The following is a 121,896-nucleotide window of genomic DNA, read 5'->3' on the forward strand; positions in this document are numbered from 1 at the left end:
CCTCACCCATGCCTGGGCTTCCCAGAATGTTCTCCACAAGTTCTAGGGCCTGATGTGGTCCCAGGATTAATTCAGAATAGGCTGTGGGATTGGCATCTGCAGGAGAGAGGCTGCAGGGAGGAAATGGAGTTTCTGCTATCTTAGTAATATTTTAGGAAAGGATATTTTAGGATTCCTCAGGCCAAGAACTTTTGTGTTCTTCTGTCCTGTTCCCTCCAGCGAAGCTTCTCCACAGCAACCCAGCCTAGGGCTTGAATCTCAGCTGTGGCACCCACTTGCTATGTGTGATTTTAATCTCTCCCAGCCTCAGTGTCCTTCACTGTACATGAGAACAAAGCAACCTCTTTGGTGAAGACTAGAGATAACATTTTCTTAAAAAACATTTTTTTAAAGATTTATTTATTTATTCATGATAGACATAGAGAGAGAAAGAGGCAGAGACACAGAAGGAGGGAGAAGCAGGCTCCATGCCGGGAGCCTCGTGGGACTCAATCTTGGGACTCCAGGATAGCGCCCTGGGCCAAAGGCAGGCGCTAAACCGCTGAGCCACCCAGGGATCCCCTTTATTTTTTTATTTTTTTGTGTTTTTTTTGGGGATCCCCTTTAAACAACATTTTTATCTTCAAGTAATCTCTACATCCAACGTGGGGCTCGAACTTATAACCCCAAGATCAAGAGTTGTATGCTCCATTGACTCAGCCAGCCGGGCACCCCTAGAGATAGCATCTGAACATGTCCTGTAGGGTTCCTGGCACACAGCAGGCATTCGCTATTACTGTGAGCTCACTGAGGGCAGGGACTACATCTAATTCATTTCTACATCTGAAAGACCACTATGGGAGCAAGCTGAAGAAAAATGTGCATACTGAATGAAAAATGCTGGGTTTGCAAACTGACTCCCTTTTGGTTTATTGGATAGAGGGCTTGGAGCTGTCTTTTCAGAACCTATTTCAGAACAAGCATTTCAAGAGCCTTCTATCTCTGAATAAGCAGGGAAGACTGACGGCAGGTTTTCTGGAAAGAAGGACAGGGCTGGAGCTGAAGTAGAAAAGCTTGTTTCCTCCTGCCCCCCCCCCGTCCCCCCCCCCCCCCCCCCCCCCCCCCCGCCCAAAGCTTGTTCCCATTCAAAGCAAAACTAATCAATTAGTGGAGACTGGATCCCACCTAATTGTCTCAGCCCAAAAGCTATGCACATAGATACCCAAGAACGGGCAAATTAAGGGGAAAAAAGATGAAAGAAATGTGACAAGGTTAGAAGGGAATCAAAGGGAGGCTAATCAGGGAAGTGGGAGATAAAATCATGACAAGTTCATAATGGGCCTTCAAATTGAGGGAGACAACTTTGAACTCTGGATTCTGAAGTGAAAAAGACAAATCAAATATGATTATGTCAGAAATAAACCAGTCATGCGTGTACTCCTAGACCACAGTCAGTCAGAAAAGCAGCCTGTTGGTCCAATAAAAATGAACACACCCAGTGTGTTAAAAAGGTGGAGGTTTTGACAAACAGAATTTGTTCATGCCTTCTAACCTGAGTTGTTGCAACTGCCTTCTGTACCAAGCTTGGGTGGGCTGGGAGGGCCAGGTGGCCTCCTTGTTCTACTCCTCTGAGATCTGACTCTACATTCTGTTCAGAAACGACTGTGCCCTATGTTGGATCGGATCATGGGAATCAAAGGAGGCAGGAAAAGGGAAGAGACAGAAAAACAGCCATACTGAAGGACACATACCAATAAGTTCCAGGCTTTACTTGGCATAAGCAATTAAAAACATATTTCTTAAAAAATTTTTCTTTTTAAAGATTTATTTATTTCATAGAGAAAGAAAGCATGAGTGGGAGGGGCAGACAGAGGGAGAGGGAGAGAGAATCTCAAGCAGACTCCACTCCGTGCGCTGAGCCCAATGCAGGGCTCAATCTCAGAACCCTGAGATCATGACCTCAGCTGAAACGAAGAGTCAACTGCACCACCCTGGCGCCCCTAAATTTATTTTTAAGTAACCTCTATGCCCAATGTGGGGCTTGGACTCAAGATCCCAAGATCAAGAGTTGCACATTCTACTGAGCCAGCCAGGCACCCCAAGAATATTTTAATCAGTGTTTTTATATATATATATATTTTTATAAATTATAGTCAGAGTTTTAATTATACGAGATGATAAAGGTCTAGGCCCATTACTTAGGTCACAGGGATGCACATCAGTGGTTGCCAGTGATAGTGTAAAAAGCACCAGACCAGGCTGAGAGCTGTAAGACCTAGTTATGTGACCTTGAGGAAGCACCCTCACCTTCTGAGCCTCAGCTTTCCTCATCTGGGGAATGGGAGTAATATCTTATAGGACTGCTATGGAAGACTACATACGATTATGTCAAAGTGCTTTGTAAGCACTGTGTGAATACAAGGTAGAATTATTGTTATAGATGGTGGCTACTTAGTAATCTTGAATAAGAACCTGAGAGATGTGCACACCTGTCCCAGTAGCTCCTCTCATCCCCATCATCTGGAACAAAGCACTACCTTCCAAACAAAGAAAAGGGTCTGTGCACATGAGGTTCCAAAGCAGAAGGGGAGAGCCTGGCCTTACCTGATGTGCTGAAGCTATTTATAACCCAATAGTGACAGCCACAGAGATGGGAACCTCAGCACACACTCAGAAAAAAAGGAGAAACAGCATTTTTTAAAAAGAAAATTAATTCCTCAAGACAGGTAATTTACAGAAGGCTTATTCCTTTCCAAATCCTTGAGCCACACTGATGGTTCTCAGAAATTCAAAGATCTCAGACTGAAAACATACTTCAATGCAGCTCAAACTTCACAATAGGTAGCACTCCTCCTGTGCCCTGAACCTCCGGTTCTCAAAGGCCAAAAAACAGGCCAAACCTGCTTTCCACACAGGCTCCAGGGTCCTTTGTGGCCTAGGAAGCAAGCAGCAGCCCAGCCCTGCCACAGTGGCCCCAAAGTCTAGGGTCAGCCCCAACAAACCAGGTGAAGGGCCACAGTGGCCTCGTTCTGACTCTCATCCCCCTACCTGCCTCGCCCCAACCTCCCCCTGGGAGGGCACCTGGCATCCCTTCTCCTGACACCCCTCCCCCACCTCAGCAGCGGAAAATCTCCCCGGTGTACCTAGTAGCTGGGGATACGCACATGCAGGGATGAAGAAGGGTCCTCCTCCCAGGAGCAGGGAAGTCCATATACAAAGACAATCCACCACCGTATGTCAGCGCTTCTCAAACTTTGGTGGACTTTGGAATCACAGAGGTGGGGTGCTCCTTCAAATGCAGGTTCCTGTCCCAGCAGCCGCAGACTGGGTGGGCGAAGGGTGGGGCCCAGGAACCAGCATTTTAAACTAGCATCCCCAGTGATCCTGCTGCAGGCATCCCCAGGGAAGGCGCCCTGGAGCGCCCGCTAAGAGGCTGCTACGACCCCCATCAGCCTCCTCAGTAACCCCTACACGTCGCGCGCGCCCTGAGGCGGCCCCAATGAACCTCCTCACCGCGACCCCCACCCCACCTCTCCCTCCTGCCCCTTCCCCGCCAACCTCCATCTGACCTAGCCTCTCGCTAGCCACCCCGACCTTCTCTTCCCAACGCCCTCGCCTCGCCCTCCGCGGCCCTCCGCAGGACGGCTACACCCTGACCTCCGACCTCCCCGGCCCCGCCCTCGCAAGGCCCCGCCCCTGCAGAAACCCCGCCCCCGGGCGCGCGCGGACCCCCTCCCCTCACCGAGGCGCGCCTCCCGCGGGGGGTTCTCCATCAGCTTCTTCAGGACCAGCGGGAAGGAGCCCGGCAGGCCCCTCTCCCCAGCTGCGCGCCCCGGCCCGGGGCCCGGCCCCGCCTGCGGCTCCACAGGCGGCTTCTTTCCGCCGCCCGCGTCCGACATCGTGCCCCGCGCTCTGCTCGCGCGCCTCGCCTCCCCCGCCCGCCCCCCGAGATGGGCCGGAGCCGTGCGACCCGCAGCAGCTGCCGACACGGGCAGCTACTGCGCAAGCGCCCAGCAGCACCCCCACCTCCCTCCATCCCTACCCCGCCTGCGGACAGGCGCTGGCATATTAATTATTCATGAGGCCAGGCCAGCGTCCCCGGATCGCGGCTTCGGATTGGCCCATCCTGCGAGGAGGGCAGGCGCAGCCTTCCGGGCCGTGATTGGTCCGGCCGCCGGGGTTAGCGCGGCACGTGTGGGGCCAGGTGAGGAGCGACGCCGGAGGCCCCGCCCCATCCGCCTCTGTGTCACCTGATTGGCGCCGGCTGGAATCGGTGTCATGGGGCCTCTTCGGCCGCAGCCCCTTATCCTCAACCCGTGGTTGCACCTTCGCCTCCCTCTTCACAACCCCCGCCCTCCTCCCAGACCACCGCAGCCGTTCCCCCTTCCCTCTCATCGCAATCTCGCCACCTCCTGACGCGCCACTGAAGGGAGCTGGGCTGGGCGAGGCCGGGCCGGCCGGGGGAGCCTATCAAGTGGCCGGCTCGGGCCGCGCGTCCGGCCCCCCGTGGGTCACGTGGAGCCGCAGCCGAGTCTAGTAGCGGGGGGAGGGGGAAGAGGCGGAAGGCGCGGTGCAGCCAATGGAGGGCGGGGGCGGGGTCCGGGGCGGTGCACGAGGCGTAGCACGTGCGGGGCTGCGGAGGGGAGGGGAGGGGAGGGGAGGGGAGGGGAGGGGCGGGGCGGGCCTTTCTGTTCCGGGGACTCTGCCCAGGGTCGTGGGACGGGAACGCGAAAACCTGGCGCGCGCCCCTCCTCCTCCACGACCCAGAGGTTGGCTGAGGCCAGGGCCGCAGACGGCGACCTGCCCTGCCCGTAGGGCTGGCTGGCCTGGCCGCGGCTGCGGGGCAGGGGGGCCGGGGGGGGGGGGTGGTGTCAGGTTCCCCACGGATCCGGGTGCTGTGCGGGTGTGGCGGCCAGATAAACACTAGCGTGGAGGGCGCGCTCTTGAGGCCCGCGGGTGGCCAGAGAGGGGCTGCCTTGCGCCGCGGCCAGGGCCACGCTTCGTCCTCCCCTTCACTAGCTTGTGACCTTGGGAAAGTCCAGTGGCTTCACTAGCGCCTGCTTCCTCATCCATAAAATTAAGGGGTTGGGCTCCTCTGTAAAATCCTAAACAGCTCTGCAAGTCCTGTACCTCACTAGGACTTTCCCTTCCTTTTCCTAGAGAAAAGCGAAACAAAACACAATTTCTTTTCGCAGGGTACCGATTACACCCTTTGCGGGAGAACCTCCTCTTAAAACACGAATAGTCCCTGAGAATTCCTCAGGAGACAGTCGAAGTGTAAAATGTGAGTGGGTACCGTGGAGACGGGAGAGCGCCCAGAACTTTGTCCCTCATTAGAGCACAAATTACACTCTGCTTTGCACCCAAGCTGTGCTGGCCTCTGCCGGCCTCTAAACTCCCCTGGGGGCGGGGGAAGGGGTGGGGGGCTTGGCCTGTTGATCCGGTTTCTCACCAATGAGCCTGGGGCTTCCAGTAGCCAGGCTGGGGAGCGGCAGAGTACAGGCCTTGGTGCACAGAATAGGTTCCGGACGCCAACACCCGCCTAGCTGAAAGCTGGCCAGCTGATGCAATCAGGATTTTGCTGGAAGTTGAAGAGGAAAAAGAAGTGGGGCCCCTGAGCAAACCTGGGAAGCAAGAGTTTTGAAGGGATTCTGGGGGAATGGTTGGGCCAGGGTCATGGCATCTGGCTCCAAATTCGAGTTCTCAATTGCCACACACGTGACACTTTGGTCACCTTCTGGTTCGTGTCTCCAGCCAATGGCTTCACATCTCCAGGCCTCCTTTACTGGTATATCAAATGGAGGTAGGGCAGGGTCTACCTTGTGGGGCTTCCAGAAGCCAATGCACTGCAGAATTGTAAATGTGCAACAAATGGTAGTCTTCATAATTTTACTAAACATGGCTACAAACCCACTGCTCGGTGTATGCTGATTCTCTGTTTAGTAGAAACACTAAGCTGTGCACAGATTTGTTGCGTTGTGGCCTTGTTGGTGGGAGTTACGTATGTGGTTAAACAAAAATATCTTAGGGGGACTCCTGGATGGCTCACTTGGTAGAGCATGGGACTCTTGATCTCAAGGTTGTGAGTTCCAGCACCACACTGGATGTAGAGAATACTTAAAAATAAAATCTTAGGGGTGCCCAGGTGGCTCAGTAGGTTAAGCATCTGCCTTGGGCTCAGGTCATGATCTCAGGGTCTTGGGATTGAGTCCTAGGATGAAGTCCCCACATCACACTCCCTGCTCAGCAGGGAGTTTTGGGGATGTCTGGGGGCTCAGTGCTTGAGCGCCTGCCTTCGGCCCAGGGCATGATCCTGGAGTCCCAGGATCGAGTCCCACATTGGGCTCCCTGCATGGAGCCTGCTTCTCTCTCTGCCTTTGTCTCTGCCTCTCTCTCTCTGTGTCTCTCATGAATAAATAAATAAAATCTTAAAAAAAAAAAAAAAAAGGCTGGTTTGGCGGTGGAGAGACTTGCTGCGTTAGTTAAATGTCTTATTTTCATGGCTACCATGACATTATTGAAGGGGTAAAAAAATAAAACAATTTTCAAGGTATTAGAGGAGGATTTGTCATTTAACAATGGAAAGTTGTAACATTTGTTTATAACAAGGGTGGATGTAGTAAGGAGTAAAGATTCAGATATCTTTGTAAGCTACAGTTATCCAAAAGGCATAATGCCAGCTCTACTTACCACTCAGCCTGGAGCAACTAACCTAACAGGCAAGCAACACAGGTTGGAACTTTAAAACTCAGTTTTGATTTCATTCTCTTTTCATGTCCTGACACTCCCCATGTGTGTGTATTGGTTTTTTTTTTTTTTTTTTTCTCCTGGATAACCACAGGGTAAATGGTGTGTCACAAACACTGTGGGAACATTATAAACATGTTCTCTCTCGTGCTTGCTTGCAAGCTAGGAGGTTAGCTACGTTGTGGACTGGCAGCGTTCAATAGCACCACTCTGGAGGTGGGGCGAGAGCCATTCCATTCTGGGCTTCCTTCTCTAGCTGAGAGGGGGGAGCCATAGCACCTCTGGCTAGCCTGTCTCCTGTCAATCGGTAAAGTGGGAATAACAGCGTGGCCTCACCCCTTCTCGTGGTGGAGGAATAGATGTTGTGAGAATTAGCTGATTTCCATAGGGTGTGTGAGCCCTGTGAAGAAAAAAGCTCCATAAAAAGGACATGTCATTACACAGTTAAGACTTTAAGGTATTGGGACGCCTGGGTGGCTCAGTGGTTAAGTATCTGCCTTTGGCTCAAATCATGATCCCGGGATTCTGGGATTAAATCAATCCTGTATCAGGCTCCCCACAGGGAGCCTGCTTCTCCCTCGGCCTATGTCTCTGCCTCTCTTTGTGTCTCTCATGCATAAATAAACACAATTAAAAAAAAAAAAAGACTTTAAAGGTATGAAGTGGGATCTCAGTGTCCTTTAGTGACAGGGTTTCAATGCAGTGATTTTTGAGAGAAGTGTGGTCCAGGGGTGAATTTGTGGGCTTGGGGGCAGGCATGGGTTGGATCTCCTCTCAGCTGCTGACTGGCCACATGGCCTTGGGCCTGTGACTTCTCCTCAGCCTCCTATTTGTCTCTCAGAAACCAGGGTAGATATGCATACCTCACAGAGCAGTTGTGAGGATGAGAAGCATGAGAAGCGATCTCAAGCGCCTGCCAGAACAGTATGTGGCATGGAGTGGGTGGGCCTCCACCCTTCCCCTTCATTCAGGTTGTGTCAGGTCAGGAGTAGAATTATTTTGGGAGGCTGGGTTCCAGAGTCAAAGCTACAGCAGAGATATGGATGTGAAATGTCTGTTTTCCAGAGCTAGACTGGCTTTAAATTCTCTTTAGTGTTTCGGGAACCTGCTAACCAACCCAAGTTAAAAAGGTAATTAAGGGGGAAAAAAAAAAGGTAATTAAGGGGTGCCTGAGTGGCTCGGTTGGTTAAGGGTCAGACTCTTGATTTCAGCTCAGATCTTCATCTCAGGGTGATGAGTTCAAGTCCCTCATTACGCTCCACACTGGGAGTGGAGCCTACTTAGGAAAAAAAAAAAGTACTAAAAAAAACCCAACCCAACTTACTTGAGCATATGCAGAACAAGTGCCTTTTGTTAAGCCATTATGCCAATTCAGAGTATTATTATTTAAACTTGAGTTTCAGAGGAGCTAAAACTCCAGCAAGGGAGCCTTTGGCCACAGCGATCCATTTGGCCAATGTTGAGCATCTAGTAGAACAGTACCACTTCCAGTCTTCCGACTTACTGAGCATGGTGTGTGTAAGAGCAGGACAATGAGAAGGCTTCCACGGAGCTCCAACAAAGCCCAGTCGTCTGTGTGCTTTGCCAGTCCCCAATGCAGGAGAGCACAAAACTTGGTTCAGGGTAGTAACTCAGTAAATATTTGTTGGCTCGCTTTGTTGGCAGTGCTGCTAGGAAGGTTGACAAAATCTTTCAGAGCCAAGTCCTATACATTTGGAACATTATTGACATTAAATAACAGTCATTGTGTTGATTCACAGTCGAACGTGGAATAGCAAACATGAGCCATCTTCGATGGCAAGTCCCCTAGCACAAGGCTGGCCAACAACCCACATACCTGTGGCTGCATAGTTCTGGGCTGTGGTTTGTACCTTGGTCTCAGTGTGCTCTAGGGGAGAAGTGGTGGGTGGAGGCTCTTCACTAACTCTTGCCCATCTCTTCAATACGAGTTTCCTGTTTGGCTTGCCTCTTGTCCACCCCCAGGGTTCGGGTTACAGATGGAGCGCTGCCCGAGAGTGCCATTTCCAGAGAAGCCATCACCTCCAGCCTCTGCCACGTCTCAACAGCCACCGACAACCATGGTTTCTCCAGTGAAAGCTGTGCTGATGGTGCAGCCGTAGGGTGTGGGCTCTGGAGTCAGACCATCTGGGTTTAATTCCTACTTTGCTTGCTAACTGTGTGACCTTGGACAAGTTACTTAACCTCTCTGTGCCTGAATGTCAAAAGCAAACCCTTCAGGCACGCCCCTGAGAACAGCACTTGGCACCCAGCAAGCGCTTGGTGGAAGTTAACTCAGCCTAATTGCATTTTGGGTTGTCCTGGGAATACCTCATTCCTCCCCACCTGCCACTTCCCCAAGAACAGTGGGGGTGGGCAGGGACTCTCAGGCAGGGTTATGACAGCTCCAGGCTTCTTTATGATCTCCAGGGCCCTGCAAGTTCTCCCCTCTTCAGGTCTCTCCACCTCCCCCCTCTACCTCTTGTCCCCCTTGCTCACTTTCTGCAGCCACAGTGGCCCTTTATTCCTCAAACAGGTGTTTTTTCTGACCCAGAAAAGGGCCTTTGCAGGTGCTATTCCCTCAGCCTGAAAGTTCTAGGTGTTGCTCATTCTTCCTCCCTCTCTGGACCTCTGCTCCCATGTCACCCCCTCTGAGAGGCTGGCCCTGACCCTCCTCTTTGCTGATTGTCTCTCCCCACTGGAATGCAAACACAGGTGTGTGTTGGGGGGGAGTGTTTGCGTCATTCACCCACCCCCAAACCCATGCCACAAGCATAGCAAACGCTCAATAAGCGATTAGATGACTGAGGAGATCCTGTGGGAATCCTGTGGGAAAGGATGAGCCCGGAGCAGGCCGAGCTGGGTTGGGATCCTTGATAAGTCTGTGGCCTTCCCTTTACCAAGCATCCATCTCCTCATCGTAGAATGGATGATCCTACCTCCCTTGCAAAGCCATTCCACAAGTGGTGACGTAAAAGCTCACATTCAGGAAACTGGTTCTTAGAATCAGGATTCATTCCTTGGGCAGTGTCACCTTGGGTCAGGCTCCTAAAGGTGCGAAACCATCTGCAAGGGGCACTCTTAGACTCAACTGCCAGTTTCTGGCACTCGGTAAGAATGAATTTATCACATTTCTCTGTGATTGGTGATGGTGGGGAACAAATAGAAAAGAAAGCTTGAGTCCCTAATGTGGGAGCAAAGAAGAGAGGCTAGTCCACACACTGGCCTGAGGGTAGCTGATTCCTCTAAGTGCATTTCCTTACCATTTAGAGGTGGTAGGATTCAAGGAGCTAATGTACCCAGTATATAGAAGACCCCCACCCCACCACCGCCTCCTCCTTTTCCCTAAAAGCAAACTCCACAATTTCTCAGTTTCTCTCTGGTTCCACCAGGCTGGGTGTGGAGGCAACCACATGGACTTTTCCTGAGGCCAAGCTCAGAACAGCCCAGGGTGCACTGAGTCTACTTCTTGGCCCACTCAACACAGTCCTCCCAGAGGAGGACACCCAGGCTCTCTCCGTGCACCCCTGCCTCTGCCCTAGCACGTCCCACTGGGATCCCGCCTATTACTCGGCCCTTGCTCTGGCCAGCACAGCTGGTACCGGTGGGTGCAGACAATGGCACCATGCCCCAGGAGCCTCAGCACCCATTTCCAAGGAGACAACCCTGTGTATGCTCCCACAAACTTGCAAGATCCAGTTCTTTCAAGGAGAATATCCTCGGGAAGGAGAGTCAAAAGAGGGGAATGGAGGGTCAGATTACAAATGTGATGTTGGTGGAAGGAGCATCATGCCAGGCCCAGCTGCTGTCTCTCACAGGAAAACAGTGTAGCAGGGATCCCTGAATGGCTCAGGGGATCCCTGAGTGGCTCAGTGGTTTGGTGCCTGCCTCTGGCCCAGGGCGTGATGCTGGAGACTTGGGATCGAGTCCCACATCAGGCTCCTGCCTGGAGCCTGCTTCTCCCTCTGCCTGTGTCTCTGCCTCTCTCTCTCTCTGTCTGTCTATCATGAATAAATAAATAAAATCTTAAAAAAAAAAAAAAAAAAAGAAAACAGTGTAGCACTTCACAGTGTGCAAAGGCTTCTCCATAGGAGAATTCATCTAATCTTGGCATGAATACCTGTGAAGCAGGTATTCTTTGTACCTTGTACAGATCGACGGTGGGGGGCCTGTCAAGGATTCCCTGTTGGGTGACCCACAAGGGATTCTAGTCAGAAGCTCCCGGAGGCAGGTACCCTGACTGCCCAGCTCAAAGTAAGGGTCTTGTTAAACCTCTGAGGTGGGGGTGGGTGGGGGGATGGGGAGTGTTCATGCCACACAGCTCCCTGGATGCCTGAGAGACCAAAGCTGGCAGGAAAAGGAGGGACTAGCCTCTGAGCACGGCTGAGGCCCCATGGGTTGAGGGAAGGATAGGATGTAAAGATCTAACAGTGTGGTTGAGAGAAGCAGGGTCTTTCCAGAGGCTGGAGAAGGAAGTGAGAGAGAGAATGTGCGACTTGGAACAGAATCCCCTCTTGGAAGAGGATCCTCCAGAGAAAGAGCAGGCATGGAAACAAGAAACATCCTGATCCCTCTAGGGATCAGGGACCAGAGACAGAGAGAAACTGAGTCAGGACTCAGGGTACAGAGCCACTCTTTTGCTGGATATGAATTTGTCTGCCCTCAGGAAAGTCAGTCAAACTGGTGGCCACAGTGAGGGGCCACCAGGCAGCCATGGTGACCTGAAGCCAGGGGGGCTCAAGGCTGGTCAGCTCTGCTAGACAAAGTGCTTGACTAGGGACAGGAAAGAAGTGGAGGTCTGCACAGCCTGGTGGGGGAGGCCCAGGGGCAGCAAGAGGGAGAGAAGCCCCAAGATTGTATCTGAGGAAGCATCTCCGAACTAGAACATGGAGTGAGAGGCTGCAGGGGAGCAGGGTCTTGTGAGAGCGCACCTGGGATTTCTCACACTCGGCACGGGTTGCGTCTATAATTCCCTCATGCTGAACCCAAGATATGCTCTGCACGTGACCCAAAGGTGTGTGGAAGCAGTCACTGGGCTGGAGAAAGTGGAGAGCTTGTAAATAGGCCTCAGGCCCCCATGGAGAAACTACCCCTTTCACACCAAAACAAAGGGTGAGCAATCCTGGGGGTAGGCCTGCTTTCTGGGGCAGCTGGATGTTTCTCTTGTCTTCCTCCCATTGAAGTCAGATGCCAGGGTCGGGGGAAACAGGGAGAGAGAACTTGTAAAGTGCTTGCTACATGACTGCTGGAAATTCTAGTTCTGTATGGGATGTGTGGTCTTTTTACCAAGATATATTGGTTTTCAGGTAGATATGTTTATTTTCATTAAAACTATGGAGAGGGTCGCCTGGCTGGCTCAGCAAGTGGAGCATGAGACTTTTGACCTCGGGGTTGTGAGTTTGAGCCCCACGCTGAGTGTTGAGATTACTTAAAAATAAAGTCTTTAAAAAAAAAAAAAAGATATGGGGAATCTGGGAGCTTTGGAGAATGGTGACCGTGGTTTGGGAGCCATAATGAATGAGGTCTTTGTGGGGTGCACTAACACTGTTAGCTCTTCAACCTTCATCCCCTCATCTGCTCATTGGTATCCATCAGCCCCGTGGGGCCTCATGCTTCTGACCCCCAGTGAGATGCCACATGGGAAATCGATAAGAGGTGGCATGAGACTCTCGTTCATGACCCTTGGACCGACCTAGCCATACCAGACAAACTGAATTTCAGTCTGAACTCGCCAACTCTTGGAAAAGCTCTGCCTGAGAACCTGGGCAAGTCCCCTCAGTGCTGAACCCCAATTTTGCCCACCCATAGGAAGCAATGGGGACTGCCCAGCAGTTGTGGGGACCAGGGGCCAGCTGGGAGCCAGTGGCCAGCAGTTGCTGCCACATTTCAAAGGCTCTGTGATCCTAGTCCAAGGAGCAGTGCCCTGAGTCGCCCCAATAACCCTTTTCTGTCCAGCTGAGGGGTGTCCCTGCAGAGCTGCTGGCCACCCAGCTGCTCCCTGTGCACACACTGGGCCATCCTGAGACACCCTATCTTCCCCGGGCGCCTCTACCTCTAGCTCTTGGAAAGACTTCTAGCTTCACCCACCCACACAGCCCTTCAGAGATGGCAAGAAAGTCAGCTGTGGCTTCTCTGCCAGGCTTAGTTGAGAGTTTCCTGAAGAGACGGGCTCCTCTGGGTTAGCAGCCGGGGCCTGAGGCTACACGGGCATAGGAACTCCTCCTAGGACGCCTGCCTCTGAGGGTGGCCCCGACTGCCCCAGGATTCAAGCCACAGGGTGCGTGGTCTGAGGGGCCTGCGCCCAGAGCTCTGTGGGAGAGCCCACGGGGACCCTGCCCTGAGCTTGGGGAGCCACCTTCCTCCCTCGGGGAAGGGTCTCCTCACTCCCCAGAGGGTGAGGGCAGGGCCTGTGGTGTCTGTCCCCAGGCTTCAGAGTTTGGGAGTGGCTAAGAGTCCTTTGGAAGGAAGTCCTGCGGGGACACCCAGGGCTCTGGTGACAAGACAGATCAGGTGTCAGCACAGCTGGATGAGCAGAGAGGGGTCCCCCAAGGGGGCAGCTGGGGGTCCTAAGTCTGCTCCAGCAGCAGGAGACCGGGGGGCTCCTTTAAAGGCGCATGTGGATTCTGAGCAGCGAGGACCTGGGTGTGAGCCCCTGACATCTGAGCACAGAAGAGATTTGGAGAAACGTTTATCAGGAGGGAGTACTCTGAGCAGGCTGGCCCCCAAATCTAGCCATGGGCTTGTTTCTGCAGGCAGGCTCAGGAGGCACCTGGTGCCGGCTGCTGGCGCTGCCCCTCTGTCCACGCCCTCCTCTGCTGGCTCCCGGGCCCCGTGTTTGCCCGTGTATCCTAGGAACCGGGGCTGCGAGCCTGTGGTCCTGTTACATAACAGCTTCCATGCCATGCAGGGGTTCAGCCCTCCAGCGAGCGGGAGCCGAAGCAGGCGAATGGAGGAAAGCCTTTTCTCCAGACACCGGACACTGCCCAGATCTACAGCCTCCGCCAGCTGCCGCCACCCCACACACACAGAGGGAGGGAACTTAACACACAGTCGGCGGCGTTCAGTGCTTCTCCCAGCACAGTGCGCGGGTCCTGCCCATGCCCCACGTGAGCACAGCACCTGTCAGTGGCCGCACGCTGGCCAGGGCTCCCGGAGCCCACAGGCCCAGGAGGCAGCCCCTGAGCTGCAGTGGGGGCTCCCCACTCTCTCCCTCTCTGCACCCAGCCCTCCTCCTGCCCAAGAAGGGGGCCCAGGGCAGACCTCGAGCGGGGAGCTGCCCGTCCCGCCACCGTGCCTGCGACTGCCCCCACCCCTCGGGCACAGGGGCGGCCAGCCAACCCAGGCCACCTCCGTTCCTACCTGTCCTCTTTTCTGGCCAAGGCAGAGAGTGCTCCAGCAGGGACTTGAGGACCTCAGGCATGTCCATGGCAGGGGCCACTCCAATCCGGTCACAGCTCGACATGGACATGGCCCGGCGGGAGGTGCTTGCTTGGGGAGTTCAGAAGCAGCTAGAGAGGCAGGAGCTGGCCCGGGAGCCGCAGGCTCTGGAGGCGGGCGGGGCGGGAGCCCGAGGCAGCCAATGGGCAGTAGGGGCCCCGGCCCACCCGTCCACCCCCGGCTCGGCCGCCCGCCCGCCAGCTCTGGCTGCAGCCAGGCCTTCCCTTCCCGCTGCCTGGCAGGGCGGGCCTGGCCCTGCGCCAGCAACAGCACGTGGAGCCACCGCGCCAATCCTCTGACAGAGCCCAGCCTGTTATCTAACTTTGCAAAGGGAAGTTCTCCCCCAGGCTGGGAGCCATAACCAGGCCTGCCAGGTGAGACAGGGAGATGGCTCCCCGCCCACAGCCAGCGTGCGCCGCACACCCAGGCGCGCTCGGCCGAGGGGCCCTGGTGGCCAAGTGCCGCAGAGGGCAGGGCCGGCCATGGAAATCAGTGTGGCCCGGGACCGGAGACCCTGGCGCTCCGGGCAGCACAGCACGAAGGTCGTACTCTGAGTTGGCACGGACAGGCACAAGGAAGGGGGATCACGCCTTCACCTGCAAGCTTGGGAGCCTCGAGAGGTTGTTGGCACAGTCTGACGCCCGTGCATCCTGCAAGGCACACAGATTTGCGTGTGGCGTGGCTAACTGGGGCTTTGCGCCATCTGCAGAGCCCGACGCCTGCTCTCCTAAAAGACATGTGAAAACCTGCAGCCTGGGATTCCTGTGGTCTTCCGGGGAGGGGAAGAGGCAGGTGCCTTGCAGACAAGCCCTGGGTGGGCCCACAGAGCAGCACCACTGAAAGGGAGCGGCTCAGACTTGTCTTGGGTGATGTCCTGCCTCCCAGCCCATCCTGGAGACCTTGGTGGCAACTGGCTGTTTGCTTCCTGGCCCTCTCAGCAGGACTTTGGCCTCTGTGGTCCCCAGGCCACTTGAGCGTGTGGTCAAAGCCAAGGTTCCGTATGTCCCCCTCCACCAAAGACCAACATCAGACTCGGCAGGCGAGGTAGGGGATGTAGGGGGGTCGGGCTTTTGATTCTGCCGCACACTGATGTGGGATTTGGACAAGCTTGCACTGCTAATCTGGATCTCAGTTCCCAGACTCTTCAGTGTTGTGACCTCTGAAGTTCTTTTCGACGCCCATTCCATGTCTCTGACACTCCCAATTGGATGCAAGAAGCATTTGGTTCCCCTGCACCGTAGATGATTTCTAGGCAGTTCTTCACCGCTTTCCCAAACTCTATTTTGTACAGAAGCAGAAATTCTCCAGGAACCCCTCTGGCCTCTCCCCTCCCCAACAGCCCTCAGCCTGTCCTCTAATTGCCCACCCATCCTCCCTAATAGCCCTCCCCAAACTCTGCTCTTTTCCCCAATTAATTAAAAATCAGTCTCAGGCTCCAAGTTCAACACTTTGGATTTCTATTCCTGTCCTTCCTCCTCATTCCTCTTCCTTGTAAATGAATTTAGTTTCTTATGTATCCTTCCACTGTCCTTCGCTTCTGAGATGCTGGATGGTGAGAGTGAGGTGGGTCTGGTGGGCTGGCTGCCTCAAGCTGACCTGGGATTTGCAGGCTGGGGCTGACTGAACTGCTCCTTGGCTCGAAAACCCACTCTTGTGCTAGACTGGCTTACTACAAAGGTGGAGTGGGTAGGTGCAAGGAGCAGGATTCCAGGGGCAACAGGAAATGTCCTACGTGTCTCAACAATACCCACCTGCTGAATGACATTTCATCCTTGGAAATCTGTTCCCATGAACTCTCTGTAGAATCCTTTCCTTGTACAAAGGTACTAAGCATCTAAGACCATGTGTGCTTACTGCATACCTGGCACCAGCCTAGACCTTGTGAGGGATTCAAAGTTAAGTAACAAACCCGGCCAGGCAGGTTCCCCCCCTTTAGGGGATTTTCATGCCACTGCAAGTCAGTCCACGTGGCACCCCTACTCTGCCCCCAGCGCCTCCAGTTGGCAGCGTCACCTATGGTCACACAGGGGCCACTTCAGTGGGTTGCTGGGTTGAGTGGCTGGAGAGGAGAGAGACAGGGAGAGAGGAGGCCTCAGAGAAACCTGGAGACATTTGGAAGGGACCTCAAGGTGGGAATGTTGGGGTTGTCTGCACTCCTTGGGTTTCCTGACTCAGAGGTCTGACGCCTGCTGGGGATGGCCCCCCGGCAAGGGGGTAATAGTGGGCACAGTTTCTGGCCACCCCCTCAAGGGCTTTCTCTGGAGAGGTGCAGAGTCCCCCTGCAGGTCTCTGGCAGCCACCCTCCCTGCCCAGTTGGCCTTTCCTTAGCAGCAGCTTCCCCAGAGGTAGGGAGGAAGAGCCTGCTGGGGCTCCATGGTGGTGGTGGTGCCTACTGTGGCCCTTTCCCACAGGCGTGAAGACCAGAAATGGACCTGTGTTCAGTAACTGGAGGCTGCTAAAGCCAGCTCTGGCTCCTTGATGGATAAACTGTCAGCCACTGATCATAAATATCTAGGTTACATCGGGGCTTGGAGATGCACACACAAAATACAACTGAGAGAAAAAGAAAGGTGCAGGACAGTAAGTGCACAGAGGATAGTGATACAACCATCTTCGTCAGCTCCTGTTCCAGCTCTGCCTCCTCCAGGAAGCCCTCCCTGATCTGGCACCTGGAGCTGTGCCTGTCCTGCTTTCCTACCTTCTCCCACATAGATCTGTATCCCCTGGCAGACTGTGGGCTCAAGGGAAGCCACATTTCTTCAGTAACTGTGTTCCCAGGACCTGAGATGGAATGGATGCTCAGTGACTGTTTACCAACTGATCACCTGAGCTAAAGGACGACCAGAAGAGAACTCCGGGGAATGTAGAGAATTGAAGAATTTCATCCCCCAGCTGCATCAAGGTTCAGCATATCTTACTTTCTTTGATTTTTCTGAGTTCAAGGGTGTGGGGGGGTGTCCAGGTGCAGGTTCATGATCTCTCCAGCCTGAGGACGGGTCTGCTTTTTTCTTTTCGGAGTTGTACCTTGCTTGCTATGCTGGTTTGGCTTTTCACGGTCCTGCCAGTGGTGCTGAGAACCCCACAGAACATCAGTGCTGAAGGGACCTCTGCCAATCATCACTCAGTTCCCAGTGGTTCTCCTTTTCCTGTTTCCTTCCTGAGGATCCTTGGAACCCTTGCTGAACATCTGTAAGATGTGGACATCAAACGTGCAGGGTTGTTGTAGAGAACAGACACGCCACATCCCGGGCCTGGTGCACAGAAGGTGCTCAGTCAAGTTGGTGGTTAACCTTGCTCATCTGGTCATTTATCAAGGACCTGAGCCCCTATGCATATCTGGCCCAAATGATTCGCCCTTGGAGAATTCATCGGCCTTGGACCCCTGTTCCTGCAGTTGCAAGTGGTCTGGTGAGAGCGTGCTCTTGAGCACATGCAGCCCCTCCCATCAGGATTCCCCTCCATCACCTGCAACATGCACAACCCAAGAGATCTGGAAAAGTGTATCAGCCCAGCAGATACGGGCTTCCCCGACTGAGAATTGGCAATCCAATTCGCCCTCTCCTTTTCAAGATGAGAAATCTGGGCCCAGAGGAGTCGGGGTTGCAGTCAGAATCCACGGGACACCTGGCTGGCTCAGCAGTTTAGCGCCTGCCTTCGGCCCAGGGCGTGACTCTGGAGACCTGGGATCGAGTCCCGCATCAGGCTCCCTTCAGGGAGCCTGCTTCTCCCTCTGCCTGTGTCTCTGCCTCTCTCTGTGTGTCTCTCATGAATAAATAAATAAAATCTTAAAAAAAAAAAAAAAAAGAATCCAATTTCGAAGCATGACACAGACCCTCACTTTCCTGGAAAAGCCACACCCAGAAAGGGCACAGAGCCAGCCATCTGGAACTCAGGATGGTGCCCTTGATAAAGGCAGGGAGGCGTGGGTACCTCTGGACAGCCCCACGCGGAGGCAGGCTGCAGGAGGGTGAAGGGTGGCTGCTGGGGCCACTTGTACACAGCACAGCTTGTCCCTGCCAGCCCAGGTGCTGCATGCCTGAGCTGGGGTCAGCTAGGTTGCCCTGTTTACACAGGGACACAGACCTTTTGCCCCTCAGCCCGCGGAATGTCCGCCTTGAGGCATGCCCCACACCAGGCAGCTCTGCCCCACGTGCACAGAGCCGCCCAGGCCTCCAGACGCAGGCAGCTCAGAACAGGAGTGACACCTTGGGGAAAGAGGTCAAAGTGCACACGTTTATTTTCTAGAACAAAGGCTAAAAGAATCAAGTTTCTTTCATTTTATTTTAAGAAGGACAAAAATTGTTATTAAAACATCTACATTATTATCAAGATACTAGACCTTATGAATATTTAATATTAAAGTGTGGTATTCTTAAATTTTTAATACACAGACATTTTAAAAGGACCATTAAATTGATTACTGCCCAGCTGAGAAATGCAGCATCCCTCCTTCCCCTTCCCCAAAAGGGACACTCACATCGGGGGCACCTGTCCGAAGTCTTGTCTCTGCCTGCTGGCAGTGGGCACAGGCCCCTGAGTCAACTCTCCAAGCCTCCCAGTCGGGGTCACGACTGAAATAATCACCCTCATCATTCAAAGCGTACTCCTGCTCCTCCGCCCCCTGCCTCTTTGCTCTCTTCCCAACCTGGGGGGGAATCCAGCTCTAGCCAGGCTGGGGAGCCCCAGATCCCAAGGGCTCCTGGATGGAGAACAGGTTGAAAAAGAAAAATCTAGATAGACTCTGATCCTATTCTCTGGGGCGGGAGACACACACCAATCATTTTCTTGGCTGGAGCACCACTGCTCTCTCCCAGCAAGGCTGGAGTGGTCTGGAAACTGGGCCTGGGCAGGGCCACTCTTGCCCCTGCTGCCAAACCACCTCCAACCCATGGCTCCAAGGCCCCCAAATCTGAAAAAGCCCTCTTAATTACACCAGGATGGCTGCATTTTCTGGCCAAATTCTTTATCTTTAGCCCTCATTAGAAGTGATTCCTTGGATACCACACACATATATAATATTATATAGAGCGATATATTTAATACCTGTGTATATATGCATCACGGGGGCGACATATATACACACTAAAAACGAGGCTGGTGACGACAGACTGCAACATCACGGATCAGGGAAAACAAGTGTCATCGACATTCACAGCCATGGCCCCCAACTTGCGTGTGGTCTCTCCTCCCCTCCAGTCATGCCACCAGCGCCGGGAGGGATTCTATGGTGCTGGCCTGCTGGGGGCAGGGGCGAGGGGGGGTACAGGGAGAGGGAAGGGTGCATGCCACGGTTACTGGGGAGGGCTGGGCAGTGACAGCAAGAGGAACAACGTTCTCTGCGCCCGGGGTGCCCATAATCACATCATTGCTCGCTATCGATCCTTGCTTGAGGAGAAATGAGGGGGATTCCATTCTCTCCATCTCACCCCCACCCCTGACTCCAGCTGTGGCCCCTGGTTCCTCCCGGGGGGAGGGCCCACAGCGTGGGACATTCTGGAATGTCTCAGGAACTGGGGGAGGCTGGGTCTGCCCATGGGTCAGGGGGTGGGATGGAGAGGAGGGGGTACACGCAGACGGGCAGACAAGAGGGTGGGGACAGGGATGGGACAGGGCTTGGTGGCTGGGAGCAGGGGCTGGGGGTCAGCTGGGGTCCCAGGCAGCTGGCAAGGCCAGGAATCAGGGAGGGCTAGGACGCAACTGTATGTCTAGGTCTGAGGAGAAGGGGGAGAGGGCCATGCTGGGTCCCCAGGAAAGAGGGGCTGGGTCCGATCCCCAACTGGCCCCTGCTGCCCAGCGTCACCTCCCTTCTCTCCACATTCCTGACCCCACCCCTCCCCTTCCTCCCAGTACATCACGTGGAAGCTGAGCCCATGGGCACCCTGCCCGTTACCACTGCCCAAGTGGGCGTCGTGCTGCCACACTCCCCACAATCATCCTCAGGAGGGGACGGTCCCTCTGCAGAGTGCTGACATGACCTCCTTTCCTCGGCCCAGAGGTGGCACTGCCTGGGACCCCCATGGCACACTAATTCAGAGAGGGTCCTGTCCCTGCTAAGAGCCTGGAGGCTCCAGCAGACAACTGGCCTTCTCCTGGCTCTACCTCGTTCCGTGGCCTGGAGACCCTGGGCAGGTCACCCATCCCTGCCCAGCCTTTGTCTCCCTCTCTGCAATGAGGGGGTCTGGGCCGAATCATCTCCAGGGACTCTGAGGACCTAGTCTACATTCAGTGGCCCACGAGGAGGAGGGTTGGGCCGGTGGCCTGGCTGGAAAGGCTCCAGAGATCATCTAGCCCAGCCCCACCCACTCTTCCAACCAGAGGGGAAACTGAGGCCCCGGAGGGCAAGCGACCAATATTGTGTTCCCGGCTCCATCCTGGGGTGGCATTTAAAGCTAATTGGGGCCTCCAGCCCTCTGTGGTGTCCTGATCTGCCCCCAGGGGAGGTGGGGATGGGGTGAGGGTAGGGCAGGGAGGACCCTCCTGCTGCAGATTCAAGTGGGGACCCCAGGCTCCCCAGCCCTGAGCTTTGGGCCCCCTTTAGGAGCAGACAGAAGTTAAAGCTGTAGGCTGAGGCTGGAGGGGTGGGCCAGGCCCCTCCCTCCCCAACCAGGGGAACCCAGGGGGGTGGGGGCATCTGCCCGGGGTTCTGGCAGGATGAGGACCCTGGGACCACTTAGGGCTGCAGCATGTGGCCCTGGGTCTGCACACAGGTGGTGGGGGCAGAGAGGATGGAGGGGGCCCCGGAGGGGGCTGGGGGCTGCCTGAGGAGGGCGGTCCCCCACCCCTGCCCTGGCCCTCCTATCAGGCCCTCTGTCCCCACCCCCGCCCCTGACCCTAGGACTTCACCCGAGGCCCAGAGCGGGCCCTACTCCCCAGTGACAGCAGCGGCAACAGGGGCTTCTGGAGCGGCACCGGCAGTGTTCCCGTCCTCTTGCAGCAGGAAGTTGTATTTGCCAAAGTCGTCATCCCGGGGGCACAGAAGCATATCCTTGCGGGCCTTGGCCAGCTTCTGCTTCAGCACCTCGCGCCGGTCCAGCCACTCGGTGAGCTCCTCCTGCCCGTGAGCGCAGCGGCACTTGTCCCCATCTGGGCAGGCCTTGCCCTTCTGGAGCCTGTGGGCAGCAGAAGGCTCACTGCCCACGCCCCGCGCCCTTTCCACCATGGGCTGCGGACCCCGGGCTGGCTACTTGGCTTCCCCCAAGACAAGCCTCTCCCTGGACAGCCTCGGGCCCAGCCTCCTCTAGGACCTGACCCAGGGCTGCAGGTGGGGGCCTGGCGGTTCTGAGCCCCGGGCAGCATCCTGCCCCACCCCGGCCCCACGCTCCTCACATCCACGAGCAGCTGCTCTGGGACACCACCCTCTGCACGCCATCTCTAGGACAAGGGGCGTGGGGGCTGGCCATGGGCTCTCTCAGGCCCACCCTGCAGCCCACCAGGTCCCGCCATGCCCACCCACGGCCCTGCCCTCCCCGGGGAGCACCTGTCGCAGAGCCGGAACTCGCCCATGGGGAAGCGGTAGGCCCAGCCACTGGCGTCGCTGTCGGAAGTGAAGACCTTCTCTTTGTGCTTCTCGGACTGGATGTGCTGCTGCCACTGCTTCTTGCTGTTGCTGTTTTTGCCGCAGAGCCAGCAGTGGTAGCCCATCTGGGGGGGGGGTGCACAGTGCTGTGGGTGCCCATTCCTCACACTTCTGCCCAGACCGATCCCCCCAGGGAGGCTGAGCCCGCCCCAACGCCCAACCATATCAGGCTCGGGGGCTGGCCCGAACATGGGTGAGGCCGTTACCATGATGTCGGCGTAGTCCGTGGGCATCTGGATCTGCTTCTCCCCTTCCCGAGAACTGATCGGGGTCCCTTCCCCTGGCTTCCCTGGGTTGTGTTTCTTCAGCCACATGTCATAGGTCTGCTGCATGTCCAGGACTGGTGGGAAGGAGAGGACAGGGTGCTTGGTGGGACAGGATTCTCCATCCGTTCTGCCCCATGATCCGCCTCCCCCCCCGGATGTGGGAGCTGGGGGCACTGCAGGCCTTGCTGTCAGGGCTGCCCGGTCAACAATGGAAAATGCAGAGAGGGTACGGCCGGGGGTGGCAGGAGGAGGGCCTGGGTGGCAAAGGGAGAGAGCAGGTATTCTTGAACCTGCTGATGAGTTGGGGTATCTGGCAATGAGGGGACCCTGGGCCAGGCCCCCATCCTGCCTGGTCTTCCCACTCACTCTTATTCTCCTTCATGAACGTCCACATGTCCCTCTCCTCTGGGCTGTGTGCAAAGGAGCAGTTCCCCACGTACTGGCACTTGCGGCCATTCTGCGCATGGATGCAGAGCTGCAGGGTGGGTGTGGGGTGAGCCTGCTGAGTCCGTTGGATTATGCGACAGCTCCAACCAGCAGACAAGCCCTCCCAAGGCCCCTCTGCCCCCACACCTGAGTTCCTACCACCACCCTGCACCTCATTCCTGGCGCTCACATCATATTGCTGTGGGAAGTTGCGAATGGATGGCAGTGGCCTCACCGACACCCATTTCCTCTTGGCCTTTGACATCACCAGAAGGACCCGCCGCTCCTTGGTCCAACTGTAGGACAGACGGGTGCTTTTTGGGGAGAGCCCAGTGCAGAGCCCCGGCCTCCTTACCCGTGGTGCTCGGGTGGGCCCCACCCTGCCCAAGCCCCTGCTGGGCGCCTGGCTCACCAGTGCCGGGCCTTGGCGCTACAGTACTTGAGATCTTTGTCAGGCTCTACCACCTGCCCATTCCTCCAGCACTGGCCACACACAAACTTCATCTGCAGGTCGAAGGTGCTGGGCCCATGTGTCCGAGGGGCGCCCTGTTGGGGGAAGGGGGTTGGTGAATCCAAAGGCATCAGGGTGGAGGCCTGGAGTCTGTCACACAGGCGGCCTCCAGGAGTGTTAGGGCCACTCAGGGCCTTAGAATGAGCCGGCCCATCACCACTTCCCAGAGGGAAATAACCTCCCCACTCTAGGTCCCCTGGCCTCTCAGTGTGGGAACCAGGCCTGGGACGGGGCTTCTGATTCCCGATCGAATATTCTCTGCCTTCTCTGGCTGGTCCCCATGGGTCTGCTCTTTGGAGCTGCTGGCATTTCCCTGAGCATGGCTTGCTTTTGCACATGCTGTTCCCTCTGCCTGGAATGTCCTTCCTCTGGACTTGGTCACGCTGTTTCTGGAAACTTTCAAAACTCAGCTCGAGTACCACCTCCTTTAGGAAGCATTCCCTGGAGTTCTTCTAAGTGGCAGCCACCCATCCTAGGAGCTCCCACAGTACCTGACTCATGTTGATCAACTCCTCCAGCTAGGAGGGCTGGGCCTGGCAGGCAGCAGGGCCCAGGTGGGAAGCCACTTGCACAGGAGCCTGCCTGGGCGGCCCTGGACTTCATCCTCATGCTCTGCTCTAGCCTTTCCTTTGAAGGCAGGAGGGCCTGTTCTTTGGCACCCTTGGGATGGGAGGGGGCGGTGAAAGTGGGGGAGATGCCCATGCAGCCTTGTCTTCTGCCACTTTCAACCTCCTCCTCCAACTACGTTGGCTAAATTACTGACTGTCCCATTACCTAGAGCCTCTCTGTCCTCTCTGGAGCCTCAGATGTGGGGTCCCCCCTCCAGGCCGCTCTCTCTCCCCCAGGCTAGAAGAGGGTACATGTCCTCTACTGTGGGAGTACCCTGTGTGCCTAGAACTACCTCGCTCAGGGCCTGTCCTTGAGCAGGAAGGGGTTCTGTCCACATGTGTTGACTGACCCTTGGCCAGGTGCTGGATGACTCGCAGCCTGGCTCAGCCCCAGGATAACCCCCATGTCACCTCAGTAACAAGGTAAAAGCAGAGCTTTGTAACTAGGGCATGGCCTGTGTTAGAGCGGGCAGGAGGTTCTCCACATCACTACTGATATCTAGGTGTCCCATTGGATTCTCACAGAAGCCCGAGGGGACCATTTCACAGGTGAGGGAATTGCAGGGGCGGGGGGGGGGGGAGGCTACTCTAACGAACAGCCATGCCAGGTCACTGAGCTTCCCTTTCTACAACTGTACAGCCTCACCAACTCCTCGCTGTAGCCCTGGGGTCAGGTAGGACTGAACAGAAGCAGAGGTTCACAGAGGTTACTAATCCACCCACGGGTAAGTGGTCTGAGGACAGGATCCTGGTGAGAGGCAGGAGCTTTGTTGTGGGATGGCACAGCTGCGGTGCCGTGGGCACTGGACCCGAGCAGCTTCTCCCCTGGCATCTCATCCTTGGCCCCAAGTGCTGCTGGCTCCGCCATCTGGTGGCAAGCAAGCAAGACGCCTCATGCCCTGGTTGTGGCCAGGCCTGGCACAGAAGCCCTGTTCCCCAGCCAGGCCCAAGAGTGGCAACTTGGGTGGGCTGGGTGGGGCCCCTGGCAGCAAAAGGGGGTTGAAGCCTCTCATGGCACCCTTGGGCAGCTAGGCCTGCCCCCGTTCCTGGGGACCCTGGCAGCAGCCCTGAGGAGGAAGAAGGGGTAGGAGGTGGTGAAGACTCAGAGTTCTCTTAGAAGATAACACTGCAGGTCCAACCCAAGCCCCTCACTGCTTTCCAGCCAGGATCCTGGCCAGGAACAAAAAACAAACCACATGGCAGAGAGGGGGTAGGGAAAAGAGGACAGTACAGGGAGGGACAGAGGAGGAGGACAACCCAGGAAGCGGGGAGAGAAAGAAAAAGGACCAGAATGATGGGCTAGAGAGAAGGGCAAGTCCCAAAGGAACCAGGCAGCCCTGTGGGGCAGCCTGCCCTGCCCCCTGGCTCACTGCCACACCCACTCAGGAGGGGCCAGGGGCCTAGCCTTCTCCCAAAGTGACTGGTGGGTGGGTTTGGCCTGGGGAGGGGGGGGTCATCCCTTATGTGTGGATGGCATAGGGGGCTCACCTCACACTATCTTTTGGGCCTGAGACCACCCTTTCTTTTCCCGCTGTCATCCACGGCTAAAACAGTCCCTACCTCTTGGGGAGGATATGAGGATTGAGGATGGCATGGGGCCCAGTGTGGAGCAGGGACTCTGCAAGCTGCAGCTTGGTCGGGTTCTATGACCCTCACAGCCACCCTGGAGATGGCAGGCAAGATTATGATCCCCATTTTATGGGTGGGGAATCCTCTGGTGGTGGGAATGGTACTGGTTGGGGGTGGGGAGCAGAGCAAGTTCTGGATAAGATGTCAGAGAACCAGGCATTTATTCCACTAAGTGTGACCCTGGGTTAGTCTCTAGCATGCTCTGAGACTCAGTTTCCCCATCTGCAAATGCCACAGTGCCACAGCTCACTTCTTCAGGAACAGGATGAGGATTGGGATGGATGGGAATGGTACGATCAGTGGGAAGGAATATTTACATGGTCTCAAGGACCCTCCCCAGAAGATACTTTTCATTACAAAGGGGGAAAAACATAACTTCACGGTAGAGAAACCTTTACCTTGGAGGCACCTTTAATCAAGTGATCACCAGTAAAGTGACACACAGAGATGATGTGCTCCTGATGAGTGAACTGAGGCGAGCATAATAACATCACCTCTGGGGTTTGAGGAACCAGACAATCCCAAATGGATGAGCCTTTTACAAGATAGCGGCTCTTCAAAACCATCAGTATCATGTAAGACAAAAAAGACCAGGGGACTGCTCTAGATCCAAAGAGACTAGACAGGGGCCCCCGGGTGGCTCAGTTGGTGAAGTGTCTCCCTTCGGCTCAAGTCATGATCCTGAGGTCCTGGGGTTGAGCCCTGTGTCGGGCTCCTGCTTAGCAGGGAGCCTGCTTCTCCCTCTCCCTCTGCCCTTCCCTCCACTCATGCTTTCCCTCTCTCTTTCTCAAATAAATAAATAAAATCCCTAAAAAGAGAGAGAGAGAGAGAGAGAGAGAGAGACTATAGAGACACAACAAATAAATACAGTGTCACTTGGGATTTGGGGATGATTCACAAAATCTGAATAATAGGACATCATCTGAAAAATTATAGCAATGTTAGTTCTGTGATGCTGACAACTGTCCTGTGGTTATTATGTAAGACAGTGTCCTTATTTTTAGGAAATAGACACCAAAGGATTTAGGGGTGATGAGGCATCATGTCTACCACTTATTCTCAAATGGTTCAGGAGAAAGTATGTATATAATTGTATATATATGTCTATGTGTGGACACACACACACACACACACACACACACAGGACAAAGTGAGTGTGGAATGTGGTAAAATGGTTACTATCTGGGGAATCCAGAAATGAGAATACACAAATTCTTTGTAGTATTCTGATAATTTTCTGCTAAGTCTGAAATTACGTTCAATTAAAGGGATGGGGAATGGCCCTCGGGGTCCTGGGTCCTACCCCCAACGCCAATCCAGGGCCTCACCAAGCTGCTGCTGGCCTTCCCTGCATGGGCCTCCATCTGCTGCCAGTACTTCTTGGATTCCTGGACGATGTCTTCGTGGGTCATGCCTGTGGAGGGCGGGACCAGACACGGCATATGTGAAGGAGAGTAGCAAAGAGAAAGGCAGGGGATCTGCAAGGGCCACCCAGACCCACGCTAAGGACCTGCCACACAAACACATGGGCAGCAGAGAAAGCATTCATCCTCTCTGGGCCTCTTAATCTGCATTAAGAATGAAGGACCTCGGGCAGCCCGGGTGGCTCAGTGATTTAGCGCCTGCCTTCAGCCCAGGGCGTGATCCTGGAGACCCGGGATCGAGTCCCATGTCGGGCCCCTTGCATGGAGCCTGCTTCTCCCTCTGCCTGTGTCTATGCCTCTCTTTCTGTGTGTGTCTCATGAATTGACAAATAAAATCTTTAAAAACAAAAACAGAATGAAGGACCTCAGGGCACCTGGATGGCTTAGTCGGTTAAGCTGCTGCCTTCAGCTCAGATCATGATCCTGGGGTCCTGGGATTGAACCTCACATCAGGCTCTTTGCTCAGTGGGGAGCCTGCTGCTCCCTCTGCTCCCCACTTATGCTCTCTGTTGCTCTCTCTGTCTCTTTCTCTCTCAAATAAATAAATAAAATCTTAATAAAACAAATAAAAGAAGAACCTGCTCCAAACCCTCACAGGGAGCAGGAGAATCAAATGCAGCTAAGAGTGGGAAAATGCAGGAGAAAGATGTTGACTCTGCAGCATGGCATGGTGACTGCCTTCATGCCAGTCTCTTGGGCCTGCTGCTCAGCACCCTTCTTTGAACCCACCCCCCTCAGTGGGGGTCTCAGGCCTGACTTCTTCTTGGTGGCCTCTAGTCCACTGGTTGTTAGGGCTTCATGTTTGGCCCAGGCAGGCTCACTAGCTCACTGAGGGGCTGCTGCTCTTCACTGTGAGTGAGCAAAGGGGCAGCCACCCAAACGCTGTGGCCCAGACCTTCCAATTTGACTGCTGACTACTGAACCCACCCTCTGAGGAAAAGCTTGGAGCACTTTTTATGAAGTGTGCTCTCCTTCCATCTCCTCCAGTCCCTTTCTAGACTGATTTCCTTTTGATCCTGTCCTATGGATGCTGCTCCATGGTGACCGTGTGTCACTGGGGAGTTCCTCTAGGCCAGGCACTGTGCTTGACACCCATCTTCTTGCTAGTGATTCCTAAATAGATCTCTCCAGCTCAGACGTCTCCTGTGAACTTCCAGACTTCCACATCCACCTGCCTGCTCAATATCTCTACTTGAAGTCCAAGAGGAATCTCAAGCCCCTCCCATCCCACAGTGAACCCTGACAGGACTCCCCAAACCTGCTCCTCCTACAGCCTCCCCTGCTGAGAACATAGCAACCCCATCCTTCCGGTTACTCTGCTCAAAACCCTTGCAGTTGACCTTATGCCATCCTTTGTCAGAATCTGATCACTCCTTCCACCCCTGCCACTGTTACCCCGGCCTGAGCCACACCTTCCCTGGTCCCCCCACTGTCCGCCCTTACCCCTCTATCCTCCACCCAGTGGCCAGGGCGACTTTTAAAAAAATATTGATCAGGGTGGCTCAGTTGATTAGGCGTCTGCGTTTGGCTCAGGTCATGATCCTGGGGTCCTGGGATTGAGCCCTGTATTGGGATGCCTGCGCAATGGGGAACCTGCTTCTCCCTCTGCCTCTGCCCTTTCCCCTACTGTGTTCTCTCTCTCAAATAAATTAATTAAAATTAAATAAATAAAAAATATTGATCATATCACATATACCTCTACCCACTTAAACCCTCCACACCCTGCACATCATATTGAGAACAATCCCGACTCTATGTACAACCTAGAGACTTCCACACACTCAGGTCCCTACCAACCTCAGGCCCCCCTCCCCCCATGCACTAAGGTGCTCCACTCTCACAAACAGCATTTCTGTACCAAGCTTGATCCCGCCTCAGGGCCTCCAGCCTTGCTCTTCCCTCTCCTGGCACTCTCTCCCTACCCTTTCTTTCTTTCTTTTTATTTATTTTTTATTTTTTTTATTTTTTTATTTTTTTTTCTTTCTTTTTTTTTTTTAAGATTTTATTTATTTATTCATAGAGACACAGAGAGAGAGGGGCGGAGATACAGGCAGAGGGAGAAGCAAGCTCCATGCAGAGAGCCTGACGTGGTACTCGATCCAGCGTCTCCAGGATCACGCCCTGGGCTGCAGGCGGTGCTAAACTGCTGCGCCACCAGGGCTGCCCTCTCCCTACCCTTTCTTGCTCAAATACCACCTCCTCACAGAGACCTTCCCCAACCATCTTATCCCAGATGCCCCAGCCTGAGCCCCTCTCCCTCTGTGTTACTTTCCTCTCAGCACTGAGCACGTCTGAAATCACACAACCCTATTTCATCAACCGTAAGAAGAAGACGTCAATTGTTAGATGCACCGTTATTTTATGTTACACCCAAAACAATGCTGCTAAATTACATTACAATACACAGTGGGGGGAACGTGCGTCCTAGACCAGATGGAATGCAGGATTTACTACATACTTACTATGCTCTCTTGCCTTTGCTTACAGATATCAGATGTTCTTGGAGAACCAGGACCTCAAGGGGTCCTTGCTCAGGCCCGACACACAGCAGGTACACTCATCACACTATCAGATGAATGAGTAAGCGAATAGCTTTTAATCTCCTCAGCTGAGATGGAGATTATGGTCACCAGTTCACAGATGGGCAAGGGGAGGCTCAGCGAGGGGAAGTGACCTGCTGATGACCAACCAGGCAGCCTGGCTCTGCCCCTTCTTCCTCTTCCACCTGTGTTCTGCTGGCAGTGCCCGGATAGGGATAAACCCAGGATCTTTCAAGCCTGGAAGCTCCCCGAGAGCAGGGCCTGGAAGCTTCTAGAGATCAGAGCCTTTGTGTCCTCTGTGATGTCTAAGGGGCACCGGCTCCTGCAGAGGCACGTCTCCCATCAAGCCACTGCCCCTCTGAACTCCTTTAGGCCCCCTCTGCCACCTGCTGCGGGCTGGCCCATCCACCCTCAGCAGGTCCCGCGCCTCCCCTCCGCCTGCCCCTGCCCAGCCCCCTCACCTGAGTACTGCTGCAGCAGCCACACTTTGAGCTCGATGAAGCTGTGGGCAAAGTGGCAGCTGTCTTCCCGCAGGCAGCCATAGCGCACCTCGTGGCGGCACACGTCGAACTGGAAATGCTCCTGGAACTGGCGGATCTTGGAGTACTTGAGGGAGGTGGAGCGGACGATGTGCACCAGGCACCTGGTGGGCAGAGGGCAGGGAGCACGATGCAGTCTGCAGCACCCCCCCTGCCCTCCCCCACCATTCCCGGCAGGACTACTCTCCCTGAGCCTGGGCGAGCCTGAGGGGAGGGGCTCCTCTCTGGGTGTTCCTGCCCTTATGGAAGTGACACTTCTAGATCATGAGAGCACAGGAGGCAAGAGGTGGGAGTCCTACACCCAGGCAGTCCCAGCTGTATGTCCTCCTCTGGCCTCAATCCTGGGTCAGCTCAAAGGGGGAGCTGCCAGGAGAAGGACACAGATGCCACCTGCTATGAGGCTGGGAGAAGGGAGCACCGGGGTGGGGGGGCACAGGGAAGGGGCACAGGGAAGGGGCACAGGTTCCCCCCCAGCTTGATGCACCAGAGCTGCTCCTGCATCCAGAGAAACCATAATCAAGCACCTCTTCTGGGACAGGAATTGCATTTTATTTTATTATTTTTTGTTGCTGGTCTTTAGTTTTTATTTCATAATCAAACAATGCTGCAGGTTGTGATCTTGGGGTCGTGGGATTGAGCCCCATGTGGTGCCCCATGCTCAGCATGGAGTCTGCTTGAGATTATCTCCCTCTCCTTCTGCCGCTCTCTCAGCACCCCCCCCACTTTCTCTCTCAAATAAATAAATAAATCTTTAAAAAAAAAGGCCCCAAACTGTAATTCTTAAATCCAGGTAAATTTGGGAGATAGTAAGGAAAATATGGGAGCCCATAGTAAGGAAAATATGGCAGTGAGAGCACAAAGATTACAATATATTTTGAGCCGCTGGGGTGAAAGGGTGCTCTCCTGAACTACAGAAGGAATGGCCTGGTAGTTAAGATAAAAATGCAAATCATGGGATGCCTGGGTGGCTCAGCGATTGAGTGTCTGCCTTCAGCTCAGGTCGTGTTCCCAGAGTCCTGGGATCAAGTCCCATATCAGGCTCATTGTGGGGAGCCCTCTTCTCCCTCTGCCTATGTCTCTGCCTCTCTCTCTCTGTGCATCTCTCATGAATAAATATATAAAATCTTTTTTAAAAATGCAAATCAAATTTATTAGATTTATGGGCCAGAAATTTTATTTTATTTTATTATTATTATTATTATTTTAAAGATTTTATTTATGCATGAGAGACATAGAGAAAGAGAGAGGCAGAGACACAGGCAGAGGGAGAAACAGGCCCCATGCAGGGAGCCTGACATGGGACTCGATCCCAGGTCTCCAGGATCCCACCCTGGGCTGAAGGTAGCGCTAAACTGCTGAGCCACCAGGGCTGCCCCTATTATTATTATTTTTAAGATTTTATGTATTTATTACAGACAGAGAGAGAGAGAGAGGCAGAGACACAGGCAGAGAGAGAAGCAGGCTCCATGCAGGGAGCTGGATGTGGGACTAGATCTTGGGTCTCCAGGATCAGGCCCTGGGCTGAAGGTGGAGCTAAACCGCTGAGCCACCGGGGCTGCCCCTGTTATTATTATTTTTAAAGATTTTATTTATTCATTCATGAGAGACAGAGAGAGAGAGAGAGAGAGAGGCAGAGACACAAGCAGAAGGAGAAGCAGGCTCCATGCTGGGAGCCCAACGACGTGGGACTCGATCCTGGGTCTCCAGGATCAGGCCCTGGGCTTAAGGTGGCGCCAAACCGTTGAGCCACCTGGGCTGCCCAGGGACCAGGAATTTTAGTATATGTGCTGCCTAAGCGAGCACGGGACCAGGAATTTTAATTATGCTCACGGCAACCCTAGGAGATTGGGATCACCATCAACTTTACAGACAAGGAAACCAAAGGCTATAGCATTGATCAGGCTGGGATTTGGACACAGGATGCCGGGGCTCTATCATCCATGCTGGGGCAGAGCCAAGGGGAGTCACAGGGAGCGAAGGTGGTGCCAGGCCTGACCCAGATCCTCCCACTTGTCTGACGCCAACGTACTGACAGTGGAGGGCACCAGATGGGAGTCAGAGATGTGGCCTCCCACGTTGAGTGAGCTACTTCCAAGCCTCATCAGTACAAGAGACTGTAACTCCTCCCTTCCAGGAGCAAGGAGATCATTAAAATACTGAGAGAACGCCTGGAATACAGATCTCATCTGTTGGTTCCATCTGTTCCAGGTGGATGCTGGATCTGAGCCCTAAATTCTGCCCCTCAGCTTGACACCCCAGGTATACTCTCTGGCTTCATTTGCTCCCCAGGCATCTGAACCACCCCAGCTTTCTGTGTGCCCCTGCTCCCAGGCCCAGGCTGTGGGTCCCACTCACTTGTTGTTATAGAAGCTGTGCTTGGCAGCCAGGTTGGAGCAGACAGACGGAGAGTCCTTGGTGCCTTTGCTGATGATCCGGGGTTTACTGTCGAAGCAGATCTGCCGAGGGAGGGAGTGGGCTGGGACCCGGAATGGCTACCTGGCACAGACTGGGTCCCTGCCAGCCCTGCTGAGTCAGGGGAATGAGAAAAGGCACCCCAGGTCCTGTAGCCCCCACCTCTTTGGCTCTAGCTCCCAGATAACCTGGGCTGTGGCTCTCTCTGGTCCCACCGCTCCAAATGCCTGGGGTAGGGGGTAACTCCAAGTCTCTGAGCCTGAGTTTTGCCAACTGGAAACTGGGGTGACCATGCCTGCTGTCCCACAGGCTCACTGTGAAGCTCAGGAAGGACATAACAGAACTGCAAGTGCTTTGTAAAGTACATGCAGCTGCTGGCCGGGAGCTGTGATGCCAGGCCAACTGCACTGAAGGGAGCGGCCAGTCCACCTACTCCAAGGGTTGGAGGGGGAAGGGCTGGCTATGCAATGGGTCAAGGTTGGGCTGAGCACCAACCCTGCCAGCAACCTGGATCCAGAGCTCTCACTCCACGGAGATCGACCTGACACTATCACTGGCCTTATCATGCTCCGATCGGGCAGGGAAGCAAGGGGCCAGCAGAGTCTTCTGTGGCAGCTCTGGGGACAGAATTAACGACAACTTGGTGGAGCTGCTGGGATCAGAGCTGAGTCTTAGAGGGTCCAAGATGCAGGAACACAGGGAGGGCGCTCCAGGGAGAAGGGATGGCCTGGATACAGGCAGGGGGGTGGGCAGGAAGGTATAACGGGCATTGGAGCCAACACAGCTAGACAAGGAGGTGTGGGGAGGATGAGCACCTACAGTGCCTGGTGCCCAGCCTGGCCTTTGATGGCCATCAGGAAAGAGTGGATATGATCATCTCTCTTTCCTTAGCAAGCTAGGGTCCCACAGGCCTTTCTGACAGTGCAAGGACCTATGGGTTCTAAAGTCAGGTCCCCCAAACCCCCAGGTTCCGCGACTGACATTCTTCAGAGGCTCTCGCACCCGGGAGGCCCACCCCAGCCCCAGCTGTGCTGGGGCCTGCAGAGGAGGCAGGCGGGCAGGTACCTCACAGAGGAAGGTGAATATGCCCTGGTGCTCCTTAAGGAGCTTGGCGATGGTGAGGCTGCCGCGCTTGACACCCCCCAGCGGGTCAAAGAGTAGGTCACGGTTGAGGGTGCCTTTCCGCTCCTCTGTCCACACGTCGATCTCCTCCTGATGGTAGGCGAAGGTGCAGTTATCCCCGTACTTACAGTCCTGCTTGTTAATCATGTCTGCAAAGAGGCAACAGGACACACACGTTCTGCCAGGCGGGACGGCAGCCCACGGAGCCCCCGGGACACCAAGGTCGCATGGGGTGCTCAGGCCCAGCTCCTCCGTGTGGGCTGGGGTGCTCAGGGGGGCAGGGGTGTTCATCTGGGACCTGGGAGGGCGGGGGGCAGAGCTGGGGAAGGCCCTTCCCAGGCCAGGTCCCTTCTCTGCCCTGCACCTTGTGGGGGTGGGGGGACCTGTGTGTTCCAGCTACAGGGCAGGTGGTCACACCCCTCTACCCCCACCACAAAGCTGCCTTATGTGCTTGGGGTAGGATAAGAGGTGGGATGAGGGGGTTGGTAGATGAATACAAGCCTCTAAATAAATACAAGTGGTTTCATTCTGATTATTCACCAGGAAAATGCCCTTGGTTAAGGGCCTGGGCCTTCGAATCCGGCAGACTTGGGCTGGGATTCCCTGTTATTCCTCAGCTGTCTGTCCCATAAACAGAGAATACTGGGTTGTTGTGGGAAGTAAGTGGAATAATAAATAAAACCCCTGGGGACCAGGGGCACCTGGCCGGCTCGGGGTAGAGCATGCAACTCTTGATCTCAGGGCCCTATGTTGGGTGTGGAGCCTACTTTAAAAAACAAAACAAAACAACACCCCCACAAAACAAAACAAAACAAAACAATACAAAACAAAACAAAACAAAACAACCCTGGGGACCAGGGAGTTGTGAGGGCAGCAGGCTCACAACCTGGAGCCCTGGCGGTCGAAACTTTTTCTTTCCCTCCCCTTGCTCACACTCTCTCTAAGATGCCCTGCTCCATTCTTCTGCCAGGATGAGGGAGCTGATACACAGATGATCACCACCGACTGCTCTGTGCTGGAATCAGCTCTGCACCCAGGGAGCGGGGAGCCCTGTAGGGAATGGCTTCCCAAGATCCCAGGCGCTGCTTAATCAAGTTCAAGGGAATGTGCAAAAGAGTCTGGGTTCTGGGCAGCCCAGGTGGCTCAGCGGTTTAGCGCCACCTTCAGCCCAGGGGACATGACCCTGGAGACCCAGGATCAAGTCCCACGTTGGGCTCCCTGCATGGAGCCTGCTTCTCTCTCTGCCTCTCTCTCTCTCTCTCTCTCTCTCTCGTCTCTCATGAATAAATAAATAAAATCTAAAAAAAAGAGTCAGGGTTCTGTGTGTTTGGGGAGTGGTTAGGATAGATGGGGGACTTGTAAGCCTCAGAGAACTTGGACTTCCTCCACACTGGGCAGGGGAGAGCTGACCGAGGCCTTGTAGCCCAGAAGTGACATATCCTTAAGATCCTGTGGGAAGGACAGAGAGCTGACCCAGGGAACCAAGGGCTACTGTCTCCTGGGGAGATAAAGGCCTCAGTTTCCTAGCCCAGAGTTATGAGGATGTGTGATGGTAGGGACAGAAAGGTGACACTTGGGATGCCTGAGTGGCTCAGTGGTTGAGCATCTGCCTGTGGCTCAGGCTGCCTATGGCTCAGGATGTGATCCCGGGGCCAGGGATCGAGTCCCACATCAGGCTTCCTGCACGGAGCCTGCTTCTCCCTCTGCCTGTGTCTCTGCCTCTCTCTGTGTGTCTCTCATAAATAAGTAAATATTTTAAAGAAAAATCTTTAAAAAAAAAAAAAAAAGAAGAAGGGTGACACTCTAAAGCACTCAACAATGTTGTGACTGTTCACGCAGCACCATGTAGATTGGGAAATCAAAGACAGCAAATAAGGTACGTGACAAACGTCCACTAAATACTGGCCACGTTGACATGAGTTGGAAGTGGGGATGATGACAACATGATGGTTTTTAAAAGCTAATATTGATCAGGGTGCCTGGGTGGCTCAGTGGTGGAGCGTCTGCCTTTAGCTCAGGGCATGATCCCAGAGTCCTGGGATTGAGCCCTACATCGGGCTCCCTACTTTCCGGGACCTGGCTGACCCTCACACTCAGTAGGGGCTTCAGCTGGGATGGAACATCCCGAATTATCCCCACACCACCCCACCCCTGCCCCCAGTCTATGGAGCTGTCAAGGTAGGAGCTTGATGCTCATTCTGATGTGGGATTCAACCTCGATGAATGCCACCTTTGTCTACCTGCCGTAGCCCACCCACCTTTGCACAGGTAGTAAGAGCCCACAAAGCTGGTCTTGGTGGGCCGGGGCCGGATCCGCTTCCAGGTCTGGTCTTCAGAGCTCCGGAGCCGGCCCAGCAGGATGTCCCGCTTGCATTTGTGTTCAAGGCCCTCGCGGTAGGTATAGTCTCCTGCCCTGGGCCCTGTGGGGACACATGGATAGAGATCAATTTCAGGTGTGGAATTGAAGGATGACGGCTGATGGGCCTGAGTAGCGGGACTCGGAGCCTTGCCTCAAAACCCACCTCCGAGGGGTGCCCGGGTGGCTCAGCGGTTTAGCACTACCTTCAGCCCAGGGCCTGATCCTGGAGACCCGTGATCTGAGTCCCACGTCAGGCTCCCTGCATGGAGCCTGCTTCTCCCTCTGCCTGTGTCTTTGCCTCTCTCTCTGTGTGTGTGTCTCTCATGAATAAATAAATAAAATCTTTAAAAAAAGAAAAAATAGCCCACCTCCTTCAGCTGGGCCTCCCGCCCATTCTTGCCACCCCCTTCCTAGCCATATGCTCCCTAGGGACAGGGGGCCCGGGTCGAGGAGAGACCCTCTCCAAGGATTCCCTTCTAGGCACCTGCCCTCCCCTTCCATCACCACTCTGACTCTCCAGCAAGCCAGACGTTTCAGTGTTTCCCTAGAAGGAGTCATGAAGACAGCGCCCAGAAGAGAACAGACCTGCCCCTTTCTTGTCCTGCCTGGAAGGGCACTGTTTGGATTTATCCTCCCTTCCCTGCTCCTGCCAAGTCTTCTGACCCAGAGCCTCCTCTCCTCTGACGATGGGGAAATAGTCCTTGTGGGGACCCCCACCTGTGATCTGGCTGTGCCAGCACCAGGTGTGTAGCACTTCATATGGCATTAGTCAGCTTTCCCAGCACAGAGGCAGCGGGTATGCGGACTGGGGAGGCAGTCTGAGGTCCATGTGAGGAAGAACTTCATCACGGGCAAACCCATCCAACAAGATGGTGCCCTGCTCCCCGCCCCTGCAAGTCCATGGGAGCTTTGGTGGGATGGCTCTCACGTATGTGGCAGGGGGATGAAGGAGAAGGTCCTGCAGTGGATGGATGACAACAACTAGACAACCTCTAAGGTCCTTTCAACTCTAGTACACTTGAGATGGAGAATTCTAGACTGCTAAAATTTTTAACCCTGGCATCCCAAAACAATATTGCACTAAAACCTCAGGGATTCTGGCAAATGAGTCTTAGATTAGAATTCTGAGATTCCAGGTGTACTGAAAAGTGCTGCCCGGCAGGGGCCATCTATTCTGAACTGCTTCTGTAGCCTTCCTTGGATTTGGGGGCTGGCACTCTAGGAAATACACTGCCCAGACTCCTTTGCCACCCAGGTTCCAGGCAAGGTTTGCATTCATCCAGGAAGATGCACTCAGGGGAGAGATACACTGATAGGTAGAGGTGGCACGAGGTGTGGGCTGCATTTCCTCTGGCTAATGTGTTTCTGCAGCAGCCAGCTGGACTCCACTCTATGGCCAGGTACCAGCCTCTGGGCTGTGGGTGGCTATGACATGGGCCAGAAGGTCCAGCAGCCCCTGACCCCTGTGTGAGAGCAGCACAACCGCCTCTGGTCCTTGGTTTGTGGAGGAGCAGCCTAGAGGCCAGTGGAGGCTCCCAGCTTCCGCTCCACCAGCCTTTCTAGCAGCCCCAAACTCCCCTGTTCTATACTCTCACCCCTATCTGTTCAAAATACCTAGAGGGGCTCCTGCTTTCCTGCACTTATCTCTGACTGGTACACTAAGGGTCTGTCATTCTGGGATGCTACACTCTTGAGATTCCCAGTATCTCTGGGCAGAGGGGTGGAGGAATGAAGGTGTGACATTACCTGTTTTGGGGTAGCAGAGCTGGCAGGCTTGCTTGAACTCATGGGTGGCAGCCAAGGGGTTCTTGATGAGCAAGGCGGTGTTGGGCATGGAGGGCTCTGGCTGTGATGGGAGGAGGTTGGCCATCTTGGGCACTGGACTCCCTCCAGAGGTTGGGGGGTTCTATGACCTCCCCCGCCAATCCTACCCAAGAGCAGAACTATAGCCCAGCACCCTCCCCTTTCTCCTACCCTCCCAGCCAGGGAATTCCATATACTACGATCCAGAATCTATAATATTGGGATTGGATCAGCCTAGTGGGGGTGCATGGGTGACAGTGATCTTGTCCTACAACCTTTCCTTTGAGCAAAAGCCCAACATAAAAGCATAGAAACAGGAATGGCCTCAACTGGGTCCTGTGTGCATGCCCTCCCCACTCCCAGCCTCTATCTCCCAAGCCCCCAAGGCATTAGCAGATGAGGAAGAAGGCAAAGCTCAGAGAGGTTAGGTTACTTCCCGGGGCCACACAGCTAGTGTCTAGGCTAGGGGTAGAGTGCAGAGCACAGGCTGCCTGTCACCTGCTCAAGCGCTCTCCTAAACTCAGAACTGGCTGAGTCTAGAGAACAGGATGTTCTTAGCCCTGGAAAAGTTTCTTAACCCCTCTGAGCCTCAATGTCCTCTTCTGTCAGACAAGGATTGGGCTGTGCCCTCAGCTCACCCTCCCAGCATGTGGCTCAGTTTGGAAGAGCCAGGGAGAGGCAACCTCTGGCCCACCCATTCTGAGGGTGTGTCTGGGGGATGCAGCACATCATCCCATACAGAAGGCTCACCTCTGTTCTAGAACCCACACCATTTCCCTTTCACCCCTGGGAGGGCACAAGGTACCTGGTCATGGATCTGCACCAAGTACTCACCGAGGGGGCTGGTTTCTGAGTACCACTTGGGGGACGATGGTCCTGTGAGTTGGTTTCCTCTGCAAGAAGACACAGGGGTCACCTGTCCTGCTCTAAAGGGGTGAGAAGTCCTCTGGGGACTTTTTCGTATGCATTTCTAACTTTAGAAACCATGCAGGCCACAGATCCTCTACTATGTGTGCTGACCCCCTGATTCTACCTTCAAGGCCACAGCCCAGGGACAGAGCGATGTCCCAGCCGAGCATGTGTACCCTGTCCTTATACCTACCACGGCTGCCACTGCCCCTGGAAGAAAGCCCAAGCTCTCAGCATAGCTTCAAAGGTCCTCTGACACCAGCTTTAGGGCTTCAAGGCACCCAAGCCACCCTCCCCTCTGGCTGACTACTCTGCTCAGTGGCCAGCCTTCACCACACAAGCCAGTGTCATACTGCTCCCTCCATCAGCAGAGGGTTGTCTCCTTTAAGACTTTGCTCAGGGCAGCCCCGGTGGCTCAAGCGGTTTAGCGCCGCCTTTGGCCCAGGGCCTGATCCTGGAGACCCAGGATCGAGTCCCCGTCAGGCTCCTTGCATGGCGCCTGCTTCTCCCTCTGCCTGTGTCTCTGCTTCTCTCTCTCCTCTCTGTGTATTCTCAGAAATAAATAAATAAAATCTTAAAAAAAAAAAAAAAAAAAAGACTTTGCTCAGCCTTCCAGGAAGTCTCCCACAGCCCCAGGGCTGAGTCAAGCATATCTGTGCTCCTGCAGCCTCGTGAATCCCCGAGTCATGAGCACCCTGGCCTAGGTCCAACTGTCTGAAAGCTGGTCCTGTGAAGGCCCAGACAGGTCTGCTTCCTCTCTGGGTCCCTGGCACCCCGATCAGAGTGAGGCAGAGTGAGCCTGTGGCCTTGCAGTCCTTCCCCCAGCCTTATTATCATTCCCATGGGATCCTACCAGCCTGGCAACCACAGGGCCCCAGAAGGCTGGGTGGAGAGCACCATACTGTGAGTCCCAGCTCTGCTGTTTGATCTTGAACAAGACACCCAGCCCCTCTGGCCTCAGCCCCACCCTGGGCCAAGCACTGAGGGAGACCCAGTAACTCAGAGGCGGTGGCCCTGGACCACGGTGGGGAGAGAGGGCCTGGGCTTTGGCTGAATTGAACTGTAATCCCAACTCCACTCCTCAGAGACTGGAGATGTGGTGGCACTCTGAAAACTGTCAAGGGGGTGGGGGTGAAGGTGCCCACCCAGGCCTTACCCACAAAGGAGTTGGGTTTGTCCAGGGAGCCACGGGTCGACCCAAAGCTGTCGAGGGCATCCAACCGGGTATCCGAGTACGGCAGCAGGTCGAGGGAGTCCAGTGTGGAGCCTGGGGGGTCGAGGGCATCCAGCACGGAGGCGGCCAGCTTCTTGGAGGGGTCCATGACGAGACCAAAGGAGGCAGGGGGCAGTGGGCTGGAGACGGGGATGGTGCCGCCCACTACAGGTGGCAGCAGTGGGGTCCCACCGGGGAACACAGGTATCAGCTGGGGCAACTCGCTGGGCACACCGCTGCCAGGCAGGCCACCCTGGACCAGGGACTGTGAGGTGGGGAACAGAAGGAGAGGTTGGAGGAGAACCTGACCACCCAGGCCTGGGCAGAATCAGGCACTGCAGGTCCCAGGCAAGGTGATACCTCTGCACCTCAGGCCCCAACCCATCCCAGGAGAGGAGCCAGGGATCTTCATGGTCCCTCTGGTTGTGGGTTCTCAAGCTTCACGTCTGTACCCCAAGCAGGTCCCTTTCCCTCCTCAGGCCTCAGTTTCTCCAACTGTGACATGGGGATGGGACCTTCCCTCCACCCCTGGTGGGACGGGAGGATGAATGTGCAGGGGTCCTGGGTGGGGCTGGGGCTCAGGGGAGCAGAAGAAGGGCAGCAACCCAGCGCACCAGTGAGTCCAGCAGGGTGTCCAGCTCCGGCCCGAAGACATCCCCGTCAGAGAAGTCGTCCAGGCTCTCAGTGCCAGGCAGGGCCCTGCTGCTGTCCAGGGGGGCCAGCAGGTCCAGAACGTGAGGGAACAGGGGCATCGTGGGGGCGGAGGGGAGCGGGGCAGGGGAGCCTCGCAGGTCCACGTAGCAATCTGTGGATGGGAAGGTGGGATCAGCAGCCCCCAGAGGCGGTGTGGGGGGGGACGGACAGGAGGTGTTCCAGGGCCCTCGGGTCCTCACGCAACACCTTCCCTCCATTCCTCAGCTCCTGTCAGGAACCCTGCCTGCCCTGCTGGCCTGACTCCAGGGCTGGAGGCTCAGTCAGAGTGAAGGCCGGCCGCTGCCGAGCAGGAGCGGGTCCTTCAGTCCCACAGTATTTCTCGAAGGGGCCTGGCTCAGTGCCTGAACATCCTACCTGGGGGAAGCAACGGTCTCCCTAAGGGATGCTTGGTAAGCGTGACCCTCCCTGGAAGCCAGTGAGGGAGAGAAGGGGACTCCCAGTAGGGGGAGACGCTGGCCTGGAGTGGAGGAGACGAGAGCAGCGCTACCCTGCTATGTGGCAGGCCCTCACCCTCTCCTGCCTGAGAGGGAGCGTGTTCTCCCAAACCCACTATCTTCTTTCATGCTGCAGGGAGTCGCTAGGGCAGGGAGCCCTCAGGTTCCGGCTGTGAGGGGTGACCACCCCGCCTCCCCTTCCCCAGGGACCCATCTCTACCCTGGGCCCTCAAATCAGGGACACTACCTGTTTCGATGTCATCTATGGACCCCAATCCATTGGAAGTTCCCTGTGGAGAGGAAGGACACAGGGGGTTGGGCAGATGTGGTCTAGGAAGGCTGTGATGCCTGCCCCACCTCCACCCCAGGGACCATTGCTGGAATTAAGCACAGGGCTAGACAGGCAGGGGCCAGGGGGTAGGGGAGAGGGGCCGGACAAGCCTCACATCTGCCCCTTTCTAGAGGGGCACCCCCGGGGATAAGAGATCTAACCTCTGAGCCTCAGTTTCCTTACCCATCACAGGATAGGGTCCACACCCTGGGGAGGGTGGCGGGGGTTTTACCTGGCACTCCTACTCTGTGCCCTGCATGGATAGTTTGCAGCTCAAAGACAAAAGCGCCATGCCAGTGTCCCCTCCCCTGTCACAGCCCCAGGCTGAATGAGCCCAGGCGGAGTCCCACCGCCACCCGTGGACCTGCTGTTGGAGGGGCAGCTGGGCCTGGGCTTGCTCCGTGGCCTTCTAGGACAGTTTTAAATCATTTTGATGTTTGCATAGACCTTAGGAAGGTCTATGCCTGTGCCTGTCAGGAGTTGGCCTGGATGGACTGGGTGTTTGTCCACTAGCCTCCACATTCTGGCCTCCCCCATGTCCCATGTGCTCCGCTGGCTGCGGCCTGAGTAATTCCTCAATCCTGGCACATCCTCCCCTTCTCGGAGTCCTACATGGTCCAGCTGAAGTCCTCCTTCCCTGGCAGGGCCCTGAGTGACCCCATTTCCCTTGCACACCCGCCGACAGCTGCAGGAGGACCAGGGCCTCACTCCTTAGCCATCCTATCACGTGGATCCACGGTGGCACTAACAGCAACCAGATGTACCCAGCGCCCTGCCTCATGCCAGCCGGGCCAGCACTTCATGGCCAATCGAGTTCAGCCCTTGATCCAGATGCCCTACCAGGTGCTGTCCCTTCACCCACAGGGATGTTGGTCCAGGGAAGCTGCCACTCCTGGGCCAGAGAGTGGCTGTCTGACTGGGGACTTGGGAGTCTGCCCCGACCCCAGCCCCAGGCCTCTGCGCTGCTTCCCCTCCCCTGCACAGAACACCCTCTCATGCCCTGGCACCTGGCCCCTGCATGGCAAAGATGGGCAGGTCAGTGTTCTAGGGGGTGTCTGCACAAACCAGGGCTGCCATGCTGGGTCAGGGCTGCTGCTCTCACAGATAAGCATATGAAACATGAAAGGTGGGAAAAGAGGTGCCAGATGAGCATCTCTAGGGATGGCTGTGCATCTCCCTGCCCAGTGCTGTCCACGGCCCCCAGGCACCCTGCCCATCACCCAGCTCCAGCCCATCTTGTTTGGCTCCTCTCTCCCTGCTGTTTCCTGCTTCATGACACTCACACAGCAACCAGGTTTCCGGAGCACCTCCTCTCTGAGAGGCCTTGTGCCGGTGGCTTTCATATGCAACTCACTGTCACCCTACAGCCACCACAAAGTGGCAGGCACTAGCAGCTCCCTGAGAGGTGGAGTGGTGCTTCAGATAAGGGTGACTCAAGACCTGAACCTAATTGCATGCCTGGCTACAAAGCCCAGCTTCTTCCAAACTCCCATGGGGAGAATTAGTGTTGTGGTCTCAGAGGGTACGAGTCTCCCTCTCCTGCCCCGAGGCCCGTGCTCAAGCAGGTCCTCTGGCTCTGAGCTCTGCTCCCTCCTCTCCACCTGCCTGAATCCTGCCACTCAGGTTCTGGGAAGTCCTCTCCACCAAGGCCGCCTCAGGTTCTATGTGTTCCTAGAAGTCACAGCTTTCCTTGTGTTGTGCCCCTCCCACTGGCGAGACGCAGCCCCAGCACAGGCACCCTGCATGCCCGACTCATCCCCAGGTCCCATGAAGCTCCCTGTGGGTGCTGCTCATGAGTCTCCACTACGAGGCACACGTGTGGGGTGCCTGACTGGCTGAAGGACCAGTACTCCCCTGCTGGAGAGCCCTGTAGGGATGCCTATGGCCAGGCTCACGCACAATGTCTGTGTAAAAGCTCCAGGGCAGGGGATCTGGTTGGCACACTCCCCATACTCCATTCCGTGTATCCTTAGACCACTGTGGATGTGTAAGTGTGGGACCACTGTGGATGTGTAAGTGTGGGCTATGGATGTGTGTGTGTGTGGTATGTGGATACGGAAGTGTGTAGATGCGTGTGTGCAGCACCATGCTGGCCAGTGAAGCAGGATCTGACCTGTTCTCCACTGTAGAGTCCCCTCTGCTTGGGCTCCTCCCAGATCCCCATCCCCATGACAAGCCCTGGCCCCTATGGATGCGGTGGGGGCCCCAGCGTGGCTGTAGGGATGGGTGAACAGTTTGGCAGCGGCTTGGGTGCCCACTGCCATGGGTGCCACCATCTGTGGTCCCCAGGCTGCAGACTCCATGGACACTGAGGGTTGGTCCTTGTGGAGCTGGGCACCCAGCCACATTTGCCATGGTCCTGCCTGCTGTGATGAGCAGCAGATTCGCTGTGCCCTCACTCACCGGCCTGAGAGGAGCCTGGAGACTCCCCCAGCCCTGACACCAAGGAAAGATGTGTGCCTTGGGCTGGAACAGGATGGGGAGGGGCCCCTAACCTGCCTCGGGTGCCAGGCTACTGGCTTCCCATGCCTGCCTTCATGTCATCCACACAAGCACCCCGGGAACTGAGCACCATCATCTCTGTCTTTCAGAGGGGAACCCAAAGCTGGGAGACATGCCATCAGTGAGCGGAGACCTGACCCATCTGACTCCAAAGTGGTGCCATGTGGACGTATGGAACAGAGGAACCCACAGTCCTGCTCTCACATGAGCTTGTTGCGGAGCCCGGGAGATATGCATACATGCACGTTGTCTGGTGCGTGAAGATGGACAGGGACATGGGAACTAGACTGCTGGGGAGCCTAATGCCAGACAAGAGTAACTGGAGTTGATTACTTTCAAACAGTCACTTAAATTAACAATCACTGAGGGTCTCTATGCTGAGGAGAGACCAGAGGCCTGGCTGTCAGAGTTCACCTTGGGGGACAGGAAGGGGAGGCCAGCCTGACCTGGAAGAGTGGGATGTGGATTTAATCAGGGCAGTCACTGTGGGAGGGGAAGGAAGGAGCAAGGACACCCCATCAAGTATCCAGCCAGGGTCACCCCACCCTAGCTCTATAAGGTGCAATCAAGCCACTATCAGCAGAAAATGGAAGGGAGTCCCAGTTTCTTCAGGTCCAGGAATGATATCCAAGAACTCTGAATAAGATGTGCTTGAATAACTCCCTGCCTCCCTATCACCTCCAGCAAGAGGAAAGAGGAGCCCTACACCCTGGCCTCTAGCTGTCCCCTCTAGCTACCCTGGCGTCCTGGCTGTTCTCTCCACACACTGGACACTCTCCTGCCTCAGGGCCTTCGCAATGGCCATTCTCTCTGCCAGGTCCCCCCAGACCTCCTCAAGGCACATCCCTCATCTTCAGGTCTTTGCTCCAGTGTCTCTTTCTCATTGAGGCCTTCCCTGTTCACTGTTTAAAACTGCAACCAATTGCCCCAGCATTCCCCAGCCCTCATCTCCACATCACTGATGACTTTTTCTTTGTCTCCTCCAGTTACAATGCAAGCTCTATAAGGGTGGGGCTCCTTGGCTATTTTCCCCTCTGCTGTATATCCAGTACCTCAATCAACTCCATCCTGAGCACATAGAAGCCCTCAATAAGCCCCTTCTGAATTAATGAACAGAATCAATACTCTTCCCTTTCAATGCCTTCTCAACACTCCTTTGATGAAGACTCAGCTCCTCACCAGGTGCAAGATGCTCTGGCTTCTATCTATTATTCCAGCCCCACTGCAGCCCTGCCTCCCCTCCACTTGGTCCCACCCATACTCTGAGTTCCTCCTAGCCTCAGGGCCTTTGCACATACCATCCCCTGTCTGAAATGCAGTTTTACCAGCACACCATGCCCCTGCTTACTCCTCAACCTTCAGGTCTCATTTGAAAGGTCACTGATGCCCAATCTAAATCAAACCTCCCTGTTTCAATGGCCTGTGGCTCCCCACACTTTGCCTTTACAGCTCTCGTGATGGTTTGTAACCAGAAATTATCAGGCTAGTATCCATTCACCCTGGACTATGAGCTCTTGGAGGGCAGGAACTATGAATGCTTTTTTTATTTATTTTTATTTTTTTTTTAATTTTTATTTTAGTAGATAGTCACAGAGAGAGAGAGAGAGAGAGAGAGAGAGAGAGGCAGAGACACAGGCAGAGGGGCTCCATGCACTGGGAGCCCGATGTGGGACTCGATCCCAGGTCTCCAGAATCACGCCCTGGGCCAAGGGCAGGTGCCAAACCACTGCGCCACCCAGGGATCCCATGAATGTTTTGTTTACCACGTACCTAGCCCCAGGCTCAGTGAATTCAGACAAGTCATCTAACTTCTTGGGCCTTGGTTTCTCCTTTGTAATAGGAGTAAGGAGTCCCTCCCTTAAGGCATTGTGAAATTATTTACAATTCTCCGGTCTTTCGTCCACTGCTATGGTCTAAATATCTGTCAAATGTTCAATGTATGTCAAATTCATATGTTGAAATCCTATCCCCTAAGGTGACAGTATTAGGAGGTGTGGCCTTAGGGAGGTAATGAGGTTGTGAGAATGAAACCCTCATGAATGGGATTCACAGACACCAGAGAGCTCCCCTGACCCTTTTGCCTTGTGAGGTCATAGCTAGAAGATGCCATCTGTGAACCAGGAAGCAGGTCCTCACCAGATACCAAATTTGCCGACACCCTGACCTTGGACTTCCTATCTCCAGAACTGTGAGAAATGAATTTCTGTCATTTATAGGCATTTATAAGTCATTTATATACTCAGTCCATGGCATTTTGTTATAGAAAAATGTTATACAGGCTTCCTGTATGGAGCCTGCTTCTCCCTCTGCCTGTGTCTCTGCCTCTCTCTCTCTGTTTCTCTCATGAATAAATAAATAAAATCTTAAAACAAACAAACAAACAAACAAAAAAACTGGGCAGCCCGGGTGGCACAGTGGTTTAATGCTGCCTTCAGCCCAGGGCGTGATCCTGAGTCCCAAGTCAGGCTTCCTGCATAGAGCCTGCTTTTCCCTCTGCCTTTGTCTCTGTCTCTCTCTCTGTTTCTCTCATGAATAAATAAATAAAATCTTAAAGAAAAGAAAAGAAAAATGTTATATACATATATATGTGTGTTTGTGTGTGTGTGTGTGTGTATGGTTTTTTTTTTTTTTATTTTTTTTTTATGAGCATCCAGTATGTGCCAGGCCACAAAATTTCTGGTTATAATCCATGAGGAATGTTCTACAGGCAGATCCACATCTGCTTCCCTTGGCACCCGGAAGTCCCCAAGGGCAAGGATGCACCTGCCTAGCTCAGCTATGCCCCAGTGCCCAGTCCAGGGGTTCCCTGGGAGTTTGCTGAGTGAACGGATGAAAGCCTTATAACACTCAGAAGGCAATCAGGCCTGCTGCCGTCTCTGTGTGATGCTGGCACAGTCCGCTCCTCACTCTGTGCCTCTGTCTCCCCTTATGTACAACAAGGAGGCAGGACTCCAGCCTCCACCAGCCTGTCCTTTGTCTTCCTCAAAGCCTCAAAGTCCAGCTGAGCATGTGTGGTGAGCAGTGGGAGAGTCCAACGTGTGTACTGGGCCCCTGTCAGCACCCCCAGGATGAGCCAGGGTTGTACAAGGGTCTTGGCCCTGGGAGTGAGGACATCTAAAACCTAGGATGATGCTGTGATATCAGCAGCCACCTCTTATAGCTCCCTCGGGTGCCACACTTCTCAGGGCATGCTCCCTTGTTCTGGCCTAGGGACAGAACACCCTCATTTCACAGATTCAAAATCTGAGGCTCAGAGATGAAGGTTCTGCCAAGAACAGCCCGCACGCAGCAGGTTGGGCTCTTCTCTGTGGGAGTCCCAGGTGTGAGCTCTGCGCCCCCCACTTTCACGCGTCTCCCCAGCCGTCACTCGGGCAGGGGTACCCAGGAGGCTTCAGTGGGGGTGGAGGGTGTGCTTTAGCTGGGACTTGAAAATAAAAAGGCAGAGAAAGTAGGGTAAGCAGGAGGGAAGAAGTCAGAGACCTGGAAGCCTAGATGCGAAAGACTGTTGGGGAGCAAAGCAACAGCAGCAGGAAGGGTTGGGGAGGGGAGCAGAAAGGTAATTGGGACCAGGCCACCCAGGCTTCCCGCCAACAGCAGCCACAGCCTGTCCCCACACTTTGCCCTGTGGTCACAGGAGGCTTCTCCTACGAGGTGGAGGAGCTGTGCGTCCCCAGAGCTGTCCCTGAGTCTGGCCCGGACCCAGGTTGTCAGTCATGCCCTCTTCCTAGGGCAGGTGCCTGGCTCCCAGCGGTGGGGACTGGGACAGATGGAGCCCAACCCTTTGGTCTGATGGCCCCGGACCTACCGCTCGGGTCTGTATACCCCACAGAGGGAGTCCAAAGCTCTCGTGATAGGCTGGTACTGGAGGCAGGGAGGGAGGCTTGGGGTCCAGGCCCCCACCTACCTGGTCTGCCATGCCAGCCGCAGTGCCATTACTGAGCAGAGAAAACGTTTCCAATTCCTGCAGAGATCAGAGAAGTGGGAAGAGATGAACATTCCAGAAACACACTTAGTGTCCCATTAGCCAGGGCAGCAGAAGGGGCCCCAACACAGGCAGCTGGGGTCTGTAGTACCCTAAGGTCCTCTGCCCCTAGGCCTGCCGGAAGTTACCTGCCCTGTCTCTGGGTCAGATTCAGGCATTTTCTGGGACCCAGGCAGAGGACTTCCACACACATGTTCCTACTGTGTGCCAGGTGCCACATCAAACATTCTTTCATTGCGATCCTCCCAGGAACCCCCCTGAAGTGGACATACTTATTCCAATGTTCCAGATGTAGAAACCACAGGGGAGAGAGAGCTAAGCTGCTCAAGGTCACAGCCGACTCTAGAGCCATACCCTCTCCTACATGCGGCTTCCTGGCATACGGTAGGTGCCAAATGAATAAATGTGGATCTGAAAGAGCCACCCAGATACCAAGGTCTCAAATAAGCCCCATACAGAGGTTATTTGAGAACATAAGGTCAAAGGACACCAGTGTCAACTCAGGCCACTTCTGGGGGCATTTAAGTTGGCCAGGGCGTGGGGAGCAGGTTTTTAGCAGCTGGCATCTAAGGTAAACTGGAAGCTTTGGCCATTCTTTGCTTTCCCAAAAGGTTCTCAAAGTCAGTCCAAGACTTTCAGGCAACAGGGGGGAAGATCATTTCCCTCTGTCCTGACCTGGCCCCGGCCACCCTCACCCGCTTCTGTCCGAAGGTGCCTGGTCCCCCCTCAGACCTCCCCATCTGCACCCCCGCCCACCCTCAGTGCCCAGAGCCCACCTACCTGGGGCCTCTTATATGCTTTCCGAACTCGAAGCCCAAGCTTCTGAGCCAGCTCCTGACCAAGCTGAGTTACGCTTTCATCCTGCAACAGCAAGACGCAGGGTAGAGTGGGTCAGTCTGCCCTAGCTCACAGAGCTATGCTCCGGAGACCTTGAGCAGCACTTCAAAGGAGTGGGGGGGGGAGTGGACATCCACGGTTACTCCCGCATTATCGACAAGGGAGTGAGGCCCCAGGAGGGGTCACTGGCTGCCCAGGTCACACAGCTCATTTGTGGTCAGGCTGAACCAGAATTCATGCTTCCCTCTTTCCTTTTACTGTGGGAAGGGGAAAGGAATAATTTTTATTTTGGATTCTTAGATTATCTTTTTTATTTCTAAAATTCAGCAAGTAGTAGTGTCACTGTAGAGGGCTGAAATGTTGCAGAGAGAGCAACTGCTCCCCTGCATTACCACCATCCTCACCCTAGGCTCCTCCCCAGAGGGAACATGCCTTGTGGTCTGAACTATTTCCCTATGGACCTTTTCTAGGAATTTACATATGTGCCTACGGACCTCTAAAGGATGCTTGGTTTTGCTTTGTGAGGATTTTCTCCTTTTTTTTTTAAATTTTTTTTTACATAAGTGAGATCATATTATGACTATTGTTCTACAACTTGCTTCTTTCACCACACAATGTCTTGGAACTCTTTGCAAGGGAGGACATGTGGGTGGTGCCCAGGCTCATAGGAGCGAGAATGTGGGAGGTTTGCAACGTGGCTGGCCCACAGTTAGCGCTCAGTAAGAGCACCCAGCATTCCTTCCTCCCTCCAAAGGTGTATTACTGTATGCGCATTATGTGCGAGGCAAGGGCTAGGAGCCAGGGACACCACCGTCACAGGAAGACAGGGTCTGGGCCTCATGGAGGCTCCTATCTAGCTGTGAACACCAACCAGTAAACAAAGAAGTAGGACCATGGTCCAGGTAGCAAAGGGGCCACAGGGATGTTATAACATCCCACGTATTTGTCTATCTCCCTACCTGATGAGCTCCTACAGCCCAGGGCCAGAGTCTTAGTCATCACTGGTCCCCAGTACCCAGCACAGAGCAGGGCTCAACCAGTATCTGCCAACAAAGACCGGAAAGCTGGGGAATCCCCCACCTCGTAGTCAGAAGTTCTCATCTGGGCACTTTCCTTAGTCAAGTTAGCAGCCTCTCTGGGCCTCAGCATCCTCACCCATACAGTGGGGTAAATGCGACCCTGCCTGCCCATGAATGGTAAACATGAGACTTGGATGTGGACCTGTATATCTAGAAAATACTAGACACTAGAAAATTCTGTATATCTCAGGGACTACTGTCATAAGAAAGAGATATACTGGGGATCCCTGGGTGGCTCAGCAGTTTAGTGCCTGCCTTCAGCCCAGGCCGTGATACTGGAGATCCGGGATCGAGTCCCCTATCAGGCTCCCTGCATGGAGCCTGCTTTTCCCTCTGCCTGTGTCTCTGCCTCTCTCTCTCTCTCTGTGTGTCTCTCATGAATAAATAAATAAAATCTTAAAAAAAAAAAAAGAAAGAAAGATATACTGTCTGTATATCTCAATTATGAACTAAATTGAATTGGAGAAGCACAAATAATAAACAAAAAGTATAGTAACAGTTAATGTTTTCTGAACTTACTATGCCTGGCTATTGTGCCAACTGCCTTGAGGTATGATTTTTTGGATTCCATCCTCATAGCCCAGTGATGCATGGCATATTATCACCCCCATTTGACAGGGGTGCAAATGAAGGCTCACAGAGACTAACCTGTGTGTGTTCAAGGTCACACAGCTAGTAAATGGCTGACCCAAGATTGGAATCCAAACCCAGCTCTCTGACACCCATGTCCTTGACCACTGTGCACCCAGCTTCTCCTCTCTTCTGACCACCCAGATCCTTCCTGCTTCTTCTGGCCCCACTCAAGTCTACTTTCCTCCCATGAGGGAGCCCTCCAAGATCCTGATCACTTTGGGGCAGAATTGAGCCTTTTCTGAGCCCTTTCATACTCATTATTTCAGAGATAAAGTAGGAGGAGCATTTTATAGACATGGAGTTGATATGCAGACAGGGGAAGTGTTTTGTCCAAAGTCATATTGGGAGTCACAGTAGAGCCAGGCCTAGACTGGGGGGACTGTTTTCACATCTCCTAGCAGACTGTGGGTCCCTGAAGGGCACAGATCTGGGAAATTTGTGGGTGCTTAGTAAATACTTGTTAAATGGATGAATAAACGGGGAGGGGGCAGGTGTCCCACTGTGTGTGTGTCAGGGCAAGCAAGGCTCACTACAGGTCAATTCTCCATCTCTCCCCCACCTAATAAATGCCTGGACATCAGGATCCCAGCACATGTGGCACCCCTACTGGTCCTCACTGCCACCCTGTACCCGTACAGTACAGAGGCTAAGAGTGCCAACCCTAGAATCGGACTGCCTGGGTTCAAGGGTGAGCTCCAGCTGTGATCTCGGGTAAGTTCCTATCTCTTGTCGGTGCCTGTCTCCTCATCTTTATTTTTTTTTTCTCCTCATCTTTAAAATGGGGATAATAAGAGTATCTACCTCAAAGGGGTGATGCAAGGATTAGGTGAGTTAACACACGGTGTATTTTTAGCAGTGCCTGAACACAACCAGAGCTCAGGGTCCCTATCGTACATGTGAGTGAGAGCCCCAGAGGAGAAAGCAGGCTCAGAAGAGCCGAGGGGCACCCGGGTGGCTCCGTGGTTGAGAGTCCACCTTCAGCTCAGGGTGTGATCCTGGGGTCCCGGGATCGAGTCCCACATGGGGCTCCCTGCATGGAGCCTGCTTCTTCCTCTGCCTGTGTCTCTACCTCTCTCTGTGTGTCTCTCATGAAAAAAAAAAAATCTAGAAAAAAAAGGAAGAGCCAAGAGCCCAGACCCTTGCCGCGGGGCACTCACGTGGGGCCGGGCAAGGGAGCACCGGCTGCTGCACTCGTAGGCCTCCTTGTGCCGCCCCAGCTCACTGAGGGCACGCGCCTTGCGGAACAGCGCTCGAATGTTCTCGCCGTCCAGGCCTAGCGCTTTCTCGCTGTCCTCCAGCGCCTTCTCATACAGGCCCTGCAGAGAGGGGTGGGCGGCTCAGCGGTGGGCGCCTATTCCCTCCCTCCAGCCGGGGTCTCCTGCCCCCTTCCCTGTAGAGACGGAGGATGCTGGAGGACCAGGGTTGGGGTGGGGGGCCCCAGAGCCCCAGAAACAGCTCTGGCATTCACTCTTTGGTCGAGGGCAACCAACACACCCTGGCAGGCTCCTGGAGTAGAGGGGCCTTCAAATTCTAACAATGACGAGTGTGGTGTTTCAGACTCATCTACTCTATCTGCCTTGGGCTCAGAGCACCATGGACCAAGAGTAATAAAGGCACCTCTGAGAAGAAGGGGAATCATGAAGGCAGCTCAGGGGACGGAAGACGGTATGAATAGGCATCTGGTAGACACATGCTTTTCCAGAACAGTCCACTCTGGATTGCAGAGGGGTTACTAGGTCCTCTGCAGAGCTCACAGCAGAATTTCCCAGAGGATGTGGTCAGTAAGCAAGCAGGACAGGGATGAGGTGGAGGCCCAAGCTTTAAGGGGGCAGGGGGAGGGACACCTGGGTGGCTCAGCGGTTTGGTGCCTGCCTTTGGGTGTAATCCTGGAGACCTGGGATTGAGTCCTACCTCAGGCTGCCTGCATGGAGCCTGCTTCTCCCTCTGCCTATGTCTTTGCCTCTCTCTCTGTATCTCTCATGAGTAAATAAATAAAATCTTTAAAAAAGGCAGGGAGGCTGGGGGAGACAGGAAGGGAGGGAGCCCAGGAGAGAGGAAAGGGAAGGCCAGGGATTTGCAGAAAGAGGCAGCAGTGATGAGGGGAGTGGTTCTCAGCCCTGACTGTCCAGACTCCTGCCACTGCCCCAGGCCACCCTGACAGTCTAACTTAATTCACCTGGGGTGAGGCTGAGGCTCATGACAAACCATTTTCGGTTTGTCACAGATCAGTACTTTAAAGGCTCTCCAGGGGAGTCTGTGGTGAAGCTGGGGTTGAGAGCTGTGGCAGTGGATGGTGAGACTCGCACAGGAAGAGGAGGAGGTGGAGGAGGAGGAGGAGGAGGAGGAGGAGGAGGAAGAGGAGGAAGAGGAGGAGAAGCCGGCCCTGCAGAGGCTCAAGGAGTGCCCACCTGGCTGAGCCTGCTCAGCAGGGCATCTGGGGGATGTGCTGATCAGAGTGAGGAGAGTTGGAGGGGAAGGGCAGGCGACAGGCTCACCATGGTGAAGTAGCAGGCGGCCCGGTTGACATGCAGCTTGCACAGCAGCTCCTGGGGTAGAGCCACCTGATCGGAGGCGGCGTAGTCGGCCACGTTCAGCCCCTCCATGTACTGCACCAGGGCCTGCTTATAGTCCTTCTCCCGAAACAGGTCATTGCCCTCAGCAAACAGGTTCTGTACCAGCTTGAGCAGAAAGGCCTGCCAGGGGGCAGGGGGCAGAGGGGGCTCAGGGGTCTCCATGCAGCCCAAGGCTTAGACACCTCGCCCCCTCTCCTGGACATCCCTGCCCTTCACCTTCCCCCAGCCCAGCAGCTGACACTCACCTCATATTCTTCTTGCTTTAGGGGTAGTGTCGACCTAGCAGGAAAAGGAGAGGGACACAAAGTCTGGGTGAGCCCTGGCATCTCAGACTCATGGAAGCCCCAGTAGCCTGAGCCAAAGGCCACAGATCATGCCAGGAGCGGACTCCTCTAGCTCGGATCTCAGATGTCACCTCACAGATTAGAAAGGGGACGGCAGTTTTTTCTCCCTAAACCAACACCATGTTCATCTTCCATTTCTGATGGAAGGGGGTTGGAGGAAGGCCTTGTGTTTGCCCCAGAGCCATGGCCAGGCTTTTCCGGTTCAGATGCTGAGACAGAACAGGCCAGCTCCAGCTCCAGCCAGCTGTCCTCATCCTAAGAAATCAGTTCTCTGAGAATGACCACACCTCGATGGACCAAAACCTGCAAATGCAGGCTCCAGGTAGCACAAGAGTCAATCTCAGGTCTCCCATCCCTTCCTGCAGAACATGCATGCCCCCAGCCAATGCCAGGTAACTCTCAGAGCCTGACCCTTCATGCCAGCCCCAACAAAGCAGATGGGGCTGTGGGCATCCTCTCCTCCACTTGGGGCCAATGAAATCCAGCTCAGTGCAGAAGAAAATGACAGCCCAGGAGAATGGAGGCACATCTGTCACGCTAAATGGCTAAGCCCGAAGGGTAGTCTCCCAGTCCTTCATGGCACAGAGGGGAAAACACACGCTCCGACAGGGCAGTGACTTGCTCAAGATCACACAGTAGGTCAGTGTTAGAGCCAGGGCCAGGTGCAAGGCTGGGACTCCTTCTGTTGCCCGGAGCTGCTGTCAACACCTGGGCAAGAAAGACCAGACTGAACCAGTGAGTGAGAAATGGTGAGAGGAGATGCCGAGGTCCCCTGTGTGTGTGGGAGGAGGTGTCCCTGATTGTGACAGTTGGGCTCCCATCTTGATCTCTCACTTGACTCTCCACTGTCAGGACCGGGGCCCATCACTGCTCCCTCTACCACCTAGTCAGGCCCCATTGCTACCTTCCTACCTGGCCTTCCACCTCCAGCACCAGCTCCCTATTTACCTCAAGGTCACTTCATCCTGATGTTTAAGGCTCCACACAAGCCAGCACCACCCCACCTGTGCAAACTGCTTTATGGCCCTGTTATAGTGCTTGGTGCCCAGAGGTGCCTAATAAATGCTTAGCACACAAAGTCTATATATGTGAAAGGACAGTTAATCATAAAAGAAGCATGTCCTACTGTGTTATCTTGTAAAGCCATCCCTTAGGAGACAAACATATGGGTTCCCAGGAGGCTGTCCTATTGCTAAACCTTCTGGGAACTCCCCTCTGGAGACGGAAAGGAGAACACCGAGCTACCATTTACCCCAAGCACAATGACTCCATGAGGGAAGGGGCCTATCTCATCTCGCAGGTGTGGAGAGCACCCAGGAAGTGGGGGAACCAGGATGCAGGACTCAAAGGTCCAGCTCCACAGAAATCAGTGACTTGAAGACACAATTCTGTTGAAAGACAGTATTTGGGGCACCTGAATGGTTCAGTGCTTGAACATCTGCCTTTACCTCAGGTCATGATCCTGGGGTCCTGGGATCGAGTCCCACATCCGGCTCCCTCTAGGAAGCCTGCTTCTCCCTCTGCCTATGTCTCTGCCTCTCTGTATCTCTCATGAATAAGCAAATAAAATCTTAAAAAAAAAAAAAAAAGGAAGAAAGAAAGACCATATTTGCAAGGTTCACTCTGTTAATCAGATTGTCCCCTGCATAAAATTTGAGCAGTACCCTCAAATGGAAGGAAACCCGCCCAGAGAGGAGAGAATAGTGGGCCACAGCTCTCCCAGTGGCCTAAGCAAGACAGAGTGACCATGATGCAAGCGGAGGGAAGGATAGTGTGTGACTGTCGACACAAGCTCCATCAGAGCATCGTAGATACCGTGTGTGTGACAAAGGGCCCAGGCTGTGGAGAAGAGGCAGGTTGTGTTTTACAGGTCTCTGTGAGAAAACAAAATTGGGGAGCTTATCTGAGGGTAGAGAGATGTAAATCCTAGTTGTGTGGGGATTCCCATTTAAGAAAAAAAAATACACAAAATTAGAAACAAAGAATTGCCCGAGGAACCTTCCATGGCTTCGGAAAGGACCCACTCAAGTGAGGGACCCTGCAGCTAACTCATTAGTGTCATGATAAATGTGCCTCTGGGATCTATTTAAGAGAAATAAAAGAAAAAAGTTAGTAAAAATACTTTGTGTGTGAAGGGGAAAAATGGGATAAAACCCTCCAAACATGGCATGTGGAGACTGGAGGGGGGAGCTCAAATAATGGAAAGAAATGTGGGTTACAGGCCAGCCAGACCTGGGTTAGAATCCTATTATTTTAGGGGCAGCTGGGTGGCTCAGTGGTTGATCATCTGCCTTTGGCTCAGGTTGTGGTCCTGGGATCGAGACCTACATCAGGATCCCCACCGGGAGCCTGCTTCTCCCTCTGCCTGTGTCTCTGCCTCTCTCTGTGTGTCTCTCATGAATAAATAAAATCTCTGTGTGTCTCATGAATAAATAAAGTAAAAATCCTTCAAATAAATAAATATCTAAAAAAAAAAATCCTATTACTTTAAAGCCGTGTGACCAGAGGGGATCCCTGGGTGGCTCAGCGGTTTGGCACCTGCCTTTGGCCCAGGGCGTGATACTGGAGTCCTGGGATCGAGTCCCGCATCGGGCTCCTGGCATGGAGCCTGCTTCTCCCTCTGCCTGTGTCTCTGCCTCTCTCTCTCTCTCTGTCTCTCTCTCATGAATAAATAAATAAATCTTTAAAAAATAAAAAATAAAGCTGTGTGACCATAAACAAGTTTTTTAACCTCTCTGAGCCTCAGCAAAATGGAACTAAGACCACCTACCTCCCTGGGCTGTTGTGAGGATTAATGGATGTGAAGAGCCCAGCACAGAGCCTGGGATGTACACAGGTAAGCAGGAGAATTAACAGGATGTGTGCCTCCGTATGTGTAGGGTGAGGGTAAAATGGTACACTGAGCAGGACAGAAGGGTGGCCAGGGTCAGGGAATGTGTGTGCCTGGTTGGAGGGGGGTCACCGATCTACCCCCTGGTCCCTCCAGCCCCTTCCTAGCATGTCCCACCTCCTCGCTCCCCAGCACACAAGGCAGCCTGGGCAGCAGAGGCTTAGCAGGAAGAAAAGGGGGAGCTGGGGAGGCCTGTGCGGGCCTTGGGCAGTGTCGTCAGAGGCCCCAGCCTGCCCAGCCTGCCCCACACTCACTGAATGAACTGCAGCCCCTTCTCGATGTCCGCCTTCCGTCTCTGTCTCTCCATCAGTCTCTGGGGGGAGAGAGCAGTTTATCAATTAGTCAGCAGGGGCCACTGGCTGGTCACAGTGCCCACCCCATGGCGTAGTCTCTCTCATCCCCACACGCAGCCCGTTTCACAGATGACACTGAGGACAGTGACCGGTCTCATGGCCGACAAAGGCCATCTGAACCCAGCCACGCACCTCCTGCCCTCCTCGCAGTGCTGCTGGACCCTGGTTTTGTGTGGTGGGTTTGGTGGGCAGGGGGCTGCCTGGAGGCCACCTGCCTGTTCTCACACATGGCTTGGGTGGCAGTACCGCGCCAGACACCCCAAGTTCCAAGAGAAAAGCTTGTTTTCCCAGCTAACTCAGTCCAAGGAGAAGAGATACAGAAAATGCAAAATGATGCAGCTGATTATGGCTACAACGTAGCACCACACACTGGGGAGGGCACTTCGGGCACTTCCTATAAGAATCTCTTTGAATCTTGCAACAATGCGACGAGGCAGGTGTCATTCTGTCTCCATTTCACCAAGGAGGAAAGGAGCTCAGGGAGCCCCAGTCATGAGCCGGCAGGCAGGCAGCTGAGGCAGGATTTGAACCCAGGCCACCCTCTTTTACCACCAGCAGCCCCTCCGCACAGTCCACAAACACCCGGAGCCGGCCTGGCCCAGACCAAGCCAAGCAGCATGGTGTGTGCCCCATTTTGCCAAGATGGAGGGAATTCCTCAGGTTCTGGACCAGGAAGACAAGCCCAGCAAGGCTGAGGACTGGCCTGATGTTGCACAGCAAGTGATGGTACTGAACACATGCAGGAGACCTGCTTGAGAGAGGCAGGGAGTGAACACTGTTTAAGGAGATGGGAGGCCGGGCAGCCCCGTGGCGCAGCAGTTTGGTGCCGCCTGCAGCCTGGGGTGTGATCCTGGAGACCCGAGATCGAGTCCCACATCGGGCTCCCTGTGTGGAGCCTGCTTCTCCCTCTGCCTGTGTCTCTGCCTCTCTCTCTGTGTGTCTATGACTGAATAAATAAAATCTTAAAAAAAAAAATAAAAAAAAGGAGATGGGAGGCTCAGACAGAGCAGCTAGGGGCTCAGGTACCTTTAGGGCAAGCCCTCCAGGGCCCAGGAGCTTCTAGACCCATCCAGACAGCCTTCCTGGCTTCCACGGAACCATGTATGGACTGGAAGGCCTGCTGGGGGGCAGCTCATCCCACCCAGTGGCAGCCCAGGAGAGGTATGGGCCTTCCCCTGGGTCAGAACCTGAGCCTGGGGCTCCCACCACCTAGCGGGAAGGGGGCTGGGGCTGCCTGGCCTCAGGCCAGCACTTTCTGTCCAGGCCCCTCATAGGCCCCTTCCACGCTCTACCCCACAGCGTGGCCCTCACTCTCTCTCCCACTGAGAGATTATGGAGAGAGGACTGCAGGCTATGCGAGGAAGGTGGAGCTCCATCAGCAGAGGGCTGGTACACAGACACAAGCGGTGGTACCAAGATATAAAAAGGTGTGAGAAACACCCGGCTACTTTGGGGAGGGAGTAAGCATGTCAGATTAACACCTTGCAAAACTCCCTTCCATCTGCATCAACCACATTCTCACAATCCTGTCTTATAAAAGGGGTAGGAGTCACTAGCCCATTTTACAGATGAGAACAGTGAGGCACAAAGTATGAAGCTTCTATCCCGAGGTCACTCGCCCAGAGCATAGGCAAACAGTCCTGTCAGACCAAACGCCACATCCTTGGCCACACTAAGAGCTATGAGACACCATATGGCCAGGGCCAGCCATCTCCCTTCTCTATGCCTCACTTTCCCTCCTCTGTGTAGCTTGTTACAGCTGACAAGGCCTGCCTGGAAGGGTGGCTGTGAGGCTCTAGAGATAAGAGTGTGGGATCAGGGGGATCCCTGGGTGGCTCAGTGGTGGAGTGCCTGCCTTTGGCCCAGGGCATGATTCTGGAGTCCCAGTATCAAGTCCCACGTCGTGCTCCCTGCATGGAGCCTGCTTCTCTCTCTGCCTGTGTCTCTGCCTCTCTCTCTTTCTCTGTGTCTCTCATGAATAAATAAATAAAATCTTAAAAAAAAAAAAAAAGAGTGTGGGATCAGGGAGCTCAGTTCCTCGAATCTCCTTCTTCCCGTGTGTCCTTCCCAGGGAGGGGCAAAGCCACACGGAATCTTCAGACTCCCAGAACAGTGTTCTTCACACCAGATCCTCATACTGGGCAGGGCCAGGGCCATCGCCATGTGCCCATTACACATCTGCTTGTCCTGCCAGGGACTTGGGTCAGGGCTCTGGACTCACACGGACCTGGGTGTGAACACCAGCATTAACACTTGCTGGGTGACTTTGGGCCTCAGTCTCCTGATGGGGAAAATGGGGCTGATGGCAGCCCCCACCCTGCTGGCTGTCGTGAGAATTCAGGAGACAGCACATGGAGTGCATGTGGAATAGGGCAATAGTCCGGCCACCATGGGAACACATGTCATCCAACGCTGCTCCTCCTTCTGGCAAAAAACTGCAAGTGTTTCCTGGGATGGACACAATATGACCCTGTTCTCCTGCAGGAGGCAGGCGGTGATGGCCTGGGCTGCCTGGACCTTGCCAAGCACACCTTTCGGTTGGTCTCTCTGCCCTCGGCTTCCCTGTTTGGGAAACCAGGGCTCATCACCCTCACACGCACAAGCTACTCTGGGCCTCCAGCCAGAACAGGCTGTAGTGGTGTTCCTGCCTCCTGGCTTTCACTCCACAGCTCCTTCCACCTAGGCAGCCATCCTACAAAGGAAATTCCATCCCTCCTTCGAAGCTTGACTCCTCCACAGTCTCCCCCTCTCCCTTCAATAAGACCATCATATGTTCACTCATTCTATTTCGTGGGAGCCTAGGGAGCCACCGGCCCAGTCCTACCCTACAAGAGAAGCTTCCCTGGTAGGGGAGACAGGGGTGCACTTATCACCATGTAGTATGGTCCAGAATGGTCAGATGACCTGTGAAAGGGAACGGCCCCCAACAGGCCTAGACAACCAGCAGTGCAGGGCCATGACCACCAAGTCCTGTCCCTTTGACCTGGGTCAAAATCCAGCCCCCATCCCTCCTCATCACCTGGGGTGTTTCCTGCCCCCAGACAAGTGGACCAGCCTCCTCACTGCCCCCCACCTCCCTGAGACCATCACTGGGGGAGGGTTCTCGAACCCACAAATCAGACCCTGCCCTCCCCCACCTAGAGCCTCTTAATGACTCTCTTGAATTTCGGCTGATCACGTCTCCCCACATGAGCTCACGCCGTCTGGGAGCAGCTGGCTTATGACCCTCCTGAAGCCCAGCACAGCCTGTAGCTCTCAGAAAAGCACAGTAATCAGAAAGCAGTGTTTTCCAGTCTCCTCTCAGCCCTGCGGTCTGAGCAGACTTAATAGAAACAAGCATTGCCCATATCATCCCAAGAGATTAATTCCTAAGACTGAATCCAAAACCAGGGAAAAAACACTCCCTGCCCCAGGCAGTATGAAGAAGGCTCCTCACACAGCCTGGCGTGAATCCTCCTCTCTGACCACCGATATCCCAAAGCAGCAGCCTGCTGTGTGCATGCACTATGGTGATGGGTTCAAATCCCAGAGCAGGCTCCTCTGCCTCCCTGATTTGCAGTCTCCTGCTTTGTACAGTGGCGATTACAGACAGCACCTACTGACAGGATGAATACAGAGAAGGCACTCATTTTAGGGCCTGGGATATTGCAGACACTTAACAAATAGTGGCTTTCGGATCAGAACTCCTATGTCGGGCATTCAATTCAATATTTCCTATATGCCTATCATATATAGGGGAGAAGGCCAGGGTGCCCACCCCCCACTCAGCTCTTCTAACCTACTTCGAGACATGGAAAGAATATCCCAGCACCTTCACCCCAAACCAGACATCCATGGCAAACAAAGGCTGGGATGAGGCACAACCAAAGTGGAAACATTTGGGAAACAAAGAGGTCCACATTTGAATTAGGCTTTGAAGGGTGAATAGGAGCTGGCTCATTGGGGTCAGGGAGGGAGGGCCTTCTAGAAGTCTGCATTCAAACTGTATTTATGAAATCTCTGTCATCTCCCACATTTTATCTGATCCTGATTGATGACCCTGGGGCTGCGGTGCTCTGGGACCCACATTTGAAAGACGAGGAGAGTGAGGCTCAGGCAGCACATGAGGGCCAAGCCTGGAACTACTGACTGTACATCAGTAAAAATTCTGCTGCTCTTCCTCAAAGGCACAAGACAGTTTGTGCTTGGTGTTCATGAATACTCATGGCCCAGAAAAGGCAGATGTGTTTGCAGGGCCATTTGAGGGAAGATTTCTGTGTAAAACATCATGCTTCTTCTAATTTCCTGTTCTAGGGTCTATGGTCGACCACTCTAGAGTCATTCTCTTTGAGTGTGAAGGCCCTAGGCCAGGGCACCCTGGCAAACAGATTTCATCTCATAAGCAACGCTGCCAGGCTGGTAGAGGCTGGTAGGGCTGCCCCAAGGGGCTGGGCCCTCCCTAGGGGTTTTTATTTTTTTTTTTATTTTTTTATTTTTTTATTTTTTTTTTCCCTAGGGGTTTTTAAAGAAAAAGTGCCACCAGGGATCCCTGGGTCGCTCAGCAGTTTAGTGCCTGCCTTCGGCCCAGGGCGTGATCCTGGAGTCCCGGGATCAAGTCCCATATCAGGCTCCCTGCATGGAGCCGGCTTCTCCCTCTGCCTGTGTCTCTGTCTCTCATGAATAAATAAATAAAATCTTAAAAAAAAAAAAAAGAGTGCCACCATGTGTGAGAGGAGCCATGATGAACAAGGGATGCCCAGCAGAGATGCACATGCCTCAGGCCTTCAGACACCCCGTATCCATTGAGAATATAACCACTGTTAAAATTCACAGTAATACAAAGTAACACCAAGCTGGAGGCCCAAGTCTTTTTTTTTTTTTTTTTAAGATTTCATTTATTTATTCATGAGAGACACAGAGAGAGGCAGAAACACAAGCAGGCTCCATATAGGGAGCCTGAGGTGGGACTTGATCCTGGGTCTCCAGGATCACGCCCTGGGCTGAAGGCGGTGCTAAACCGCTGAGCCACCCAGGCTGCCCTGGAGGCCCAAGTCTCAATGGGGCCCAGGGTGCAAAGAAAACCACCATGCCCCCCTCCTTTGGGAAAATTTTCTGACTCCTGCAACATATTGGTGAATAGTCTCCTCTGGCCAAGGGCAGAGATAGCCCTGGAAAGCCAGTAGGCCTGGCCCACAACTAGGAGAAAGCCAGGTCAGGTGGTAGCGGGGGAAGGAAACCCACATTTCCTAGGTGCCTTCTGTCATCAGATACTGGGCTTACCTCCCCCTGATTGAAGGGCCTTCTGCTGGCAGCTCCAGGGGTCCCTGCTAACGACAGGAGGGGCATAGACAACCCGAACAGCTGTGTAGTCTGGTACTATATCTGGCTTTGCCTGGCCATGTCCATCCCAGAAAATGAGCTACAGAGCACCTGCCAAGTGCCAGATGCCCGGATGGAAGGACAGACAAAGTACAAAGCACAATACCTGGAAAAGAAAAGAAAACCAGAGCGGCTGCCAGACGGTGACCCTGTGTGAGCTGGGGGATGTGCGCAATCACGCCTTCAAATCTGTCACTAAATGTGAGTGGCTCTTCCACTGTACCAAGTCCTGCTCTGGGTGCAGGGGCCTCAGCCACAACACAGACAAACCCCTGCCGTCGAAGGGCTCACACTCTAGCAGAGAAAGCAGGCTGCAAGGACACAGTTACAACATGAAGAAAAAGGAGCTTCAATGGGGCCAGCCAGCCAGCCACCTGTGCATCAAGCCCTTAAGGGATTCTTTAAACATTCTAGGTAGACCCTGGGGATTTAGCAATTAACAAAGGTGACAAAATCTCTCCTCTTTCAGAGTGTCTGTTCTGGTGGAGGAGAGATACAACAAATAAATGCATAATGGCACACAGAAAGGATTCCCATAGAGAAGGAAAAAATAAAGTGATAGAGCGACAGGGTGCTATAATTATATAGGGGACCCAGAGAAGGCCTTTTTGACATTTGAACAGAGATTGAAATGACGGAAAGGAGCAAGCCATGTGGGGAAAAGTGTTTGGGCAGAAGGAACCGTGAGTGCAAAGGTCCTGAGGTGGACACTGATTTGGTATATCTGAGGAAGAGCAAGGAGGCCAGTGTGGTTGGAACAGAGTGGGCAGTGGGGAGAATGAAGAACAGGAAGCTCAGAGAGATTAGCAGGGAAGAGCATATATGAGGTTTCATTGGTGGGGCAAGGACTGTGGCTTCACCCTAAAAGATGAGAAATCCCAGGAGGTTTTCAACAAAAAAGCAGCTCTGTGTCTGGCTTTGTCCTGCATGAAAATGAGTCATCATTAAATAAATGTGATTAAGTTTCACTACAACACCATCAGGCAGGAAAATAGTGCTCCACGAGGTTAGGAAAGTTGTCCAAGGCCACACGGTGATCCTGGAGCCTGGGTTCAAAGGGCCTGGGGAGATGGGCATCGGACAACCTCATTAACATTTTGCCAAGAGACCAAGAGCCCCCAGCCCCAGCAAGCACCTAATGCTGACACCCCTTGCTCCTTCCCAATGTCCTTCCTCTGGGAAGAATATTTTTATAAGCAGTTGTTAGGAACTGAATGTGTGTTTCTCCCATTAGCGTATATGTTGAAGCCCTACCCCCAGTAGGACTTACTTGGAGATGGGGCTCTAAGAAGTAATTACAGTTAAATGAGGTCATAAGGGTAGGGCTCTCTGATCCTGCATTTTGTTTGTGCAGCCTGAGTAGACTAGTAGAGATTTTGGTACTAAGAGGTGGGGTGCTACTATAGCAAATACCTGAACCTATGGAGGTGGCTTTGGAACTGTGTGATGGCTGGAGATGAGCGAGCTCTGAGGTGCAGCTAGAAAAACCCTTGATTGCCATGAACGGATGGCTGGCAGAGACAAGGATGTTAAAGGCAGTTCCTATGGGGCCTCAGATGGAAATGACAAACAGTTTATTGGAAACCGGAAGAAAGGTCATCCTTGTCATAATGTGGCATAGAACCTGGCTAAATTGGGCAGCCCAGGTGGCCTTGCGGTTTGGCGCCGCCTTCAGCCCAGGGCATGATCCTGGAGACCCAGGATTGAATCCCACATCAGGCTCCCTGCATGGAGCCTGCTTCTCCCTCTGCCTATGTCTCTGCCTCTCTCTCTCTCTCTATGTCTCTCTCATGAATAAATAAATAAAATGTTAAAAAAAAAAAAAAGGAACTTGGCTAAATTATGTTCTAGTGGGGCACCTGGCTGGCTCAGTCAATAGAGCTTGTGACTTTTTTTTTTTAGATTTATTTATTTATTTCAGAGAGAGAGAGAGTCTCAAGCAGACTGTGCTGAGCACAGAGCCTGATGCAGGACTAGAGCCCTCAACCCTGAGATCATGACTTGGGCTGAAACCAAGAGTCAGATATCCAACTGACTGTGCCATCCAGATGCCCCGAGCACCCAACTCTTGATCTTAGGGTTGTGAGTTCAAGCCACATGCTGGATGTAGAGATTATAGATAAACTTTTAAATTTTAATTAATTAATTGTGTTCCATTTTCTTGTGAGAAGTAGAATTTGCAAGAGATTAAAATGGGGGGGATCCCTGTGTGGCTCAGTGGTTTAGCGCCTGCCTTTGGCCCAGGGCATGATCCTGGAGTCCTGGGATCGAGTCCCGCGTCGGGCTCCTGGCATGGAGCCTGCTTCTCCCTCCTCCTGTGTCTCTGCCTCTCTCTCTCTCTCTATGTCTATAATAAATAAATAAATAAATAAATAAATAAATACATCTTTAAAAAAAGAGAGAGATGAAAATGGTTATTTAGCAGAGGAGTTTTTTTAAAGGTTTTATTTATTTACTTAAGAGAGAGACAGAGCAAGCCCAAGTTGGGGGAGGGGCAAAGGAGAGGGAGGGAGGGAGAGAGGGAGAGAGAGACAGCCTCCATGTTGAGCACGGAGCCTGCTACATGGCTTGATGCAGGACTCGATCCCATGACCCTGAGATCATGATCTGAGCCAAAAACCCACTGAGCCCCTACCAGGGCCCCTAAGCAGAGGAGATTTCTAAGCAAAGTATGGAAGGTGTGGCATGAGTCCTCCTTACCACTTATAATAAAATTTGAGAGAAAAGAGATGAATTGAAGAAGGAACTGTTAAACAAAACTTCAAGAACTGGGAAACTCTCAGCCATTCTGTATTGCAAAAAAATGAGAAAGCGTGTCCTGAAGAGAATACAGGATGTGGCTGAACAACCATTTGATAAGGAGAGGAGTATGGGTATGAACCACATATTGAATCAGCTATCAGCAGAAATCAGAAATAGAGATGGGATTATACCAGCAGAAACACTGCCAGTTAGAACCAAAGGGGACAGAGAAAACTGGATGACGAACTGCAGGAAAGCTGCTGGACTTCTCGAATTCTACAGCACCAGACCATAGAGTTACTTGGAGGCGAACATGTTTTATCCTTCAAGGGAAGTCTGATCCTGAATCACAGATCATCAGAGCTGCCTTGGTGGGGCCACTGATTCCTTTTCAGAGCTGTGGGGGGTATGCTGCATCCCCATGGACCAGGAAGCCAAAATCATCTTGAGAAGATGATTCTCAAAAAAAAAAAAGAAGAAGATGATAAGATGATTCTCAAGCCTTTATATCAAATGGAATTTGCCCCATTGGGTCTTAGACTTGCTTGAGCCCGTTGCTTCTTTCTTCTTTCCGACTGATCCCTTTTGGAATGGGAATGTCTATCCTATGCCTGTCCCACCATTGCTTTTGGGGAGCACATAACCTGTCTGGTTTCACAGGTTCGCAGCTGGTGAGGAGTTTACTCTGGATGAATCTGCCTCCAGTCTCACCCAGCCCTGATTTAGATACTTAGATGAGTCTTGGGACTTTAGAGTTGATGCAGAAGGATCTAAGATTTGGGGGCTGTTCATGAATTTGCGGGGACAAGGGGGAGAATTTATACACTGAATGTTTGTGTCCCACCAAAGTCATATGTTGAAGCCCTAAGCCCCAATATGAAATAGGACCTCTAAGAAGTAATTAAGGTTAAATGAGGTCTTAGGATGGGGCCCTGGTATCATAGGGTTAGTGCTTTTATTAGCAGAGACACCAGAGAGCTCTTCCTCTCTCTCCCTGCCCACACAGGGAGGAAAGGTCAGATGAGGCCACAAGGAGAAGGCAGCCATCTGCAAGCCAGGAAGAGGGTTCCCATCAGAAACTGAATCTGAATCTGCCAGCACCTTATCTGGGCCTTCGAGCTTCCTGAACTATGAGAAAACAAACTTCTGTTGTTTAAGCCACTCAGTCTATGCTATATTGTTATAGCACCCCCAACAGACTGAGATAGTGGTTAAAAGAGCATTTGTTCTCAGCTGAAGAGGGAGAGGAGTTCCTTGAGGGTGAGGGTAGGGGCTTGCTTGATCAGGGCACTTGGTGGAAGAGCAAAAAGCATGTAGGTCAAACAAAAGAAGTCCAAGGAGAAAACAGGCCCAAGTTTCACCCAGGATCTCAGTGCCAGGCAGGGCAGTCCCCTCTCCCCTCCTCTACGTCCATGTTGTTACAATTTGGGAATCTCAAGCTGGACTTACCTCAAATGGCTCTTCCCAGAAATCACCATTAATTAAGGAACCATCAGGAAACAATTCCCTTACCATGTCAGCACAGTATGTGACCACATACCCAGGTTCACACATGAGTTCAAATCCAAGCCTTGTTCCTTATTAACTGTATACAAGTTGCTTGACTTCTCAGTGTTTCACTTCCCTTATCTCTCAAACAGGGATACTAATACCTCCTTCTTCTTCTTTTTAAAGATTTTATTTATTTATTTGATACAGTGTGGGAGTGAGCACGAGCATGGGGGGGGGGCAGGTACGAAGCAGAGGAACAGGGAGAAGCAGACTCCCCACTGAGTGGGGCTCCCAACCCTGGACTCAATCCCGCCACCCCGAGGTCATCACCCCAGCTGAAATCGAGAATCCCACGCTAGTGGACTGCGCCACCCAGATGCCCCAGAGATACTAATACCTTCTTTACAGGGTTGTTGTGAAGATTCAGTGAAATGCCAGGCCCCGAGTAAACATTTAATGTCAACCTATTTTATGATCAGTATTATTACTTAAGAAGAAGGGCAAAGAACATAAACAGGAAATCCAGAGGAACTATGAATCATGAAGAAAAGACAGTCAGGGGATCCCTGGGTGGCTGAGCGGTTTAGCGCCTGCCTTCGGCCCAGGGTGCAATCCTGGAGTCCCGGGATCGAATGCCGCATCGGGGTCCCTGCACGGAGCCTGCTTCTCCCTCTGCTTCTCTCTCTCTGTGTGTGTCTTTCATGAATAAATAAAATCTTAAAAAAAAAAAAAAAGACAGTCGAACACACTGACACAAGAACCGCACAATAAACAAGACGTCACACTTTTCACCCCTGACACTACAGTGAGAAGAGAGCCCAGCTGATGCAGGTGGAGGAACGAGCACTCTCCAACGCTGCAAGTTCCCGGAGAGAGTGAACTGGCAGCGTCTCTGTGAAGCCGCGCAGCAACATCTCCCGCAAGGAGCAAGGTAGCCGGTTGGCCTCCGTCCTCCCCAGCACAGCCCCGAGCCTGTTCCCTTCGAAGTCACTCAGGTGAACCTGCACGAGCCTCAGCCCATCACAGTGGTCATTTTACTTGCAGGTGATTGGCTGAGGCAAGGGCACGTGGCATCATCCTGACCAATGAGAAAGGAGAGGAAGTCAGCCAAGGGGCTTCTGGGAATGGTTTTCTTCACCCTTAAAAGGGGGCGGAAGGCGAGTAGTGGGGAGACGCGTGCGCTGGGGACGGGCGGAGAGGAAAGAGCTCAAAGTTATTGGATGGCGTGTGTGACCCAGTAACAGCTGATCCTGCCGCTGCTCCGCTTCATTTATCACATGAGAGTCTAATAAACTCCTGTTTTGAGGTAGGAATTGTTACTTGCAGCCAAAAGGCTTTCTACGTGATAAAGCGCCCTTTCCTTTGAACCCAGAAACTTCAGTTCCAAGAATTTAATCTACCAAAATCCTTGTGCGAGCGCTCAGTTGCACAGGATGTTTTGTTTTTAAGATTTTATTTATTTATTCATGAGAGACGCAGGCAGAGGGAGAAGTAGGCTCCACGCAGGGAGCCCAACGTGGGACTTGAACCCGGGTCTCCAGGACCAGGCCCTGAGCTGAAGGCGGCGCTAAACCGCTGGGCCACCGGGGCTGCCCTGTTTTTTTTTTGTTTTTGTTTTTTTTTTTTTTTTTAAGAGTGTAAAACTCATGGGATGCCTGGGTGGCTCAGCGGTGGAGCGTCTGCCTTCTGCTCAGGGCGTGATCCCGGGATCCAGGATTGAGTCCCGCATGAAGCCTGCTTCTCCCTCTGCCTAGGACTTTGCCTCTCTCTGTGTGTCTCTCATGAATAAGTAAATTAAAAAAAAATATTTTTTTTAAGTGAAAAATTCGAGGGAACTTTAACGTTCATCAGTAGAGAATTACTCCATTAAGTTACAGTACACCCCACCGTGGAACACAGGCAGCTATTGGCATCTATTATATGGCTTTGTGATGGAGGTGCCACCATACACAGTCCGGGAAGAAAAAAAGCAGCCGATTCCTGAACACTCTTGTGCTGTGCGATGACATCTGTGTGCAATGTGTGTTTATATCAAGAAGTTTGAAAGATATTCTCCAAATTTAACTGGTTCTCTCTGGGGACTGGGATCTGTCAAGGGGCAACAGGACACAGAACACTTTCCACTTTATGTGCCTTAGTGTGATTTGGATTTTTTGCAGAGAGCAAGTATCAGCCTTGTAATCTGAAATACAAAATGAGATGACTGACTTGAGGTCAACCCCATAGGGCAGAGGCCAAGTGGGAACCAGTAGCCTGGTTTCAAACCCAATGTTCCAGGTCTGCCCAAATGTCTATGAACTGTTCTTCCCAAGAGAAAGACCAAATCATTGACCTGAAAACCATGACGGAAACACAATTTTTCTTCACCCCCTCCTCCCCAATTTGGAGAACAGTTTGATGATGACAGAATTTCAGATATTCAGATCTTCATCAGACCAGGCAGGGACTGTACCAGCCTCTTCAAAATCTCAATGCCTGGCCCTGTGCTTGGTGTAGAGCAAGTGCTCCATAAATGGTAGTAAAAGAAATGGACCAATGAATATCAACCCATTCAACCTATTACATAGATAAGTATCAATGAGTGTTGGGGTACCTGGTGGCTCAGTCAGTTAAGCGTCTGCCTTCGGCTCAGGTCATGATCCCAGGGTCCTGGGATTGAGTCCCACATCGAGATCCCTACTCAGCAGGGAGGCCTGCTTCTCCCTCTCATCCCCACTCATGTTCTCTCTTGCTATCTCTGTCTCTCTCATATAAATAAATATTTCTTAAAAAAAAAAAAAAAAAAAGAATGAATAGGGATGCCTGGGTGGCTCAGTGGTTGAGCGTCTGCCTTCAGCTCAGGGCATGATCCTAGAGTCCCGGGATCGAGTTCCATATCAGGCTCCTTGCATGGAGCCTGCTTATCCTGTCTATGCCTCTGTCTCTCTCTCTGTCTCTCATGAATAAATAAAATCTTAAAAACGAATGAGTGTTGAATAAATAAGTGAGAAAAATGGACACTGAAATAATCAAGTAATAACATTAGCTACTTGCCAGAGGCTAGCATAATCTCTATTTTTTTTCTTGGCATGTCATGATCTCTTTATACATAATGCTTTCTAGCACACCCTGTGAGATAGCCTATCATTCTCACTTTGTAGAGGAGAAAAGAGAGGCACAGAGAAGCTAAGTGACTTGCCCAAGGTCATACCGCTGGTACATGGTAGAGCTGGGATTCAAATCCCAGCAGCCTGGCCCCAGGGCCCATACAGATCACCATCTGTTTCCCATTAAGCAGTCAGATCCAGCCCCAGGACCCCTCAACCTGTCATCATGCTCAAGTCTTCCCCCATCCACAAATAATTTCTTCCCCTGATCCTGAATCCCCTTCTGGATAATGCACAACCTCTCCCTTTCTTGGTCACATGTTGTGAAACAATAGTCTATACTGTCTCTACATCCTCACCTCCTACTCCACGCCCCAAAACTCAGCAACCCCCCTCCCACTCCACCAAAGGTCATCCCCATCCCAGGGATCTCCTGGTTGTTGAGTCCAGTAGAGGGGCAGTTTTTACTCGCCTTTTTGGGGACTCTTGGCTGCAACTGCCAGGTCCTTCTCACGTCTCTCTGATGGGTCCTGTTCCGTTAGGGGCTCCTCTTCCTCTGCCCAGGTCTCAAGACCAATGCGTCCGAGCTTCCATTTAACGGACAGTGCTCCTGTTCTCCTCACTCTGCATGCTCTCCCCAGATGAGCTCTTGCATTTCATGATCTTATGAGTCATGTCGATGACTCACAAATCTATTCCTCCTGCCAAGTTCGCCCCCTCCCCAATATTTCAGATTCATGTCTTTTGCCCTCTGGACAGCACTATCTGGATGTCCAACACTCAGGCTGCTTAGAACCTCCATGCTTTTCCAAATCCTGAGCCCTCTACCTGGATGCCCTCTCCCCACACATGCCAACTCCTATTCATCTGTTAAGACCCAGCTCAGATGCCTCCGTGTCCAGAAAGTCCTCCCTGGTGCCCATCCCAGTTGTGTTGCTCCTCCAATTTACCACATTCCAGACTTCATCTCCCTTGCTTCTACTCCTCCTCCTTTTCTCCCAAACTCCAGTCACGGCTCCAACTGCTATCCTTTTCTCAGTCCCCCATTCCTTCCACCTTTACCTCTAAAACAGTTCTCCACTCTGCAGCTCCTCCCACCACCTCATGACCACAGCTCTCAGGCCTGCAGCATCTCCTGCCAACAGCCTCCAACAAGCCCCCTCCAATCTGCTGCTGTTTGACGGTCAAGGATATTTGTCCAACACATATGTCAATGTCACTCCCCTGCTCAAAACCCTTCCTGGTGTGCACCTGCGCACATACAGATGAATGCAGTTGTTTGGGGGTGTTTTTTTTTTTTTTAAAGGTGAAAACCTAATAAGCTCTGAAGTTTCGTAATGTACCAGTGCCAATTTTCTGGTTTCAATAATGTACAACTACCATATACCATCATCAGGGGAAGCTGGGTGAAGGGAACTCTTTGTACTATTTTTGCTACTTCCTGTGAATAGAAAGTTGAAAAACAAATACAACCTTCATGACGCCCACTACCAGAAGGACAAAGGCCAAGCTGCTCATCCTGAGCACAGAGCACTGCAGGGAGTAGCTGGCCTCCCCTCCAGCACCATGGCCGGCCTGGAAGGTTAGTCTCCCCAACAATGTCAGACCCAAGCTGCCCACTTGGTCTGCAATAACCTTTACAACCCCTCCTTCCTTCCCACCCTGGCTAGGGCCTGGTGCTTCCTTCAGGCTTAGCCTACATGGCTCCTCTACCAGGAAGACTGTTTCCCCAACCACCACCCTAAGGCAGTAACCCAAGCTCACAACCAACGCACTTACCCTAGTTCACTGGCAGTGGATGCTTATGTCCCCATCTCTCCCTAAACTATGAACTCCCTGAAGGCAGAAGCCACATCTGATTCATCTCTGGGCAGCACACGGAAGCAGTGCTCCAGAATCTATACTGAGTAAGTGGAATCTCACCAACCCTAGAATAACAGGGAAGATGCTGATTTCAATCCTTTTTCATTTTTTTTTAAGATCTTATTTATTTATTTGAGAGACAGAATGAGAGTACGAGCAGAGGGAGAGGGAGAAGCAGGCTCCCTGCTGCGCAGGGGGGCCCCATGCGGGGCCTCAATCCCAGGACCCCAAGATCATGACCTGAGCCAAAGGCAGATGCTGAACTGTCTGAAACACCCAGGTGCCCCAATTTCAGTCCTTTATTAAGCTTTTTTCTCCTACTAGATATTGCTCAAAGAGTTTTAAATATAATACTTAATTCTCTAGGCCCCTGGGTGCTGTGGTCAGTTAAGCATCCGACTCTTGGTTTCAGCTCAGATCATGATCTCAGGGTTATGATATTGAGCCCTGCACTGGGCTCCGAGGTCAGCGAGTTGTCTGCTAAAATTTCTCTCTTGGGCAGCCCCGGTGGCTCAGCGGTTTAGCACTGCCTTCAGCCCAGGGCAGATCCTGGAGACCCAGGATCAATTCCCACATCAGGCTCCCTACATGGAGCCTGCTTCTCCCTCTACCTGTGTCTCTGTTTCTCTCTCTCTCTCTCTCTCTCTCTCTCTCTCTCTGTGTGTCTCTCATGAAAAAATAGATAAAATCTTAAAAAAATTTTTTTTCTCTCTGCTTCTGCCCTTCCCCACACTCTCTCCTCTCAAATAAATAAATAAATCTTTTAAAAAATAACAAACAAATATAATACTTAATTTTCACCACACCCCATAAGAAAGTACTATTATCATCCCCATTCTACAGATGAGGAGACCAAGGTATAAGGTGAACTTATCTCCAAGGGTCACACAAGTTGTGACAGAGTGGGGACTTGAACCCTGCCAGTTGGGTTCTGGAGCCCACCACACACTCTCATCTTCCAACTCGAAGATGCTCCTCCCCCATCCCCACAGGCTACCCCCAGCCTCATCCCACACTCCACATGCCTGGCCTTTACCTACCCCAGGTTTCATAGAAGAGGAGCAGTCAGTACAGACTGCAGACTTGCCCCACACTGCACTACCTGAGGTTACGTCATCTCCAAAGACGCCTGGCACTCCTCCTGACTCACCAGGCTCTCCAACAGCTTACTCAGAGACCAGCAAAGGTTCAGTTTCACTGTCTTCAACCTCACTAGTCAGAATTCTAGGTCAGCATTCATCCCTTACCCACAGGTTTTCTGCACCCTGTCTGTCCACCTAAGGATCCTCTGCACCAAGGAGGTCAAGGGGTCTTGGTTCATTTCTGGAGATTACGTGTTGGGTGTCATGCACCTTTTATGGCAGGGGTTTTGAGCCTGGGGCCCACGGAGAGAATTCAGGGGTCCATGAACTTGGATGGGAAAACATGTACAAGTTGTTTTCACTAACCCCTACCTGGTATTTAGCATTCCCTTCAATTATGAATGCAGGCAATACACCGTAGTAGTGTTGTGCTAGAAATTACAGCTCTTTCCCTGTCACATTTCAGCTACTGCAGGCACAACAAAATATTGTTCACGCTCATCACAACTTCAAAATTATGGTGCTTATATTATTTTTTTTTTAATTTTTATTTATTTGTGATAGTCACAGAGAGAGAGAGAGAATGAGGCAGAGACACAGGCAAAGGGAGAAGCAGGCTCCATGCACCGGGAGCCCGACGTGGGATTCGATCCCGGGTCTCCAGGATCGTGCCCTGGGCCAAAGGCAGGCGCCAAACCGCTGCGCCACCCAGGGATCCCTGGTGCTTATATTAGACTCACTGCCAGATCTTGTTTTACAGTGCACTGATAAAAGTGCACTGATAAAACTGTAGCCCAGCTACAGTTTGAGAGAAGTGTTTTCCTTTGCAATCCCATGTATCTTACTTTTATACATTTTAAAACAGTATTCTGGGGCACTCTCAGTCGGTTAAGCATCCATCTCTTGATTTCAGCTCAGGTCATGATCTTAGGGTTCTGGGATAGAGCCCTATATGGGGCTCTGCATTCAGCGGGAGTCTGTTTCTCCCTCTGCCCCTCCCCCAGCTTGTGTGAGCATGCTCTCTCTCAAATAAATAAATAAAATGCTCTCTCTCAAATAAATAAATAAATAAATAAATAAATAAATAAATAAATAAATAAATAAATAAAACAGTATTCTGAGAAGGTGTTCATGGGCTGCCCCAAGCCACCCGACAGGTCTGCAGTGCAGAGACGATTTAGGAGCCCTGTCCTAAGGAATCATGTTTATCCCTACAATAATCTCAAAGGTAGGTGCTATTATCCCTACTTTCTATGGAAAAGCTAGGCTTGAAAAAAATAAAGTCTGCTTTTTCTTTTTTTAAGATTTTATTTAGGGGTGCCTGGGCGGCTCAGTTGGTGAAATGTCTGCCTTTGGCTCAGGTCAGGTCACGATTCCAGGGTCCTGGGATTGAGGCCAGCGTCAGGCTCCCTGCTCAGTGGGATGTCTGTTTCTCCCTCTCCCACTCCCCCTACTTGTGCTCTCTCTGTCAAATAAATAAATTAAATTAAAGATTTTATTTGAGAAAGAGAGAGGGAGCACAGGTCAGGGGGGAGCAGAGGGAGAAAGAGAAGTAGATTCCCCACTGAGCAGAGAGCCTAATGCAGGGACTCTATTCTAGGACCCTAAGATCACGACCTGAACTGAAGGCAGACACTTAACCAGCTGAGCCACCCAGGCACCTCAAAAAAAAAAAAAAAAAAAACCACCAAAGTCTTAAAAAGAAGTGAGTGTTGGAGAATCTGTGACCTGCCCACAGCTACCCAGCTGCTGAGGAAGCAAGTTAGCGGCACCAGCAACCTCAGGCTGCACCAGAAACCACCTGTCAAGGAATGAACATGAGAAACGGACCGCCCACAGGCCTTAGCAACTTGCAGTTTGTTTTCTTTTAACTACCTTGAACAGAAACCAAAGTTCAGGAAACTTCCCTTAGGCCGCCCCACGGTCCCTCTATAAGCCAAACTAAGAGTCAGCAGCAGAGCATAACCTTCCTGCCTGCTGCTCTGGTTACAAAGGGCTTTTTTTTTTTTTTTTTTTTTTTTTTTTTACAAAGGGCTTTTACTTTCTTGTCTTCCACTCATGACTCCTTGGGGTCAAACTGCACAGGAATGGTTCAAACTCACAACTCTATCTCCAAGGGCTGGGGCTCCAAATTCGCCATCATAACTCACCAGCTATAAAGTAAGACATTTAAACAGTAAACTTTTCTTTAACAGAAAAGTAACAGAACTTATTGCAAAAGCCTTGGGAATTATGGGCAGGTATAATTATATAATAATAATGATATAAGAAATCATCCAGAGTCCACTGGTGGAGTGCTTGTTCTTTTGAGCAATTGAGAAGTTACTGCCCCCTGTGCACGGGCGCTCAGAAATCCTTGTGGTCATACCGCCTGGGCACCAAAAGCATATCACGGACTGCCCAGCCTGCTTCACTGCCTGATGACAGGCAGGTAGGGACAGTGCAAAGAGCCCCGAGCTGAAGAGTCCACCAGACCCAGTTCCAATCCCAGCACAGCCTCCCACTAGCTTTGAGGGCATCTCTCTGAGCTTTGGTTTTGTCAAAGATGGAGCTAATGATACCTGCCTTGCAAGACTATTTTGCAGATTTACAGTGTGTCCTCACCCCCATATCCGAGAGGAGATCAGACATTTGTATTTCTCCTGAACCCGCACTGTTAGAGAGCTCCTGGCAACTTACAAAATTACCCTGTAAGTGCTTTTTGATCAGTCAACACCAATTTTCTTGCAGTTTCTATCTATCTAGGCCACTCTTTTTTGGCAAGGGCTGTTCTGGACCACCCTGCTACTATTATTCATCTATTCAACAAACAACTACAGAACACCTCTATGCACCAGGAGCTCTGTGAGATGCTGGGGGAAAGAGGTTAATAAAGTCCCTGACCTCGTGAAACATGTGGTCCAGGCGTGGGAAGACAAATAAACAGGCCAATGTTAAATGCACAAGACAAGTAAAGCTACAGAGGAGAGTTACGAACAAACTGAAATGGGAAATGTGGTGGGAGTGATGGCCCTTCGGCGAGGCAGAATTTAAGAAAAACAAGAAGGAACCAGCCACGGGAACACAGAAGGTAGGTAAGCGTGCACCAGCAGAGGGTACAGGAAAAGTAGTGGCCCTGAGGTGGGAGCAAGCTCAGAATGTTCGAGGCAAAGACAGAAGGCTAGTATGACTGCAGTGCTAGAGTGAGGGCAAGACAAGTAGGAAGCACGTTTTGAGGGGCCGGGTAAGGCTGTTTAGAAAGCTACATGCAGGTCATACTGGGGGAGCCAGCACTGTGTTCTATGTGTGTCAGGAAGCCACTAGAAGCTTTTCAGCAGAAGAGTGACAAGGTCCCATTTAAATCTTGAGATCTGTCAGGCTGCTGCATTGAGGGTAGATGACAAGAGGAGAAGCTGGAAGATGAGCTAGCAAGCTACTGCAGTGGTCCAAGCCTGGATCAAGGAAGGCAGTGGAGATTTAGAAACATTCTGGAGGCTATAGCCACCACAACCATGCTGTCACACCAGTAGTCTTTATAGTTTTGAAATCCTCTTCATTTGAGTCTCACAGCAAACCAGGGTAAAATGGGACTCAAATCAATGAGGCTATTTCACAGAACAAGAGACTGAGGCCAAGAGTGACAGTATGATTATGCCCTAGAACATGCACACAGCTAGTGTATGCTAGAGCTGGGAATGAAACTCAGGGCTTTGGATGCCCTACTCTAAATTCCTTTGCCCGGAGGGGGACAGGGCACAACACGGAATGCTCCTGAGACCAAGAGCACAGATGAACCTCCGTAAACCCCAGAAGGGTCACAGCCTCAACCTCCCCTGCAGCCCTCACAGGAAGTGTTCAGTGAATGCTCGCTGGTTGACCCCTGCACTTCGGAAGACACAGCCCTCCTTCCCAGGGAATGCGACACTCTGTTCCCTTTCCAAGTCACAGTGTGGACAGGGTAGTAAGAGCTGGAGGGTGGGTGGCCTCTCCATTTTTTCCTTCTGCAAAGCAGACACTTCTCACCTTAAAGGAGTGTCAAGAGGACTCATGAGAATACGGCCAAAAGCACAATACAAATGATAGATAATTGAGATTTCCAGATAGGTAAGAGCTTCACGGAGACTTCATGGGGCACCTAGCTGGCTTGATCAGTAAGAGCATGTGACCCTTGATCTCAGAGCCATGAGTCTGAGCCCCATGATGGGCAGGCGTAGAGATTACTAACTAAACAATATAACTTGAAGGCATCTCTCCTGCTGAGCAGCAAAGACCTTGGGCTTGGGAATACAAAAGGCCTGGCTTTACCAGGGCCCTGTGACCTTGGAGCCTGTCTCCTCACCTGTGAGATGGGGCTGCTAATACTTGGTGCTGCCTCTAAGAGTTGTTAAGCCAATCTAATGAAAGAGGGCCCAGAAAGCACCAAGCCCAGGGCTGGCACATGGCAGCCCTACATATGTGGTGGCTGGGGGCCCTAATTGCCCTGCTGCCATCAAGCCCATGTGTCAACCTCTGATTCGGGGCTGGGGACTCGTGCCTGAACTGAAGTCGGCTGCAGCTGGGCTCTGGATGCAGCCATGGCCCTGACAACCCGATGGGGAGACAGTGCTCACACACCTGCAGAAGCCATCAAGGCGCTAGCAGAGAAACAGACTTCCTAGGGAAATAAATAAGGCAGGAAGGAGCCCTGTAGCTGGCGATGACAGAGAAAGGAAAACGAGCCCATTTTCTATGGGCCATTAAATGTGATGAAAGGAGCTGGCTTCTGTGGAGGCTCCTGGGAGCCGACACGTAGCAGTCACTTCATCAGCCCGGGCTGAGGCTCCAGCTTCGGCTTGCAGCCAGACTTCCTCAGAGGACACCTCCACCTCTGCCTTGTGAAGTTACCGCTGCCCGGTCCGTCCCTCCCAGTCCCTAGTCCCACGGCGAGCAAACCCTAACACCAGGCAGCCTGGGTCTGCTCTCCAGCTCTGCCACTTATACAATGCCACTTAACCTCCCTCGACAGTTTCTTCATCTGTAAAATGGGGAGAGTCACAGTGCTTATTACCTGTGCATCTGTTGTAAAGATTAAGTAAGCTTATTGAGGAAAAATCACTCACAATAGGGCCCAACCATAGGAAATGCTGGTTACATGATTAAACATTTTAAAACCAGGGCACCTGGGTGGCTCAGAGCATCTGCCTTCGGCTTGGATGGTGGTCCTGGGGTCCCAGTTCCTCACGGGGACCCTGCTTCTCCCTCTGCCTATGTTCTGCCTCTCTCTCTGTGTCTCTCATGAAAGAATGGATAAAGTCTTTTAAAAAACCAGAAACATCTTAAAACCCCTCCACATATAGTTCCTCGCATCGGACTCTCCTGCCCCGATCCCTGGGCACTGGGTTTCTCCCACAGATTACCATCATACCATCAAACCTCAGGGCTTGTTTTCAGAAAGGTCAATGTAGGCCCAGGGAGCCCAAGGGACCCCAGTGGCAGAGCCTGACTTGAATGCGAACTGACACCTGCCACCCACATCGTGGCCGAACCAATGATCTGTGGGTTCCTTCTTTGCACTGCCCTGCCTTTGCCGGCCTCAGCGCCTCTCCTCAGGATGCCTTCTCTGACTTTTCTGAACCCACCTCTCAAACGTTCAAATGGTGCTTCTTCTAGGAAGACCTTCCACTCCAGGGCAAAAGAAACCTTCCTCCTCTACACTGGGGTATAATTCAATATGACAACACTTCGGCTGAATGGGTCTTCCTGGCACCTCCACGGGGGCCTGGAGCACAGGGGGTCAGTCAGAACCCTTTCCTGCCCTTGGGAAGCTCAGGTTAATCACCCATGTCTTTCTCCTTTCCAAACTACAAGCTCCTTCAAAGTGTCTAGCCAGGCCCCCGCAGGCGCTAAGAAAGTGAACAGAGGGATCCCTGGGTGGTGCAGCGGTTTGGCGCCTGCCTTTGGCCCAGGGTGTGATCCTGGAGACCCGGGATCGGGTCCCACATCGGGCTCCCGGTGCATGGAGCCTGCTTCTCCCTCTGCCTGTGTCTCTGCCTCTCTCTCTCTCTCTCTGTGACTATCATAAATAAATAAAAATTAAAAAAAAAAAAAGTGAACAGAGCCCAGTCCTCCTTCACCACCATCCTGCCTTCTCCAGGAATGCTTCCAGAAATCTCTTTAGTACTTTCACTGGGCCAGCCCTGTGAGGCCCTGAGATCTAAGGTAGTTCCGTAAAACTCCCCTGCCTTGTGGAGCCTGCTGGTCTTTGGGCTTAAGCCCCCACCTCCACTGCATGTGCCAAATCAGACTGTCTGGGTCTCTGCTCTTTGTCTACTCATTTGAAATGGAAGCCACCCAATTCTGACACTCAACAGTCACAAAGGCCTGGGTTCCAATCCAGCTGGATGACATAGGACCAACTGCATTCATCCTGCATCCCTCAGTTTCTCCATCTGTGAAATGGAGAGGAAAATGCACACCCCTCACAGAATCACTGTTAAAGTCACTGAGAACGTACGTCAATCTCCAAGCACTGAAGCAACATGGTGAGCCTAAGAATTCCCTTCCTCTTCCCTCTCCCAGCCAAACCTCCCCATTCTTCCAAACTCAAGATCCACTTCCTGGAGGAAGCCGTCCCTACTCTTCCCGGTTACCCTCAGAGCTCTCTCTTCCGTTCAATCCCACTGCATTGACTCCAGTATCGAGCATTTCTTGGTCCTCTCATGGGTTCTACCAAAAGTGACTTTCTCTTTCCAGCCAGACTCTAAGTAATAAACTCAACCCCAAGCCCGCCCCACAGCATCTCACTATGCCCCACAGGGGGCATTTGAAAACTAACTTGCTAAGGTGGCCGCGGACTCTGGGGATGACTGAAGATTTGGAGTCAGAAAAACTAAGTGGGAATCCTAGCTCTGCTATGTGACTTTCCAGGGAGACATTCGATTCTAGAAGCCTCAGGTCTCTCATCTGGAAAATGAGGATTGAATAATGTCTACCTGACATGGTTGCTATGGAGGACAGATGAGCCAGCATATGCGAAAGCCCTTTTGTTATAAACTAAAAAGTTCTATTTAAGGGATTATTATTTTCAGATTCTCAGAATCCAAACCTATCGACGTCTTAACTTTCTTATTCCTAGAGACTGGCTCATCTCACAGAGCTCCTTAGCCCCAAATAATCCACCCACACCTGCATTCTTAATTGTCTATCCCAAACAAAAAGCCCACAGCCTAGGATTCACAGCATCCGTGGAACACAACCCTCGTGCCAGCTCAGCGACCACAAAATCTCTCTCCCATCCTCAGACCTCATCCTTCCTCAACACAGGTTTCTCCTTCTCAGCTCAAGGCATTCCATGCCTCAAAATTGCTCCTTAGTGTTTTGGCCAGGTATCATTCCTACCTCACAGTCCAATTTCTATAGGAAGTCAAAATGAGGAATGGAGACTTTGGTGGGTAGGACTGTATGTGGGGAGAGGGGCAGTAGTAGTCTTGGTAGTAGAAGTAAAGATTCCGCTGGAATCTTGGGTCTGACAGTTGCTAAATGTACTATAATTATCCCATTTGTGTGAAAATCTAAGGATCTGCATTCTGCTATTTTCATGGGACTGGATGAATTGCAGGATGCCCAGGAAAATTGTAAGAAGTTGGGGTTCAAAGTCTGGAACCCAGGCGCCAAAGTCTCTGCGAGCAGCCCCAGAGAAGTGAAATCCCCCACAAAGATGCTGTGGGTCCCCAGTCCCCCAGTCCAGGCCCAGCCCCCCTCTCCAGCCCCAGACTCGCCAGCACTCTTTCCTGGCCCCAGACCCTACTCTTCCCCATTGATGCCATGCTGGCACCACAGCCATCAGGGGCAGACTGAACGTTTCTCCGTTTTGTTTTTGTTTCTTTTTTTTCCTCCTGGGAAAACTGCTTTGTCTCTGTTGAAAGACCCCTCCCCCCCCAAACTAGGCATGTTATTATAAACATCCGATTTTAAAAGGGATAGGAGGGAGCTGGCCCAGGAGACAGGGCTCCTGAGGCCCGCCAAGGGCGGGAGAAGGGTCCGAGGCCGGGGTCGGTGACCCTAGGGCGCCCATCTCCCGGGGGCGCCCCCCACCCCACCCCCCGCGGTCCCCGCGCGCTCCCGGCCCAGAGACCCGCCCCGCTCAGGCCTCCGAGCCCGGGGGTGGATCTCGCGAGCGGAAATGCCCCCCTGCCCAGACCGCGCCCCCCTTTCCTGCCGACCCCTCCCCCCGGGCCCGGCCGCAGGCCCCGGATCCCCGGGCTCGCGTGGCCGCCGCAGCCGGCGGAGGCGACCGGTCGGCGGCCGCGGTCCTCGGCCCGTGCTGCGGTCGCTCCAACTCGCGGCGCTGCGGGGCCGGGACGCACACAAAAGGCAGGGGCGCGCGGCCAGGGACGCCCCCGCCGGCCCCCCGGACCCCCTTCGCGGGAGCCCGCAAAGCATCCGCGCGCCCCACAGCTCCGGACGCCGAGGCGGGAGCCCCCCCCCAACGGGGGAAAATTGCAAGGCACCCCCCGCCGGTGCCGCAGGGGCGGCCGAAGCAGCCCGCGGCAGGTGCCCCCGGCCGCGCAACTTTGAAACTTCGGGGCAGGGCACGGGGACGCGGAGGGGGGAGCCCCAAAAAGGAGGAAATGAGGCTTTGGCGGCTCTTTATTTCTGCAAAATGCACTTTACGGGGGGCCCCGCGCAGCTCCGGCCCGGCCGGGCCCCCCGCGCCTCCCCCGGCCCGGCGCGGCCCCCGGGCGCCCCCGAGCCCTCCCGCGCCGGCCGCCGGGACGCGCTCGGGCCCCGGCCTCTGCCCCGCGGGGCTCGGGCCGCGCGCAGCACTCACCTCGGCCGGGCTGCGCTCCCCGCGGGCCTGCGCCGAGCCCGATAAATGGTATGCTATGACTAGAGGTATGATTACGTTATTATTATTAGTAATAATAAGAGTAAATGCTATTTAATTACGGGCGGCCGCATCCTGCTCCCGGCGCCGCCGCCCCGGCAGCTCCGTCCATGTGGCTCCGGAGCGCTGTACTTTCATTTCCAGCCGTCGGCCGGCCGCTCGCGGCAGCACCCGCTGGAGGCACCGTCTCCCGCAGCTCTTCCTCCCCGGTCCTAGAGCGCGGCTGCCCTCGCCTCGCGCCCGGGGTGGGCGGCGCACCTGGGGGCGGGGAAGTCCCCCTGCCCCGTGCCGAGCTCATGCCTGGAAGCCACCTTTATTTTCTTTAAACCTGGCCTCCCCTCTTAGGGCTTTTTTTTTTTTTTTTTTTTTTTTTTTTTTTTTCCCCCCTGGGCAAGTCTGTATTTCAGGGCGGATGCTGGTCAGACTCCGCGCCTCGGCCCTACCCCGTCGGCGGAAAAAGCCCCCGCGTCGCCAGGTGCTTTCCCTGAAGGTTTCCCCAAACCCTCTTCACGGATGAGGGCCGGGGGCCCAGAGGAGAATCAGACCTTCCATCGGCTGCTGTTTTATGTTTGAGATCTTTCCAGAAAGGATTCTGGGGCTAACAGAGGAGACCCAGTAGGGAAAGGGACATTAACCAGAGAGACTGGCTGTATGGCACCCCTGACGCTGCCTCAGAGCTGCTCAGGACCAGTGGGGATTTGAATCCAGAGCTTCTTACTCCAAATACAGTGTTGTGCATGCTACCACTACCTGCTCCGTTGAGTCCAGAGGACTCCCACATCCTGTGAGAATTCTCTCAAATTTCCTTCTTTCCCTCTCTTAGTTTTGTACATACATACACATGCGCTTATATATATATACATACCTACGTGTGTGCATGTGTATGTATGTTTATACACATACATATGTGTGTATTTAATTTATGGAGGATCAGCTGTCAGCCGGCAGACTTTATAAATGTTATCTCTTCCCCAAATGCTCGTGTCAGACACATCTTAGGAGCTGGGGATACATCGATGGGACAAATTTTTAACATTTAAACACACCGGACAGCCCTGATGGCCCAGCAGTTTAGTGCCACATTCGGCCTGGGATATGATCCTGGAGACCTGGCATCGAGTCCCACATCGGGCTCCCTGCATGGAGCCTGCTTCTCCCTCTGCCTGTGTCTCTGCCTCTCTCTCTTTCAATCTCTTTCTCTCTGTGTGTCTCTAATAAATAAATAAAATCTTTTAATAAAATAAAATGAGGGCAGCCCCGGTGGCGCAGCAGTTTAGTGCAGCCTGCAGACCAGGGCGTGATCCTGGAGACCCAGGATCGAGTCCCATGTCAGACTCTCTGTATGATGCCTGCTTCTCCCTCTGCCTGTGTCTCTGCCTCTCTGTCTCTATGAATAAATAAATAAAATCTTTAAAAAAATAAAATGAAATGAAAAATAAAATGAAATAAAATAAAATAAAAAAGATTTCTAATTCCCTGCTGTCAAGAGACTCTAATTCAGCATATCTGACAAGCACTTCTTGGGGGTTCTGATATTTTGTGGGAATTCAATCCCTTGGTCACCTGGGATAGACCCAAGATCATGGGTTAAAGGCAGCTACAGGCAGAGCCTGGCAATTTAGGGAGGCGGGGTGGTATGGTGGCATAAGGAAAACCAGGGTGGGTTGGAGTCCCAGCTCCCGCCTCTTGCTAGCTGGGTGATCATGGACAATCACAGTATCAATTTCCACATTTGTAAAATAAGGATAAGAATACCTAATATATATACTCCCTGTACAATTTACAGTCAGACACTTTTGACAATAGATCAGATTTAGGCACCACTGTTACTATCACTCCCATGTTACAGAGGAGGATGCTGAGGCCAGTTGGATCCCCACAACTTGCTCAAAATGAACTAGCTGGTAAATGATGTGATTCCACCATCCCAAGCTGCCAGTAAAATAGCACATATCTGGGATCCCTGGGTGGCGCAGCGGTTTAGTGCCTGCCTTTGGCCCAGGGTGCAATCCTGGAGACCCGGGATTGAATCCCACGTCGGGCTCCCAGTACATGGAGTCTGCTTCTCTGTCTGCCCCCCCCTCCTCTCTCTGTGACTATCATAAATAAATAATTAAAAAAAATTTTTTTAAATAGCACATATCCTTAGAAGACTGCCCATCATTTAAAGGGGATTCAGCTGGACATCAGCTCTCCACTTTGATTTGACATCAACCAGGTAAAGTGTCAATGCTGCCTGAGATGGTAAATGGGACTTTACAAGATGTCAGACCTATGTGGCAGTGCTTTTGAGAGAAAATCCTTGAGGCTGGTGCTAGTAGATTGTTTTCTGGGAAGGCAAATGTCATTGGGCAGCAAATGTTCTATGTCCGCATATTAAAGCCTAATTAGAAATAACAGCCACTTTCTCTTTTTAAAAAATATTTTATTTATTTATTCAAGAGAGACACACAGAGAGAGGCAGACACAGGCAGAGGGAGAAGCAGGCTCCCTGCAGGGAGCCTGATGTGGGACTCAGTCCCATGACCCCAGGGTCACGACCTGAGCCAAAGGCAGTTGCTCAACTACTGAGTCACCCAAGAGTCCCCAACCACCAACTCGTAATTATTATGGACCAAGTACTTTGTATATGTTGATTCTCTTATCCCTTTCCCTCTAAAAATCCTATAAGGTAGGGATTATTTTGACCAGTTTTGGGTGAAAAAACAGACACAAAGCACCAAATCACCTTAAGTGATTTGGTCAAAGTTACACAGCTAAGAAAGAGGCAGAGACAGAATTCAGACCCAGGCTTGTCTACCTATAAAGCTGCCACCACTGCCCCATGATGTGGACATCTTTTTGTTTTTTTTTTTTTTATGGGGACATCTTAAGTTTGAATGCATCCCTGATCACCCCTGAGGACCAGTCACGTAAGAGGGTTGCTGGAGAATGGGAATCAGACACTCATGTTCTCACCTCTGAGGAACTAACAGTTATGGTGTTTAGTTATCCCTTCTCCAAGGAGCACCTCCTCTACTGAGCTCACACCTGTTGTGGTCTGGCCCTCAGAGATGCCTCATTATCTCCTGGTGGAGAGTCTATGCATGTATGGCAGCCTTTCCTGCAAGCATGTGCAATGTTCATTCAGTCACTCAACAAATGTTCATTGCAAGGCCCCATGCAGAGAAACCCTGGGGCCCCACAGCTCCCGCATAGTCCCAGGTCCCAGCCCTCCAGCAAGGGATCTTAATTTGGGGTTTAGGGAAAGGCCCTGAAGATGTGATGCATAACTTAAAGCTTAGGTCAGTGATATAAAGAGCACTTTCCCCACTGGGTTCCCACCGGTCATGAGGATTAAATGAGTCCTTGTGTTCAAAACATTGATAACTGTGTGATTAACTAAAAATAAATAATACATTCTTCTGGGAACTAGTCCAGAGAATTCAGATTCTCAAAGGTGAGAGTGACTTAAAAAGAGAAAAGTGGAGAGGACTCATGAACCTAGAGGCTGAGATAGGCTAGCCCCCAGCCTAGCATATGCAGGGGGGAAGGGAGGAAACCAGGCAATAAAACATGGTCACGTTGTCCCCAACATGTTATTATGAAAATGGCCAAGATACAGAAAGCTGAAAGCAGTGAATACTCACATGCACTAGATTATGATACAAACATTAACACTTTGCTATGTTGCTTGATCACCTACTCATTCATCCATCCATCCACCCATCAATCGCATAAAAATTTTTTTCAAAACAAAACAGGGAATTTTTAATTTATTCTTTTTTTTTTTTTTAAATAAACTCTAGGCCCAATGTGGGGCTCGAACTCACAACTCTGAGATCAAGAGTCACATACTCTGGGGATCCCTGGGTGGCACAGCGGTTTAGTACCTGCCTTTGGCCTGGGGCACGATCCTGGAGACCCGGGATCGAGTCCCACATTGGGCTCCCGGTGCATGGAGCCTGCTTCTCCCTCTGCCTCTCTCTGTGTGTGTGTGTGTGTGACTATCACAAATAAAGAAAAAAAATTTTTTAAATAAAAAATTTTTTAAAAAGTTAAAAAAAAAAGTCACATACTCCACCAACTGAGCCAGTCTGGCACCCCTTAACTTTATTCTTTTTTTTTCCCCTTAACTTTATTCTTTTTTTTTTTTAATTTTTATTTATTTATGATAGTCACACAGAGAGAGAGAGAGGCAGAGACATAGGCAGAGGGAGAAGCAGGCTCCAGGCACCGGGAACCCGATGTAGGATTCGATCCCGGGTCTCCAGGATCGCGCCCTGGGCCAAAGGCAGGCGCCAAACCACTGCGCCACCCAGGGATCCCCCCTTAACTTTATTCTTAATGGTCTTTTGCATTTATACTATTTTTAAATTTTTTGTGTCCGTATTTATTTAGAAAATTATTTCCATTTTGAACCAAAAGATTTTTTATTTTATTTTTTTTAAAGATGTATTTGTTTATTTGAGAGAGGAGAGAGCACAGGCAGGGGCACAGGAAGAGGGGAGAGAGAATCTGAAGCTGACTCCATGCTGGGTATGGAGCCTGAGGTGGGGGCTCGATCCCAGGACCCTGAGATCACAACCTGAGCTGAAACCAACAGTCACTTAACTTACTACACCACCGAGGCATCTCAAGGAACAAAATAATTAAAAAAAAAAAAAAAAAGACTTTATGTATTAGAGGGAGAGAGCTTGAACAGGAGGAGGGGGAGAGGGAGAAGGAGAAGCAGACTCCTGCAGAGCAGGGAGCCCAATGTGGGGCTCCACCCCAGGACCCTGAGATCATGACCTGAGCCAAAGGCAGACGCTCAACCGCTGAGCCACCCAGGGATCCCCCAAGATAATTTTTAAAAGAAAAAATAATCTACCAACAGCATTTGGTGTCAGGAAATTCTCCAGAAACGTTAGATCCTAATTTAAGCTCCTCCACAGACAACATCCTTTTATGTCTCACTCACCTTGGATTCCCAGAGCCAGAACAGTGCCTTGTACATGGTGGATACTCGATTACTATTTGTGGGGGGAATGAATTATCTTTACTGTTATTTATCAAAGTTTGAAAAGGTCATGTATTCTGATGGGGAGCCCTGGGCTTGAACCTAGGGGGAATGTGGTTTGAGTGGTCTTTAACAGATAATGTAGCAACCCCTTCCCACCAGAGGTGGTGACCCTTGGGGGTGAGGGGACAGGCTCCCTTGCAATACTGGTGAGCCAAGCCCACCACCTTTCTCTAGGGGCCCTAGGCAAGCACCCGTACCCAGCTGGATCTTGAGAATTTCTCTCCACATTCCTCACATGTCTGGCATAATTCAGGCATTTGTTTTTGATCTCACTAAATGGCAAGTCTGCAGCCTTGGTAGCTCTTCAGGAAACCAGTATAAATATTGTTATTTATTCCACTTACAATTAGCAATTAAGTTTGTTTTCAGGCACCACAATGGAATTTAAAACACTCAGTCAAAGTAAACCAAACGAATCAGAGGCAGCCTGCTTTTTTTCTCCAAAACATTCTTTTAAAAAAGAGGAAAGAAAAGCTGCATAACAAAGACAGAAAGGTCTAAAACATTCCTTTTTCCCCTTATACCCACCTCATATTCACAAAATGACTTGTTTTACATGTCTATTGAAAAGGACCCCAGGGATCTGGCTTCTGCTGTCTCTTATCTTGGGGGTACCTAGCTGACTCAGTTGATAGAGCATGCAACTCTTGATTACAGGGTTGTGAGTTCAAGCCCCATGTTGGGCACAGAGCTTACTTAAAAAAAAATCTACAATCTCTTGTCTAAATTACTGTGTAATTTGGGCAAGTTTTTAACCTCTTTGGTCCTCAATTCTTTGCCTGTTGAAAAGAAGAAAGGGGTGGTGTGAAATGGCTCTATCTATCTGTCAAAGGCTATGATTCCATTTACTGCTCTTGGCAAACAAACTAGCCCTCAGGTGATAACATTGAAGGGAGAGAGAGCTGGAGAAAGAGAAGGAGAGATGATACACATGTGTTGCTTGGAAACACTGATGTCTCGGGACAACTCTGACTCACTGTGTACCCTTGGGGAATCTTCTTCATCTTTTTAAACCTCAGTCTTCCCATTTTATTTATTTTTTAAGATTTATTTATTTGTTTATGATAGACAGAGAGAGAGAGAGAGAGAGAGAGAGAGGCAGAGACACAGGAGGAGGGAGAAGCAGGCTCCATGCCAGGAGCCTGACATGGGACTTGATCCCGAGACTCCAGGATCGTACCCTGGGCCAAAGGCAGGCGCTAAACCGCTGAGCCACCCAGGGATCCCTCAGTCTTCCCATTTTAAAGTGGTTTGAGGTAGAATCTAGATTCAGGAGTAACAAACAGAATCTGGATTGCTAAGCAGTGATGTCTGGCTGGTCTGGTGATTTTGAGCTTTGGATGTGAACACATTAGAGCAGAACATCTACTCTGGTTCTCCACAAGCTCCACCAGGCTCCCATTACCTCCTAATACCTCTCTGGCCCTTGAAGGCCACTGTTTCTTTTTCTTTCTTTTTAAATTAGATCGAGGTCAAGAGTCTTACTTTAAATTTCTTTTTTTTTTTTTTTAATTCTAAGTAGACTCCACACCCAGCATGGAGCTTGAGCACATGACCCTGAGATCAAGGCTTGCATGTTCTATGGACTGAGCCAGCCAGGCAGACTCTGAAGGCCATTGTTGTTTCTGCTAAGAATTCCCTTCTAGTCCTGAAAACCTTAGATTATTGGCTTGGCGAGGATGGGGAGATCACTTAAGATGTTTTACTGATTAGGGGCACCTGGGTGGCTCAGCGGTTGAGCATCTGCCTTTGGCTCAGGTCATGATCCTGGGTCTTTTTTTTTTTTTTTTTTAAGATTTTATTTATTTATTCATGAGAGACACAGGGAGAGAGAGAGAGGCAGAGACACAGGCAGAGAGAGAAGCAGGCTCCACGCAGGGAGCCCAACGTGGGACTCGATCCCGGGTCTCCAGGATCACACCCCAGGCTGCAGGCAGGACCAAACCGCTGCGCCACCAGGGCTGCCCGATCCTGGGTCTTGAGATCGAGTCCCGCATCAGTCTCCCTGCGGGAGCTTGCTTCTCCCTCTGCCTGTGTCTCTGCCTCTCTGTCTCTCATGAATAAATAAATAAAACCTTTAAAAAATATATGTTCTACCATCTGCCCTCCTCTTCCCTTTGGGAGGTCTTTGTCAGAGGGCCAAGGGAGGCCTTAGGAAGTAAAACTGGACAAAGGAGGCTGGGGATCACCCCAGGGAAAATCCAGACTGATTTGATCAGTCCGAGTGGTAATCAGCACAGAAATAGCATCAGGCCTAATTGGGAGCATCTTAGCCTTCTCAGATGATGACTCATTTTAAGCAAACATCCAGTGACCCTGATCGGAATCCAGTTCAAATGAGGAAACGTAAAGCAGCTATGACAGGTGAATCCGGGAAAAGATGCTGCCAAGATGGGTATGATAGCTGCCCCAAGGCTCTCCCAGGTGGATAAGGACACTGCCAATGATACTATTAATGGTGTGAAAAAGCCCTCAGAGCTGCACATCGACTGCTGTGAGGGCTTGCAGCGTGCTTTGGGGCCCAGAGCAAGATGACTCATTCTGGACAGAGTGATGTAGAAAAGCCTCCCGGAGGAGGTGGCATTTGACATGGGCCTTGTAGGTAGAGGACGACAGGGAGGGTGAAAAGTGGGCCCACATCTCAGTAGTGGCGTGAACCAGGGTATGGAGCTTGTTTTCTCATCTCTGTGCTGAAAGGGGTGGCAATGGTGTCTGCTTTCTTTGTGGTTGTAAAGATTGAATTAACTGTGTGTGAAAAGATCTGGCACATAATCTATTTAACTTTCAATTGCAGGTAAAGCAAAAGCATATGCGTGGGCCAAGTTGTGAGAGGTGACTTTGGAGAAGGCTGCATATGTTGATGGTGATTATCTCTGAGTGCTAGAGTTTCTGGGGTAATGTTTACTTTTCTCTTTATCCTGTTCTATGTTGGTTGAAGTATTTATAGCAAACACATGTTATTTATATAATGGATAAAATGTTCTTTGCGAAAAGAAAAAAAAGAAAAGTTATTTGTGTTCTGATACCTAAAAAATTCAAACCTACAAGAAAATGGCAAAAGTGTTCAAAGAACTCCCATCTACCCCTCACCCAGATTCACTTATTTTGAACATCTGGACACATTTGCACTCTCTCTCCATGTATATATACATTTTTTGAGCCAGTGGCAAGTCCGTTGCTGATATCACACCGCTATTACTTCAGCATACGTTCTCAAGAATAAGGGCAGTCTCTTACATAACCCAGCACAATAATACAAATCAACAAATTTAACATTGATACAATACTATCAGCTAAGATGCAGCAAGTTTTGCTAATTGTCTCAATATTGCCCTTTATAGTAATATACTCCGCAGCCCAGGATCCAACGTACAAGCATTGATTGCATTTAGTTGTCATGTCTTTTCAGTTTCCTTTAGTCTGCAACAGTTCTTCAGATTTTCTTTGTCTTTCATGACAGACATTTTTGCAAGGGTACAGATCAGTTATTCTGTAGCAAAGAAACTGTAACTCAGTTTGGGCTTGGCTGATGCTTCTTCAGGTTTAGATTAATTTTATGCACTGGCTGCATGGTGACGCTGTGTCCTTCTCAGTGCATCACATCAGCAGGTGTGCAATGGACGTCGGTTTGTCGTGCCACTGATGTTAACGTGGACGATTCGGTTAAGATGGTGTCTCAGCTTCTCTATCATAGCGTAACTATTTCCCCTTTTTAATTATCAAATAACTTGCGGCTCCTTATGTGAAAGACTTCCAATGACCTCTCAATTTCATGGGAGGAAAAAAGACGAGGCTCTCCTTTGAGGAAATGGATACCTATTTGTCGCTGAACAAATCCAGCCGCTCGCCTTCGGGGGTGGGGGGGAGGTTGTCAATAAAGTTAGTGAATGTGAACCTTTCCGGAAGGGCTGAGTCGGCTGGACCGCAGGGCATCACGGGAATTGTAGTCTCTGGGCTCTCGGGGCTACACGCCGCCCTGTGGCCTCCTGGAGAAAGAGCCAGAAGCTGAAAAGGGAGGGCGCAGAGGGAGCCGGCGGAGGCGCGCTGGGATGCGGTGCATCACGGGACTGGTAGTTCGCGGGCGCGCCCCTGCCGCGGCCGCCGCGGCCTGCACAGAAGAACTGGACTACCATACCCGATAGGCCGCGCGTGCGAGGGAAGGGGAACCCGGCCTGGGCCTCGAACAAATCAAATCGAAGGAAAGAAACTGCCGGCTTTCAAAATCCTCCTCCTCCGCCATCATCCGCCACCGTGCGGGGAGCAGGTGGTGTCGGAGACGGGAGTGGCGAGAACTGCCGGCAGAGCTGACGGAAGAGCACGCCGCGTACCGGGACCTCTGGGCTCGGAGGCGGCGACCCCGACCTGACCTGACCCGGACCCTAAATCAGTCCCCGCCCCTGCCGGGCGGACGCGCGCGCTTAGGTTTCCTCACGCGGCGGCGCCGCCTGTTTACGGTGAGGGTCGGGGTCCGCTTCCTTTCCCCGTCACCTGCCTGGGAGGGGGGCGGGGGGCGGCGCGGCCCTGCAGCTGGGCGGGGAAGGTGTGGCGCCCCTGAGCGCCTTCGGGGGGGTGTCTTCTGGGCCTTCTCTCCCTGCGCTCTTGCGGCTGAGCGCGGAGGGGCTGAGAGCGGAGGTGCTGGGGGGCGCAGGCCCCTTTCGCAGATGGGGAAACTGAGGCTTGGCGAGGGCGTCTGGCGCAGCTGCCGGCACTGGCGTCCCTCCTTGGCGTCGGTGACAACTGGGGGCGGTGCGCGGCCTCCCGGGCTCCCGGATGGGGCTCCCGCGCCTCCCGCCTGTCATTTGCGGCCCGCGTCGCGCGTCGCTCCGCTGCCGCCGCTTCCCAGTGGCCCCACGCCCGCCGAGGGCCCGGGCTGCCGCCGTGGCCGCGGGATCGGCCTGAGTCGCTGCGGACGCTTCGCACGAGCGAGAGATGTGCACCAGAGAAAATCTGCGGCTTTGGTGCCGGGAAAGGAAAGCGCTGTTGGCGTATCGCCTGCCTGTCTTTGCTCTGCGGCTGACCCTGTGCAGACCTTGGACAGCTCAAGTACTCTCTGTGCTTTGGCCTCCTAGTCTTTAAAGTGGATGGTGCGTGCGTGTAGTGGACTGAGGAATAGGCCCCTTTCCAGCAGAGGAGTTGTGTGTTCCAGTAGGAACGTGTCTGGGAGCCCCACCACCATTTTTTTTTTTTTTTTTTTTTTTTTTTGCCGAAAATTGTCCCATTCCCAGAATTGCAAGTGGTGGCCGGGTTTCAGGCTAGGGTCCCCCCCCCCCCCCAGCTTCATCTCTTCATTCTTGGGGGACCTTCTAGATGTCAGGCCCTAAGTTGCTGTCAAAACATCTGTCAGAGTCTGGTCTTCTCTGCTAGAAACCCACCAGTGGCTCTCCTTTTCACTCAGTAAAAGCTGCATTCTTTAAATGGCCTTTGCAACTTGGGCCTCTTGCTGATTCTCTTTTCTCATTTCTTGCTTTTTTTCTCCTTTCCTCTTCTGCACTCCAGCCCCACTGGTCTCCTTGGAGTTCCTCGGATCTCTCCTTCCCCCCATGAAAGCCTTTGCTTTAGCTATTCTGTTTGCAGGAATGCTCTTCCCCCAGATATCTGCCTGGCTCAATCCTTGATGACCTCCAAGTCTTTCTTTCCTAATATCTTCCTAACCATTCTGGTTTGTTGTTATTGTGGGTCTTTTTGTTTGTTTGTTTTTTAAAGATTTTATTTATTCATGAGAGAGAGAGAGAGAGGCAGAGACAAGGCAAAGGGATAAACAGGCTCCATGCAGGGAGCCCAATGTGGGACTTGATCCTGGGACCCCAGGATCATGCCCTGGGCTGAAGGCAGTGCTAAACCCCCTGAGCCACCCTGGCTGCCCTGTTTGTTTGTTTTTAACCTAGGTACTATGCCCATCCTGGAGCCCAGCATGGGGCTTGAACTTATGACCCTGATATCAAGTCCAGAGCTGAGATCAATAGTTGAACACTTAACCAACTGAGCCATCAGGTGCCCCTCTAACCAATCTGTTTTATTTTTATTTTTATTTTTATTTATTTATTTATTTTTGGACCAATCTGTTTTAAATCGCAACCCCCTCGGGGCACCTGAGTGGCTCAGTGGTTGAGCGTCTGCCTTTGGCTCAGGGCGTGATGCCAGGATCCCAACGTCCTGGGATCGAGTCCCACATCAGGCTTCCCACAGGGAGCCTGCTTCTCCCTCTGCCTACGTCTCTGCCTCTCTTTCTATGTCTCTCATGAATAAATAAAATCTTTATAAATAAATAAATCGCAACCCCCTTAAAACTCCTTACCCCCTTCTCCGTTTGTTTTTCTTATCACTTACACAAATAAGATTCCACATGTCTTATTTAGAACACATGTTTTAAGAGGTGCCCAGCTAGCTCATTTGGTAGAACATGTGACTCGATCTCAGAGTTGTGGGTTTGTGACCCATGTTGGGCATAGAGATTACTTAAAAAAATAAAATCTTAAAAAATAAATAAAAATAAAATCTTATAAAAAAGAGAGAGGGCAGTATTTTTGCTTCATTCACTGCTTGGTTCTGGTATCTAGAGCAACGTCCAGAACATAGTAATACCCAATAAATGTTTATTGAATGAATGAGTGGTGCCTTCTTATCTAGGAGAATAATTCATACATATTTGTAAAAATTGGCAAGCCAGGGTGATCAGGGTTAAGATAAGGAGAAGGAGGTGGGAGGCTGGCTATAGGAGCCCAGAGGAAGCCTGGGGGGAGTTGGAGGATTGGGGAGCCATCACAGTTGTATCTTGAGGACGAATAGATTGGGGAAGGACATGTTCTGGGTAAGGAGTTTTTGTGGGCCCTTCCTCGTTCTGTCTTCCATATCCATCATCCTTGGTCTCCCCTGATGACCTGCCATTTCCTCTTTAGGGAAATGGAGTGGTCTTTCTGCCAATCTGCCGAGTTCTTCCAGGCCAGAAGCTCCTTTCTTCAGCAGCTCTGCCCTTGGTCTATTGTGATGGTGGCTGTTGTGATGTAGAGACCTCTGGTCTCCTAGGAACCCCTGAGGTTTGGCCACCATGGATTGCCCAGTCTTCTGGCTAAGGTTGAAACCAGACGGGCAGTGGGCTGACACCTGTGCCCCATCCCCAGAGACATGCCAGCGTGGGAGGTGGGGCATTTCGCGGGATGGATAACCTGGATCCCTTAGCCATCCTAGTCCTGTTTGAGGAATGGGACCCTCAAACAGAGAGCAGCCAGGATGATCAGGCAGGTGTGTGCCTGGAGTAGGCTCTTTGCATTGCAGCTGTTGGTCTGGGCCCAACTACCATTCACTGGGAGCCCAGAAGATGGGCAGCTCAGATGGCTGTGCTTGGTGTTCCAGCTGGGGCCATTGGGGCAGGCGAGGAGTTAAAATAAGCTAGTAATCCTTCAGGGGCTAAAACATGATTTTACTACTCTTGCCACTTTCTCCACCTTTCTAGAATTGTTCCTTACCTAATAGTGTTTTCATTTCTCCCAGTAGTTTAGCTGTTGGAGTCTCCATGGAGGAGGGGGTGTTAAGCCCCTGAAAGGGCTGATGTCCTACCCGGCCCTCCCCAACCAGGGGGCCCCAGGAGACTCCTGTCTCTTAATGAAACTTCATCCTGCTCAGTTTGCAGATTTCCGGGGGAGCCCAGCAACGTGGCCAGCATGGCCTCTGAAGACATTGCCAAGCTAGCAGAGACACTTGCCAAAACCCAGGTGGCTGGGGGTCAGCTGAGTTTCAAGGGCAAGAGCCTCAAACTCAACACTGCGGAAGATGGTGAGTTCCTGCTTGGGCTGGCCCAGGGGAGGAAAGAGTGTGTGCCAATGACTCTTGTTCCAGCTTGTTTAGCTACATTATCACGTTGTTTGTTACCTAGTAGCTCTGTGAGATAGTTTTGGGTCCCTTTTAGAGTGAGGCTCAAAGATGTGCCCACAAGGACATATATAGGCTTCCCTGCTAGTCATCATGTTTTTGGAGGCCATCCTTGCTGGTGACAGCTTAGGTTGGCTGGTGGAAAGGGCCACTTTATGTCTTAGTGGGAGGAGATAGTAAACAACAAAGGATCACAACAGCAGTGTCAGGGTATAGTCCCTGACTTCTTACTTCCCACCTTTACCACTATGATCCCAGACTGGTTTTGGGAATACTGGTTGGCTTTCCCAGAGGTAAGGCCCTCTTGGGAGGTCTGGTCCGTGCAACTGAATGCCCCTGGAAGAGGGAGGGATGTTCTTGTCCTAGGAACCAGGACTGTAGGGAATTAGGAAGCAGAATGCAGGCCTTGTCTGTTCATCCCTGGCCAAAGCATGGCTAACACTGGTCAACCCTGAATCCCCTGACGTTTGGAAGTGAAGGCACCTACGCCAGCACTTGCAAGGACTCTTGAGGTTCTGGCCCAACCAGGGAAACTGGTATGGACTTGCCCGGTTGTCATGGATTGCAGGCAAGCTTGCTCACCTGCCCTGCCTCAGAAACTGGAGTTCTCAGGTTGTCAGGAGCATGGCAGTGCACATTCCTGATGTCTCTGAAGGGCCTTAACATTTACAGAGTCCCTCCCTGTGCTGTTATCACTTCCGATCACACGTCATCCCTGAGGGGGGGATGTAGAAATGTTACCATTTTATAAATAAGGAGAAGAGATTTGGAAGACCTAACTTGTCCAAGGTCATCTAGCTGGTAAGTAGCAGAGCTGGGATTTTAACAGAGGTCCAGCTAAGTCCCTATTCTTGTGTTTGTCAGTAGACAGCTCAGTTCAGTAAAGATGAATTTGCTTTTTTTTTTTTAAGATTTAAAAAAAAAAAAAAATATTATGTATTCATGAGAGAGAGAGAGAGAGAGAGAGGGAGAGAGGCAGAGACACAGGAGGAGGGAGAAGCAGGCTCTATGCCGGGAGCCGATGTGGGACTTGATCCCAGGGCCCCAGGATCGCGCCCCGGGCCAAAGGCAGGCGTTAAACCGCTGAGCCACCCAGGGATCCCCCTTTTTTTAAGATTTTATTTATTCACGAGAGACAGAGAGGGAGAGGGAGAGGCAGAGACACAGGTAGAGGGAGAAGCAGGCTCCATGCAAGGAGCTCGATGCTTGATGGGACTCGATCCTGGGATTCCAGGATCATGCCCTGGGCCAAAGGCAGGTGCTAAACCGCTCAGCCACCCAGGGATCCCCTGAATTTGCTATTAAATTCCATTCCCTGAATGCTGAGTCAGGCATTCTTTAAGTGCCTGACTTAAGGAAGTTTATCCTCACAAAAGTCCTTGAGGTAGGTCTCATCCCCATTTTGTAGATTGGAAAAGTGAAGCCCTGGGAAATAATAGGACTTGCCTAAGGGCACAGATACAGGTAATGGAGCTAGGATTAGAGCTCAAGCTTGTCTAGCTTTAAAATCTGTGCAGATCACTAATTAACCAGCTCAGGCTGGACATGTTGCCTCCATTTTCTTGGTCACCAGGGATGCCCAGCTTATAGCCCCGGCCTCTGAGGACCTCCTAAGATGGAGTAGGAAGGAGGTACTCAACTGCCAGGGGGTAGAAGGTGAAGCATACTCTGAGCAACGTGAACAGAAAGCTGTGGGAAATACGGCAAGGGAAAGGGATCATTTCTGGTTTAGGAGGGCCCCGGAAGTCCCCATGGATAAGGTGGTTGAACTGTCATTGTAGGGGAGAGGGCAGTAGACGCAGGGAGTATCATGTGAGGGGAGGAGCTGAGACACATAGGGTGGGCTTGGGCGAGAAGGAATCAGGGTGCCATAGGGAGCCCAGTGCAGACAGCCTTGAATGTAGTGTGGAGGAGTCTGGCAGCTGGACCCTGGGCCCAGAAAGGGCCTCCACCTTGGCTGGCAGTGAGCTGGCATAGTCAGGAGAGGGCAAGGCCTGTATGAGGAAGCCATGATGCTTGGAACAAGGCTCTTCTCTCCCCAGTAAGTCATTTAAGGACCAAGGAAAGGCCTTTCTGCTTTCCATGGCTGCATAGTAAACACGGATGTTACTTTGTGAGGCGGTGGAGGCTGAAAGGCAAGCCCTGCCGCTCAGCCTCTTGACAGCTGGTTATTCAGGAGTGTTGGGACACATCCCTAAACCACATTTGAGTTACATGGAACCCCATTTGGATTGAAAACCAAGTGAGAGAATCCACTCAGCAGTGGTCCCCACCCTTTCCTGTCTCTGCTTGTCCGTTTTGGTGCTTATTCTTCCAAACTCGCCATGTACCTGTGACTCTCCCCAGGATTGAACTTGTGCACAGAACCTGTGTATCTCCATACTTCTCTCACTGATACGGCATAAGTCTTCCCTTGGGGTCCCTGGCATCTCTGTTGCCTGGCTCTTAAGGACTGCATAAACATTCCCGTGAGCAGGTGTCCTGCCTCCTTGCTAACCTGGCCAATCCCTGGATGTTAGAGGGGCTCTGTTTTGGAGCAGGTCTTCCAAAGGGCTGAGAGATTATTTCAGCCCTTGCACCGTGCACTTTGTGCCAGCTACAAAGGACATCTGGGCACCTGGGACCCAGGGGAGGAGGGGAGGGACTTGGCTCCTTGCAGGGGTTGGGGGAGTGCTGTATAAAGTCCATGATTATGCACGGAAGCAAGGATTTGGGGAGGAGCACAGGGGTAGAGTTTTAGAAGACCAGTCTGAAGCATAGCTCTGTCCTTGTCCTGAATTCCTGGGCAGAGTTCCTTCATTCTTTGAAACCTCAGCTTCCTCTTCTAGAAAATGGGAGGCTCATACCTGGCCAACCTTCCTGTTGTGAAATGAAAAAAGGAGAATGAATGCTGGTCATCACTTTCTGGCTGTGTGAGCTCAGTAGGCTTTTACATAACCTCTCGGTATCTCAACTACTCAATTGTGGAATAGACATGAGTAACTACTTTACTAGGTGTGGAGGAGAATGTTAAGCACTCCCCTCTGGGGGGCATGGTAGTGAGCTGAGGCAAAGTCCCAGAGCTCATGACCCAATGAAGAAGGAGCATGAACAAAGTCTCCACATAATGATCAAGTAATCATTTAGAAGAGAGAAGAGTGTAAAATTGTAGCAGGCAGCATTTGGGAGGAGATCAGGGCTGTGAAACCTGCCAAGCAGGATCTGACCTGCCTGGGAGTTCATCAGGGGTTCCTGAGAAAGTGCTGCTGGGCGACTAGGGAGGGAGGCATATGCAGAGGCCCTCACTGGGACAGCTTCTCAGGGAGCTCCTTACAGGCAGCATATCACCTTTGTGAAACCCATTCTGTGGCCTTTGTCACCTAAGAGGTCAAGTCCAACTTTTCTCTCCTTTACACATCTCCATCTCTTCCCCACCACCTCACCCCACTGTCTTATGCCAGCCAGACTAGATGAGTTTTGTCTCATGCATCTTGTATGTTTTTGTTTAGATTGTAAAATCAACACCTGCTCACTATAGAATTCAGAAACATTGGAAGAAGGCAGAAAAACCCGTATCTTTGTGATCTCACACCCCAGGATACAACTACTATTAATCTTGGTGCATTTTTTTTTCTACATTTTTTTCTAACCGTAGCTGAGTTCCTTCCTTCCTTTCATTCTGTGTTTTTTTTTTTTTTTTTAAGAGTTTATTCATTCATGAGAGACACAGAGATGAGAGAGGCAGAAACACAGACAGAGGGAGAAGCAGGCTCCCCGTGGGGGGCCCAATGCAGGACCCGATCCCAGGGTCAGGATCACTCCCTGAACCAGAGGCAGACACCCAACCACTGAGCCACCCAGGCATCCCTTTTGTTCTTTTTTTTTTAAATAATTAGGATCATAATTATAGATACTTTATTTTTTATTTTTATTTTTTTTAAAGATGTTATTTATTTATTTATTTATTCATGGGAGACACAGAGACACAGGCAGAGGGAGAAGCAGGCCCCATACAGGGAGCCTGATGTGGGACTCGATCCCAGGACTCCAGGATCACGCGCTGGGCTGAAGGCAGGCACCAAACTGCTGAGCCACCCAGGGATCCCCACGTTAAGAATATATTGAGCAGATGATGGAAAAGCACAGAATCACCCATAATTGCAGCAGCATCTAGAGATAACTTTTAATGCTGGGTTTTTATCCTTTTAGACCGTGTGTGTGTGTAAGAATAAACGGTGTTTTATTTTTTTAATTTTATTTATCTATGTATTTTTAAATAGTTATCACATTTTAAAAGTGCGATCAGACCAAACACCAGTGGAAAACCTCAGTTTTCACTTATCACTATGACATGAATGTTTTCCAAGTCAGGTGTTTTACCATTCTTAATGACATCAGTGTAGCTGTTTAACATTCTGGTGAGTTAACCTATTCTCTGTTGATGGACGTTTAGTTTGTTTGGAATTTTTCATCGTAACTAAAAACAATACAGTAATGAACACTCCACTCATGAATCATGTAACACTGGGAGCCTTTATGCTGTTGTACCTGCTGGTCCTCTGACTTGGATGCCATTTCCCTGCTCAGTTTCTTTCCTCCTCTGGCTCCCAAGCCTTCTATACGAGCCTGTTTTTAATACCCAGTACAGATAGAATTGTCTTTGTAGCAGAGTCCCCTGCTAGAGTGTGAGCCAGCCTGATTCTCCTTGGTAAGCCAGGGCCCAGCCACAGTAGGCATACTATTGCTGTTGGAATGGTGAGTGACGAGATTGTGGCCAGACTCTCTTCTTCCTCTGCTGTTCATGACTCTCAGAATCTAAGGTTCTGTTCTTGTTCCCGGCAGCCAAAGACGTGATTAAAGAGATTGAAGACTTTGATGGCTTAGAGGCTCTGCGCCTGGAGGGCAACACGGTGGGCGTGGAAGCAGCCAGAGTCATCGCCAAGGCCTTGGAGAAGAAGTCAGAGTTGAAGGTGAGATTTGCATGGTGAGCAGGCCCAGACTGGTTGGCAACAAGCTTCCACTAAGGCCACCGCAGTCCCTGCCTGTGTCCATATCCTCCTAGGTCTTGCCTTGTTGACAGTCACCACGACGGCTCCTCTTGCTCTGGCCTCCCCAGAGCACATAGCACTGGCCGAGGCCTCTGTCCCAGTGTGTTGTGTCCTAGTAACAGACACAAGGATCAGGGGTTCATCAGGTAACATGCATGATAAAGGGGGAAGAAACAGAACTGGACAGGGAGAGCCTTTAGCAATGCAGATATGGTATCTGTGAGGAGGGAAGGGCACATACAGAATTGGGCCACCAGAGCCTTGGACTGTGGGACCTTTCTGGCGAGCACCAAGCCTCCCCAGCCAGGAGCTCCAGAGCAGAGATTGCCCGTAGAAGAGTCACATGTGGGACAGCAGTGGCCAAGCCTCAGCACAGTTGCTGTGGTGGGTTTGGGAAGGTGCTGCACTCTTTACAGCTGAATGGTGAGTTCTTTCTTAAAGGTGGTGCTCCTCTTTGGCCAACAGAGATCCTACTATTACATTATGTCCCAAAGGGGGTCCTACTAAACACCAGTCCTTTGAGGTGCTCTGTGAGAAGAGATGGGCTCTCAGGTATTTAAAATGCCAGGAGGACATCCCTGGACACCCTCCGTGTTGCTGGGAATCCTGGTGTGTATCACATTAAGGCCTTCGCAGAGTCATGAGGGAGAGACCAGCTTTCCCGACTGCAAATGGTGCTCAGTGCATGCAGGGCCAGGCATGTGCTGGGCTCTTCTGCATGTGGCAGTAGTCCTTTTGGCACCCCACGTGGTAAAGACTGTGTCCATTTTGTAAGTTAAGGGAACGGAGGCTGGGAGTTCTGAGTAAACAGCCCAGGATCCTAATGCTGATCAGTTGGCCACGTGGCACGCTCTGAAGTTTGTCCAGTTCTCTTTCCCTGCTGTGCTTGCTGAACAGAAGGAATGCAGGGCCAGGGCACACAGAGTGGATTTGCCCAGTGAGGACCTGGAGCTAGCTCGTGCCATCGCCTTTGCTGTTTATCTCCTTGGGAAGATCACAGTCAGATTAATGGCCAAGGCAGTGTTTGTTTCTTCTCTTCTGTCCAGGGCCTGTCGTGTCCCTGAGCAGAAGCTGGGACATTTTCCTACAAAAGTACTTAGCCCTCCCCAGTGACCCATGCAGGACAGGAATGGAAGAGCTGTCGTCTGGGCCTGGAGGCTGCAGGAGTGGAGCTTTGTCATCTGAGGGCCTGGGTCAAGCCCCAGTACCACTTTATTTGTATTATGTAGTCTTGCACCAAACTCTGCTCTGGATCTGGGCTCCTTTACAAAACCTTTTTCTTCCCTGTGAGGTTGCCTTGGTGACCAGATGTGAGCCTATGACATGGGAGAGCTTGACAGCAAGAGTGCCATGTGCATCATGTCATCCTGTGCAGACCTAGTGCCTTAAGTCACCCCACCCCAGTGTCTTAGCTCTGCTTCTGTGCAGGAGGGATTCCGGGGTCAGGGCTGGGGCATGTGAGAGCCAGTAGTGCTCTGGCCAAAGTGCTGATGTGAAATAAGATGTTACCTTTCCTTTTTTTTTTTTTTTTTTTAAATATTTTTTTAATTTGGGATCCCTGGGTGGCGCAGCGGTTTGGCGCCTGCCTTTGGCCCAGGGCGTGATCCTGGAGACCCGGGATCGAATCCCACGTCGGGCTCCTGGTGCATGGAGCCTGCTTCTCCCTCTGCCTGTGTCTCTGCCTCTCTCTCTGTGTGTGACTATCATGAATAAATAAATAAAATCTTTAAAAAAAAAATAAAATAAAATAAATAAATAAATAAATAAATAAATATTTTTTAAATTTTTATTTATGATAGTCACACACACACAGAGAGAGAGAGAGAGAGAGGCAGAGACACAGGCAGAGGGAGAAGCAGGCTCCATGCACCAGGAGCCCGACGTGGGATTCGATCCCGGGTCTCCAGGATCGCGCCCTGGGCCAAAGGCAGGCGCTAAATCGCTGCGCCACCCAGGGATCCCAGATGTTACCTTTCCTATTGCAACACAGGCATGAGTTAGGTCTTTTTTTTTTTTTTTAAGATTTTATTTATTCACACAGACAGAGGGAGAGGCAGAGACACAGATAGAGGAAGAAGCAGGCATCATGCAGGGAGCCCGATGTGGGATTCGATCGACCCTGGGATCAGTCCAAGATCACGCCCTGGGCTGAAGGCAGGTGTTAAACCGCTGAGCCACCCAGGCTGCCCAAGTTAGGTCTTGACAGATGAGGGAAGTGTGGTCCAAGGCCACACATGTTAGGAGAGGGTGAGGATTGCAGCCCAGAAAACAGTCCAGGCTCATAACTGCTCTGCAGTAACTACTGCTTACTTAGAGATTGCTGAGCCCCAAAGCTGTATTTCAGAGACAGGGTACTAGGGGTCAGAGATGGGGAGTGGTGAGTGGCAGGCCTGCATACTGGTTAAGTCAGAATTGGAACCTAGTCCTTGTGCCCTAAAATCTCCATGCTGACTCTTGGCCCATCCCAGTTGGGTTGGGGAAATTTTGGGGTGAGATGCCAGTTGTTAGGTGTTCCAGGGCTCACAACTGGCTTTGGGTCCTGGCCCTGAGCACCTGCATTCAGTTGTTACTCACTGAGCAGATCCATATAGACTGTCCCCTACGGCTCCATGAGTGTTGGTGTTTTGCTTTACTGGAAGTCTACAGAAACCAGTTTGCCTAGGACTTAGGGTTGGATTTAGTTCACACATTTCAAGGACCAGATTTTCAGGGGAAAGTTGCTTTCGCTGGGTTCCATCATTCCCAGGTTTGGCCCAGGAAAGGTGGGAGCTGCCAGAATTGATACTTTGGGTGGACACAGCTGGCTTGCACCTGGAGGCTGCAGGAGTGGAGCTGAATTAGAGGATGACATGTGGTGACAAGGCCCAGGGATAGGGCCGCCGCATCTGTGGCTTTACCAAGCCACTTTGATGTAATTTATAAGTAACTGTGATTCCTTCTGTAAATGGAAAGTGATATTGCTTACCAAAATAGCATAATTAAATTCTAGTTTGATACATTGTCATCTAAAGGCTCTGAGCATGAGGCCTGCTCGCCCTTTGTTCAAGAGGCAGATGAGCAAGAAGTGGAGAGATGGGCAAGATCCACCAGCCCCAGAGCAAGGCCCCCTTCTAGAAGTGATCAGAAGGATTGAAGAGTCTCAAGGAGTGCCTGGCTGGCTCAGACAATAGAGCCTGAGACTCTTGATCTCAGGGTTGTGAGTTTGAGCCCCATGCTGGGCATAGGGATTACTTGGGAAAAAAAGAAAAGAGAACCTTGAAAAATAATTTCCTTGCTGCTGGAACCCATATTGCTTACTATCTGCTTTTGCCACCCAAATCCTGTCATGTGTCACTTTGGCCCACAATATATGGGAGATTGGTATTGGAAACAAACACTGGGCCAGGAGTCTGACCTATTTGGCAGGAGAAGAGCCAAAGAAGTCAGACTCCTGGCTCTACCACTGCCTTATCTTGGGGCCTGTGGCTAGTCTCTTCTCAGCCTGGTTTCTCTCCTGGAAAACTAGAGAGTTGGGCAGATCAGACTTTTCCCCATACTTCTTCTGAGGCCTGTATGGCCTTTGGGGCCTCCAGGTACCCCTGGTTCCCCCCAGCTTCAGCCAGAGCTGGACCAGCTTTTTTTGCTGAGGAAACCTAAATTGAGAAGTATTGTAATGCTCAGTAGTCCATGGCCACAAGGATGAGGTGTTTCCTGCAGGCCATTTCTGAGGGGTTCCACTAACTCTTCTCTTCCTCTTCCTTCCAAAGCGATGCCACTGGAGTGACATGTTCACGGGGAGGCTGCGGTCCGAGATCCCACCAGCCCTGGTAAGTGCACAAGGCGGCTGTTCCCCTCCTCTGGGCACAGGGACCTCTTTGGCCATTCCCAGGACTTCTTTCATGTTTTGTTCACGATGTGCATGACTGAGGTGCTCAGTGGAAGCCAGGCAAGTGGGTGTACAGGCAATAATGGAGCCAGACAGTGGGGGCTTGGGTTCATTCCTGAGCTTTGTGGCTTCTCTGTGGATCCACACTGTGGATCTCACTCCCTCTGTGCTTATCCTCCTTAATCTTTGCATATCCTTGTTCTGCTCCCTCACACCCTTCTGTGCCCCACTGCCCCACCTCTCCCTCTGGGCCCTTTCTTTCTCCATACCACTCTTTGCTTTGCTTCTCATGGTGGGTGGCTTCCATCCACTCTGTTTTCCATTTCCCCATTCCTGAGGGTCAGCCTTGCTTGCGTCCGGTTTTCAGCCTGGGGTTAGGTGAGTGGGTGGGGTGGGAGGGGGCATCACTGAGCAGAACACGATTTGCCTGGGGCTCAAGAGAAAGAGGCAGGGTTAGTAATAGGCAGCCTTTTAGGAACAGGAGGCCTAGTACATGAGGGTGAGCCTCTTGGTCAATGATTGACATGACCATCACTGTTACTGGGGCTCACCCTGGCTGTGCTTGGGCTGCCTTCTTAGAACTCCATGCAAGTAGCCAGCACTGTGGTTCCTGAGGTGCCCAGGGGCTACCCTCATTTCTAAAGCACCTCAGTCCTGGGGTGCCTGGCTAGCTCAGTCGGTAGAGTGAACAACTCTTGATCTCAGGGTCGAGTTTAAGTCCCACGTTGGATGTAGAGTAATGTAGAGTTTACATTTTGTAAATTTTGTAAAATGTAGAGTTTATATTTAAATGAATAAATATATTAATAAATTAATAATGTTAATGAACTAATATAATAATAATACATCTCAATTCAGTAAACAACTAAGGGTCATTCAGGGAGTGACAGGTGCCCAAATGGGTACCCCATAGGGAGGTCTCCTCCACTGGGGGAGCTGAGGAAGCCTTCAGCGAGCTGCTTCTATTAGTTACCAGTCTCAAAGGGTGAATAAGAACCAGGCAAAGGGAGGATTTAGAGTATAGGTTAAGTAAATTCATTTGGGGGGTTAGTAAGTAAAAGGACTTAAAGTTAGAAGAGGGGGTGAAGAAAATGTGCTTGTGAGATATAAACTGGGATCTGTATGCATTGTTTTACCTGAATTTTAGCATTTAAGTTTCTCAACCTTCGAGGGAGGTTTTCTTGTCTCCATATCACCAATGACAAGAGTGAGTCCCAGAAAGGGGGGCAAGAGAATATGGGGTTGAGGAAAGGCATGAGATGCAGGGAAGGTTGAGCAGACACAGGGTTTCAGCAGCTCTGGCTGCAGGAGGGCTGGAGGTCAGCAGGGGCAGGCAGAGAATGGCCCTCCATTGCTGAGTCAGTGGTGGGGAGGACAGTGGAAACTGCCTCTGTTAGCCCGTCGGTGGCCTGGGCAGGGAGGATGTATCCCTCCCCCACTCCATCCACTGGGAACCACACATAGGATGCATGCCTGGCCCCTTTCTGCCCCCAGTCTCTGGCAGAGCCTCCTCTCCCATCTCTCCTGGGGAACTGTAGGTACCCCCAGCCCAGTGGGTTCCCAGGAGAGCTATGCATCTTACCACGTTGGTCCTGGGCTGTGGCTCAAACACAGGTGCCTGCCTCCCTAGTCACCCTCAGAAACCCCAGAGGCATCACTGGTGCCTTCCTCCTTCCTGCACATCACTGAATACCCAGTTTCTGCAGGTCTCCCTCCCTCTGTGGAATCTAAACCAACCCGAGGCTCTGTTCCCTGTCTTCTGTCTCCCTCCACACCAGCCAGCCAGCTTCCTCCTCTGCTGCCTAGGTCACTGTCTACACTCCCGGGCAGGTCCTCTGCCTCCAGTCTGCCCTCCTCAGGTTCAGAGGATGTGTCTTCTATATCCCTCACCCACATCAAAGCCCTCAGAGCTCTCAGGCTCTGGTCACGGTCCTTGGCTTGGCGTTCAGGGCTCTAGCCTGATTTGACTCCTCTCTTCCTTCCAGCCTCAGCTTCTTCTGGAGTCCACTGCTTGTCTGTAGACACACAGTACGCTGCTTCACACTTACGTCTCTTTGTGTTTGTACTGTTGGCCAGAATCTCATGTTTGGTTAACTAATTTTCACTTAGCCTGAATTGAAATGCCCCCTCCAACAAGAAGCCTTCCCTGATCACTCCTACATATACTGACCCCATGCCCCACCTGAATTGGGAACCCTCGTTAGGGTTTCCGGGTATGAAATGGTTTGTGTCTCTGCCTGGGTACCCCCTGAGGGCAGAAGGGGCCTAGTGTAGAAACTTTTCCCAGGAGATGTCTGCAAAACTGAGCTGAACCTTGTCTCTGCCCAGACCTCACTAGGGGAAGGACTCATCACAGCCGGGGCGCAGCTGGTGGAGCTGGACCTGAGCGACAACGCATTTGGGCCTGACGGTGTGCGAGGCTTTGAGGCCCTGCTCAAGAGCTCTGCCTGCTTCACCCTTCATGAGCTCAAGCTCAACAACTGTGGCATGGGCATCGGCGGTGGCAAGGTGGGTGCAGCAGGCCCTCCCCCCACGCCCGTGTCCTCCATTGCCCCTCCCCCACGTCCCCCTTTACCCTTCCCCCCCACCCTGCCCGGTCTCCTTCCCGTGGAGCTGGGAGTATGTGCCCTTGGCCACCATCTAGGATGGCTGGTCTGTTGTTTTTCTCTTCAGAGGAGAAAGGCCTCAAAGGCAGCAGCCTGTGGCCAGTGGAGAGGAGGTGGAGGCCCGGAGGGTGGGGTTGCCAAGCAACCATCCCCAGTTCTCGTGTTGTCTTGGCAACACAGAGGCAGCTTCTCGTACATGCGCTGACCTGCTGGCTCTGCAGTGCGCAGGGCTTGGGCATCCCAGACTTGCTGTGCCCTCAGAACAACTGGCAGGGCCACGTGAGGCCTGCTGTGTGCATGTGGGGGAGGGAGTCCAGAAGAGAAACCACTGAGGCCTGGGCACAGCTCACCTTTTTCCTGGACCAGGCCTTGCCTGAGGTGCCTTTCCTGTCCAGCCAGCCAGTCAGGCTGGTCAGTGCAGAAACGTGTCTCTTCTCTTCCTGGAACGTGCGTGGAGGGAGCCCAGCCTTGTTGATTATCTTTTTGGTCCATTCTGGCTCCTTTAAGGCCTGAAGACTAGAAAGGCTAATTCCCATCCTCCCACTCACATTCTGACCAAAAGGAGAAAAGGGCTGGGACACAGGGACTGACAACGACTCAGGACGTCTTCTCTTTGAAGATGTGTTAAATGCACTACCCTGATTCTCCCACCCACACCTAAAAAAGGGGCTGATGCTCTTCCCAGTTTTCCCCTTAACTGGATAGAGACCTTGGGTCAAGTCCCCAGATGGCATCAATAGGATGGTCTGATTGGGATTTTTTTTTTTTTTAAAGATTTATTTATTCATTCAGAGAGAACAAGAGGCAGAGACACAGGCAGAGGGAGAAGCAGGCTCCATGCAGGAAGCCCGATGTGGGACTCGATCCCGGGTCTCCAGGATCACACCCCGGGCCGCAGGCGGCGCTAAACCGCTGCACCACCGGGGCTGCCCTCTGATTGGGATTTGAACCTGCTTCCACACCCATCAGAGCAGCAGGAAGAGCCTGTGCTGTGCTCACAGTGCCCCGGGCTCCTCGAGCATCCTCCCCTGCAGGGGGTGCCTGTTGCCTCGGACCCCGTGGGAGGGGAGAGCCAGGATGTGCTGCTGGCCCCCTTGCCAGCCCCATCCCCCACCTCCCCAGTCTCGTTGAGCAGTAAGCCGTGCGTGTGTGAAGACGTTAAAATGTTGGCATCTGCACAGAAAATGGGTCCAGCCCAACCTAGAGCTGAGGGAGTTGGAGATGCGCCTTTGAAAGACCCCGGCTTTCCATCGGCTCCCCCCTGCTGCGCAGCAGGCCTGGGCTACTGAGGCTCCTAGAGCTGCCAGTGGCTGGGCAGCAGGCCTCGCCTTTACTCTGGCGTGGGCCATAGCTCAGGCACAAAGGCTGTGGACCCTGCAGCCAGGGGGTCCCCCCGGCAGCCCAGCTCCACTCTGGAATGTCACGTGTGCTCGTTTTTACCTCCCTCACCTCTGATTCAGTTTTGTTGCATCTTGTGGGTGCCGGCCTTGCTGACCTGCACCTCCTGGGAGCTGCAAGTGCCATAGGCTCCAGTTCCTTCAGAATCTGTTCCTCCGGCCAGAGTGCATTCAGTGTGGCCCATGTGCCACACGCAAGGGAATTGGAGGGGCCCAAAGGATTCGCTGGAAGTGTGATGTAGCCCTGTGCTTGGAGCTCTCCAGGCCCTGAGTCCCCAGGCTGGCTCACTGTGGTGGGCCCAGAGGCACCTGAGGAGAATGGAATGTGCTGGTTTTTTAGGAGGCTGGTTTATGGCGGACGTCCATGATCTGTGCACTGAGCATGCAAACCACCCACTGGGAGTCAGGCTGTGGTGGCCCTTCTAGCCCCCAGGGACAAAGAGCTGTGTAGTCAGGCTGACTGGCTGCCAGTTGCAGCCATGGTCTCTCTGATTCCCGGCAACCAGCCAGCATTTTTTAACTCTTGCTGTGTCGATATCATCACCCAGGCAGAAGCTGCGTCCTCGCTTCTGTCCTTGCACCACACCAACAATATGGTGTGTGTCAAAGGAGTGTGACCATGGTCTTGGTCAGCTCCCCCTCAGGCATTGGGCAACGTGGAAGAAATGCCAGAAGATCTGGGTTCTGGTCTAGATTTTTCCATATGTTTAGCAGCTGTAGGAATGTCCTTGTTCCTCTCTGAGCCTGAGGTTCTTCAGCTGGAGAGGAGGAATCACAATGGTCCCCACCTGACAGACGGCTTCTGGCAGTGCAGTGAGCCGACTGTGAAGCCCCTTCCCTAGTACCTGCCCTTCCATGGACCTCCCATTCGGTGTCTCCCCTCCCTCCAGGTGTCTCTCCCCATCGCTAACATGAGGCTAAACCCCACAGGGTAGTGGGACACACACCCCCTCACGCTAGTGGTGTACGTGAAAGCCCCTAGTAAGCTGCAAGGTGCTGGGCACATGTGCAGTGTGAGCATGTTGCTTGTGAGCAGTTCTCTGTCCCCACGTCCACCACCAGTAGGTGGCATAGGATGTCCGAGAGGCTGGGCCTCTTCCCTCTTCCCCCACAGATCTTGGCAGCGGCTCTGACTGAGTGTCACCGGAAATCCAGTGCCCAAGGCAAGCCACTGGGCCTGAAGGTCTTCGTGGCCGGCAGAAACCGTCTGGAGAACGACGGAGCCACCGCTTTGGCAGAAGCTTTCGGGGTGAGTGGTTTCTGCACGCCCTGCCCCGCCGTGCCCTGAGGCGGGCTAAGCTTTCGCAGGTTGACAGCCTGGTGTGCCTGCAGCTCTGGAGTGGAGCTGCGAGACCTAGGGCGAGTTACATCCCCTCTCTGCACCTGTGGCTCGTTCTGCAGTGGGGCAGGATTCCTGTCATGTGTCTGAAAAGTTGCGTGATCCACTGCTGCAAGTGAACTGATGGCAGCTCCCTGGAATACTGTTTGAGAAGATTTTGAGGTTGCTCTGGTCAGTGATTGAGGACTGCCAGACTCGGAAACGGGGACGGGGGAGCCAGGGCAGTGAGTGGGATGACAGGCTGGCACAGTGCCTGGGCTCACAGAGGGTGCGTATCTCTGGCCTCTAGTGGGCGGGGCACAGAGATGGAGTCATCAGACTTACCTTTGAGACGGGGAGGTAGGGGAGCTGTGGCCCAGGTGCCCTGCCCTCTGGGACCCTGCTGAGACCCTGACTGCGAGCTCCATGAGAGGCCCACACCTGTCCCACAGGGCTGGGAACTTTGGAGTCTTTTTTTTCTCTCAATTTGTTTTCTTTGGCAAACCGTATTCTAGCAGCATTAACCACACTGAGGCCAGAGAAGCATGCCCCGCCATCTAGCTGCTGGAGCTCGTCTCCCTCAGGCAGAGAGTGAACACAGCAAGGGAGAGGTGCCTCCAGAGTTACAGGAGCCTAGCTGCCATCCTTGTAAACGTCGTGACGTTACGTTATGCCTTCTCTGAAGGTTACACTCTCCTTCAGCTTTCTGTCCTTTGTTCCTCATGCATCAGTGGACTTGCCTCCAGGAGGACTTGTTATTCGGTGCCTTTTTTTTTTTTTTTTTAAGATTTTATTCATTCATTCATGAGGGGCACACAGAGAGAGGCAGAGACACAGGCAGAGGGAGAAGCAGGCTCCCTGCAGGGAGCCTGACGCAGGACTCGATCTTAGGACCCCGGGATCATGTCCTGAGCCGAAGGCAGAAGCTCAACCTCTGAGCCACTCAGGCGTCCCTGCTCAGTGCCTTTATAATAAGGAGTGCATTTATTACTGCAGCACACATTTGGGGTCTTTTCCAAATATTTTGAGGATTCTCTTTCAATTGAATTGATCGCCTTCATAATAGGTCCATATGGTTTATCTTAAAATTTTAAAATATGCTAAGGAGGGAGCCAGGGGCTGTACCCGACTACCCAGAGGGTCTATGGCACAGAAGATATTGAGAAGCCCTGATTGGTAATGTTCCTCACTTGGTCTGCCTATATTTACCTGTGAACCCCCTGTGCTGTTCTGGGCACTTTGGAACTACAGAACTCCACTACTAGGTGGAGAGTCCTCACAGGCCTGACCTCGGTCCTTGGTAGCAGCAGAGACTGGGACATGAGTCTCTTCTTGAGAGCTCAGAGGCTGGTGGAGTGTAGACAGGAGGGCGATGTTGGTAGTCCAGGATGATGAACAAATACCATGAGAGAGGAAGGACATGCTCTGGGAGCACAGAGGAAGAGTGCTGGACTGTACATGGGCAGGGGGGTGGGGATCCTGGAAGCCTTCCTGGGGAGGTGTCCAAAATGAGAGGTATATAGGAAGACTACATAGGAGTCGATCTATCAAGGAAATACCAACAAATAAAGACCCTGAGTGTTTTAACCAGAAAAAAAGAGGTGTCAGAAGGTTGGGATGAAAAAGGGCTAGGTGGTTGGAGAAGATCCCACCCCCCGGAAAAGGAGGAAATGTGGAGCACTGGTCATACTATGTAAATAGAGCAGGAGAGCCCGGAGAAAGACCAGTGCAGTGGAGCTGCAGTATGCGAGGAAGGACTGTGGCAGACCAGGCCAGCACCCAGGGTCCTTGCAGTGTGGACACCAGACGCAGGAACCTGTGTTCTGAGCTGTGTGAGCCTTCATAAGTTACTTAGCCTTTCTGATCCCTAGTCTTCTCTGTCTGGTGGGGTTCCCCATCCCAGGTAGGTGTCCCTCATGAGGTTGTGGAGATGATCAGATACAGCCATACCCAAAGTTCTGCTTTGTGATCTGTGCCAATAGCCAGGGATGAGCTTGTGCCTGAGCTGATGGCAGCCCCTCCCCATGTCTAGTGTGTAGCGCCACCTTCCTGCCTGCTGGTTGTCGTTGGCACTGGGCCTGGCCCAGGGGGAGCTCAGGAGCCCACCACTCTGCTCTGTCCCTCCTGCTCCCTCACAGATCATCGGGACTCTGGAGGAGGTCCACATGCCACAGAATGGGATTAATCATCCTGGCGTCACTGCCCTGGCCCAGGCTTTCGCAATCAACCCCCTGCTGCGCGTCATCAACCTGAACGACAACACCTTCACTGAGAAGGGCGCTGTGGCTATGGCCAAGGTGAGGCGAGAGTGGCAGGGTCAGAGGGGACCACGGTAAGCAGGGTCTGACCACTGCCTTTTTAACACACCCATCAGCAGGTGAGCTCCTCCGCCCGTCCACCAGGTTTGTGCCCTGGCTCTTTTGAACATTCCAGAACAGGGCATATGTCCCAAGCTTGCCTGTGCCCTTTTTGGGCAGCTCTGAGTGTCCATAGTACTTTCCCTCCTGAGCTGCCTCTGTAAACCCAGCTGTTGGTGCCGAATTTGTTCTCAGAGGCTGCATGGAAGGCTGCTCCAGCCCGACTGTTTTTCTCATTGATTCTTTCATTAGCTATTTATTGAGCCCTGTCTGGTGCTCACCCCTGTACCAAGTGCAGGCCATACAGATTTGAATCAGACTCTGCCTTCAAGGAGCCCCTAGGTCAAGGAGAGAGGGGAGTGGCCATTGACAGTGCAGGGCCTGAATCCTGTGGGCTGGCTGGCTGGCTGGCTGGTGAGACCTCACAGGGCCCTAAGACCTGCAAAAGGCTAGTCTTGCTGCTATGGGGTATTAGTGGAAATGTGTGCAAGTGTAGGGGAATACAAGAAGCTCAAATCAGACCTAGGGTGGGCTTTCTGGAAAAGGTCACATTTTGGCCGAGTTGATTAGGACAGATGGACTTTGGACAGAGAGGGGTGTTTCAGGCAGAGGGGTCAGCAGCATGGGGGGTGGGGGGCGGGGGGGCACAGAGGTGGGAGGGAGCCTTGTTCCTTTGGTCCTGGTTGGAAATAACCAGGGTTCAGGATGTGTGTGAGGGTTGGAGGAGTGGAGAGGGAGGCAAGACCTTGTGGCCTTACTAACTGAGGCTCTGCCATGAGTAATAGGCAGCTGTGTAGGGCTTTAAGTTGGGGTTTGACTTGGTCAGATCTGTGCTTCAGGGAGATTCTGGCTGCGGTGTAGCAGTAGGGTGGAGGGAGGTTCACCAGAGGCCAGGAGGAGACAAGAGCTGGTGAGGTTCAGAAAAGGCCAGGCGACAGGGAGGCGGACGGAGTGACGACTGACACGGGGTGTGCCGTGGGCTCTTGGGGGCCTGCACCCTCACACCTTTGCCTCCCCCCACAGACACTGAAGACCTTGCGGCAGGCGGAAGTGATCAACTTTGGGGACTGCCTGGTGCGCTCCAAGGGTGCCGTCGCCATCGCCGAGGCTGTGCGCGGGGGTCTGCCGAAGCTGAAGGTGCCGCCTGTCTTCCCACACAGCTCTAGGCTTCCCCCACTCTCAATGTGCTACCGTGGGTGCCGGGGGTGTGCTGGTCTTTAAGGCTAGGTGGGCCTGGGTTCCCTCGGATTTTGTGCGATTCTTTTCACCTGTGTGATGTGAGCTGGTTTTTTCTATTTTTGCAATGGGAGAAGGGAGAGCTAGAGGTCACCATGGTAGAGCGTAAGAGACCCAACGTAGCTGGGTAAATGGCATTATTTTTATTTTGGGTGTTAGGCTGCCCGGCTGGAGGATGAGCTTGCCTTACCCTCCGTCGGGGAAGACCGAGGTTTCGGGGTAGGACCCGGTCTCCTGGCCTGTGGTTCTGTTTGCCTCTACTCCTTCCTCTTATTTTTAGGAGCTGAACTTGTCATTCTGTGAAATCAAGAGAGATGCTGCTCTGGCTGTCGCCGAGGCCGTGGCGGACAAGGCCGAACTGGAGAAGCTGGACCTCAATGGTAATCAGGGTGGTGGCCTTGGCCCAGGCCTGCCAGCTGGGCCCTGCTGCGGCTCTTGACCTCCTTCCCCTCCCCTCTCCCACCCGTGAGCAGGCAACATGCTGGGAGAAGAAGGCTGCGAGCAGCTCCAGGAGGTGCTGGATGGCTTCAACATGGCCAGGGTGCTGGCTTCCCTCAGGTAGGGAGCTGTGAGCCAGTGGCGCCTGCCTTCTTTTATTCTTTGAACCCCTGTATGTGTCAGGTGCTGTGCGAGGCATTAGGGATGCCAGGAGAAGACGGTGAAGGTTTCTGACTCTTGGGACTTCGTTCTGGCAGGACGGGTGGGCAGGGATAATTAGGTTACTGTATGTTCAGCAGATAAGGGTCTGAGAACGGTCGCCCTTTGGAGTAAGGGACTGGGGAGGCTGCTGATCCGAGCTGACAGAGGAGGTAGGGGAGCAGTGAGGCCAGGGCAGCACTGGGGGTGGGCTCACGATTGTTCTTAAAAATCAGACTTGGAGACTGAGTCTGGAAAGGAAGAGGTTGATGAGTGGGGATTCTGGGTTTGTGGAGCCCACACCGAGTGCGAGCAGGGGCTGCGGTGGTGGGGCTGCCTTCTCCATCTGGATGGGTCCTGTTTGGGCCATCAGCATCTGGCTCCCGCTGTCCTTCGGCTCCCAGGACACCTTCAGTCACCTGTCAGTCCCTCAGTGCTAGGCCTGTGCTGCTGCTAAGAATTGAGGGCTCAGAGATGGCCTCAAGAGGCCCATGGTCCCAGAAACTCCCATCCCCCTGGCATCGCTGCTAGGCAGTGTTGCTGCCTAGCCCTGGGCCTCAGCTGTGACAGACATTTTCTTCCTTTTCTCTGTCTCCCCAGTGGGACCGGGGGCCCATTTGGGACAGAGATGAGGTCTGATTCTTCGGTATTCACCACATGGGCTTCCCTGGGTGATGAGAAATGACCCACGTGCCCCCACCCTGGGAGCAGCTGCTCCCCCTGCCCTCTGCAGGCTCCCTCCCACCTCACTGGGGTCTGTGGGTTTGTGGAACCAGGCCTCGGAGCCAACATGGGCCACTGGGCAGGGAGGGTCTGCTTTAGCCAACTCCCCTCTGCAGTGATGATGAGGGCGAGGATGACGAGGAGGAGGAGGAAGAGGAGGAGGAGGAAGAGGAAGGAGAAGAGGAGGAAGAGGAAGAAGATGAAGAAGAGGAGGAGGAAGAGGAGGAAGAGGAAGAGCCACAGCAAGGGCAAGGAGAGGAGTCATCCACACCATCAAGGAAGATTCTGGACCCAAACAGTGAAGTGAGTTCCTTGTCGTTGGCCAGGATCAGAGCCCTGGCCCTCGCATGTGAAATCCTGAGACATCTTCACGGGGGTGGTAGGTGTGGAATCCACTTAAGTACCCTGAGTGCAAACTATTTTTGAATGCACACTCCTGTAAGTAAAAGAAGAATCATCCCAGTGTGGCTGTTTTCATCTATATTTATACTCACCTCAGCACCAATGTGTTTATTCATTTGTGCTCTATGACGTGATTAGACCATGTGTTATGTAGCTGCACCATTGATTATGAAACATTTATAAATATCCCTGAAAGAATAGGGTAAAAAATAGGCATAAACAGAAATTCATTTTCTACCCACCTTGGTGACCCATAGGGACAGCTCCCCATTCTGGAGACTGTGGCCCAGCCGGGACACTTGGTGTCCCCTTGCTTCACCGAGAGGCTGGTATAGTCAGGACTGCCTCACAGACTCCCAAGTAAAGCTTCCAGAGAACTACGGGTTGGCCAAGGAGCCTCACGCTCATGTTGAATTTCACTTTTTTTCCAGTTTAGGACAGCATTTCAGCAAATGGCATTTCACTTCTCAGTCTTAGTGGCTCTGGGCACCCCTGGTGCTTATCCCAGCCTCACTCTAGTAGTTCCTGGTGGGGGTCCACTTTACACCACACAGGCCTCCTACCTGGACGTTGTGTATCATGGCGAGGAGCCACCTGGCCAAGGAGGTAGCTAGCCCCCCACCCCAGAGGCTCCTGCCCTGGGAGCCAGCCAGGGCCAGCGCCTGAGGGCCCCCATGCCCTGCACATGAGTGGGAGGAATACTACTAGACTCTGAGCCTTCCCCTCCTGGAGTGGGGTGCATGCTCTGGGTGAGGAGTCTGGGGTTGGACCTCTATAGAGCCCCCTGTGCTGCCCATCCCTCAGGAGCCAGCTCCCGTGCTGTCCTCCCCGCCTCCTGCAGACGTCTCCACTTTCCTGGCTTTCCCCTCTCCAGAGAAGCTGCTGCGCCTCGGCCCCAAGAGTTCAGTGCTCATAGCCCAGCAGGTAGGTCCGAGCACCACCAGCTCAAGCCCATGCGTGCCATGGCTTCTGGAGCTGCCGGAGACGGGGACCAGCAGAGCACGGGACTGGGGGTAGGGGGGACAGTCAGTGGGAGTCCGGGGCTGCCAGGTGCTTGTTCATTTTGTGGGTAGAAATGAATGATTCTTTAGTTGTATTTAATTTAATTTAATTTAATTTAATTTTATTTTATTTTATTTTATTTTATTTTATTTTATTTTATTTATTTTTCTTTTTTTTAAGATCTTATTTATTTATTTTATTTATTTTTTTAAAGGTATTTTTTATTTATTTATGATAGTCACAGAGAGAGAGAGAGAGGCAGAGACACAGGCAGAGGGAGAAGCAGGCTCCATGCACCGGGAGCCCGACATGGGATTCGATCCCGGGTCTCCAGGATCGTGCCCTGGGCCAAAGGCAGGCGCTAAACTGCTGCGCCACCCAGGGATCCCAAGATCTTATTTATTTATTAATGAGAGACGCAGAGAGAGAGAGAGAGGCAGAGACACAGGCAGAGAGAGAAGCAGGCTCCATGCAGGGGGCCCGATGCGGGACTCGATCCTGGGACTCCAGGATCAGGTCCTGGGCAGAAGGCAGCACTAAACCGCTGAGCCACCCGGGCTGCGCTATTTTTCTTTTCTTTATGTTCATCTGTTTTGTTTCTTAAATTCCACATGTAGTGAGATCACGATATTTGTCTTTCTCTTACTGACTTATTTTGCTTAGCGTAATACTTTCCAGTTCTATCCACGTCGTTGCAAATGGCAAGACCTCGTGGTTTTTTTTGTTTTTTTTTTTTAAGAATTTATTTATTCATGAGAGGCACACAGAGAGAGAGAGGCAGAGACACAGGCAGAGGGAGAAGCAGGCTCCATGCAGGGAGCCCAACGCAGGACTCCATCCCAGGTCTCCAGGATCACGCCCTGGGCTGAAGGTGGCGCTAAACCGCTAAGCCACCGGGGCTCCCCTACCTCATTCTTTTTGATGGCTGAGCAATAGTCCATTGTATATGTATTCCACATCGTTTTTTTTTTTTTTTAATGTCTCTTTGAGGATACATTTTTTTTTTTTAAGACTTTATTCATGAAAGACACAGAAAGGCAGAGACATAGGCAGACTCCATGCAGGAAGCCCAATGTGGGACTCGATCCCAGGACCCCGGCATCACTCTCTGAGCCAAAGGCAGACACTCAACCACTGAGCTACCCAGGCATCTCCTCCCACATCGTCTTTATCCATCACCTGTCAGTGGTCATCCTGGGCTCTTCCCATACTTTGGCTATTGTAGGCATTGCTGCTATCAATATTGGGCACAGGTGCCCCTTTGAATCACTGTTTTTGTATCCTTTGGATAAATACCTAGACATTTGTTTTCTAAATCCACGGACACACAAATGAGTGTGAGCCGTGTGTCTGTCACCGTGTGTCTGGAGATTACAGATGACCATGCCACTGGGAACGCACTTGGGCTGCTGGTGGGGCAGGCTTGCTGCACCTACTGACACCTGGGGAGTTAGGGATTTTCCTAGGACTCTCGTGTGTACACACCCAGGCTTCCCTCCCATGTTCTGTAGGACCAGCTGTTCTTGAACACCTGTCCTGCCCGAGGCTCCTGCAGAGGCCTCATGGTCACTCTTCTGTTCTCCAGCCTCACTTGTTTGGCAGTTGTTTGTTCACTCACTCACTAGTCCTTCCGAGGTGGCTGACAGGCGCCTTCTGTCTGCCAGACATTGTCTTGAGTACTTGGACATGGTTCGGGTATTACTGAACCCTCTTAGCAACCTGCCATGTGGACCTTGTTACCCGGTGTTACAGATGAGAGAACAGTTTCGACAAGCATAAGTGATAAATAGAAATAAAACGGGCCCACTCTCAAGCTGGTTTGGCATTTTGGCTGCTTTCCTTATTTTGTCTGTAGTCTTTTTTTTTTTCTTCTCATGATAAATGCGATGAAATGAAAGGCCCACTTTGTCATGTAATACCATTCATCATCTCCTCTGTCAGTAAAGTTCCTGCCGTGCCCTCTGTCCCCGTGAGTGGAGGTCACACATAGGCAGTGCCCTGTGTCTGGACACTTGCATTGTTTCCCCTTGTCTCTGCCTTGGTGAAGTTAAGCTTCCTTGCACGTGAATGTGGTCTATCCTCTGCATTATGTGTTCAGGTTAGATTTACAAGAAGGGAATCGCTGGGTCATGGAATAACCGATTTCAGTGCTGACTATCACATACCGCCTTGGGCCAGGCCCAGGCCTAGCTCCAGGTGGACACCATGGGGTAGGGCGGGATCCAGCCTTGCCCACCCGAGGCCTCGGTGAGACACGGGCCTCTTCCAGCCAGCCGCACAGGGCAGGCGCCTCTTCACTGGGACTCTGGACCCTGGTGACCAGTCGATGTCTCTTGTGTCCTCAGACTGATACATCTGACCCAGAAAAGGTGGTCTCTGCCTTCCTGAAGGTGTCGTCTGTGTTTAAGGACGAAGCCCCAGTGAGGACGGCAGTGCAGGATGCAGTAGGTAATGCAGGATGGGTGGGGCGTGGGTGGCTCTGCCTCCTTGCTGCTTCAGGGTTCATGACGTTTAGAGTTGCTGGAGCCCCTTGTTCCAGCAGCAATGTGTGACTGCTCCGCACCCCCTCCTACCCGTTCCTCTGTGGGGTTCTTGCCAGGGAGTAGGATGGCTGCTCCCTTCTCTTATTTTTTTGCAGATGGGGAAAACTAGGCCTTTCCAAAGCCATGTAGTTAGGTCTAGTTAGAGCTCAACCAGGTGGCATCTGCCACAGGAAGACCAGATAGTTGCATCAGCAAGGCCCTTATGGGAACCATCCTCTCGGAGGAGAGGTCATGAGAGCTGAGCTAATGTCCTCACCTGTGAGCCTCTGCACACCGTCCCTTCCACCTGGAAGCCTGGAGGATACCTGCTTTTCCCAGATTTTTCTCAGAGCTTCCTGACGTCTCTGGTCCTGTCGTGACCCTCCATCGCTACCCTGTTCCCTCTGTTACTTCCGCTGTAGCACCTGTCTCCTCCACCTTGAGCACGCATGTCTGAGTGCCGCTGTGTGGGCCAGGCTTGGCCAGGCAGCATGTTGCAAAGGGTAGAGAGGAGTGGAGGTACATGTGCTGCTGTCTCCTGGATTGACTCCCCATGGGCGGCATTGAGGCAGGAGGCCCTGTTGAGGCCAGTAAGCCTGCCCCTGGGGTCCCAGGCCCATGAGCAGTGATGAGAACAAGTTACCTGAATCATGTTTCCCAGAACAGCCTGGCATGGAAGCATGTACCCACACGGTACCTGGAGAGCCTCCACCACTCCTCCCTTCCCTTCTTTGCTCATCCCTCTGGCCCCCACAGAATGGCTACAGCCTCCCCTGGGGGGTGATCTGCCTCACTGAATCTCCACCTCTCCCACCCCCCTGGTTGTATAAGGTCCCCAAGCCCCTTTTCAGTGTGTAAGATCAGCATGAGAAGGGTAGGGTGTCACAGCTGGCAGGTGGGGCCTTGCCCCTGGTGCTGGCTGTCCCCTCAGCCTGGGACCTGGGACCACGGTCTACTACCCTGTGTTCACCTGGTTCGTGTACAAGTCATGACCCATCCTGTGTGTGAGGGCTGTGTGCCCTTGGCTGGTAAGCAGCCATTTGCTATAACAGGCTCCCTCCCCATTGCCGCTTCTGCCTTGTAGATGCCTTGATGAAGAAGGCCTTCAGCTCATCTTCCTTCAACTCCAACGCCTTCCTCACCCGGCTCCTCGTCCACATGGGTCTGCTCAAGGTGAGGCTGCAGGGTGGGGAGTGAGGGGCCACCAGGGGTGGTTCTGGCCATGGCCACCCACCCATCCTGTCCGCCCTGCGGATTCCTACTGGGACCTGGGTCTGCTTAAGAGTCTCACCTTCACAATGGGATTCAACTTGACCTTGGCCACGGGGCTCTCTGAGCAAAGGCTGGGTGCCAGAGACCTCTAGGGGTCCCCCCAAGGTGGCCTTATAGCTCATCCTGCCTTGTGTTGTGTGTTCTCCTTGCAGAGTGAAGACAAGATCAAGGCCATTGCCAACTTGTACGGCCCGCTGATGGCATTGAACCACATGGTGCAGCAGGACTACTTCCCCAAGGCCCTTGCACCCCTGCTGCTGGCATTCGTGACCAAGTGAGTGTGTCCTCGTTGCCTCACGTGGCAGCTGGCTCCCGTGTACGCAGGCCCGTAGTCATGGGGGCTTCCCTGGCCCACTTGTTCAGGCTTGAGAGAGACCCTCATGCCTCCTGGCTCTCAGCAGCCGTGTTTGAGTCTCTCCCTCCCCTGTGCCAAACTGAGGACATGGGCTCAGGAATGGTGTCTTTTCCTGAGAGAGACAGAGGACATGGAATGGCCCCCCTTCTCCTTTTTTTTTTAATTTTTATTTATTTATGATAGTAACACAGAGAGAGAGAGAGAGAGAGAGAGGCAGAGACATAGGCAGAGGGAGAAGCAGGCTCCATGCACCGGGAGCCCGACGTGGGATTCGATCCTGGGTCTCCAGGATCACGCCCTGGGCCAAATGTCGGCGCTAAACCGCTGCGCCACCCAGGGATCCCGGCCCCCCTTCTCCTGATGAGGAAGCAGCATGGGATAGTGAAGGGGTTTGCCCGCGTTCGCACTGCTGATCGAGGTCCTCTACTCTGTGACGTCTCTGGGAACAGTTCTGTGTCCGTTCCTGCAGCCACAGGCCTGAGGCCAAAGGGGCCCGTCACACTCACCTTCTGCAGCCACAGTCCCCTCCCCGGCAGGTGCCAGATACCCAGGGACCTGGAAACTTTGGCCTTGTCCTGGAGGAGGGTCCTGGGCTGTGGTGAGGCAGTGGCCACAGTTCGGTAGCCAGAAACCTTCAGACCCCATGGCCTATGAGGAGTGGGTCGGAAGGCTTGTCCCCTGTCCTCACTGAGGTCCTCTGTGGCCCTAGGCCTTCGTCTCCCTCTTTGTTTCCCCTCCACCTCGTTGAATGAGGTTGTCTCTGGCGACTCTATCTCACTTCTTGTGAACCCAGTACCTTGGGGGGACGTGGGCATAGGGCAGGGGAGAGAGAACATAGCCCTTGCCTTGGGGGATGTGAATGAAGGTGGTGGGCTAGTCTGGCTCAGGGCGTGGTGAGGATCACCGGCCAGCTTCTGGAGCTGTCTGTGCCATGGCCTCTGCACCACCACAGCGTCTTGCTGTCCCATGTGCTCCTTGGGCCTCATGCTCTTGTGTGTCTGCCCACTTGCCTGCCACCACACCTGCCGCCCGCGGCCACCCCTCCCGCTGCAGCTAGACTGGCCCTTGTGAAAAGTAGAGCTGAGGGGCACCTGACCGGCTAGTTGGTGGAGCGTGAGACTCTCCATCTTGGGGTTGTGAGTTCGAGCCCCATGCCGGGCACAGAGCAGAGTTCTTGGCTCCTCTGCCCAAGTCCAGGGTAGGCCCTCACCCTGGCCATAGACCTCACGGCCCTGCCTCCCCAGCAGCGTACATTGTCCCTGTGCCTGTTCCCACAGCAGGGAATGCTGCCTTGATCCAAGTACTTAGCTCACTGGAGCGTCGTCAGAGGTGGCCCCAGTCCCTGCCTCCCAGCCCCTGCTGAGCCCTGCTCCAATTGTCTCCTTCAGCCTCTAGTCAGAATTGTTCCCTTTGCCTTTCTGTCTTGTCCACGTTGCCCTGAGGCTGGGCGTGGACCCACAAGAAGAACCCCTTGCCCTTGTTGGCCAGTGGCAAGCTGCCTCGTAGCCGCTTGCTTGCCCCCAGCGTGGGCCTCCTCTGTACTACATTAAAAGAGGGAGTTGGTAAAGGCTGTCCCTTAGGCCTCCTTTGAGGTGACTGAGTGACCATGGAGTGACAGGCACATCCCCCTCCCTCATCACCTGGCCAAATGGTCTAGGATTCCTCTAGGATCCCAAGGCCATCCTAGACCGGGTAAGATGGCTGTGGGCTGCAGATCCTGGCTCCGCCCCACACTTGCCTGGCCTCCTTTCTTCCTCTGTGGTGCAGAGACACAGGAGGAGGGAGAAGCAGGCTCCATGCCAGGAGCCCGACGTGGGACTCGATCCCGGGACTCCAGGATCGCACACTGGGCCAAAGGCAGGCGCTAAACTGCTGAGCCACCCAGGGACCCCCCTGAGATTCATGATCTTGATGGGGACAAGCCCATTATTTGTGAGGATAACCTGTCATTTGTGAGGGCCCAGGTGGGACTCTAGCAGCTGTGAGATTGCCATGGGCCGGTGCCCACCGGAAGGGCCCTTAGCTCTGCCCAGGGAGAGCAGGGGCCTGTGTTCCTGCCATCACTGAGCCGTGTGGTCTTGGATGCATTGCTGCCTCTCCGATCTTCACGTGCTCCACCCCTCAGTGTACAGAAGACCGGGCTCATAACGTCTCCTTTCAGAGTCCTTATGAAAGTCAGAAAAACAGGGGTCCAGCACATTTGTAGCCTCAGAAATGGCCCACCTGCCCTCTCCGTAGTTGGGAAACTGGCCCTGCTGCAGCCTGAAGCCCTCAGGCCCCTGAGGGCTGTGTTTTTCCCTCCCCCCCCAACACTGACTCTTCTGTCCTCACAGGCCCAATGGTGCCCTGGAGTCCTGCTCCTTTGCCCGCCACAGTCTACTGCAGACGCTGTACAAGGTCTAGAGGTGAAGCCGGCCTCTCCCCACCCGTTGGCCTGGACCAGTGACATGGGAAGGGATTCGGATGAAGGACTCTGGCCAGAGGCAGGGAGGGTCTTTGTCGCTTGTGTCACGTCGGTCCCTGCGTATGCGTGTCGGTGTGGTGCGTGTGCAGGTGTGCACTTCCCGTTAGGGTTTGGGTTTTTAATGTCTCCCCACTAGACTGGCCCTGGTCCCACCAGAGGGGAGCTGGCCCTCCTGAAAGGGCTGCAGGCTGCTCTGCCATTAAACTCATTGCCATCTGAGGGCACTCTGCTGATCCATGCCTCAAGCTTGAGGTCCTGGTGGCTGTCCCCTCCCACCTTGCCTTCCTTACCCTTCTGGGCTGCACTGAAGTCCGGGGAGTTGCTGTCTGTATGCTGTCCCCTCCCTCTGTGTTATGGCTGGGCTGCGTTTTCCGCCCTGCCTGGGGCTCCTCACTTGGTGGCTGACTTTGCTTCCTGTCACTAAGCCCTGGTCCTACAGCCACTGCCACCCCCACAGTCCATCCCTGCTGTGCTGACCTCTGCGGACTGAGGGGCAGAGACTGCCATGGGTGTGGTGCCACGGGGCAGTCGGCAGAAGGGGAGACCCTGGTTTCCATGCCGTGTGGACAGGAAGAAAAGCCAGTGGCAGATACCAGGGGTCTAGGAGCGGGAGTTGCTGGGTAGCTGGCGCTGGCTCCAGACCCAGTGGGGCCCGCCCCCTCACTGCCAAGATGTCTGTGACTAGCCTAGGGGCCAAGCTGGAGGGGGCTCTTTGGCAGGCCCAAACCTGTTCTCCAGCGCAGGGAGCAGGGGCAGGGCCCATGGAGCCTGAGCTGCAGCTCTCGGCGCTCTTAAAGGACTTGGATGGGGCGGGGAGTGCGCTGGAGCTGCCCCCTGATGCTCTCTGCTTTCCCCTCTGTGTTCTTGGCGTGTCTGGGCTGTGCCCGGGGCTTCTCAAATAAAGTCATGTGTGGCAAGCATGGGGCCTTGAGAAATCTTTTACCTTAACTGGACAGTTCTTGAGGCTTAGTACCTGGCGTCCCACCTGGGTCTGCAGAAGAGCAGCCTCTTCTGGGCCAACATGGGGCAGCCTCTCCTGCCTGGGCCCAGATGTGTCCAGACATGCCAGCTCCCCTTTATTTTTTTATTTTTTTCTATATTTTTTGCCAGCTCTTCTTTAACAGCTGGGCAGTTTGTGCCCAGGAGTGGGCAGCTTCTGGGGGTCAAG

At 52.6% G+C, this 121,896-nt stretch overlaps 3 protein-coding genes across 7 annotated transcripts in view; 1 reads left to right on the forward strand and 2 right to left on the reverse strand.

Annotated features, from left to right (window-relative positions):
• TEF (TEF transcription factor, PAR bZIP family member) overlaps nucleotides 1–14,372 on the reverse strand; it is a 25,450-nt gene extending 11,078 nt beyond the window's left edge. The window contains exon 1 of one of the 3 annotated variants that reach the window (XM_038550434.1): nucleotides 14,083–14,372. In XM_038550434.1, the coding sequence (XP_038406362.1) occupies nucleotides 14,083–14,191 (109 nt within the window). In that variant the 5' untranslated portion in view covers nucleotides 14,192–14,372. Of the gene's footprint in view, nucleotides 1–3,721; nucleotides 3,903–4,229; nucleotides 4,383–14,082 lie in introns of those variants that run through there. The other 2 variants (XM_038550433.1, XM_038550432.1) reach the window with 2 other exon arrangements.
• A 4,007-nt stretch (nucleotides 14,373–18,379) lies between these two features.
• ZC3H7B (zinc finger CCCH-type containing 7B) lies at nucleotides 18,380–80,872 on the reverse strand. The gene is made up of 23 exons (XM_038550435.1): nucleotides 80,580–80,872; nucleotides 56,071–56,129; nucleotides 52,828–52,861; nucleotides 52,505–52,702; nucleotides 51,167–51,325; nucleotides 48,241–48,321; nucleotides 47,383–47,439; nucleotides 40,893–40,935; nucleotides 40,112–40,302; nucleotides 39,441–39,762; nucleotides 38,210–38,268; nucleotides 37,319–37,418; nucleotides 35,472–35,633; nucleotides 33,157–33,362; nucleotides 32,035–32,135; nucleotides 29,602–29,783; nucleotides 26,505–26,590; nucleotides 22,841–22,974; nucleotides 22,619–22,724; nucleotides 22,369–22,477; nucleotides 21,943–22,076; nucleotides 21,638–21,801; nucleotides 18,380–21,269 (listed from the first exon to the last, which is right to left on the reverse strand). Exons 2-23 carry the CDS (start codon nucleotides 56,121–56,123, stop codon nucleotides 21,023–21,025), a joined length of 2,928 nt encoding a protein of 975 aa, XP_038406363.1. The 5' UTR covers nucleotides 56,124–56,129; nucleotides 80,580–80,872; the 3' UTR covers nucleotides 18,380–21,022.
• Nucleotides 80,873–89,888: 9,016 nt separating this feature from the next.
• Nucleotides 89,889–121,648, forward strand: RANGAP1 (Ran GTPase activating protein 1). 3 transcript variants are annotated; one of them, XM_038550437.1, is made up of 16 exons: nucleotides 89,889–90,134; nucleotides 93,301–93,450; nucleotides 98,368–98,495; nucleotides 102,320–102,379; nucleotides 104,767–104,946; nucleotides 107,556–107,690; nucleotides 109,898–110,056; nucleotides 111,140–111,253; nucleotides 111,633–111,732; nucleotides 111,826–111,910; nucleotides 112,828–113,014; nucleotides 113,918–114,037; nucleotides 116,461–116,563; nucleotides 117,722–117,810; nucleotides 118,062–118,183; nucleotides 120,598–121,648. In XM_038550437.1, exons 2-16 carry the CDS (start codon nucleotides 93,339–93,341, stop codon nucleotides 120,665–120,667), a joined length of 1,764 nt encoding a protein of 587 aa, XP_038406365.1. In that variant the 5' UTR covers nucleotides 89,889–90,134; nucleotides 93,301–93,338; the 3' UTR covers nucleotides 120,668–121,648. The 3 variants fall into 3 exon arrangements, with proteins under 3 accessions (XP_038406365.1, XP_038406366.1, XP_038406364.1); XM_038550438.1 differs by lacking the exon at nucleotides 89,889–90,134 and adding an exon at nucleotides 92,695–92,817; XM_038550436.1 differs by lacking the exon at nucleotides 89,889–90,134 and adding an exon at nucleotides 92,725–92,919.
• The last annotated feature ends 248 nt before the right edge of the window (nucleotides 121,649–121,896 follow it).

Source organism: Canis lupus, chromosome 10 (assembly GCF_011100685.1).
Source record: "Canis lupus familiaris isolate Mischka breed German Shepherd chromosome 10, alternate assembly UU_Cfam_GSD_1.0, whole genome shotgun sequence".
NCBI classification, from domain to species: Eukaryota; Metazoa; Chordata; class Mammalia; order Carnivora; family Canidae; genus Canis; species Canis lupus.

Coding starts and splice junctions, on each gene's coding strand:
- ZC3H7B (XM_038550435.1), bottom strand. CDS start 56,123: ATGGAGAGACAGAGACGGAAGGCGGACATCGAGAAGGGGCTGCAGTTC. Junction 22,478..22,618: donor ACTTCCCACAGCAATATGAT/GTGAGCGCCAGG, acceptor CCCACCCTGCAG/CTCTGCATCCATGCGCAGAA. Junction 22,077..22,368: donor GTTCATGAAGGAGAATAAGA/GTGAGTGGGAAG, acceptor CCTTCCCACCAG/TCCTGGACATGCAGCAGACC.
- RANGAP1 (XM_038550436.1), top strand. CDS start 92,835: ATGGATAACCTGGATCCCTTAGCCATCCTAGTCCTGTTTGAGGAATGG. Junction 93,451..98,367: donor ACTCAACACTGCGGAAGATG/GTGAGTTCCTGC, acceptor TGTTCCCGGCAG/CCAAAGACGTGATTAAAGAG. Junction 117,811..118,061: donor TCCACATGGGTCTGCTCAAG/GTGAGGCTGCAG, acceptor TTCTCCTTGCAG/AGTGAAGACAAGATCAAGGC.